The following is a 144,179-nucleotide window of genomic DNA, read 5'->3' on the forward strand; positions in this document are numbered from 1 at the left end:
TAAAGGAATGAACGTTTGGATCCCAGTGACTACTCAGTTTTTATTAACCTCAAATTTCATAAAATTGTTGGCTTAATTTTAATATCCTGAAATAAGTAAATGTGTTTCTATACTCTTGTATGTATTAATTTAAAAAGAAAAAAAATTCACATCCAGGAAAAATGCTCAAAATATTCAAATTTGAATATTATGCCTTTAAAATTACAAGGTTTAATGGTTTTAATGTCATTTTAATGACAATAATTATCCTTATTGAATTCAGTGCAATGTCAAATACAATTATCTTCCAATTATAAATTTGATGACCTCTGTCTGAATTTTCCTATCCAAAGTTCTATAATTATAATCAAACTGCTCTATTATAATTGAGAAACCCTCTATTAGCACTTTAAAGAAGAATTTTGAAAGCTGCTCCACAGGAAATATCGTTCCAGTAAAGTAATTGACATCAACAAAGCTGCTGCTAGTATTATTTTATTCAGGTTTTCATTCTAATTGTACATAATTTTGTATTTACCTGCTTTAAATGTCATCTCTCCTTGTTATGATTTATTTATCATCAAATTGTGAGAATATACAGATCCATGTTTTTGGTCTCAATTTTTCAGTTCAGATGAGTCTTGTCCAATAATGTTTCCCATTCCTTTCTCCAGAACTCATTCTAGGAAAGGAATAAAATTACTTGTGCCTTCTTAATTTTAAACATTTTATTATAGTGTAGAATTTTCAAATTTGGATACAATTTAAATTGTAAAATAAAATTTTATGTGAGGTGTAAAATTTATCTGAAACTAGTATTTTTTTTATTAAATTCTCTCAACTTATAATCGGAATAAATTCCATGCTGCCATACCAATTCCCACTTTTTAAACAGCATGGAATTTTTTTTTAATATTTCCTTGACTTTAGTATATATGAATATAAGTGAAGTTTTTCATACAATTCTGGTAGAAATGTAAATTGCCTCAGTAATTATGGAAATTATTTGTTGATTCTATTAAAAGCCAAGCCATCACTACTTAATTAATATAATCTACATAAATAAGTAAAGATATGAATACACACACTCACATGCACACACATACATGGTTTATTTTGCAGCATTGTTACAAATTGATTACAAATCAATAGAAAATGTATTATTATTCCATAATAATAGAGAATATTATACAGCTATAAAAATGAATCTTTTGAATATATTAACTGTAAAAGTTTTCATGACATTATACATAGTTTGATCCTATTCATGTTAAAATGCAAATAATCCATTCAAAAAATGGGTGGAAGGCATGAAAAGACATTTCTTCAAAGAAAGCATACAAAAGGCCAACAGATATATGAAAAAATGCTGAACATCACGTCATCAAGGAAATACAAATCAAAAAACCTCAATAAGATACCAACTTATACCAGTCAGAAAGGCTAAAATTAACATGTGAGGAAATAACAAATTTTAGTGAGGATGTTGAAAAAGGGTAACCCTCTTACACTGTTGGTGGGAATGCAAGCTGGTACAGTCACTCTGGAAAACAGTATGGAGGTTCCTCAAGAAGTTAAAAATAGAGCTACCCTATGACCCAGCAATTGCACTACTGAGTGTTTACCCCAAAGCTACAGATGTAGTGAAAAGAAGGGGCCCCTGCATCCCAAAGTTCATGGCAGCGATATCCACAATAGCCAAACTATGGAAAGAGCCGCGATGTCCTTCAACAGATGAATGGATAAAGGAGGTGAGGTTCATATTTACAATGGACTATTACTTAGCCATCAGAAAGGATGAATACCTACCATTTACATCAATGTGGATGGAATCGGAGGATATTATGCTAAGTGAAATAAGTCAATCAGAGAAATACAGTTATCATGTAGTTTCACTCATACGTGGAATATAAGAAATAGTGCAGAGGATCATAGGGGAAAGAAGGGAAAAAAATGAATGGGAAGAAATGAGAAAGGGAAACAAACCATGAGAGACTCTTGACTCTGGGAAACAAACTGCGTGTTGCGGAAGGTGAGGCAGGTAGGGATATAGGGTAACTGGGTGATGGGAATTAAGGAGGGCATGTGATGTGTTGAGCGCTGGGTATTATACGCAACTGATGAATCACTGAACATCAGAAACTAACGATGTACTATATGTCGGCTAATTGAATTTAAAATTTAAAAAAATCCTCTTCGTTAAAAAATGCAAATTTAAAAAGCCCAATACATGTGTTATATGTATGTTTTACTTTTGTATATACATAGAAAAAGTAGAAAATTATGCATCATAGTGTTAACACTAATTATCATAGGGGTAGGGAATTAAAGGGGAGAAATAAAAAGATTAATTACCTTTTTACATACTTCAGTTTAACTTGAATACAAAAATCTATTTTACTTTGAATTTGAAGGCAACACAGAACACAATGACCACTGTTGCAGTTTGGGGGAGTAAAATGCTCAGAAGCATGTGTTTAAAAAGCAGTATTAATAAATAATCAAAGTTAATTGATAAAATTTATTTCAAATGATTTCCTATTTTAGTTTGTTTTTGTTTTTTTTTTTTTCATTTCTTAAATAGTAGGAAACTAGAAACTTTAAACCTGTTACTTCATTTTAGGTAATATTTGTCATGCAAAAGGCCATTTTATGGGGCTTAATATGGAGAAAAATATTTTTAATATATAAAATTGTCTAAATGGATGCTTTCTGAGAATTAAAGAAGCATTTAATCCATCTATAAATCCATCTGTAATTTGGTGTGCTTAAAAACATGAACATAAAAACAGTCAGTTAATCCAAAGTGACAGATACTAATGGACTATTTAGTAGATTAACAGCTAGCACTGTGTCTTGCTAGGTCTATGCTATTTATTTTGATCTTGGGCTGGAAAGGATTCACAAACCACAGTGATGTCTCTAGGTACATTTAATTCAAATGGACAGAAACATATGATTATATATTCGAGCTGACTATTGAACTTGCAAGTTTTACCTTTCAGCTGCTGTACTGCTTCAAGTTGTGGAGATATAAAATGCTAGCCTTGGGACAAGTAGTTGGAGCATCACCAAACTTTGATGAACAAAGAACTCACCTAGTGCTTTTTTTTTTTTTCCTGATGACAAAGGAAATTTTTCATTTTTATAACACTGTCTCCCTAGTTCTTAATTAATATCATGCACAGGTGGTGTAAGGGATAACCACAGTAAATCACAAAAAGGATTATGAGTGTCCAAAGATCTATTATTAAATATAGACACCTCATAAAACAGTGCTTTAGAATGATGGGACTGTCAGGTGCCACATCTTCAATCTATATTTTTGAAGCTGGTTCTACTTCTGCAAAAAAAGAATTCTCAATTAAGCTATGGAGCTTACTTTATTATAAATAGGAGAAATGCTTGTTCAATCTTGAACTAAATACAATTTGACTATTTGGATTATTTGCTTTCCCTATTTGTTTTTACTTTTTTTTTTCAAATTAATTTAGGATGTAAAATAGGAAGAGCAATTTCAAGTTAATAACAGAAGTTCCTCAAAATATAATAAAATATCAAGGTGTTTCTCTTTCACTTTTTATATTTTTGAATATGAAGCAAATCTCAGGGAATGCTGAAAAGTGTTCTAATTATATTCTCACACTGAAAAACATGGTCATCAATCATGCATCTATACCTGAAAGCATTTTCACACACTTATGAAAATCTTAGTATCGCTTTCATAGAAGATTATTCCAGGCATTTTTACATGGGTATTAATTCTTCTCTTTATTCCTAATCCTGTAATCATGACCTGTCTCTGGCCAGTGTCTTAGACCTGATACAATAGCTGGGCTTCCCTCCTAGAAGACAATGATGTTAACTCATTTATAACCTCCTAAGACTCATGCATAGATCTGATAACCTGGTGATCTTTCCTCGGTTTCCTTGAATTTTGCCTTGACCTTTCCCTTGAAGCCATCTTGGACCATCCCCAAACCTGAAGTTTACCTTCAATGTCAATCTCTCTTTGATGGCCAGTGGCAGTTTCAGCACAGTTATATGTGCCTGCTATTATATGTCAAAGCTGTTTGTCTGAACACAAATATAAATGAAAGAATGGAGATTGCTAAAGATACACAACCCAGAAATGCTTTGTCATTTTCTCATTTGCACTGTGTGTTTATGTGGGATCACACCAATAGTCAGTAACCAAGTGTATGTAGAGACTGCTCACTAGTACTGATGACCAAAATATGAAAAGCATACTAATACACTGCAAATAAAGACTTTTCTTTTCTTTATCTTTTTTTTTTTTTAACACACAAGACATTCTTAGGTAAATATTTCAGAGCTAACTGATGTTATAAGAAACCTGAGTTGAGTGAATCATTCGAAATGGAGTATGAATGTTCTTGATCAGAGTATTTCCCCTCAACTAAAACCGAAGAAGGCCTATTTAGAACTCACATTTTGATAGCTTTCTTATCTACTACACATCACAGAATAGTAAATGTTTTCATGTTTTCAGGATATCATCTCTACTGCTTTAACCGAAGCCCTGTTTTGGTGTCTTTTACTATTATGGTGATCTGTCCTTAAATGTGTGACACTAAAAGCAAAACAAAACAAACCCGCTCCCAAATCAGTGATGCGTAGTGGAGGTTGGCATTACTATAACCTAAAAGGAATTATGTTATAAGGAAAGGTATATTTTGTCTTAAGAATGGTTGTATATATTATATACAAACATCGATATTTTATGCATGTAATGTTTTAGGATAAAGATAAAAAAAACAACTTATAACCCATTTCTAATTCCTATCTTGATATATATTTTGTAAATCTGTTTACATTTTCTCCTTTCCTTCCTTCTTCCTTCCTTCTCTCCTTTGTTTCATTGATCTATACATCAATCTAGACATCAGATAAATGGAATAAGTAATGTATTTTTAAAGTTGTAATTATACTACTGGTATAGTTAACATTTTTTTAAGTTTAAAAATGGACTGTGTGTTAGTTTGCTCAGGCTCCCATAACAAAATATAACAGACTAGGTGCCTCAATCAGTAGAAATTTATTTTCTCATCGTCTGGAGCCTAGAGAGTTAAGATGAAAGTGTTGGCAGATTTGATTTCTTCTGAGCCCTCTCTCCTTGATGTGCAGATGGTCACCTTCTCTCTGTGTTCTCACATGGCTCTTCCTCTGTGTGTAAATCTCCCTGGCATCCTTCCCTAAGTTTTTATGACACTAGTTATATCAGATTAGGGCCACCCATATTATCTCATTTAACCTTAATTACTTCTTTAAAGGCCCTCTCCAAATATAGTCACATTCTGAAGTATACTGTGGTTAGGACTTCAACATATATGTCTTATGGAGACATGAATCAGTCCATAACATTTTATAAGCCTTTTTCCATGTCATTAAATATTTTAAAACTGTAGAATAATCTGAAATATTGGTATACAGTTGTTTAACTTATCTTCTACTGTTAAACATTTATTATTTTTCTAATTTTTCATAATTGTAGAAAGTGTTATACATAATTTCCTTAAAGATAAATAGTTGTGTGCATCTCAGATTACTTACTTAGGTTCAAAATCCTAAAGAAAAATTATTGGATCAAAAAGTATGAATGTTATTGCTAAATTTTCAGAACTTTTTTCTCAAGTTTAATTGCCTACCAGCAACTTGTGAGGGGTGTGTGTGTGTGTGTGTGTGCGTGTGTATGTTTGCATAATCCGACCAAAGTAATTTATTAAAAGATTATTGTTGATTGAGTAGGCAAATAGTCTGTTTAATTTTAAAGTGTTTTCTTTACTACTGATTTTATAATATACTTAGTAGCCCTTTGAAATTATATCAATAACATCATTCATGTAATATGCATGTACTTATAGCAATATTTTCATTTTCTTTATAGTTTTTAAAAATATTTTATTTATGTATTTGAGAGAGATAGTGCACATGAGTCGGGAGAGGTGGTAGGGGGAACAGCTGAGGAAGAGGAAGAAACAAACTTCCTGCTGAGCAGGTAGCCCCACAAGGGTGTAGGGTGTGGGGGGAGGGTCTCAATCCCAGGACATAAAGATCATGACTTGAGCTAAAGGCAGATGCTTAACCAACTTAGCCACCTAGGCACCCCTACCTTATAGCTTTTAAAAGAATTCTCTTTAGGAAAGATATCAATATATTATTTTCCATAAAAGAATGCTAGTTTACATTATTATTTCTGTTTTTATTATATTTTCATTTTTTCCTTCAAATGATAGATAATGTGATTTGTTTTATAATGTGAACCAGGTTTTAATGTTTAATGGTTGATTACATTTCTGATCTTCTTAATTAAAACTTTACTGACTTCATTAAGCACATCTATTTCATAGTGATAAAGAGCTTTATTTTATCCACCATTTTTATTTTTGGATGATGACTTTAATTCATGTTTAATTGAGAACTTCTTTAAGTCTCCACCACCACATCTTCCTAACTAGTACCTATGCCCAACATTCCACATTTTCTCCTATTATTATGGGTAGATTATTAATACTTATATCTTAACCAGTGAATATCCTTTTGTCCACTAGATCTGACATTTCTTTAGGTCTCCTGAAAATGCCCTAGCAATTCTACCCTATTGCCATAGATCTATAACTCTCCGCCCTTTCAGGTGCGTCTCCATTAGTATACAAACATGTACTTATCCATTTGAAAGATGAAAATCCATTTCATCCATTTGAAAACAAATAACAAACCAAAATAAATGTGTCTGGATCCCACCACTCCCTTCTGTTGCCACCATGTTTCTTTCTTTTTTTTTTTTTTTTTTAAGGATAGACAATCAATTTAATGGAAAAGTTCTTATAAGCAAAACAAAACAAAAAGTCTTGCAAAAATGTAACTACATAATATATTTTTCACTATTACTCTTTTTTTTAAAAGATTTTTATTTATTTATTTGATAGACGGAAATCACAAGTAGGCAGAGAGGCAGGCAGAGAGAGAGGGGGAAGCAGGCTCCCCGCAGAGCAGAAAGCCCGATGTGGGGCTTGATCCCAGGACCCTGGGATCATGACCTGAGCCGAAGGCAGAGGCTTTAACCCACTGAGCCACCCAGGCGCCCCTTCACTATTACTCTTGTGATCAAATGAGTTGAGATTTTTTTCCTGTATCAAAAGTCTGTCTTTTTTTAATATAATTTTTAAAATTTTTATTTATTTATTTTTTAATAAACATATAATGTATTATTAGCTCCAGGGGTACAGGTTTATGAATTGCCAGGTTTATACACTTCACAGCACTCACCATAGCACATACCCTCCCCACTATTGTTTTTTGTTTTTTTTTTTTTTCACAGTAAAACTCATTGAAAGAGTTTTGTACTCTACCGAAGCCAAATCACACATCTGTTATCTGAGTCACAGCTTAGATATGCTGTCTCATCTGATACAGGTTTTTTCCAGGATGAAAGTTGCCTGTATTAAGTAATAAATTGCATACTGACCCTGATTCTCACTGCTTTCATTGCTCCCACCCATTCTTTCTTCAACCCCTTCCATTCAGACTTTTGGCCCACTACTCCAGAAAATTTTTTTTATATGTTTCATATCTCCGTCTTCATAAAACCCTCAACATCATTGAAATATAAACAGCATTTGTATTGATCTTGCTTTCTCTTTGAAATCTATGCTTCAGTTATATTAGTAGATCTCATACTGATGAAAGAAAGTTGGAAGGCAGGCAGGCAGGGACAAGGGGCCTCTCGCCCTAAGAGACCAGTGGACCCCCACCCTAAGAGGAAACCACCCTTAAAAGGATTTTATGCCATTCTGGAAGGAGACCTTAATCCTTTCTATTGTGACAAAAAATTGATTGGATGACAGGTATAGGGAGGGTTCATCAGATTAAAGCAGGATCCCCACAAAGCCCATAAAAATCCCTAGACTAGGAACTCTGGTGGCAACCTTCTTGGGTCCCCTCCCTCCGCGAGAGCTTTATACTATCACTTTGCTATTCCTCAGTAAACCTTGCTTTGCTGCCCACCACTCTGTCTGGTCCAACTCTTCATTTTTTGAAGCAGCATGACCAAGAACTGTGGGCACCAACAGAGAAAAAATCCCATAAGAATATGCTCCTGCTTTCCCTCCTACTTATTGTCTATTCCTTCTCCAACTCCCCTTCTGTTTCTCCAAAATGCCTCCAGCTTTAAACATTTGTATATCTTGGTTCTCAGGCCTTGGATCTCTTCTATTATACATATTTTCTTCTGTAAATAATGCCAGATTTATTAACCCTTTTATGATTGTTACAGTATTTCTCTGTCTTTAGTATTGCATTGATCTGGGTGTCTAGCAAAATCCTGAATAGATTAGAAGTGGCAAAATGGACATTTTTACTTTGTGGTTTTTTTTTTTTTTTTCCTTCATTTTTGTTTCCCTGAGATTGCATCCTCTGATAAAGAATTGGTACGTGATTTTCTGTCTTGGGCTTTAGGGAATCCAAATTAAGACAGACATTTTTATTTTATTTTTTTTATTTTTTTATTTTTTCCTTTGACTTTTATTTATTTATTTTTAATTAACATATAATGTACTATTAGCCCCAGGGGTACAGGCCTGTGAATTGCCAGGTTTACACACTTAACAGTACTCACCATAGCACATACCCTCCCCAATGTCCATAACCCAACCACCCTTTCCCTCCAGCCCTCACCAGCAACCCTCAGTTTGTTTTGTGAGGTTAAGAGTCTCTTATGGTTTGTCTCCCTCCCGATCCCGTCTTGTTTCATTTATTCTTTTCCTACCCCCCAAACCCCCCATGTTGCTTCTTGACTTCCTCATATCGGGGAGATCATATGATAATTGTCTTTCTCTGATTGACTTATTTCGCTAAGCATAATACCCTAAGTTCCATCCACGTCATTGCAAATGGCAAGATTTCATATCTTTTGAAGGTTGCATAGTATTCCACCGTATATATATACCACATCTTCTTTATCCATTCATCTGTTGATGGAAATCTAGGTTCTTTCCATAGTTTGGTTATTGTGGACATTGCTGCTATAAACCTTCAGGTGCACGTGCCCCTTCGGATCACTACATTTGTATCTTTAGGGTAAATACCCAGTAGTGCAATTGCTGGGTCATAGGGTAGCTGACAGACATCTTTATATGTAGGCCCTACAAATTCTTTAACCACACCAAAGATCCCTGTTTGTTAACCATCCTGAATGCCATTCTTACCTAGATACTGATTATGGTCATCACCTTCTTCTTGTTACCAGCAATTAATTGATATTGCTTTCTCTCTGACGTTCTGGAATTCTGCCATCTTTATTCAAATTAGATAGTACATCTCAATAGCAGCATCTTCTGTCTTAATTCTGCCCTTTGGAGGACAATCCCTGTGGTACACTTCAAAAAGACTGACACTCCTCTCACCAAAGCATACTCAGTGACAGTACATACTGTCTGAGCCCTGTCAGACACAGATTTGATGACTGGGTAGAGCACTTTAATTCTGCTTCACTTTTTCTATCTTCTTAACACTTGATGATATTTACATTTATTAAAGACTATTTTGCATTGTAGCTTAAATTCACATAGGCTGCAACTAAATGCAAATTCAATCAACGAGCTGACTAAAAAGTAAGACCTACCTTTTGCTGAATTAACTAGCACATGAAATCCAGGTTCACTATCAAATGTGCTATATCAGTTAATTCAGTCCGCTTGAAAATCATACTTTGAGAAGTATATATACTTTATTCAGAATAGAGAAGTTGTTTTTTCTCCTTCCAAGGAAGAGTCAGTGGCATTTAGAATTCACATTACTGACAAAAATATAACAAAAAGTTCCTTCTCCATTTCTTGGGATTCTCTATACATGCTCTCCCTTTCACATAATGACCTAAATAGATCGTGAATTTAACATGTATTGTAATAAAACAACTTCCAAGATCAGATTCTGAGATTTTCAGTCCTCCTAAAGGCTTTAACTTTTGCTTCTAGCTAGAATATGGACATGATGACCAAGGACTTTACATTCTGCAGATTAAGGCAGAATTCTAGGGATAGATTTATAAAAAGAGAAGAACAATGGGCTACAGGAAATATGTAAAGCCATATTATCTTAGTTTTTTAGTGAGAAAAGGAGAACAATTATATTTTGTTCAGCCCTTTTTTATTTGAATTTCTATCTCATCAGGCTGAATTGATATCTTGATACTGTATCCATAATTTCCATAGATATGCATTTATTTTCCTAAAGAGTAAAATTATCTCTATTTTTACTAGATGACTTTATTATGTATTAAAAAAAGCACAGCGCAGATTGCTTGCCAATTGATTATTTGAAAATAGATTTCTATTCTAAAAGAAAGTCTAAAGTGACTCAAAAATAAACTAGTCATTCACAAATTTCTGCTAATGTGGCTTTAATGAATAGTTCTTTTTAACAGTTTCTCAAGTTTGCTGGTGGTAAAACAAAACAAAGCAAAACAAAACCAGCACTAAAATAAAAACAAAACAAAATGAGAAAGGTCTACACATTTTACAGATTTCATTTGACTAAAAGCACCAGTTTTCTATACACAAGGTATCTTGAAATAGCATAAAACACAAGAACTCATATTTCAGTGTTCTGTTACTTTTATAAATAATTTTTAAAATTTTTTGTAAAACATACAAAGTAATAAGGAACCCGAGTGCAGTATCTATTGCAAAAGCAAAGTGCGCATTTTCAGTAAAGGAATTTGAGGATCGTCTTCTGTTTACTGAAAAGGGCACCACTGAGCCTGGCAACAGAGCACAGAGGTAAACATGCTGGTAACTTGTCCAGTTGGCAAGACACCAAATCCAGTAGCACTCAGCTGTTCTACCTGATTTTTCTATTGACAGCGGTATTATTAAAACTCTAAGGAGCATTCCAGATATCAGACTAAGAAAAACAGCTTGACACTCAGTATGCATCACAAAAACAAAATAACAGACACTATATATGTGTACTATAATGATATTCTTATGAATTCTTTGGTGCAAGAAAATATTAGCTAGACAACTTTTTTTACATAACAAATCCTAAAGATATAAGAATAAAAGATTGCAAAGCTTTATAAAGATAGTATGTGTTTGTCAGAACAACATTTATTTATTTATTGCCAGAATTAACTTTGAGATAATGAAGTGGAACTGAAGAGACTATTAAACACTAATGAGCGCAGAGGTTTAGATTCTTTTGGTAAATATAGAAATAACTACAAAAGAGAATTTTAGAAATTAAGAAGACAAAAGTTAAAGAATATGTTGAATGAGAATGGTGTAAGAATGGTTGAATAAGATATGCTCAAGGAATATTAAAATACAGAAGTAGGAATACAATTTCAGTTAATCAACAAATATTCAATAAGACAAATTTCTGTGAGACATTATGAGAGGCGATGGGGAAGCATGGTAAGCAACATGCATAACAACCTTTGTTATCATGGAATTCACAATCTCATAAAGGTAAGAATGGTGAAAGTGATGAATCATATGTGTGTGTATATATATGATATATACTATATATGTATAATGTATACACATACAATGCATATATATTTTATGCACATATTTATGTATATATGTACATATATTTATATATGTATATGCATAATGTATATATGTATACATATATATGATATTATATATTTATATAAATGCCTACACACATATATTCATATATAGAGTATCAATTTGTGATAAGAGCTTTAAAAAATATAAATATAACAATGAAAAACTCAAATGGGAATTCTAATATTCTTTGGGTCTATTTATTTATTTATTTATTGTTAGTTAATTGCAGTGTATTGTACAACTTTTGGTTTCTAAAAATTACCTAAACTGGTCACTCAAAATTAATCTTTTGCTGTGAACATTATTTGAGTTTCCCTAGTTATGGAAGATGGTTGATAATAATCACTTAGAAAACTTTTTAGCTACATTCATCTCTGGTCATAGTCTCCAGGGTAAAATATGTGGTGGCTAAATGAGCAAAGTATTCAGAAGTACCTTGTGAAAAATTATTATTCTTCCTAATATTACCCTTGAAGTTCTGGTGCCAAGTGAACCTTTCATTTAATAAATGAGACATTAGGTTCACAATAACATATCTTTGTCTCTGGTCTCAAAGAAATTTGCTTTCCATCAGCGATTTAGAAGAGAAGAGGTTCTGAATTTCTCAGAGACACAGTTGTAAACTTTCCTTCCATCAACTTTTGGAAAAAAATTATGATCATATTGGAAGAACATTCTCACTTTTCACTGTTCTAGGCAGTCTGAATTTTGTGTTGAATCAAATAGTACTCCTGAGATGACTATATTTAAATTAATAATTTATGCCCTTATATGTCAATATTTTATGTAAATAATAATAAACAAAAGTAATATATAAAATATGTAATGGATAAAATTATACTTTATTACATACCTAGAGACAGTCATCAATAAAATATCATTATTAATTCATGTAAACTTTAATATGCAAACTTTAATATGCAAATGTTTTAAAATAAATTTTCATTAAATTCTGTCAAATTTATAACATCCTTTTTTTAAAAAAATTGTCTAATACTGTGAATATTTTTTAAAAGATTATTTTTATTATTTTTTTTATTTTTTTAAGATTTTATTTATTTATTTGAGAGAGAGAGTATAGAGGGAGAGTGAGGGGGAGAAGCAGCTCCCTGCTGAGCAGAGAGCCCAATGTGGGGCTTGATCCCAGGACCCTGCATCAAAGGCAGGCACTTACCCAACTGAGGAAGCCAGGGGACCAAGATTTATTTATTTTTAGAGAGAGAGAGATAATGTGCACAAGCATACAGGTGGGGGAGGCTGGCAGAGGGGAAGAGGGAGAGAGAGAATCTCAAGCTAATGCCCCACCAAGCAATGGGCCCAAGGTGGAGTTTCACCTCACAATTGGGAGATGGTGACCTGAGCAAAATCAAGAGGCCAGGACTTAAACGACTGAGCCACCCAGGTGCCCCTGTTGTGGACATTTTTTTATACTATCATATTTCTCCATAATTATTTGAAAGTTGCTTTTTTTTTTTTTTTTAAATTTTATTTATTTGTCAGAGAGAGAGAGAGAGCACAGCAGGCAGAGTGGGAGGCAGAGGAGGCAGAGAGAGAAGCAGGCTCCCCACTGAGCAAGGAGGCTGATGTGGGACGTGATCCCAGGACCCTGGGATCATGACCTGAGCCGAAAGCAGGCACTTAACAGACTGAGCCACCCAGGTGTCCCGAAAGTTGCTTTTAAGAATTGATTATTTGAATGCTTCTTGTTGCAAAAAAATAGAAATTCAATTAAAGTGACTGTGGAAGAAGAAAAAAATTTCCTTTTTTTAAATTTTAGTTTCTTTGGATGATCTATTAATTAAACTGACATCAGACAGATCAACAAGAGAAAGCAAATTTAATTTTGTTCATATAGAGTCCCTATAAAAATACAAGGACCAAAGGCAATCGCACAATTGAGGTTTATATGCCATCCTGAGATAAGGGATGGGAAAGTAGCCTGAGGCTTCAAAGGGAGGAGGGCAATTAATAGGAAGATAAGAGGAGTTTGTTAATCAGATAGTTTCCTTGCTAGACAGGTAAAATTTTCAGATAAAAAATGTTATCTCTGCTAATAGCTCTCTTTCTGGGATAGGCCCCCTATCTAAATTCTCTTAGACCGTTAACCAAGAGGTAAAAGTCCCCCCCTCCCCGCCCAGTCTGCTAGCCCTTGATTGCCTTTGGTTCAAAATAATCCACATGACAAAGTGACCCAGTTTGGGGAGGCATACTCTGTTCCCCTTCATTGTTTAATCAAAAGGAGAAGGCTTTGTGTTGTAGAATCCAACACAGAGTTAAACAACCAAGTTTTATTATAGACTCTGAAAAGTTGCAAACCAACAAATCAAATATTTTTAGAGCCCCTTCTCAATTCTTACCTCAGTTTCTTTTTGCATGTTAATAACCACTTTTTGTTTAAATAATATTATCATCCTTCTCCACATGGGTGTATTGTGACTGCCAAAAGTTTTAAATTTTACATCTTAAAGATTTAAAAACCTATGAAAAAGCAGATTAGGTGTCTTAGTCCCAAGATCAAAGTTTTTAAGTGGGAGTATATTGTCCCAACTTGGATGAGTTTTCAACCCTGAACCAACTGAATATGGCCATTATGGTATGGACATTTATAGGCTTAGAAGAAGAAAATATTTTTTTTAATCATTTTCTTTTAATTCACCTTTCATTGATAATTACTGAAGTTGAACATTTGTTTTCATTGAATATTTGTTTTCATATGTCAGTTATCAACTTATGCATCTCCTTTGTTATACTATTCATAGCTTTAATTTTTTTACATTGAGTATTTTACAAAATTCCATATATATTTTTGGATGAATTTTTAGAGTACATATTTTCTCCAGCATTTCACATGTCTTTTATTTTATATATTTGGTGATATTATCATATATAATCCTTAAATTCTTTACTTGAGCATAAAATAAAAATTTCCACTATCAAAATTCTCTGTACACATGAGAAAATGGCACGAGAACTTTCAGGATTTATGGGAGGTTCTCTTCCACTGGAGACACAGAATGCTTCAGATTGGAGTTCAGGGATCAGATAAGTGGAGTTTTCCCAAAAAACCATTTAAACCTGTGCCCTTTGGGTCCTCTATTGTAGTTATGTTTCCAGGTCTTGAATAAGCAGTTGGAACAGATATTAGCGGCAAACCATATCTGACAAATGGAGTAACAGCTACTCTGTGAAGAACACCAGCATTAGCCCTCCTTACCAGAATAGTGAATGAAAAGCAATACTGTGAATTACAGATTCATGTCACATGGGTGAATTGCAGCGATTGGTGCCACAATCAAAGACTAAAATACAACATCAGCCATCCCTTTCAATCCCCTGTTAATTTACTGGTTTCTCCTGAGCAAAAGACAGAGTGTTGTGGTACAAATGACACTAGATTACAGACCTAATCAGACTCTGACTTTAAATTGAATGCTGTTCAATGAAGAAAATTAAAATAGTTCCTGATAACAACTGGTAAAAAGTCAGTAATGTGACAATACTCTCCTATCCTGACTCCCTGCAAACAATAAGCAGATAAAGGTGGCCAAGTTTGTTTTCACTTAGCATGCATAGCAGTAAAATGTCACTCTTCTTTCTGTCTACATCAGCTCCTCCGCTGTCCCAACTGAGTTCACAGGAAGGTGATCATCTCTCAAGACCAAGGCCACACACTGGTCTATTATATTGATGACATTCTGCTGATAGAATATGGTGAACTTGAAAAACAAGGATCATAGTTACCTTAAGAACATACAAAATATCAGAGGTTTCAGAGACAACCAACAAAATTTCATGGGCCTGTACTTCAGTGAAGTTTTTAAAGACTGAGATGTGTTGGAATATTGCTTTAGTGAAAGGTGGATAAATGCATCTTGTATCCACTACCTCTAAGAGAATAGCACAGTCTTGGTAGGCCTTATTGGATTTTGGAAGGAGCATCTGTATTTGTGTGTGCTATTCTGAATATTAATTAGTAATTTGTGTCAAAGGCAAATTTGAGTACTGATTTGAATTTTTATGTGAGGGCGCCTGGGTGGCTCAGTCAGTTAAGCATCTGCCTTCAGCTGAGGTCATGATCCTGGGGTCCTGGGATGGAGTCCTATGTAGGGTCCCCTGCTTAGTGGGGGGTCTGCTTCTCCTTCTCCCCATGCTCTCTCTTTCACATACTCTCTTTCTTTCTCAAAAAAAAAAAAATTTTTTTTTAGTTGAGTCCTTACAAGGGATATTATTATAGCACTGCTTCTCTGAATAAAAATATTCAGGCAGAATTTACAAGCAAAACTTCATGCTCAGTTTGTTACTTGGAAATTATAGATTTTGATTATATGAAATTTAAGCTAGATTTGATAAAACTAAGCACAAGACATTCTTACTTAGTTTCACTCAAGATGCAAAGGTATTAACATCTTCTGTTTTTCATGCCATCTCTAATATGCAAGACTTGAGGAATTTAAGATCTTTTTTGGACGTTAGTATGGTATAATATGTTTCGTATATGATATGTTTTTAGATATAACATGTTAGTCATGATGAAAGACAGGAGAGATGAGGACAAGATGACAGTTTTCACTGTTCATTCCTTTTGTGGTTTACTTCTCTTCCTTAAGGCACAGATTTAATCAAATATAATTCAACAGTTCTGTGATTTTTTTTCATTACTTTGATACTTTTCTCTTTTTGACTGATTTTATTCACATAAGTATACAAGAAATGCTGGTTACTATTTTAATTAATTTTAAAAAGTAATTATTAGCACCTCTTTGTTATATAATTAACAAAACTTGAAACATAAAATATTTGGACTAAGAATACAGGTAGACATTTCCTGGAGACTTTGTAAGGACTTGTTGTTTATAAATTAATTCTATAGTTCTCTAAATATTTTTTTACTGCCCCTAATAATTTATCTCTTTGAGTGCAGAAAACAAGGACTATCTACTCACTGTTATCAGATTTTGCCTAGGATATATAATATTGACAAGAGTCTTATATTCTCAATATTTTAAAAAGATGATATTTGTTTTACTTTAACTTCTTGAATATTTAGTTATTTAAGAGTCTGTGAGTAATAACACTAATATTTGGATCTCTTGTGGGCAAGAGATTCTTTTGCCTTTCACTTAATTACTATCTTTTTGATATCATGTTATTTTTGAGTACCAGATACCATATATGAAAAACGGTAGAGATAATTTTATCCTCTGGATAATGTTATCTTTCTTTACCTATAGAGAAATTCCCCTTTCCTAGCAACCAGAGAAGATTCCCTTACTCAAATGACAATTAATCTGACTTGAATCTGGACCTAAACCTGTGACTGTGGTAGAAAAATGGAAAGAAGAAAGAAGGAAGGCAGGCAGGCAGTCTTTAAACTCTATGCAGCTCACGTGCAGACTATTTGTTTAATTTTTAAATCTGGGTTTGACAAAGTGACTTGGTTTTGGCCACTGTTAGCATAGCAAATGGGATACAAGGAGATCTGGGAATGCACTTGCACATTGGCCATGACTTTCCCCAAGGAAGGAAACCCAGCCTTCTCAGTGTGAATAACCTTTGTAAAATAACCCAGGCAGCCTGGCTGACACCCTACCAACAATCAGACATACGAATGAGGACATCTTAAAATCATGCAGCCCCTGCCAAATCATCCACTGACTGCGGTGAGCCAAGGCGAGAACGGACCGAATTGCCAAACTTCAGAATGATTGTTGTTTGAAGCTACCCATGTTTGGGGAATTTGTTACATGTCTTAGGCTAATTGATACTGGCCAATTTCTGACTTACTTTGACTCTTACGGTTATTCCTTCATGATCACAACTGAAAGTCTGGGAATGTTTACCAGTGATTGTCTGTGATGGCAAACATTGAAATCCAACTTTTGTCCCACTAGATGCATGAAAGTGTCAAAAACTTGGCTGCTCTCATTCTCAGCATCTCAGCTGCTACTACTTTCTGCTAAGCTACTTCTTTCTGCTAAGGTTCTCATGGCTTCTGAATAGACCAACACCTCAAGGGAGAAAACTAGCAGTGAATATTGGGCTCTCTCTGGGATCTTCTTCTCTCCAGAATTTCACTCAGCAAATTCTGTCTATTTTAGCAGCAGTCTAGTACCTTCGTATATATAATGCTTAATTTCTCAGAGAATGTTGCTTTGAAACAAGCCAAGTCTAATATTGAAAGAAAGGGAATTATGTGCATTAAATTGTACAAGTTTGTGGATTATAAACTCCTTGAGAAAAGGGCTATATGGTTTATTTGCCTTTGAGTTCCAACATAGAATATCATGTCTGAAATGGAATTTCCCAACATTTTTCTGTTGGGATTAAAAGTAAGCTTGTTATCAAAAATGGAGAAAAAAAAAGAGAGAGAGAGAGAATGCAACATGCTGACTGGAAAGGCAAGTTAAGATTTATACATAAGGGTCAAGGAGAAGCTTTTGTTGCAGGTAAGTTTTGATGTTTATCATCAATAAGAAAGCATTCATTTTTTAAAAATAATATTTGAACACTTTTTTCAGCCTGTATTGGAGACATGATACATTACAAGATGGTTTAAAAATGGTCCATTCTTGGGGTGCCTCTGTGGATCAATTGTTAAGTGGCTGCCTTCAACTCAGGTCATGATCTCAGGGTCCTGGAATTGAGCCCCACGTCGGCTCTCTGCTCTGCGGGGAGCCTGCTTCCCCCTTTCTCTCTGCCTGTCTCTGCCTACTTGTGATCTCTGTCTGTCAAATAAATAAATAAAATCTTTAAAAAAAAAAAAAAAAGGTCCATTCTTTCAAGGAGCTCAATTTGTATGTAGAACAAAATAACCATTTAAGCTTCACAAAATTCTATCATTTTTATCTCTAAAATATATTTCAGATGGACTCTTTTATGCTTATGCCACTTGCACTGTCTTCATCCTAGTTCTGTTACTGCATCCGCCTAGTTTAGAGCAACAGCTTCTCAAAAGGCCTCCAAATTTTCAAGAAACACCATTCCCTCCAATCCATTCAAATGATGAGTTCAGAGTGATATCTTTATTGAAATTGATCACAAGGCTTTTTATCTCTGCTTAAGACTTCTCATTTTTTTAAACTCTTGTCAGAATCCAAATTCCTTAGCCCCAAATACCTGAATGAACTTGCTTTTGCTTTCATTTCCAGTTTCTCATCTTATGAACCTGCCCATCTGGCTTTAATGTTTACTACTTCCCGGTCTTTATTGTCTTCTATTAGTTTTTTTTTTTTTTTTTGTTGTTGTTGTTGTTTTTTGTTTTTTGTTTTGTTTTGCATCAGACTCTCTCCTGCCTCCGGATTTTGTGCTTTCTGTTCCCTGGAACAGCATGTTCTTACCTGTGTTTTCTCCTGTGAGCTACTCTGACAAAGCTACACTTTAGGGAAGATTTCTTTGACTGTACTGTCTAAAAGATGCCCCTTCACCACCCCATCCTCCATCTCCCAGCATATAGTCACAATATGTTTATCAGGTCAACTCTTGACATTTGGTCTTCAATCTTTCACCACACCCAGGCAATTCAAATATTGTGTTGATGCAAACTTATTTGGTGAAGCAGCTTAGTACATGCTAAGAATATAGTTGGGTAGCTCAATTATTTATTAGCTAGTTGATTTGTCGTTTCCACTAAAGTACAAGGCCAGCAAGTACACAGAGATTGCCTGTCTTGTACTCTGCTTAATTCCCAGTGCCAACCATATTGTAGTCAATAATATGCACTAAATAAATTTTTATTGGATCAATAAATGAAAACATGAATGTGTAACAAGTGGCCTGCAAAGTCCTGTGTATCTAGAGATCAGCACAAACTGTTCTGTTAAGTAACTCTCACGTTGTGAATACCTGGACACAGATAATAATATAATAAAAATCTATTGAGATAAATGTCGTGCAAGAGGAAAGAAATGGTCACTTAAACTTGACCTTAGTAGAGAAAACATTCTATTCATGTTAGAAATAATGTTCCACCTTCTACTTTTCATCAATGCACATTTTCCTAAGCTTTAGATCACAGAAGCTCTAAGAGACATTTAAATACTTAGTATAATGGCTAGTTAGTAGCAACATATTTAATTTCTTTCAGAAAAGTCAAATTATCATAGAAATAAGAACAGTAGTCACTAGGAGTAATGTGCAATGATTTCTGGTATTTTTACATAAATGTGTTCATATCTTATTAAAATGTTTTTATGATCTTAATATATAAAAATATGTATTAAAATATGCCTAAGTATATAAAATTTCTAATTTTAGAATTAGAATTCTAATTCTGGATTAAGCGTGCATAGATTTAAATCACAGATCCCTCACTTTCCAGTTACAGTGCAACATACCTATGAGCAAATTGTTCAAACACTCTATGCCATAGCCTTTTTTTAAAAGTGGAAATTAGAATAATACCTATCTTATAAGGTATTTTAAATGTTTAATAAGGGACTTTATATGAAATTATTATAATATACAATATTAATATATGTTGCATGTAAATATTTAGTTTTATTGACTTTATAATTATATATTTATTTATTTATTTATTTAAAGATTTTATTTATTTATTTGACAGAGAGATAGAGAGAGTGCATAAGTAGGCAGAGCAGCAGACAGAGGGAGAGGGAGAGCAGGTTCTCTGCCACCAAGCAGGGAAACCAATATAGGGCTCAATCCCAGGACCATGGGATCATTATCTGAGCTGAAGGCAGCCGCTTAAACGACTGAGTCACCCAGGCACCCCTATTTATAATTTTGAAAGAAGAAAAATTTGAAACCCAAGTACAGATTAATTCATGATATGTTTGAAAAGCTGAAAAAATATATATACTTTTGCTTCAGATTTTTATACTTTAAAGAAGATACTCTGAAGATATATTTGCATTTCTTAACAAAGGATTAGATGCAATAATATAAAATATTCATAATATAAAATAATCATAATATAAAATAATATAAATATTGAATAATTTAGCATATGTTAAACAAGGAGTACTTATATATGTAGCCATTAAATTACTTGCTAGATGAACACCTATTTTTAAGGATAGATGCAAGTTATTGTAAGGTCGAAACATATTTCCAAGCAGTATATTTATTTGCTCCTATATGCATCAAATTTATTCTGGATCGGTTATATATCAGGTAATTGTTGAAATGTGGTTAAAGAAATAATGAGTATTTCTCCATATTTTACTTGTTTCAATTTTCCAATATTTTCACAATGTATGTGGATTTTATACATTGATTTTTATTCTTTCAGGAAAAAAAAAAGCTTTAAATTAAGAGAAGACAGTTAAATAAAAATTCTGCAACTGGGAGGCAAAAAAAAAAAAGGATAAAATCACTCATATGGGTTTCTTCTTATGTGCTTATTTTGGAAATAAATTAACAGGAAACATATTAATAGGAGATCCTCTCTGCTAGAATGTTCTCATTACTTGGCTGGTTGTGTATATTTTTTCAGTGGAAATTTTGGATTTTTTTCCAAGTGTCCAAACAAAAAAGATCCACTTTAAATTAATATTGCTCACTTATATCTATCAGACTTTCATAGAATTCTAAAAGCTTATTTAGACTTCTGAGACAACAAGTAACTATAAAATAATAAGTTTTTTGTTTCATTTCCTTGCTTTGAAAATTCATGCAGAATCTAATGTCAGAGGTAGAGTAGTCTGGCAGAGTAATACAAGGGATTGATGACAAAGCTGGTGCTGAACATAAAATCAGCACAGCAAGTAAAAACAAGTATATGGAATCAGAAAGGGATTTCGTATGGGCAAATAAGGTTTAAGACCTTTAGTTCCACAATACACCACTCTGACATCATGAAATACTGCATAACAAATAAGAAAGTATAATATTTAAAGGACAAAGAAACTTTAAATATGTTCATGACTGCACATAATTTAAATTTGATAAGTTGTAATTCAAAGTCAATTGGATCGCAATGTTTTCAGCTACTCATTTGAACTATATTTTTTCTCCTAGAAAATACAATTTACATTTCCAATGAATGTATGTTTGGTTAATATGACCCTTGTCATGTTTTGATTTATATTCCAATTTCGTTCCTTTTTTCTTAGCTGTAACAGAAGGCTCTTCCCATGCTTCTGCCATTTAAGGCTTATACTGAAACACAAAGGAGATGGTAATAATAGTTAAAACTATGATACATTATCTGGCTGTTAAAAGGTGATTTCAACATTAATTGAATATAATTAAACGTCTTTTAATGTATCACGGGGAATATGATTACATTACTGGATAACTAAGTCTACATACTTTAAAGCTTATATACAAGCAGACTTTGTGTATAGGGCTCTACATTCTGTAGGACACTGCACTTGGTTTAATGCCCTACCATTGTCATCTTAAAATTTGTATTAGTCTTCAAATAAGAGTACCCACATTTCCATTTTCTAAACTGAAAGTTATATAGTCAGTTCTATGCCCAAAATATTAAAGTTTACTATAACTCATTTTAATAGTCATAATATGCTAATACACCACTCCATTCAAGGTAGCTCTGTCATTCCTTCATCTTTTCTAAACTACTGTTTTCTAATTACTTATTGATGGATAACTAATTATTCCAAAATTTAGTAGCGTAACAAAAGCCATTTCATTATACCTCATGATATTTCAATGAAGACCTCAGCCAGGGATTTCACAGCTGTGACTGGGATCATGTGGTGTTATTCATCTGTCAGCTAGAAGGTCCAACATGGTGTCAACCTACAATGCTTGGTACTTTGATGAAGCACTCCCTTTCATTTTGTCTCAGGATCTTTCTATGTAGACCCTTTAGTGTGACAGATTTCTACAAGCCTCAGAAATAATGCAGTGGAAGAAAAATAGGAATGGGAAATTGCCAGTCCATTAATACTCAACTGGATATTGTTAAAACAACACTTCCACTGTGTTCTCTTGTTCAAAGAAGCCAGAGTCCACTCATATTCAAGAGGAGGGATGCTAGGCACCAACTCCTAAAGAAAAGTGTCAGATCATTTATATTCTTATTCAATTTGCTAAACAGATCATTTATATTCTTATTCAATTTGCTAAATCAGGATTAGCCTAATATAGACAAATAATTTATTTTTAAACATAAATAACTTTGTACACACTGCTTTTATATCACTTAAGTAATTTTGTAGACCTATAGTTATTAAAAGATATATATTTTTATATATACACACACATAGACATAACAAAATAAAATAAATGTAAGTAGGGAGAGCTATTAGTACATATGTTTATAAGTAGAGATAAAATATGTGGATGTAACTTCTACATATTTCCTCACTAGACTGAAAATTCCATTGGATCCATATTAGTTTCTTTATTCATTAGTCCCTATTAAAGTGTCTTAAACTTAGATTGGACTTTATAGTCTGTTTCAGTATGAGTTTCTGAAGTTAAAAAAAAAAAAACCTCATATATACTAGATAAACATGGACATGATGTCAGTGTAATATGAAAGTCACATTTGGTTTACACTTCGTTAATATTTGCATTACTAGGGAATGATAACTGAAACAAATTACATGAATACAAGTGAGTGCTAGGAAGGATTTCAGTATAGTGTATGAAAATCACATACCTTACCTACTCCTTTCTCAGTTTGGTTGCATGCTGTCATAGAAGTGTTTACCGTATGGTTCCTTACAATTCCTCCCCTCCTATCTGTCTCAGCATATGTGAGTGTTCCTTACATTCCATTGTATCCATCTGCTTTTACATTTTTAAAGAGATACACTTATAATTGGTAGAATTAATTTATTAAGTTTTAACATACATATTTTCAAAAAATCTGCAGCTTATTTTGTTGAAATCATTAAGACTTTTGTAATTAGTTGCAGATATTTTGAGAGGTGTGTTTTAACACTACTCTTCTTTTATCATTTTTAGAATGAAATGCTGCCGGAATTTCCCAATATACATGCATTGTGTCACAGCAGAAACATCCATTTATATTTGTTGAGTTAAATTTACTTTGCATATATAAGTGGCATCACATCAACAAAATTTACTTTGTGTATTTAAATGACATAATGACTTTATTTCTATCATCTGCATTTTAAATTGCAGTAAATATAAATATTTAAATGATTGTCAATTGACTTTATAGAAGCAAGAAATGATTTTTATAAGCAGAGAGTGATTGAAAACAATACATTTTAACTTGACTTTAAATATTTTATTATTGAATATTTAATCTCCTCTTTAATGATTCTTCTATGCAAAGAAGCCCAATTATACTTTCCTTATGAATACCAGTTAAGTATGAAACAAGGCTGCCTCTGGAAAAGAATTCACAGATTGTGTCAGATTATCAAATGCTTTTGCCAATGGAGGCTAGCAATTTAAGGGAATAAAAAGAAATATAATTTTAAATCATCTCACAAAAATTGAAATTTCTTAAAATTATACTTGTAGTTGTATTTTCATGAAAATACATATGAAATATAATCAATTCTCTTTTATATACAAAATATAATAAATTCACAACCAGAAAATAAACAAATAGAATTAAAAATAAAACAGAACAGGAGCCCCTGGGTGGCTCAGTGGGTTAAAGCCTCTGCCTTCAGCTCAGGTCATGATCTCAGGGTCCTGAGATTGAGCCCTGCATTGAGCTCTCTGCTCAGCAGGGCAGGGAGCCTGCTTCCCCCTTCCCCCCAACCCCTGCCCTTGCTGCCTCTCTGCCTACTTGTGATCTCTGTCTGTCAAATAAATAAACTCTTAAAAAAAGAAAGAAACAAACAAACAGGACATACTTTCATAAGTCTAATTTAAGTATAAGTGTAGATAATATGTAATGTGATCTCATGGGGTGTCTGGGTGGTTCAGTGGGTGGAGCCTCTGCCTTTGGCTCAGATCATGGTATCAGGGTCTTGGGTTCAAGCCCTACTTCGAGCTCTCTGCTCAGCAGGGAGCCTGCTTCCCCCTCTCTCTCTGCCTGCCTCTCTGCCTACTTGTGGCCTCTCTCTCTGTCAAATAAAGAAATAAAATCTTTAAAAAAATATGTAATGTGATCTTTGTGACTCCCAACAATGGAAAAGGGAAAAACTTATTTTTTAATGATAAATCTTTTGTGAGATTTTTAAATTCAGACTTTATTATTATTTTTTTAGAGCAGTTTAAGATTCATAGAAAAATTGAGCAGAAGGTGCAGATATTTTTCTCCTCCAACATGCCCAGTCACTTCTATGATCAACATCTCCCCCAGTGGTACATTTGTCACAACTGATGAAGCTACATTGACACGTCATAATCATCCAAAGTCCTCTGTTCACAATATGGTTCACATTTAGTGTTGTAAATTCTTCGAGTTTAAACAAATATATAATTATATGTAACTGTCATTATGGTATTAGACAGAGTAGTTTCACTATTCTAAAAATCCCTTGTATTCTGCCTTTTCACTCATCCCTGCCCCCACAATCCCTAGCAACCACTGACCTTTTTTTTTTTTTTTTAAATCTGTTCATTGTTTTGCCTTCCCCAGAATGTAATATAGTTAGAATCACACAGTGTAGAGCCTTTTCAGATAGGCTTATTTCACCTAGTAATATGCACTTAACTTTCCTCTGTGTCTTTTCATGGCTTGATAGCTCCTTTCTTTTTAGCACTGAACAATATTCCACTGTATAGATGTACCAGTTTATTTATTCATCCAACTACTGAAGGACTTCTTGGTCACTGTTAAGTTTTGTCAATTTTGAATAAAACTGTTATAAACATCCATGCTAGAGATTTGTGTGGACAGAGTTTTCAACTTCTTTGGATAAATACCAGGAATATGACTATCGGATGGTATGGTAAGAGTATGTGTAGTTTTATAAGAATCTGCCACACTGTCTTCTAAAATAGTTGTACTATTTTGTGATTACTGGTAATCAATAAGAGTTCTTGTTGCTCTGTATCTTCACCAGCATTTGGTGTTGTCAGTGTTCCAGATTTTGACCACACTAATATCTGTATCATGGTATCTCATTGTTGCCTTTAATTATTTATGCAAGAAAAGTCACATAACTTTTGAAAAATTGAGCGATGTATTAAAGGAGATATTACCAATAGAAACTATGATAAATTCTCCAAAAATACCTGGGTAAAATACATGTACTTTATGTACACAAGCTTTAATTCACATTATCATTTTTTTCCCTTTATTAGGTAAGTATTCAGTGAATCCTAATTATTATTGTACAGTGCTGCAAAAAGAAAAAAAAAGTCTAGGTTTCTTTGATATTGTAACTTGCTATATTGATTAATATAGGAAAGTTGACTGATGTGTTACCATTAAGACATGATAACAAAAAGATAGATTGTGTCAATAGTCTTAGTCTTATTAGAGAAAACAGAAATACAGATAAGGTTACATAATAGCTCATAACAGCTTATTGTTTTGTGTTAACTTCAATTAATTACTCAGTGACTGTATTATCAAAATGCAAAGGATATATGCAAATCTTATTCAGTGAGGTCTTATATTTGTCCAAACTAATGCATCTAATAATCTTTTGAATATTTCTCCGAAAATGTGTATGTTATTCTTATTTGTTATTTTTGATATTTTTGGAAAAGCACCTTCCAGATTAATATTAATGCTATCCAGAAACTTTATCACTTAGAAATAAAACAAAACATATAGCCCTTCTTTGATTGTTGGGGTGAAAATTTTAAGTTCTCTCTTTCATTACAAAGGAAAGAACTTAAAAATCTGAATCTTAAATTTTGGTAAAATCATAGATATTGAGATCTCAGATCAGAAGCTGACATAAGCAATTCTAAAGCAAGAAGTAGTGAATGGAAAACTTTCTTCACAGATGTCCACAGGAAGAAAAGGAGAGTGTGAAGAGTAAGAATCCTTACCACCTGTTAATATTACCAATTGTTGTGATGGAGTAAGCTAAGGGAAACTCCAAATAGGATAAGGAATGAACATGCAAGTAAGAGAACTTCTATTCATATTTCTCCCTGGGTATCTAGAGAACTAATTCAAAATATGTTCCTGAGCCAAGGATATGTTATCCTTGCTTAGGAATGACACATTGATGTCTTAAGGCACAAAAGAGCCTCTGTGTCTTTTTTGACTCCTCTGTGTTGGGGAAAAGATCCAGGTATTGGAGAGTATCTCCACTGAAGGAGGCAACTATAATTTAGTTTAACCCATTGGGCTTGGCAAATGGTCAAAGAAAGAAAGAAAGAAAGAAAAGGAAAGAAAAGGATGAAGGAAAGAAGGAAGGAAAGAAGGGGAAGGGAAAAAGAAAAGAATGTGATTCCAAGACAGATTGCAACATGGACTGCTTGGGCAAATAATGAGATGGAAGAAGAAATGGAGATTCAGAATCTAGCGCAGGTCAAAACTAAGACTCTTCTGAATCAGCGAGTGTAAGTTACTTGAGCTTAACAATGCTGAGAAAACTGACCACTGCACAAGACATCCTGGTTTTGACATCAACAGCAGGAGTCTCGGGTTGCCTAAGACCAGTGAGATTCAGTAGTCTCTGAGATGTACAACTCATTGCAATGAAATATAAACACACTGACCATCTTTAACCTGACTTTTTCATTCATAATCCTTAGATATCTTTCTAAGATAACTGTTTGGGACCTACTGCTTCATTTTTAACATCTGTGTCTCCAGTATTTAACCCATCCCTTTTGAACTGCTTTTCTGACTTTTCCAATTTTTAGCTATTACCAAGAAAAAATGACAGGTTGGACAATAATGCATACAACTTTTTGCACTTATCTAATTATTCCTTTTCATAAATCCCTATAAATAGAACAAATGGATCAAAGTTTACCAGCATTTCAAAATTTTGAAATATTATGCAGATTTTCCTCTAGGGAGGTTGTTACCAATTGGTAGTATCACAAAATGTATAAAAATTACTGTGATATATACCTTTACAGTGAAGACATATTTTCATTGAGAGATAGATGAATTATTTTTGCATGGGTATTTTGGGATTCTTATGTCTCTTTCATATTCTTCTTTTTTTTTTTTTCCCCCATTGACATATAGTTGGCATCTACATTTCCATTTAATTTGGAGCAGGCATTTGGAAAAAATTAAAATCATTTACTTACTTCAAATTAGGTAAAAAATTAATAAAGCTTTGAGAAAAGACACACACACAAGGGTTTATTACTGAAGATATGTAAAATTACCTACAGCTGTAATCCTTATATCAAACTAAATAGGAAAAGCCCAGAGAGGAAAAGACTAAACACAAAAACTCAACTCTGCACCTCAACTGTAAGTAACTTGAGAAGTTAAATTTTGCTCTGAATGAATATGGATAAAATATATGCCAGAACTTTTTTTCTGTTCTTATAAGGTTGTTGTTGTTGTTGTTGTTGTTTTTGATTACCTACAAAGCACTCTAAAATTCTTTCCAGACCTCATTATAGGTAAATGTACTCTCAGTAATAAAACTTAAAACTTATAATTGGCTTAAAGGTGGTAGGTTTTCCTTCAGCAGTTTGAAGAGACATAAGTCATAGGTCATAGGGTATCAAAGAGAAAGTAGGCTTATTCAAAGAGCACTGTTTCTGTCTAGTGGTAAATTTTAAAAATTATGATTGTTTTGTCATATGTGACTGATTTGTTGTTACATTATAATACCATATAAAATTTCAAAAATATGAGTTTTAGGTTATTGAGTACAGATTTATATTTGATTTATGGGAAAAAAAGTTCCCTCATGGAAACAGCTTTTATGCCAATTTTCCATATCTGATGGAACTTTCTATATATCTGAGTTATTGTCATTTATAAGAAATATATAGTATATATTTGGTCATTCCGATACCTAAAATATATTTCCTGTATAAATTTGGTCTTTGTAGTTCCAGGATCACAGCTCCTAAAACTCTCGAAATTCCCTATCATAAAAGCAATAAAGGTGTCTTTTGTTATGTTAATAAAGTGACTTTAAAAGAGCCTTTCCTTAGCCTAAGGGTGGGGGCTGGTTGCCAGTGACGCCAACCATGTGATTAGAAGTTTGAAATTTACCCCAACCCCTGCCCAGTGAAGGTAGCAGGCCTAGAGATTGAGTCTCATTACCAATGGCTGAGGATTTAATCAATTGTAGTGGTCTCCTTTATCCAGTGTTTACTTTCCACAGTTTCGCTTTCCAAGGTTTTGGTCATCTGGGGTCAACTTTGGCTCTGGAACAGATACTCTTCCTGTGGAATCCGCAGAAGGTCAAAGTGCCTGTGTCATTCACCTCATTTCTTTCCCCATGTAGGCATTTTACCATCTCATATCACCCTAAGAAGACGGGTGAGGACAGTACAGTAAGATGTTTTGAGAGAGAGCGAGACCATATTCACATAACTTTTGTTAAAGTACACTATTATAATTGTTCTATTTTATTATTAGTTACTATTGGCTATCTCTTTCTGTGCCTAATTTGTAACAAACTTTTCATGGGTATGTATGTTTTGGAAAAAGGTTAGTATATATAGGATTTCGTACTGTCCTTGGTTTCAGGTTTCAGGCAGCCGCTGGGGACCTTGGAATTTACTCCCTGAAGGTAAAGGGTGGGGCCTACACCATAGGCCAATGTAATGAAACGTGGAAATTTGGGGAGAGTGGCACTTGGATGGAGAGGATAGAAGCTCTACACCCTTGCCCCATGACATGCCCTATGTATCTCTTCCATAAAATGTTTCTCTGAGCACTGTGAGCCACTCTAGCAAATTAATCAAACCCAAGGTGGGGGTCCTAAGAAACTGATTTATAGCCAGTTGGTTAAAAGTACAGGTAATAACCTGAATTTGTGACTCCGTGTCTGAAGTCCAAGGAGGAGGGTTGGGGGTCACTGGAACCGCTATCCCATCGCTGGTTGGTCACAGATGACTCTTGCAACCGGGGTCTGAGATGTGCACTGTGAGAGTATAGACTTAGAGGACTGATTCTTGAGCCTGTGGATTCTGATGCTATCTCTGGACAGAGTCAGAATTGAGCTGAATTGTAAGACTCCCAGCTGGTGTCTAATCATTGCTTCTGGGTGTGGAGGACCCTCCCCCAACATTAAAATTCAGTTCAGAAACAAATTAATGTCTATAATTACTACTTCTGTGATATTTTAGGGAATGCTAGACTAATTAATGAAAAAAGATAGAATATTAATTGTGATTTCCAAAAAGCTGTGAATCTTGAGTATTTTCCTCATCAAATGCCTTAGTTCAAAGGAATAATTTGTTTTTTACCAGCTTAAAACTGAGGTTAACTAGAACCGTATTATTAGTAATAAAGTAAAACTTCAAGATGTTTTTTAAGAAACATAAATATAAACTATGTCAAATTGTACTTGTTTGATTTTCTTGAAGAACTGTCACCATGTTATTTTCTTTAAAATTCTCTTCGGTTATTCAAATAGCAAAATAATAAATAAAATATAAAATGAAATAAATTATAAAATAAAATAAAATTTACTTTGTATTCATCCTGTGACATCTTATAAAGTGAATTCTGAAAAGTGACTTCATGAATTTGAATAATTCCCAGTGTCACTCTTTTAAACTGCAAGTAAGCAAGCAAATATATTAAGGTCACTTTACTTTTATTATATATGTGTGTATATATATGATTTACAATACAAACATAAGAAACTAAATAATGAAAATACTGGAAATCTTAAATCGTTAGAAGTTTAGTAAATCACAGGGATTGGAAGCTCAAAAGCAAATAGCATACAAGATTTATCAGAGAATTATTTTCTGATTAGGTGCTATTAAAAATGGAACATTTTAGGGGTGCCTGGGTGATTCAGTTGGTTAAGCATCTGCCTTCAGCCCAGGTCATGATCCCAGGGTCCTGAGATTGAGCCCCTCATCGAGCTCCCCACTCTTTGGGGGTCTTGCTTCCCCTCTCCCTGCTACTCACTCCCCCTACTTGTGTTCTCTCTGTCTGTAAAATAAATAAAATCTTAAAAACAAGTGGAACATTTTAGAAATGTTTGAAAACTGTTAGAGAAACATCAGTTATCTGGTAGTTACCTAGGAGATAACCTTATCTATACAGAACACAGACATGAGAAATTTTGCAGCTACCCATAAAAGCCTGTACTTCCTCTAGTTGTAGTTATATACCCCAATTGTTTGTTCCCCATCTGTCCCAAAATATGGCAGATTAGAAGCAACAAATTAAAACTATCTGAAGGCACACACATCAATAAAAATGTTTTCCAAAATGACAACAAGAGACAGAAATAAGATATAAAACTAATCCCTGGCATGCCTGGGTGGCTCAGTGGGTTAAAGCCTCTGCCTTCAGCTCAGGTCATGATCCTAGGTTTCTGGGATCCAGCCCTGCATCATGGGGCTCTCTGCTCAGCAGGGAGCCTGCTTCTTCCTCTCTCTCTGCCTGCCTCTCTGCCTACTTGTGATCTGTCTGTCAAATAAATAAATAAATAAATCTTTAAAAAAAAAAAAACTTTTTACAAAATTTCTTTTCATATGTTCAGCATGTAAAATATATTATTATTAAGAATAGTTATAGTTAATATTAGCATAGTGGTTAAGAAGCCAGAGTGTTTGGACAAGAATTCTAGCTCTACCATTTCTCAGCTGAATTACTGTGGTCAAGTTATGTAAGAACTGGGTACCTTGGTTGTCTTGCCTGTAAAATGAACATATTATAGTATGGACCTCCCAGGTTTATGCTGAGGATAAATTTGTTAACACATGTGAAACACTTAGAAGGCTCTTTAGGGTATTGTGTTATGACAGTGTTCGCTGTGACTATAACCTGTTCAATTGAACTTTTCTGAAATAGTCACTTATTTTTTCAGGTTTATAAAATTTGCACATTTAACTTACTGGTTTACATCATTTACACAGCCACGTCTTCTATTAATAAGTTCATCTTTTCAAAGTAGCCTACTATGATAATAGTTTGAAAAAGGAAAAGTTGAACTCTCTCCATTGCTTTATTAATGATGTGCAATGGAATATCTGTTAATTTTTGAGTAGTTTATTTTAAAAAATCCATGAAGGTGAGAATAATGATAAAACACAGCAAAACTAAAAGCTATTTGAGCTTTTGTTTGCCAGATCCATTTATCACAAAATCTTTATGATAAATGCTTTGAAACTATTTAATCATTATAACAAGGTTACAGTTTTAACTCAGCTGTCTCAATTTCAGTAAATTATACCATCTCAAGTTCAGTAAGTAGAAGGAATCAGGATTTGAGCTCAGGCAGCTGGCTTTAAGAACCCATCCTTCAGAGGAGCTGGTGACTTGGTCATTTGTGAGAAGGAATGTTGCCCTAATTGTGGAGGCAGAAAATATGGTAGAGAGGTCAAAGGTACCAAGACAAGAAGATTCCATGTGTTTTCCCAGAAATATAATTGCTATAAATAGATATTTAAAAGATTGAGCTTGGTAGGTTTTTTTTTTTTTTTTTTTTTTGCTTTGATTTCTGATTCTGCCACTTACCAGCTTGAGACTTTTACTACATGACTTAACATCTCAAAACTGCAGTTTTGGTTCTTCTTGGTTCCTTTTGGTTCCTTTATATAAAATACGAAAAACAGTTTCTTTACCAAGAGGATATTTTATAGAATAAATAATGTAAACTACAAAGTCCAATGCAGTATATATTATACAAAAAGTACTCCAATGATAATTATTATTATTACTGTTATTACTATTTTCATAGCTATTACTTTTATTCAGTTAAAAGAGCATGTGTAAGTGTAGAAAATGTGTTAGATATGGTGGCAGAGGAAGAAAAGTGAGATAAAATATCTCTCCAAATGTTCATCCACTTCTTCACAGATAATAGTAAATATATCACACACACACACATATATATATATATATAGAGAGAGAGAGTAGGTGTTACATAATATGTGTTAAATATAGACCATCTTTATCATGTTAGCATCAAAATTAAAGTTATGCAGGAAATATGATTACAAATAATAATTTTTGTTGGTATGTTGAATTTTGTATGGAAATTTATTTATTTCTTCAACATTGAAAGGATATTCCCAGTAAGCATAGACTTCTAGATTAGTCTTTAAGGACTTTGAGAACATTTCATTTTTTTTTCCTTTCTGGCATCCATAACTTCTTTTGAGAAATCCACTAAGAGTCTTACTTAGACCATTTGAAGGTAATATGCTTTTATTTTCTCTCACTGTTTCTCTTTGTATTTGATTTTTACTAGTTTTTTTTTTTATTTTTACTAGTTTTTTAAATTATGTACTTAGAAGTGATTGTTTTCAATTTCATATTTTAATTTCTATTTCATATTTGTATATTTCATAGATTTCTCTTAGTCTATGCTTGTTCTTTCTTTGAAAAATCTGTATCTCTTAAAGTATATTTCTCTTCCATTTTCTCTTCTGCTTTTCATAGTTTCCAGCCTTTAATTACACATACATAGGACCTTTTTGCTATGTTTATTTTCTGTCCATTTACAGTTCTATGTATGCTCCTGCCTGGACATTTTCTACTGACCTTTTAGTTTACTAATCTTCTCTTATTTTCAGTTAGCTGTTACTATTACTTTTAATTTTAATTTTTTATTTTAAAATTCCAGTTAATATATTTTTTTAAGTTTAGATTTCCACTGGATTCTTTTATTTATAAGTTCTTATTCTCAGGGGGAAAAAAATATATGTATATATATATATACCTTTTAGCATCTGTGGTAGGCTAAATAAATGGTTCTCCAAAGATATTCACCCCTTAGTCCCAGAATTTGTGAATATACAATTTTACATGGTCAAAGGAACTTTGTAGATGTGATTAAAATTCTTGACAAAGGTAGGTTATTCTCTGTTTTCTGGGTGGGTGCAAAGAAAGCACAAGGCTATGGGAGGTCAGGAAGGAGAAGCCAATGAGAGGATACAACTGAGACTGGAGTTTTGTGGTCACAAACAAAGGAAATGCCCATAGTCTTTAGAGACTGAAAGAGGCAAGGGAGTGATTCTTTCCTGAAGCTTCTAGAAGGAACCTCTAGAAACCTTTGAAGCCCCTACAAGGAAAATAACTGACATGTTGATTTTAACCCCACTAAACTGACACCAGACTTCTGATCTCCAGAATTGTAAGATAATGAATTTGTGATGTTTTAAAGTGTTTGGTGATTTGTCATTGCACAAATAGCAAGCTAATGTATGATTTTTTGTAAACATATTTACTTATAAAGAAATTCATTTTAAAGTTTGTTAACCTAAGGCTTGATAACCATAATCATTAGATCATTAGTGAGTCAATTTATATTATGTCTATACCCTGGATTTTGCTTAATGGTGTGCCTGGTAGTTTGGGTTTGAATGCTTAATATTATTAATGAAAAGTTATGCAGATTATGGATAAATTTTATTTTCCTCCAGAGAATTTCACCTTATACACTTAGGCAGCCATAATGGATTAATTTACATTAATCTAATCAATTCTCTGGCTGACCTTGCCCTTTGTTTTAGTTTTTATTAAGTCTTAGTCTACATTTGGACTTCCAGGGTGGGATGTAATTTTCCAGTTAAGAGTCTGAGGATGTTTACTACTGCTTCTCCTCCTTAAACAGCCTGAAACCCTTCAGGATCATGATTCCACTAAACAGTTCACTCTAATTTTCATTCACTTCTGTTTCTTTGTTTTGTTTTGTTTTGCTTTGTTTTGTTTTTTTACCTGCACAACTTAAGGATTCAACAGTGCATTGGACTCATTTCTTGAGTCTTCCTTCTCCCTGAGATTTTGACCATGCAAGTTCTGGTTACTTTGGCAGTCTCAAATTCTATTTTCCCTTTCTTTTTTTGTTAAACTCTGTGAGATTCCCAAATGTTCTACTGGCTTCTCTGACCACTGGACGAAACCCTGTGCCTAGTTTTTTGGTCTTTCCCTCTGTGCCAAGATTCATTAAACATTTTGAGAGCCCAGTTTTATATAAATAATCTGGTTTAACCTTTCTAGCTATACCAAAGTTAGAAATATGACTTTCATTTTACAGATGTGAACCTTGAGCTTCAGGCAGGTCACATAACTTGCCCAACATGGCAGAGGTAGAATTGAAGGAAGATATCTAACTAATCTCTGTACTCATCCACTGCACAGGAATGCTTCCCAGATGTAATCTAAAATAAATGGGGAAATAATTGGTGACAGAAATGTAAATAGGAACTAAAATTATAAAGATACTAATGAAGTTGCACTTTTTCAAACATCGATATGTTTTATTCTCTAACCAAAAGAAGTAGGAGATGAGGTGTTTTTGAATTTTAAACACTTAATCTACTATTAAAGGAATAGATATAAGCACTCAGGGTAAACAATTTTGGCAAGAAAACTTTTTAATATAGTAGGAATTAATAGAATACCTCAATTAGAAAGGAACACAACTCAACCTACAGTTTCCATGGAAATTTTTTTTCCCATGGAAGTTTTTATAATAGTGCCCACCATAATTGATCATTGAATTTTTGTGACATCTCTTGACATTCCATTTGGAGACAAACACTGGGCTAGGAATAACACTGGTATTCATTGTTATTTCAGAGATCTAGAAGGATCGCCACATCCATAAAATAGAAGTGAAGAGGTGGTGATGTTACCATTGGAGCTAGAAAATAGGCAGAATTTTAAGAATTTTTAAGGCATTTCAATTTGTAGTAAGAGTAGTATGAAAGATTTAAAGGGATATGACATAAAGATAGGTCTCTGAAATAACAATGAATACCAGTGTTATTCCTAGTCCAGTGTTATTCCCAGATCCTTCCTCCCTATGCTAGGGAAACCCTTTCCATTCCCATTCTCCATTTATATAATTAACTTTTATTCATACATTCATACTTCAGGTCACACCTCGAACGTCTTTTTTTTTTTTTTTTGAGGAATTTAGATTCGAACTTACTTGCTACTATTCCCATAGCATAAAATGGTAATTCCTATATAAAAATAGTCATTTTTTTAACTGTAACTGTTTAACTTGTTTTAATGTCTTTTTTGTACCCCGAATTTTAGTTACATTGAAGAAGAGATTATTCTATCTTGCTCTCTTATTGTGGAATGTAGCACTCACTATTCTTGGCACAGAATGACTAATAAGTAATCATTGACTGAATAAACAAACATGCGCCAATAAGTAAAACATCCTCAAATTATTTTTTCATAGTGTAAAAATTAGTTATTTTCTTCTTGTAGTTAAGTGAGTCTGGGAAGGAATAGGTAGTTATCAAGGTAAAAAAAATCAAAGGATGAGATGAATATTTTTATATTGCTTTCAGAAACATTGTGAATGAAACAGTATTCGAATACAGTTGATCTCAAAGTAAATTCTTCATCAAATTCAAGACAATGTGTGATTGTGAATTCACAATTTCTCAAAAACCACAGGGAGAAAATACTTCAGTTATATAGGAAGCTAAAGATAAGCATTTAAATACATAGGTACCATGCATTGAATGCATCAATAATGTTCTCCAGTGTCAGTACTCCATAATTTACCTCTTGTATTTCACAACATAATACTGAATGTGCGTTATAGACCTCAATTTGTACATAATCAAAATGATGCCTAAACAAGCATAACTAATAATTACTAAGTGAAAATATTTGTCTGTCTGATTTCAAAGCTTATGATTATAATATAGAAATCAAACTTTTTCCCTCAAGAAAATTTTCCAGGAATATAGATTCTTGATACTCAACTACAGTGCAATTTGAGGTAGTTTTTGTTTTGTTTTAATTAGAAAAACTGATATGGTGACCTATTCCATTACCTGGGTGGAATTCACCAATCCCATTTCTAATAATTGTTGCAATGCAGGGTTTTTGTTTTGTTTGGTTTTCTTTTGTTTTTCTGTACATGGGATGAAAAATACAGGGTTATCATAATGTTCTGGCATTACTTGTACTTGTAGAGAGGGGATTCCTGTTGGAATAGTGCTGACTTCTCTCTCTTGTGGGGACGGATAACTCCTTCTGCCTTAAGAGTGGGGGGCTGCATATGTTCTCCAATTCCCAAAAGGTCTCCAGGTAAACCAGGCAAGTATGTAACTCCCCTGATTTACTTCAATTACATCTCTTTTTGAAGTAGGTAGAAACAGAAAACACAATTCTTCTTTTGTAATAAAACCTATAGTGAGTCCAGATCTTTCTGATTCATCAATGTTCGTCTATGGGAGCCTCACCTGACAGCATGCCTCATCTTACCTCAGCACCACTATTATGTAAAGCTGACTCCATGCCTATCCTTAATAGTGAGGTGGTGTTTTCCTTCCCACTCAGAGGGTCCTGTTCTATACATATACACAGACATGATAGATCCAAGTTTACATGCCCTGTTTATGTGTTACGCTTCATTTTCCACTTGTAGTATGTTGAAATGAGCATACGTTTACAAATGAAGTCCCAGATGTGTTTTGTACCTGCTTTGGCTAAATATGAGGAATACACGTGTTTCCTAATTATGCATGAGATAGAGATAAGCACTTTTCAGACTGTAAAACCATGATGTCATGTCATCATTATTTCTTATTGTTGCTGATGATATTGTATGAAGATACATTCATGCAATCATTTTCATTAATTTCCTAGAATAGAGCTTGAAATGGTACAATTTGAAATTTTAGGGTAATATTGTTTAAATTAGAACTTTTGAAGGAATGAGGAAAAAATGGTTGTAAGTTGCTAAGCATATCAGTCCCCAGTTATTTTTGTAACTTAAGGTTTACTTTATTTTTTATTTTTTTTAAAAGATTTTATTTATTTATTTGTCAGAGAGAGAGAGAGAGCGAGCGAGCACAGGCAGACACAGTGGCAGAGGGAGAAGCAGGCTCCCTGCGGAGCAAGGAGCCCGATGCGGGACTCGATCCCAGTACGCTGGGATCATGACCTGAGCCGAAGGCAGCCGCTTAACCAACTGAGCCACCCAGGCGTCCCTAATGTTTACTTTAAAATATAACCTTGCTCAGATATATACAGAAAGATGGCACCTGTTACTCTGAATTATGACTCCTCTTGTCTTTTGGATTGTTATATGAACCCTCATTGTTGGAATCTCTGGCCTTGATGATCGTCTGCATCTTGAATTCCCTACATGTGACATATTCATTGTGCATTGTGGCTTAAGGCTTTTTACTGGATCCTGAGCGATCGTACCTCATTATACCCTCAGCAATGCTTCAGTGATTTCTGAATCTCATTCTTGTTTCATCAGTCTAGTTCTGTGGTAAGTCAGGCTCACTTACTTATCTTCATCTTCCAATACCATTGTGACACAATTGTCACTGCTTCAGGCTAGTGGTTTCCCTGTTTGGTCTCTCAAAAGCTGGCATATACACAAGGTATATATGCAAACAGCTGTGCACTTAGAGTTCCCCTTCCGCATTCTAACGTCTTGATCTTGCATACCTCTTTGGAGTCCCAAGTGAGGAAGCTAGGGTAGACTGATCTGATCTCTATCCCTAACACTGTTCTGTTCTCATAAAACATCCTGGACAGAAAGAGGAGGTTTTCCCTGTCCTTCTTTTATATCATGTCCAATGCCTTCTCTAAATACACTATATTTTTCCATCCAGTTTTTGGGCCACCATGGATGGAATTCACTGTAATGATGGAGAACACATGATTTTGAACCAGTTTGCCTAGGTTTGAATTTTAACTCCACCAAGTATTAGATATACGACCTGGGTCCAAGTCATTTAACTGTGCCTCGGTTTTCTTGTTTATAAAATATGGATGATTATAGTACCTGCATCTTAAGGATATGGAAAGTTAAATGAATTAATATAAATAAATAGCTTAGAATGATGCCTTGCACATGGGCACTAAATATATTTTAGCATTTATTTTTAGTGTAAGTTACATAAGTTGGTATTAAAAGAACATTTGAGTCTTTGGTGCATTTGGCTTCCTTCTCTACTTTCAATCCAACTGGAAGGTCAATGCTTGGACATCCCAAACACATCCACATATACTATTAAAACTTTTTCAAATCCAGGAAAAACATTAGGTATATTTTGCTTAGCTGCATATGGTTAAACTTAGCAGGAAGGTTGTATTAGTCCCTAATCCCAATTGTATGCCTTGTTTGTATATTTGTTTGTTTTTGACTCAAAAAATCATGATTTAGACTCTGTTGTAAAGTTTTTGATTGAACAAAGAAACTGGTGCCAAGGGGGCCTGGAGACTGGAGATTAAGAGCCCAGTTTTATTTTCTGATTTCCAGAACTTTGGCCTTTAATACCACTGTAAGAATTTCTTTCTTTAAAAAAAAAAAATCTTTCTTTTAATTTTTCTCTCCTCCTCCTCCTCCTCCTTCTTCCCCTTTCCTCTTTCCCTCTCTCATCTTTCTTTCCTTTAAAAAAAAAAAAAAAATTATTTATTTATTTGAGAGAGAAAGAGAGAGCACAGAGGGAGAAGCTGACTCCTGGCTGAGTGGGGAGCCACTCAGCGGGGAGACACTGGGGAGACTGAGATCATGACCTGAGCTGAAGGCAGACATTTAACTATCTGAGCCACCCAGATGCCCAGTCATCTTTCCAATTATATATCAAATCTAAGAGCTTTCTCCAAAACAAAGCCATCTTTATCATATCCCGGGCCCATACATTGTAGCTTGAGTTACTGTAACTAGGGGATTCCTTTTTTGAAAAGGAGTTCAGTCTCTTAAAAATGCAGGTTCCAGAGGAGACCTAAACAAATTTCCATGTTTTCCTTTTCTTTCTCTATTATACTGTGTCTTTCTCTTAGTTATTAATTCTGCCAAAGGTTTTGATTCCTGACCTCATGATGACTTGGATCTAAATAGTCTATAACTTTGTAATTAGACTAGGGCTCATATAAATGATGCCCTGTGATTCTGGGGGGAAAAAAGAGTGTATTAATATGTAAATTTTATGAGAACAGTATTTCACCATTGGTCAGTTTCACTTAAGTAGTCAAATTGGAGTTTCACTTTCTACCTTCAGTGCCCCTTTGGTTATCAAAAACAACTTTTTGACTTATTCTTCAAGTGTACTGTGAATTGTAAAGGCCACATCTCCACATTTGCCTAATTAAAAGAGTATCAGCAAATATTTAAAAATGAGCTATCTTAAAGCCATCTGCTGTGCAAATTGTTCTTTTAATATACATATTTAACATAAATTTAAATACCAAACTTGCTAATTTTTTGTATGGAACTTTTTTTTTCCCTTTTTGTTCTTTTCTTTGCTAATTCCTACCCATTTATTTAACCAATACTCCAGCAAGTAACTCACATAAATTATCTAGTAAGGAGCCTTCATAAATATGTTTTAATTATATAGACAATACATAGGGTTTTTAATTACCTAATGTCCTTTAAGTAGAATCATTTTCACATTCTTCTTTCTATTCTCATTGTATAATATTTCATGGAAATACTTCTAGGTCTACTGGTCTATGTGGAATTAATTATTTTTAATGACAGAGTAATACTTCGAAGTGAAGATATACCTCAATTTACTCAGTTATCCTTCCTATAATAGTATTTACTTTATTTTCACTTTTTCCATGCACTACAAATGCTTGGAATTAATGTTTTGAATCATATGTCACCATACAATGGTATTTTATTTCAATGGAGTAGATATCCTGGTATCGAATGTCTGTTTAACAGAAAAAAAATATTTTAATTTAATATTTATTTTTCTTAATTTTAATAAATAAATTTTATTTTGGCTGTTTATTTGCTTCTCTTAAAAACAACTCACACTTTTACAGGTAATATATGAGCATCATTTTGTACTAATCTCCAGAAACAGTAACACCTGTATTTTTTTTTTTAATTTTAAATTTGACACATATAAAATGTAACAATTTGATACATGTAAAATATTTTTAAAAAATAAAAATGAGTCAACATTTATTACCTTTATTTCCATTTTTCTGAATACTATTATGTTTAATGATTTGAATTTTTTTTTTAGTGAATTTCCTGTGCATGTCACTTGACCATTATGTTGTTACATTTTGTCTTTCTCTTTTCAATGTATAAGAATACATCGTTTAGGGGGCACCTGGGTGGCTCAGTGCATTAAGCGTCTGCCTTCGGCTCAAGTCATGATGCCAGGGTCCTGGAATCGAGCCCCGCATCGGGCTCTCTGCTCGGTGGGGAGCCTGCTTCCCCCTCTCTCTCTGCCTGCTTCTCTGCCTACTTGTGATCTCTCTCTCTGTCAGGTGAATAAATAAAGTCTTAGGAAAAAAAAAAGAATACATTGTTTATTATCTACATATAGCCGTGTTTTCCATTGCCAAAAATTAGTTATTAATATTTATGTAGACTAGTATTACTCTCTCATTTATGTTGTTTGGTCTCTTTTTCAATTGCTGTTACTATTCTTTGCTAGGTGTCAAGGCTTAATTTTAAAGTTGTGATGGTCTTGCGGTGGTTGAAACCCAGCTACCAGAAGAGTAAGGAAGACCGTAACCCCCCGTGGTGCACATAAAGGGATAGTCTCGTCTCTCTGTGTTCCGTGTGTTCTCCAAGAGAGAGGATTCAGCCACAGCACTCAATGTATTTTTGCGTTAGTGAAACTACCCAATATTCCTGGTAAATATTATTAAAATTTCAATTGGGGGTAAACAAGAGACAAATCTCTATAAACTGTTTTCTAGGCAACTACTCAAAAAAATGGGGATGAAAACAAATTAATAGCTCCTTTTTTACCTAGAACTCAGGACTTCATATGCCTGTGAACTCAAATTGTCATTGGACTCAGAAGAGTGTGTTTTTACTGTAAAGTAAAGGAGACAATTTCAGGTCAGAGTCCTCTTAGAATCCCTGCTGTATTGTGTTTTAAGTTATTTTGTTGTTGTTAAGGGGAAAAATGACTTAGGATTGATTATGTGAATTAGAATTCTCATGTGGTAACTCTAACCTATTAATCTATTGCTATTAATGTATGATGTAAGTACATTTATGGAACACTGCCTAAAACTTTGATCAATTTTTATATAACTTTATATATTCCCTTTAAAATGGAAAGTAGGAAATATTTTATAGAAGGAAGAATGCTTTATCCAAGGTCACACAATGAGTTCATTTTTCTTTGTCAGCTGGTCACATGTAGTAGCTGTGATGAACAAGAATTTAGGTTGTCATTGTTTCTTTCAGTGATGGAAATACCATTTTGTAAACAAAACACAATTCAGTGAGTCATTAGTGCCTCCAAAACTGAATAACTCAGTTACAATGAATCCATTTTGTGAAGAAAAATGACTGACACCGCCCAAAACCACTGGATTTGTATGCATTGAAATTACTGTTCTAGATATGGTGGAGAAGGGATGAGAGGAATTAATCATTTTTATTAATATGATATTCAAAAAAGTGCCCTTTTTCCTCATTTTCAGGACTAACATATCATATCTGACACCTTTATTTTTGTCCTTCACAGTGAGTTACATTTCATCTTTTGGGTTATTGGCACAAGAAAAAAGAGATAGTCTTGCTGAGGGCCATTAAGAGTTTCATATATCACTTTTTAGCTGTGACTCAGCATCTCCATTGCACAAGTTCGATTTCTGACTGTTCAGTATTATTCATACATTGGTAGTTCAGAGAGGTCTTCTTTATTCTCCTTTCACTGTAGAAGATTACCAGGAAAGATGATTCTTTTCATTAATCAACACAGAGTATTTCTTAAACATCTTAAATGTGATAAACACATTTCACATAAATATTAAATATAGTAATATACTTGTGACCTTGACCAAGTCACAGTCTCCTTGATTCATCTTGTTTATGTGTAGAAGTATATGTACTACTAACTATACATATATACTGACTGGACTGTGAATGCCTCAGAAAAACTGTCTTTTAGAAATTGTTATATTTCTTTGTATTCTAAAATTAGTATAAAAAGCAGAATATGACTTTTGCCACTTTTACCAACTAATATTGATTTAACGATGTGTCAGAAAATAAGGTGTTTTCGCTTGTTTTGTTTTTGTTTTTTAGATTTTATTTATCAGAGAGAGTAGAGAGCAAACACAAACAGGGAGAGTGGCAGGTAGAAGAAGCAAGCTCCCTGCTGAGCAGGGAGCCTGATGCTGAACTAGATCGCATGACCTTGGGATCATGACCTGAGCCGAAGGCAGATGCTTAACAGACTGAGCCACCCAGGCATCCTAAGACATATCAGAAAATAGAGGAAGAAAATTTCTCTTTTCTGATTTGCTTTGTCTATTCACAGTTAATGGTACCTTTTCTCCTGCTTTACTATTGCTATTGGTGTTACAAGAGCTAAACTGGATTTTACAACCTACTTGAGAAAAGATATATTATCGTTTGGACTTTTATTGCAATTGTCATGGGGAAACATCATACCTTTTTTGGTGTGTTTCTGAGTATGTAAACAAAATATTGTATAGGTTCTAATTATTTTCTACTTATGTTTTCAAATTTGTGATTTTATTTTTTTTAAGATTTTATTTATTTATTTGAAAGATAGAGAGCTCACAAACTGGGGGGAGGAGCAGAAGGAGAGGGACAAGCAGACACCACAGTAAGCACAGAGCTGGACGTGGGGCTCTATCCCAGGACCCTGAGATCATGACCTGAGCCAAAATTAAAAGTTGGATGTTTAACTGACTGAGCCACCTAGGTACCCCCAAAATTTGTGATATAAAACATCAAAACTTAATTTCCAAATGGACAGAATCTAAAGGAAAATTGAAAATAGAAAGTTACATTTATGATTATTTTAAAGTCTGTCATCCAACATGTTATGTATTAACACTGATTTGAAGACTTACACATGAAAACCTTTAAAATTAAGAATGTAACAGAACCTCTATAACCTGGCAAATGAATACGTAAATAATTACAGCAAATACCATATTTAATAGTGAAACATTGAAAACCTTCCCCTTACTTTGTAAATAAAATCAATATTGCTACTATCACATCAACAGTCATTGTCATTTTGGAAAGACAAAATTATTTTATAAATTATAGTCACTGTAATAAAATAAAAGTCTCATTATTTGCAAATAATATGACTGTGTCCATAACAAATTCAAAGGAATGTAGAAATAAATTATTAGAATTAACAAGATAGATCAACAACTTTGTTACATAAGTATAAGCCATTAAAGTAATTATTATATTCCTGTTGTACAGAAAATAAATTTATAAAAATATACACTTTAAAAAGACAATAAAATTTTTCAAAGGATAAATATAATAATATACTTGTAGGACTTCTGTGGAGAAATTTAAACATTGTTTTAAAGAAACAATTTAAGAACCTTAACGATTGAGAAAGATATATCATGTTTGTTGATATTCAGAAGACCATATTTAAAGTTGTTTGTTCTCCATTAAGTATCATAAAAATAACAATTCTCCCTTATTAATTCAGAAGCCTGATGAAATTAAAACAAATAAATAACCATGGCGTGGATTTGACACAATTCAATGTATAATAATCACCAAGGTAGTCTTGAAGAAGAATAAAGACAAAGTTATGGTGATTCTTCAACCAGATTTCAAGTATTTTATAATCATGTTCATTAAGACTATGTAGAAGGAGTCAAGACAGACAAACTGATCCACGAAAAAAAAAAATTGGGGAGCTTCCAGAAGTAGACTCAACTTCATGCACTCCTTATATTACAAATGTAGCATTGCAGTATAATGCATGTGATGATTAAACGACAGGTGGTAGAGAAAATAGGAAGAAAACTAGATCTCTACACAACCCTGTCCACTACATTTTGTGTCCAATCATTAAATTAAAAACTTAAGTGAAAAATGACAATCTATAAATTTTAATGTGAAGACCGAAGAATGTCTTTAGGACATGGTGTCAGCTTTTGGGCTGGGCACAAAAGATTGGTTCTTCTTATTTTAGTTAAACTCAGTGCATCTGCAGTCAGCTACCGGTCAGCTAAGCGGATCTGCTTTTGGAGATTGGCTGGAGATATTAATTGGGGCAACTGGGGTGGCTATACTACTTGTCTCTCAACATGTAGCATTAGCCTACGGTTGTTCATATGGCAGAAAGGCAGGATTCCAAGAAAATAACCGGGAGAACTCAAAGCCTCTTAGTGCCTTGATATGGAACTCATAGAGTATCACTTTAGAGTATCACTTTTAAAGTAACAAAACAATTTAAGGCCGCACAGATTTAAGAAGTGGGGATATTCAACCTTTGTTGGGAGCAATTACAAAGTCATATTGCAAATGCATGATTCAGGGAGAGGAATAATTGCTATCTTTTTTTTTTTTTTCAAACAATCCACCACAGTCTAAATTCAAGTTAGAAAAAGATACTATAACATCACAAATGTGCAAGCCATGAAAAAAAATAAAATTAATCCAAATGAATAACTTATTAATAAAATACATTGTAAATATTATAAACATTATATAATATATATATAATATAAATATTATAAACATTATAAACCCATATAACTGAAAAAAATTGATATCAAAATTATACAGTTTGCTCAACATCACTAATTATCAAGGGAATACAAATCAAAACCACAATAAGATATCACCTCACACAAGTGAGAATTGCTAGTATCAAAAAGACAAAAAAAAAAAGCATGTGTTGGCAAGGATGAGAACAGGAAGCCATCACTCACCATTGGTGGGAATGTAAATTGTCACAACTGCTATGGTAAACACTATGGAGTTTCAAAAAAAAAAAAAATCCAGTAATTCCACTATAGGGTATTTACTCAAAGAATATGAAACCGCTAATTGAAAAAGATACATGCATCCCTGTGTTTATTACAGCATTATTTACAATAGCCAAGATATGAAAATAACACATGTCCCTTGATAGATGAATGGATAAAGGAGTGATATATATACATATATGTGTATATATATACATATACATATATGTATATATATGATATATATACATATATGTATATATATCACTATATCATAGAATATTATATATATATAATATATATTATATATATACATAAAATAGAATATTATTCAGACATAAAAAAGAAGAAACCTTGTCATTTGCAACAGTATGAATAGATCTTGAGGATATTATGCTAAGTGAAATAAATCAGACAAAGAAACATAAATATCATGTGATTTCACTTAAATGTGGAATCTGAAAAACAAAACACTCTTAAATACAGAGAACAAACTGATAGTTGTAATGGGGGGTGAAATGGGGGATGAGTGAAACAGGTGAAGAGGTTAAGAGCTACACATTTTCAGTTATAAAGCATATAAGTCATGGGGGAAAAGTATAGCATAGGGAATATAGTCAACAATATTGTAATAGTGTTGTATGGCAATGGATGGCAACTACACTTAATCCTGGTGAGCCTGAGGAATGGTATGGAACTGTTGAATCACTGTATTGTACACCTGAGGCTAATATGATACTGTGTATCAACTATACCTCAATATATATTTTAAGTATATAATGAAAAACAATAAAGAATTTATAAGAAAAAGATAGAAACCTAATAAAAACAGGCAAAAGATATAAATCAGCATTTAACAGTAAAGAAAACATAAATGACAAGTCAATCTATAAAAATATTCTAAGACATATTACCAATCAGATGAATAAAAAGTATTACCATAGTGTGATACCATTTTATTACATCTAGATAGCCAAACATTAATAAATTAGATCTTATCAAATATTAAGGAAGTGTATGAACCACATTATACCATGTTACAATACATGCATATTTGGTGTGAAGTATCCCTCTTGCAAGGCAGAATAATGTTCATGTTAAAGTATGGATGGTCAAATAACTTGCTTTGGCTTATGAAATAGGAATGGAATTTGAGATTGGGACGATTCTGTCCATTAGACTCCCAGAGTGATGTTTTTCATGGAGTAGAACTACAGCATATCATAATGGATATATAATGCGAGTAAGGAAGAGAACTTTTTTTTGGTAAACTACTGAGAATTGGGCATAATTTGTTACGACACCATGTCTTCTGGTATCTACGCCCTTGTGCAGTTCCCTTGCAGATTACTCAGGGCTTGGCTATGTGACTTTGACCAATAGGAAATCAGAAAGCATAATGCAAATAACCTTGATAAGTCTCTTAGAATATTGCCATCTTTTGAACAAATCTGGTCTATCTTCCTTGAGGTTGTAATCCCACGTGAAGACCACTTAGGGAAGAAAGTCAGCCATTTTATCCACTCCAGATACTCAAACTGAGGAACAAGATACATAAATGAGGCTACTTACATTACATAACTTTAATGCAATAGCAAATGATAAAAATAATCGACCTTTGAGAGGTTGATATAGAAGCACACATTAAAATCAATAATTTTATCTGCTCTTGGTACCAATATTCAATGTTCATAGTTTTGATGACTTATATATGTGAACATTATATATATATATATATATTTAAATATTGCACTTATAAACTAAATGCTACAAAATATCATGAAGGAAAATTAAAGGATACAAATTAAATGAAGAGGTAAGTAAGGCTACTTATTGGAAGTTTCAATATTGTTAAGATGACAGTTCTCCCAGTTGATCAATAAATTCAATATAATTCCATTCAAAATGGTCATAGATTCTTTTTAAGATGAAAAGCTAATTTTAAAGTGTACATAAAGACAAAATATCTAGAATAGCCAAAACAAAAGGGAAATAAATTTGGAGAAAGTATACCCTTGCTTTTGGCACTTAGAGAAAGGCTATTATAATCAAGTTCATGGTATTGTTGGGAGAATAGATTTATAGATCAAATAAGTAGATTAGAGAATCCAGAAATAGACTCACTCTTAGGCTATTTTTGATAAAGATGTTGAGGTATATTGCTTAATGAAAGAAAATTTGAATGGGGTTACTTTTATTTTACTAGTTAAAGAAAAGTTAGTTAAAGTTAAAGTTAACTTTAAAAATTAAAGAAAGTTAAAGAAAAGGAAAGTTAAAGAAAAGGTAAAAATTTTTGTCTTGAGAAAAACTAGGATTTAAATTTGAAAAAAAATTAATTTAAACACAAGTGCTGTTAATAGTTATTATTATGTTCAAAATGTTCTACAGGATTTAAATACTTGTATTCAGAGACTACAGCGCCTAGATCTCCAGCAATCATTCCCTCAGCTGCTGGAAATTTTGACTGCTACCAGAACCCAGGGGAGTACCTCTTCAGGAAATGCCCTGGGGTAAACAGTCTTCACCAATGATTGGTTATAAATGTCTAGCCTCCTAGGCTCAGCGCAGGACAACTCTGTAGGGTCGTGGCAATTCCAGAACCCCTTTGCTACTTTCTAACACTCCCTCACTGGTGTCCACCCCCAGGATAGCTCATTAAGCACCCTGTCTGCAAATCTCTAACTCCAGATTGGACTCCCACTGATACTCATCTACAACAAATTCTATTCTGCAAGAAAAGCTCCAAACCTCAATCTTTGTGTTTTAGACTTCACGGATTTTTTACGCTTTTAAACTGTGAATCAAAGACAAATTATAGCCTCCTATTCAATGTGTAAGCTTTTTGCTTTTAGACACAATGGCTTAATATTTCTTTCCATTTGTTCCCAGTTACTCATGTGACTACTTAATATCACAGTTCAGTGTTTCTAGGCACACAGCCAGATTACAAGTCCAGCTATAGATTTTTAACATTTTACTCCCTCAAGCCAACTACACTTAAACGAGTATTTAATTGAATTAATTAGGAAATTATCACTTAGTTTAAGTAACCTAATTGTTCTTAGCATTGGCAAGAATCCCAACATTTACAAACTGAATTAAATGTGTGATACCAAGACTAAGGCAACATAAATTCAACTCAGAATGTTAAAGCATAAATTAAGTATTAGTAAAAGATGCATAGAGCTGCATGCATAGATAAATGGTAGATGAAGACAGATTGTATCTGAACTTTAAGTGCACCACAAGACTGGGGTTTATAACTAAAATGTATGTTGATCTTTTGCATCTGATATTCTTCAGATGGTATAATTTATTTCTACAAAAAATAACATTTATAATGAAAAGGTAGAGATCTTTATATTTTAAGAACCATGTATATTAATATGTCATTCAGCATGCATTAAATTTGAAAATATGAAATGCTGGGCGCCTGGGTGGCTCAGTTGGTTAAGCGACTACCTTCAGCTCAGGTCATGATCCTGGAGTCCCAGGATCAAGTTCGGCATCCTCTCTCTGCTCAGCAGGGGGTCTGCTTCTCCCTCTTACCCTCTCCTGTCTTGTGCTCTCTCTCGCTCTCTCTCAAATAAATAAATATTGTTCCATAGATACAATTCTATTTATTACTTTTATTGCTTGTAACATCAACTTACATAACTATTGCTAATTTTTTATATCCACTATTAAGCACCTAGATTATCACAAACTTCTTGATAACATAATTTGGGAAGAAAATCTTCATACATATTTCTTTCTTTGCCTGTAGGAGAGTTACACTGAGATATAATCACAAGTGGGATTATAACATACCAATATACAGAATTTTTACATATTTGATTTTATTAGCTGCTGTTTCTGATTTTTAAAATGGCTGCACCAGTTCACAGTCTCACCAACAGTGCATGCCATTTTCATTTTGCTATATTGTCACCATCACTTTGAATTTTCCAAGTTTTTAACATGTTATTTTTTAATGTATTTTTTTCATCTAGAGATGAGTATTACTGTTTTATGATAACTGGGGAGATTTAATATATCTTCACAGTAAATATAACTTTCTACTTACTTTTCATTTAAAATTTAACCTCATTCCCTATGTTTATGAAAACCATATAAAGTAATAGTTAAAATTTTTATAAAATCTCACTTTAGGAGTCATAATTACTTAATTAGTATTCTTTGATTTAATAGGATTTCAAATTTATTTTCTGTTATGAACAATGCTGTGCTGAGTATATGTATATGGGCTTCTTTTCTATTACTAATTATCTCCTCTAGGGAGAAAAGTTGTATAATTTTGCCTACTGTTCACATTTTAAAGAATTCTTTTGACAATTTCACTGTTTTGTGTGTTTTTGGTGTGTGTGTATGTGTGTGTGTACGCACGTGAAAGTTTAAGACCTGACATCCGTGCTATCAGGTTAATTAAGGTACATTTGTGAGACAGAACTTAAAATGATGAGAGCAAAAAACAGTTCCTTAACTTTATATACTCATTGAATGATCCTGAGGAATTTTATTATTTACTCATTTATTGGTTAGGATACACCTGTTTACATGTTCACTTTAATTTGCCTTTGATTTTTGTTTCTACTTTTAAAATCCAGTCTTGGATTTTACTTGCTCACTCCTTTCTAATTCGTTAGTTAGGTAAATGTCATAGTCCCACACCAAAAAAAAAATAGTCTAAAAAGCCAGAGAAACCTCTCCTCTGGCGTTGACTGCTAAACTTTCTTCAACTCCCGTGAATTGAGATTTCTCTAAAATCTGGTTTCAACATTGCTTTCCTATGGTCTGTTTTAAGCAGTCAGTCATAGAATTCAAGCTAAATGCAGTTTATATTCCCAATGGGATATTTTAAACAATTTTGTTTGCTAAAATTAGTCCTTTATGACAATTGTTTTTTCACATTTTTAGATTTATTTTTATCGTTTAAATTTTAATTTCTGGGGTGCCTGGGTGGCTCAGAGGGTTAAGCCTCTGCCTTCAGCTCGGGTCATGGTCTCAGGGTCCTGGGATCAAGTCCCGCATGGGGCTCTCTGTTCGGCGGGGAGCCTGCTTCCTCCTCTCTCTCTCTCTGTCTGTCTGCCTCTCTGCCTACTTGTGATCTCTCTCTGTCAAATAAACAAACAAATTCTTTAAAAAAATTAATTTCTAAAAACAAAATAATTATATAGCATGGAATTCTCTGTATGCTTGATGGATTTGAAAATTTATTTTTCCATTAGGCAGAAGACTTTTTTCCTGATGTTACCAGGTTTTTTTTTTTTAATTGTAATTGTAATTGTAATTGTTTTTTAAATTGTAATTGTAATTATTAATGTGTTCTCTGGTTGTTAATCCCACCTGCTCTAAACATGAAAGAATTTGTTGTTTCAAAACACTGAAAAGCTAAAGAAAACAAAACCCTTATGTACTTGCTAAGATTGGGTTCGATCAGCTATAATGGATGCTTGACTATAGTCTTATTAATAAAATATGTATTTTATTTTGCTCACTTAAGATGTGCAGACGGTAGTTTGTGCTACTGCTTGAGAAAGTCAGTAAAGATCGTGATTTTAAATTCCTCCTAAAACCACCACCTCCCTCTCAATCCTAACTGATGGTCATTGTGCTCAAGTTTAGAAGAAGGTGACTTCATGAATCATATTTAACTCCAGAAAGGAAGGAAAAGGAATAGGCAAAATATACATGCTAGTTGAGCTTGTCTCTTTCACAAGGAAAATGAATGCTTTTGCAGAAATCTTATCCAATTAAATTCCCAGAAGTCCATTCAGAATCAATTCCTATATGCGTCCCCCACTGTAACGGGCACCTTTACATGTTGTATTTTAAATGTTGTTCATTGCTTTCCCCTGAAAAAATTGTTTTGTTTTGTTTTGGTTTGGTTTTTCTTATTAAGAAAGTAAGAGAACTTATCTCTTAGACAATGTTGTCTGCAATATCCCCACTCTCCACCCCAAAATTATATGTTCAATTCTTATTCATCATTTAAGCTCAAATTAAATTTGATCTTCCAAGTGAACCCTACCCTGATCCTAAATCTGGAATCATCTCTCCATGTCTTAAATTCTCATAGCAATTTCTTTACATTCCTTTCATGATACATATTTTTTACTTGTGTATTTCTGTGTACTTATTATGTTTATAAAATCAAAATACACACATAAGCCAAGCTTGTCTGCTATTCTGTGAAACAATCTGACACTCTGGAGGTGGTGAGTTTGCAAGTTCTGTCAGCGTCCCTGTATTGCATCTTTATTTTTCCATTTTAATTTATTTCATTTTATTTCTTTTCAGTGTTCCAGAATTCATTGTTTATGCACCACACCCAGTGCTCCATGAAATACGTGCCTTCCATAATACCCACAACTAGTTTCACCTGCCCCCCACCCATTCCCCCCAAAAACCCTCAGTTTGTTTCTCAGAATCCACAGTCTCTCATGGTTTGTCTCCCCCTCCAATTTCCCCCAACTCACTTCTCCTCTCCCTCTTCCAATGTTCTCAGTGTTATTCCTTATGCTCCACAAGTGAGTAAAACCATATGATAATTGACTCTCTCTGCTTGACTTATTTCACTCAGCATGATCTTCTCCAGTCCCGTCCACGTTGATACAAAAGTTGGGTATTCATCCTTTCTGATGGTGGCATAATACTCCATTGTAAATATGGACCACATCTTCTTTATCCATTTGTCCATTGAAGGGCATCATGGTTCTTTCCACACTTTGGTGACTGTGACCATTGCTGCTATGAACATTGGTGTACAGATGGCCCTTCTTTTCACTACATCTGTATCTTTGGGGTAAATACCCAGTAGTGTAATTGCAGGGTCTTAAGGGAGCTTTATTTTTAATTTCTTAAGGAATCTCCACACTGTTTTCCAAAGTGGCTGCACCAACTTGCCTTCCCATCAACAGTGTAAGAGGGCTCCCCTTTCTCTCTCCACATCCTCTCCAACACTGTCTTGCAGATTTTCGCAATTCTAACTGGTGTAAGGTGGTATCTCAATGTGGTTTGAATTTGAATCTCCCTGATGGCTAATGATAGTGAACATTTTTTCATATGTCTGTTGGCTATTTGTATGTCTTCTTTGGAGAAATGTCTGTTCATGTCTTCTACCCATTTTTTGACATGATTATCTGTTTTGTGTGTGTTGAGTTTAAGGAGTTCTTTATAGATCTTGGATATCAGCCCTTTGTCCATAGTGTCATTTGCAAATATCTTCCCCCATTCTGTGGGTTGCCTCTTTGTTTTGTTGACTATTTCTTTTGCTGAGCAGAAGCTTTTGATCTTGAAGAAGTCCTAAAAGTTTATTTTTGCTTTTGCTTTCTTTGCCTTTGGAGACATATCTTGAAAGAAGTGGCTGTGGCCAATGTTGAAGAGATTACTGCTTATATTCTCCTCTAGAATTTTGATAGATTCCTGCCTCACATTGAGGTCTCATCCATTTTGAGTTTATCTTTGTGTGTGCTGTAAGAGAATGGTTGAGTTTCATTCTTCTACACATAGCTGTCCAATTTTCCCAGCACCATTTATTGAAGAGACTGTCATTTTTTCCACTGTATATTTTTTCCTGCTTTGTCAAGGATTATTTGACCATAGTGATGAGGGTCCATATTTGGGCCCTCTACTCTGTTCCACTGGTGTATGGTCTGTTTTTGTGCCAGCGCCATGCTGTCTTGGTGAACATCACTTTGTAGTAAAGCTTGAAATCAGACAACGTGATGCCCCCAGTTTTGTTTTTCTTTTTCAACATTTCCTTGGCGATTCAGGGTCTCTTCTGGTTCCATACAAATTTTAGGATTGCTTGTTCCAGCTCTTTGAAAAATGCTGGTGGAATTTTGATCAGGATGACAGTGAAAGTGTAGATTGCTCTAGACAGTATAGACAGTATTTATTTATTTGACAGACGGAGATCACAAGTAGGCAGACAAGCAGGCAGAAAGAGAGGAGGAAGCAGGCTCCCCACTGAGCAGAGAGCCCAATGCAGGACTCGATCCCAGGACCCTGGGATCATGACCTGAGCCAAAAGCAGAGGCTTTAACCCACTGAGCCACTCAGGTGCCCTGCAGTACAGACATTTTAACAATGTTTATTCTTCCTATCCATGAGCATGGAATGATCTCCCATCTTTTTGTGACTTCAGTTGCTTTCATGAGTGTTCTGTAGTTCCTCGAGTACAGATCCTTTAACTCTTTGGTTTGGTTTATTCCCAGGTATCTTATGGTTCTTGATGCTGTAGTGAATGGAATCAATTCTCTAATTTCCCTTTCTGTATTTTCATTGTTAGTGTATAAGAAAGCAATTGATTTCTGTACATTGATTTTGTATCCTGCCACATTACTGAATCGCTGTATAAGTTCAAGAAGTTTGGGGGTGGAGTCTTTTGGGCTTTCCATATAAAATATCATGTCATCTGTAAAGAGAGAGTTTGACTTCTTCATTGCCAATATGAATACCTTTTATTTCTTTTTGTTGTCTGATTGCTATTTCTAGGACTTCTAGTACTATGTTGAACAACAGTGGCCAGAGTGGGCACCCTTGTCGTGTTCCTGATCTCACAGGGAGGGCTGTCAGCTTTTCCCCATTGAGGATGATATTTTCTGTGGGTTTTTTATTGATGGATTTTATGAAGTTGAGGAATGTTCCCTCTATCCCTATACTTTGAAGGGTTTTAAGCAGGAATGGATACTGTATCTTGTCAATTGCTTTTTTGCATCAATTGAGAGGACCATGTGGTTCTTCTCTCTTCTGTTATTGATTTGTTCTATCACACTGATTGATTTGTGAATGTTGAACCACCCTTGCATCTCAGGGATAAATCCCACCTGGTCATGGTGGATAATCTTTTTAATGTACTGTTGGATCCTATTAGCTAGGATCTTGTTGAGAATCTTGGCATCCATATTCATCAGAGATATTGGTCTGAAATTCTCCTTTTTGGTGGGGTCTTTGCCTGGTTTGGGATCAGGGTAATGCTGGCTTCATAAAAAAGCATCTGGAAGTTATCCCTCTGTTTCTATTTTTTTTGAAACAGCTTCAGGAGAGGAGGTATTATTTCTTCTGTGAATGTTTGGTAGAATTCTCCAGGGAAACTGTCAGGTCCTAGGCTCTTGTTTTTTGAGAGGTTTTTGATCACTGCTTCAATCTGGTTATTAGATATTGGTCTATTCAGATTGTCAATTTCTTCCTGATTGAGTTTTGGAGTTTATAGGTTTCCAGGAATGCATCCATTTCATCTAGGTTGTTTAACTTATCAGCATATAGCTGTTGGTAATAATTTCTGATGATCATTTCTATTTCCTTGGTGTTAGTCATGATCTCTCCCTTTTCCTTTAGGATTTTAATTTGGGTCCTCTATTTTCTTTTGGATTCATAGACTGACAGTCAACAAAACAAAGAGGCAGCCCACAAAATGGGAGAAGATATTCACAAATGACACTATGGACAAGTGGTTGATATACAAGATCTATAAAGAACTTCTCAAACTCAACACACACAAAACAGATAATCATATCAAAAAAATGGGCAGAAGACATGAACAGACATTTCTCCAAAGAAGACATACAAATGGCTAAAAGACATATAAAAAAAAATGTTTATCATCATTATCCATCAGGGAGATTCAAATTCAAACCACATTGTGATACCACCTTACACCAGTTAGAATTACCAAAATCTGCAAGACAGTAAACAACAAGTGTTGGAGAGGATGTGGAGAGAGAAAGGGGAGCCCTTGGGCACCTGGGTGGCTCAGTGGGTTAAAGCCTCTGCCTTCGGCTCAGGTCCTGATCCCGGGATCCTGGGATCGAGTCCCGCATCGGGCTCTCTGCTCAGCAGGGAGCCTGCTTCCTCCTCTCTCTCTCTCTGCCTGCCTCTCTGCCTACTTGTGATCTCTGCCTGTCAAATAAATAAATAATAAAAATCTCAAAAAAAAATTAAAAAAAGAAAAAGAAAGGGGAGCCCTCTTACACTGTTGATGGGAAGGCAAGTTGGTGCAGCCACTTTGGAAAACAGTGTGGAGATTCCTTAAGAAATTAAAAATAAAGCTCCCTTAAGACCCTGCAATTACACTACTGGGTATTTACCCCAAAGATACAGATGTAGTGAAAAGAAGGGCCATCTGTACACCGATGTTCATAGCAGCAATGGTCACAGTCACCAAAGTGTGGAAAGAACCATGATGCCCTTCAATGGACAAATGGATAAAGAAGATGTGGTCCATATTTACAATGGAGTATTATGCCACCATCAGAAAGGATGAATACCCAACTTTTGTATCAATGTGGATGGGACTGGAGAAGATCATGCTGAGTGAAATAAGTCAAGCAGAGAGAGTCAATTATCATATGGTTTTACTCACTTGTGGAGCATAAGGAATAACACTGAGAACATTGGAAGAGGGAGAGAAGTGAGTTGGGGGAAATTGGAGGGGGAGACAAACCATGAGAGACTGTGGACTCTGAGAAACAAACTGAGGGTTTTGGAGGGAAGAGGAGTGGGTGGCTGGGTAAGCCTGGTGGTGGGTATTAAGGAAAGAATGTATTGCACGGGGCTTAAACAATAAATTTTGGAACACTGAAAAAAAAATAAAATTAAATTAAATTTTTAAAAAAGATAATTTATTTCTACAAAAGTAAATCATGAACTACATTGTTTTAAACAGCTTTTTGGTTTTTCATGAATCTTCTTTAGTCCTGTACCATCCAGTATAGTAAAGTATAGTAGTCACTAACCACACATAGTAGCTCTAAGTGTGGCTAGTGCTGCAGAGGAATTGTCTTTGTAATTTCATTTATTTTAACTAATTAAAATTTAAGTTTATAGACTATTTTATCCAATTTTTTCCCATTTTATTTTATTTTATTTCTTTTCAGAGTTCCAGCATTTATTGTTTATGTACCACACCCAGTGCTCCATGCAATAAAATTTAAACAGATTTAAGTGTGTTTGGAATACCTTGGGTATATCAATCTACTTTATTCATTGGAAAATTTTGACCTCTAAGGATAAAATATTTCTACTAAAATTTTTTCATCCAATTGAGATATATCACAAGTATAAAATACATAGAGGATTCAAGACTTAGCACCAAAAAAGAGTTAATACTTAATTAAAAATATTTATATTGACTGTATATGAAAATATTATTTTGGATATATATAGATGAATAAAATGTTATTAGCATTAATGTTAGCTGTTTCATTTAAAAATGTTTAATTTGTTGACTCTAAAGTTTTAAATTACATAGTATGTAACTTGCATATTTCTCTTGGATAGTGTTGTTCTAGATAATATTTTGTGAACAAACACTAACTTGTCAAGACAGCTCAGTGTCACATTACATGTAACCTTATACTGAAACAAACAGTAATAACAATTTCTAAGAAGTTTAATAATCATTAACTCAAATTGATCCTGTATACCAACTATACCAAATGCATTTTTAGCATTATACCTATATGTTATTATATTTATCCTTTAGAAATTCATTTACTAAAAATTTAATGAGTGTTTATTATGTTTCAGTTTCTAGAAGTAAAGATGGCTATGCCACAATTCCTTCTTCTTTTTTTGCTACTTCCTTCCAAGAGAGCAGTGTGAGTTCTATTTTTTCTTAATTCCTGTGGACTCCGGGAAGGCAAACTGGAACTTATTTACCTTTTTAACAATATTTTTGGCAGTTATTATAAGAAATAGATAATAGTTTTAAGGTTAATATATAAATCAGTATTAAATTTTCATAATCAAAATATTATTTTCCCACCAATGTATGTCTATAACATGCTGGAAAAGAGCTTTTCTTAAATGTCAGGCAAATTCCTATGAAATAGACAAATATCCATTGATTAAAGAAGAAAAGCAAAATTCAAAAATAATACAGGAATCCAATGGTAGTTAAAATATATACGTCTGTAAAAATAAAGTAGTCTTACTTCTAAAAGAAAATGCTGTCAACTTAAAATTTTGACAGATTCACAGTTGAGATATTCACTGACTATGCAATGTTAAATAAAATCAACTGCATGTCTCCCTCATGTGTTGTGGGTGACTTTTTAGAGTAGTTTAATAGAGTGTGGCAGTTCTCATTGCACAAACTGCAATTAATCAACAGATTTTCAGGAAACTTTAATAATTTTCAATTACTTACATACATAATTACCATAATATATTTTGAAGTTAGCATAATTTATCAATATTTACTGTCTCACTACAATATATTAAAATTCATCAATGATTAAATTTAATAAGTGTATTCAATAGAGTTTTAAAAGGTATCTAATATTTCCAGATTTTTTTCATTATGTTAGTCAACATACAGTACTTTAGAAGTTTTTGTTGTAGTGTTCATGATTTATTGTTTGCATATAACACCCAGTGCTCATTGTAATACATGCCCTCCTTAATATCCATCACTGGGCCAACCCATCTCCCACCTTTCTCCCCTCTGAAACCTTTAGTCTGTTTCCTGTTGTCCATGGTCTCTCATGGTTCTTCTCCGCCTCTGATTTTTGCCACACTTTGTTTTTCCCTTCCTTCTCCTAATGTCCTCCATGCTGTTCCTTATGTTCCACATATAAGTGAAACCATATAATTGTCTTTCTCTGGTTGACTTATTTCACTTAGCATAATCCCCTTCATGTTGATGCAAATGATGGGTATTCATCTTTTCTGATGGCTGAGTAATATTTCATTGTATATATGGACTACATCTCCTTTATCCATTCATCCATTGAAGGGCATCTTGACTCCTTCCACACTTCAGCTATTGTGGACATTGCTGCTATGAACATTGGTGTACAGATGGCCCTTCTTTTCACTACATCTGTATCTTTGGGGAAAATACCCAGTAGTGCAACTGGTGGGTCATAGGGTAGTTCTATTTTTAACTTTTTGAGGAATCTCCATACTGTTTTCCAGTGTGGCTATACCAACTTGCACTCCCACCAGAAGTGTATGAGGGTTCTCCTTTCTCCACATCCTCTCCAACATTTGCTGTTTCTGGACATGCTAATTTTTGCCATTCTAACTGGTGTGAGGTGGCATCTCAGTGTGGTTTTGACTTGAATTTTCCTGATGGCTAATGATGTTGAACTTTTTTTTTTCATGTGTCTGTTTAGCCATTTTTATGTCTTCTTTGGAGAATGTCTGTTCATGGATAGAGGAAACATTCCTCAGTTTCATAAAAACCATCTAAGAAAAACCCACAGCAAACTTCATTTTCAGTGGGGAAAAGCTCTCAGTTTTTAAGGGAGCTTTTTTTAAGCTGAGAGATTTTCCCTTAAGATCAGGAAAACTACAAGGATTCTGCCTCTCACCACTGTTGTTCAACATAGTACTAGAAGGCCTAGTCTCAACAATCAGACAAGAAAAAGAAAAGAAAGGTATTCAAATTCGCAAAAAAGAAGTCAAACTCTCTCTCTTCACAGATGATATGATACTTTATGTGGAAAACCCACAAGACTCCATCCCCAAATTGCTAGAACTCATACAACAATTCAGTAATATGGCAGTATACCAAATCAATACACAGAAATCAGTTGCTTTTCTATACATTAACAATGTAACTATAGAAAGAGAAATTAGGGAATTGATTCCACTTACAATAGTACCAAAACCATAAGATACCTTGGAATAAACCTAACCAAAGAAGTAAAAGGATCTATACTCTAGAAACTACAGAACACTTTTAAAAGAAATTGAAGAAGACACAAGAAGATGGAAAAACATGACATGCTCATGGATCAAGAGAATAAACATTTTTAAAATGTCTATGCTGCCCAAGGCAATCTAGACTTTCAATGACATCCCAATCAAAATAACAAGGGCATTTTTCAAAGAGCTGGAACAAACAGTTCTAAAATTTGTATGGAACCAGAAAAGACCCTGAATCACCAAAGAAATGTTGAAAAGGAAAAACAAAATTGGGGGCATCACATTACCTGATTTCAAGCTATATTACAAAGCTATGATCATTAAGACAGGATGATCCTAGCACAAAAACAGACACAAATTAGTGGAACAGAATAGAGAGCCCATATATGGACCCTCAATTCTATGGTCAAATAATCTTTGACAAATCAGAAAAAAACTATCCAATGGGAAAAAGACAGTCTTTTCATTAAATGGTGCTGGGAACATTGGAAAGCTATATACAGAAGAATGAAACTTGACCATTCTCTTACATCATACACAAAGATAAACTCTAAATGGATGAAAGATCCCAATGTGGGAGAGGAAACCATCAAAATCCTAGAGGAGAACAAAGGTAGTAACCTCTTTAACATCGGCCACAGCCACTTCTTTCAAGACATGTCTCCAAAGGCAAGGGAAACAAAAGTGAAAATGAACTTTTGGGACCTCATCAAGATAGTAAATATAGTAAAGGAATAGAGTCAATAAAACAAAGAAGGAACCCATTGAATGGGAGAAGATATTTGTAAATGACACTACAGAAAGAGGGCTGGTATCCAAGATCTATAAAGAACTTATTAAATTCAACAACCAAAAAACAAATAATCAAGTCAAAAAATGGGGAGAAGACATGTCCAGATTTTTTGATACAAAAGAATGAAAACAAAAATTTCTTTTTAAAAGACTATTTTAACAATAGCTACATTTTGACAAAGAATAAAAAGTCCTTCAGAAGAAATGATGGTTCATTTATATTTCTGTTTTAATATATTGAAGTAATGTTTATCCAAATAATTTAATGCTTCAAGCATAACTTATACATTTGTGGATTATTTGACTAATGTTACTAGTTTACATTAAACTTCTCTGCTGTAAATGTTAGTAAGTGGTAGGTTATAAAGCTCAGCATGTATTCAAAAGAAACTGAAGTTATCCTTGGTTTCTCTACCAACAGCTGATGACATTTGGATATATAAGAAGTGGTAATTTTGGGGGTGCCTGGGTGGCTCAGTGGGTTAAATCCTATGCCTTCAGCTCAGGTCGTGATCCCAGGGTCCTGGGATGGAACCCTGAATCAGGCCCTCTGCTCACCGGGGAGCCTGCTTCCCTTCCTCCCTCTCCACCTGCCTCTCTCCCTACTTGCGATCTTTCTCTGTCAAATTAAAAATATATATATATATATAAAATATATATATATATTATATATATAAAATCTAAAAGAAGTGGTAATTTTGGAACTTATGTGAATCTACAGAAGAACTCTATTTTACTATTCACTTAAGATAGCAATTAACTACCTATCCACATACAGGTTTCTTCAATTATTGAAGTGAAAATAGCATAGAAAAATGTATCTCAATCTTTATTAATATATACTCATGTAATTAGGAAAAATATTTCATATTTTAAACATTAAATTTTTCACAACTATGAACTTTTTACGTAGTATGAGATATATTATCTACGTTGTGGAGTAAGTAAAAACATTTAAATCAAGAAATCAGAAATAACAATTTATACGTTTTTCCTTTGCCAGAGAAACATCTTTTTTCTTGTGTTTCTTCCTAGTTTCTTAAGAACAGCAACAATATCTGAAATAGACTTGTTTATATTTTACTTATTCATAGTTTTGAAAAAAGAAAAATGGGGAATGGAGGAAGAATATGATGCTTAAGGTTAAGAATTTCTGTTCATAAAAGATACTTATTGAAAAATCAAGCTTCGGGGCACCTGGGTGGCTCAGTGGGTTAAAGCGTCTGCCTTCAGCTCAGGTCATGATCCCAGGGTCCTGGGATCAAGCCCTACACCGGACTCTCTCCTCTTCAGGGAGTCTGCTTCCCCCTCTCTCCACCTGCCTCTCTGCCTACTTGTGATCTCTGTCTGTCCAATAAATAAATAAATAAAATCTTAAAAAAAAGAAAAAGAAAAAGAAAAATCAAGCTTCAAAGTAACAATATGTTTGCTACATTCATTAACATGAAATACTAATACAGAGAAAGATATACACATATGTACATATATTAATTTGGTTGTATTTGTTATCTAATTACCTATCTATAGCCAACAAATAACTTCTTTTTATAATGTTTAAAAAACATCTGTTGACCAATAGGAAGACAGAAAATCCAACAAAAGTGGTCAAACTTCAGAAAAACATATTTACAAGTAGTTAATAAGCATAGGAAAAAGTATTCAACGTCAGGAGTTATTAACTAACTAAGAGTTTAGTTACCTAACTAAAACTGCAACGAGGTACCAATCATTTCCTGTCATGGATAAAATATATCTTACAATGTTAAATGTAAGTGTGAAGAGCAATAAGAACTCTCTTACTTTGTTAGTGGGAGTGTAAATGAGCAAAACAATTTTGGAAAACTCTTTGATGTTATTCACTAAAGCTTAAATTATTCCTGTCCTACCACATAGCAATTTCACTGTTAGGCATGGATGCTTCGAAAACAGGTGACAACATCCACTAACAAACTTGTAGAATAATGACCATAACAGCCTTACTCAAATTTCCCCCAAACTGGATACCACTACAATCGAATGGATAAATTAATTGTAATATATTTATTAGAAAACAATATAACAATAAAAAAAAGAGCTCTACACAGAACATTGATGGACTTCATGTACCTAATGATGAGCAAAAGATGAAAGATGCAAAAAGATACAGGCAACGTCATTCTATTTATGTAGATTTTAAGAACAGGCAAAATTCATTTGTGGTGAAAGAAGTAAGAGTATTGCCTACTACAGAATGTGGTATAGCGGAATTCTTTGAAGTTCTATGTGTGTTCTGTATACTGACCAAAATGTCAGTTTTACTCCTAGTTTTGTGCACCATGGTGTATTATATCTCAATAGATCTTTATTAAAACAAAAAACAAAAACATTCTAGATGCTGAATGGAGAATGGATTATAGATGAGCAAATTGAGAAGCTCTAGTAGCAATCTAGGTGAGAGTGTGTGGTGGCTTCTACTGAATGAAGACTCAATAGAAATGGAACAGAGTAGGAAGATCCAGAAAGTACTTTTGAGATGGAACTGTCAGGAATTTGGGGGCAGGAGGATGGCATGGGATAGGCAGATGGGGAAAAAGAAATGCTTGTTCAATGCAAGAAGTTTGAGGAGGGGTAGAGACAATAGACAAAAAAAACACAGAAGATGAGTAAACATTATATAGAAGATTCCTACATTTTTGTTAGCTATTTCCCAGACAACACTTATATGAAATGGAAAAAAGGAGGAGAAACTCATAAAACAACTCCTAATTTCAAGTTTTATAACATGTATATTCAAATATATTCTGGTACTAAATTTACATTTACAATGTAATTAAATTTTCTGTTTGCCTAGTTATGTGCTTAGTATGCTTATATCTTTTGTGATAAATTATCAAACACACTGCACAGCTGGCTAAAATTTTTTTTCACAAAAAAACCTCATTAGGAATCACCAACTTACCTTTAAATTCTTTGAACATGTGGTGCAAAATCTGAATTCATGTAGTTATGTGTTAGCTGCAGACAGCCTGCCTCACTGATCTTGCTGTGTGATAGATTTATTTTAGGAATGGGTTGTGGAGAATCATGATTTTTGCCTATCACTATTTAAATATTTTATGATTAAAAGATGTATTTTTTTTTTTTGTTTAGAACAAGTCAGTAGAATATTTCTCATAAGTTTGTTTTTATAATGTTGATAAGTTTTAATGCACTTAAAAAAATTAGTTTTTCCCATTTCCTCATCTCTATTTTTTTAGAATGACCATAATATGAACTACTGAAGTTTTCTAATTAGTTTTTTCTTCTGGTAGGTAAAGATATATGTAGATATACTTTATTAAACAGCAGAATGTTGTTATATAATTAAAACACTTAATCCTTCCAAAATACAGTTTGTCACTCTATTTACTTTAATATGTATACCATTTTTGTAACCTACTCTTAAAACCTATAAATCAGTTTTTTTTCTGATTAAAACACTTTTAATTATTTCCACATTTGATTAATTTTTCTCCATAGGGGTTACTCAACAAAAATATTTATTTAAAGATAAATGAGACTTTTTTTTTAAGTAAAAGTATTAATCAATCAGTTTTCCTGTCTGTTCTTTACTCATAGATTGGAAACATTTATTATCTTATGGCTGTATATGCCAGTCATAATTTAGTAACCTAAAGTTGATTTATAAATGTAATATCCTTATTAAATCATTAGAGCTTTGTATTTTATTAATGAAAAAAGATATTTATAAATTTGTATCTATAATTTTGACTCTCAAAAACATATCTCATCTATTTCTCACTAAAAACTCTCAAAGTCTGATCGTTTGTTCATTGTTTTTGCTGTTTTGGTCAGTATGGCAGTATTTTTCTTCCTACATCCAACATTCTTCAGAAATCAAATTGCATGAATGTGAATTCCACGCCTCTTTATTTTTAATTTTTATAATTACATAAAAATGAATGAAGTTATTGATTACACTGCTGCAAATAATGCTCTCCCTAAAACACCCTTACAGTATTCAAAATTTCCCTTCGAAACAATTTTTTTTTTTCACATTAGAACCAGGAAGATCTGTTTAAAATTTCAGACCTATCGTGTTATTTTTATACTATAAACCTTTTTTTTTTTTAAGGTTTTATTTATTTATTTGACAGAGAGAAATCACAAGTAGGCAGAGAGGCAGGCAGAGAAAGAGGAGGAAGCAGGCTCCTTGCTGAGCAGAGAGCCTGATGTGGGGCTTGATTCCAAGACCCTGAGATCATGACCTGAGGCAAAGGCAGAGGCTCAACCCACTGAGCCACCCAGGCGCCCCTACTATAAACCTTTTACTGTCTTCTCACTGCCTTAAGAAAAACAAAACATAACAAAAACAAAAACAAAATACTTAACAAGAGCTTTCAATACAGTCATCCCAAGTGACAGACTCTTACACAACCTAGGCAGCGTCTGTCTTTCCAGCCCCATCCTAACTGACTCCACGTCTCTCTCTACATTCCAATAATAATATTTGAGATTCAACTGTCTGTACTTATTTCAACATCATGAGTTTTCCAAGGGTTCTTCCCAGTACCTGAAAGCCACTGTGTCCATTAACCCCAGATCCCTCTTGACCTAATTATTCCTATTTAGCCTTCATATGTAAAAGCAACATTTCTACTTTTAGGGAAGTTTTTCATAGTGCTGGTTGTCTATTAATGTCAGGTTAATGTCTACTAATGTCAGCTTGCCTATTAATGTGTTTACAGTACCTTGCAAACTTCCTCAGAGGACTGATCATTTTCATTTTTATTTTTTGTTATGATCATTTGAATAATATCTCCCCTCCTTCTAAACTGAAAACTGTATGAGAAGAGTCTTGTCTCTTTTGCTTATCATTTTTTTACACTAATATAGTACCTATTATATTTTAAACCTTTAGCCAATTGTTGGTGAACAAATGAATACATTGAAATGACCAGGTAATCTATTTATTTTTCCTAGTTTTTAGTAATACTGTTACAACAAGATATCCAATATACATAAACAAAAGTATCTATTTTATATCAAAAAATGTGTGTAATATTTCAAATATAAAATCAATTTGTATCAGTTTTTGAGGATTCTTACGTAAAACCAAAATATCAGAAATATTTAAAAACTATTAGAGTTTTTAAGTAATGTAAGGCCAAAATGTATGCTTACATTAAGCACTTAGTCAATAAATTTAAGGTCTCAATTTTTTAAAGAACATACTTTTGAGTAAAAACAAATTTTCTCAGATTAAACAAGAATTTTCATTAGGTGGTTTACTCAGCAGCCCTGTTTCTCAGGAGTCTGGGGCGTGCTTTTCTTTCCCTGCAGCACTCCTCAGTAAAATGGTCCTTTGTATGGAAATAATACTTCCTCAGCTCCACCACCACAACAATGAATCCTGTGGTGCTTCAGATCTGTCTGTTCCTTGATGACTGAGGATCACAGTGTGTACAGGGGATAGACAGCTTATCAGAGGAGAGAAAAGTTGAATGTCTTTCTACCACCTCAGCCTATTGAGGCCAAACACTGAACCCAAGATGAACCCAAAGAGTGCGTGCTGTGTGAAACAGAAAGTGCAGCATCAAAGGCGAACTGTATAGAACTAGAAGCTAAGAAATAATGAATGTTCTAACAGTAGTACCATATATACATGTTTGAAAACATGCTATTCATTGTTCTTCTAAAACAAGTTCCATATATTACAATTTATGAAGATGACTTCACATTACAGTCTTTGTTATGGATGGATGTGTCCCCCCTCAAAATTCATGTGTTGAAGTCCTACCCTGAAATGTGGTAGTGGCCTTTGGGAGGTAATTAAGATTGCATTGAGGTCATGAGAGTAAAGCCCTCATGAATGGGTTTTGTGCCCTTACAAGAGTCATGGAAAGACCTTGCATCCCCTCTCTGCTCAGTCATGTGAGGATACAAGGAAAAGTGAGTAGTCTGAAACCCAGAAGACAGCTATCACTAGAATTTCACCATGTTGTCACTGTTGATTTCTGACTTCCAAACATCAGAATTGTGAGAAATACATTTCTGTTTTTTAAGGCACCCAATCTGTGTTATTTTGTTATAGCAGTCTTGAACTAGGACAACCATTATCCTCAGTGGAAGAGAGAGAGCACTTAGGGTAGTGTTCCCTCCTTAACCTGCCCTCACTCACAACCCAGGATTGAGATCCAGACCTCCTGGGAGAAGACATGGCCAAGACTCATAGAATGGCACAGAAGTTGTGCTGGTGCCGTGGTGGAGGAACTTTCTGGAAATCCTCCCTCTGGAACTTGCTGGGAAACTGTCTTCTTTGGTGCCTGGTAAAGCCATCCATATGGAAGAGCTGATGTTAGCAGGCTGGATCCAAGGACCCACAGGGCTTTGATCGGACAAGTTAAGAGGGACCCTGGCTGGACACAGGATAGAAATCAAATATGAATCAACAGGAGGTGAAAGCAGAGTTTATTGAAGGTATGGAGAGAGTGCAGGCACAGAGTGTCTGGAGACTTGGAATGGAAAGGAGAGTCTTATTTTTCCTTGGAGCCTGGGGATTTTTATTGAGGATTATGGTCTGGAAGACATGTCCCCTTAGGCATTCAGGAACCAGCTAGAACAAAGATGGAGTCCCAAGTATTATTCCTTAGAGCCAGGACTCCTGGCATCAACATGTGTAGCACTGGTGGTCTGGAATACACAGATGATGGTTTCATCTGGTCATTCTTACCTGGTCCTTCCTTAGATGCTTTCTATTTTAAAGAAATCATTAACTGCTTGTCTCTTACAAGGAGGACATGCACTGTTTGCATTATGAGGCATGTGTGAAGAGGGGGTACAGGTCCTAGCAAGAATAGAAGCAAGAAAAGGAGCAAAAAGCAGATTGTTACAGAGTCCTTCAGTTTTCCTATCTCAGTGCCATTTCTCGTAATTTACTGTGAACCAAACCAAAAAGATGCCACGGAAAACTGCTTGTTGCTGAGCACCGCTGGCTGCCTGGAACTTCAGAGGCGGGAGCTACAGAAGCTAAAAGCTAAGAGGGACATGTCAGAACCAGAAAGACAAAGCTCTTTCCTCCTCCAACATCTCTACTGGAAAAGAGCTTTATTGGTAAAACTTAACATTAATTTAGCTGGCAAAGGAGACATAGCACAGCTGAGAGGCAAGAAATTGATTATTGTCAAGTTAGTTTTCTTATCGATGAGTACATCTCTTTTACCTGTTTTCCTCTTCTAACTAGATTTGTAACACCAGTTCTTCTGCCAGCTTTGTTTTCCTTTCTTATCAGTATGCAAAGAATATCAACTATAAGCTCTTACACCTATTTTATCCTCTCCAGTTTCCTTCATTATGGCTAAATGAAGAAAGAAAATCCTTACCTTTATTATAGTATTTTTCAATCTTGAGCAGAGTTTACCATTTGGCAACTATAAGGCTGATCTGAAGGCTTTCTAAATCCTTCATTTTAATAATAATCAATAATACTTATTTTATAGCATTATATGGATTTAAAACACATGCTAAGACTGTTAATGATGGGAGAGTTGTAAATAATTGGATTTATGTTTAAAGGATCCTCCTGGCTTCTCTGTGGGATAACAGGCTTTGTATGATAGCTGGTGAAGCAGAAGGATAACTGCTGTAGTCGAGGTGAGATATGATGTTGGCAGCAGGGCAAATGCTGAGAAAGTATCAGATTTGGGATGTATTTTAATGTTAGGTGCAACAGAATTCTCTAATGGATTGAATATAAAGTATGAAAGAAAGGGGGTTCAAGAATTGTTTTAAAGATTTTAGCCTGATGATTTCATTTACCTAAAAATACTTGAGATAAACGATTTGTCAATATTACACATACACACACATTCCAAAAATGTACTAAAAGCAACATCTCAGTTGCTTTTTTTTCTTTTTTGGCCAAAGTTTTGTCTTTCTTGAAACCTGATAACTGTTCTAGGCAGGTAATATTCGCTCTTGGATTTTCAACAGGTATGAATGATAAATATTAAAACATTTGTATTCCTTATATACTACAGTTTTCCTGTGAAGAAATGAATCATATTTAAGGGAAGCACCACAGTACAAAAAGCTCTATTTATACCGAACTCTTTGGTCCTTTACTTTCTAAGTAAAAAAAAAAAAAAAAAAAATGTAGGGGAATAAAATAATGGGGGATAAATAATAATTGAGGGATAAAAAGCCGATTGCTTGTAGCAAAGAATACAGGGAATGTTCTGGGCTGGAAGAGATATGGTAGAGGACATTGTGACATGTCTCATGAGCATGACTATGAAGGTCTGAGGAGAGATTCATAGATTGTTAAGAGGATCTGATTAATCACGTATAAACACTTCAGGTCCTATTTAGGTTGATCTTTAATTCAGTTAAATATTTATTGATTAACTATCTGTTATGTGCTAAGAATACAAATAAAATATATCATCTTTCCTGATCTCATGAACCTGTAATCAGTAGAAGCCAGAGAAGGCAGAGGGAACAGCTTATCAACAGATAATTTTACTATAGTTATCTAAGTGATAAGTTATATACACATAAAATGCCATACTTACTTCTCTTTCATTATATCTTATTTATTTTACTTTTCTGTATACCTTCATTATAGTATGATTAATCACTACAAACATGAAAAACAGCCTTAGGATTGCAATGGATATTTGGAGAGCATTTATATCTGTGCTTTAGTGGTCACTATCTTTCTTTAGAGGCAGGGATAGTGGTAGTCATATTTTATCAAGAAAAGATGCTAATCTTAAATAAATAAGGAATCATAAGTACTGATGAATAGGACAGTGAGAGTAAAAGATCAGAATACAGGAATATTTACAGGACAAAGTCTTTAATTCCTTTCAATTATATCACTACAAGGGGATCCTTGAAGAAAGATCATGTGTGTTCATATTAAGGGACTATTTGGGTTAGAGTAAACAAAAATATAAATAAAAGTTATTTCACCCTTATTAGGAGCAAAGTATATCCCTTATTTTATTTGTTTTCCACAACAAACCATTCTTGTTCTTTCAGTAAATATTTGGAGCTCAAAGTTGTCTTTTAGCAGTGCAGAGTTTGGCTTATTTATCCAGATTACTCTTTTATCTTCTACACCTACGTGGTAGACTCTTAATAAATATCTGTGAATTAATGGGTGAATGAATGAATGAATAAATTAAATAATAATACTATGAGATATTCATTACTATCTGCCCTATAAACACAAGGGAAAGAAGGCCCAAGTTTTCACTCAATTTTACATATATTAGGTGACAAAACTACCACTGGAAAACTAGGACTTCTTGAAGACTCAGGATCCAATATCTTTCATTCTACTCATGATGCTTCACCAGCCCTGAAATCATATACATAGTGAGATATTGTGAAAAATGACCATTTAATTTAGTTTAAAGTAATAATAGCAATAATAATTTATTGAGTGTCATTATATACCAGGTATGATGCAAATTGCCTCGTATGAATTACCACTAATAATTGAGGAGAATTTTAACTATTGACAAAAGACAAAGTGGGTTCATTCAACAAGTAAAGTCACCATAGGCACCCATAAAACACAGTGTAAATAACCAAAAGTATTGTTTATTAAAAAAAAATCTTTAACGTTTTTTTTTCTTTCAGTATGTTAAAAGAGGCCACATGAATAGCCATAATCAAAACATTTGCATAGTCAGTAATGGAACAGAGAAGAGTAGAGAAATCAGTTATATCAGAAGCTTAGTTAACACTCAGAGATAAGTCAGCCCTGAGAGACAACGAAAAGCAGAACACAAAACAGAAGGTGAGTGAAACACCAAATCTAATATATAAGATAATGCAGAAATAGGGAACTTCATTAGAAAATGTAGAGCATGAGCTCAGCCATAATACTTGGCTTGCTAAAATGTAACACAGAGGCCACTGGGGCAATGGAAGTTTTCAGAAAACGGTGTGGGCCTTTGGAATCCTGAGGCCTGCCTGACCACTCTGCCATAGGAGTTGCCTTCCCCAAAGCTTTCTCAGCCCAAACAGCCACACTGTGACCTAAAAGATGTATGCATTGTCCCCTATACTATGTTTAGTAGAACAAGCAGATTAGCATATCAGATCTTTCCCTTAAACAGATCCTCCCAGTTTCAGTAAGACCCCTTGTCACACATCATGTGCTTGAGAAACAGTGATAAGGATTTGTGGTTATTCTGAAAGACCAATCAAAGTGGGAGCAAAGAAGAGCAAAAGGTCTTTATCTCTGAGTGTTGACCCCTTTGCCTTCTCCTCTCTTTAACAACAAAGTTCAGAGTAATTTTTCGTCCATTGGTACAAGGAGTGCTCACCATTCCTGGAAGAAAACAAAATAAAATATAGGACACTGAGGTGGCTCAGTTGGTTAAGTGTCTGACTCTTGATTTTGGCTCAGATCATAATTTCAGAGTTTTGAGACCAAGCCCCTAGTCAGACTCCACATTCATGAGGGAGTCTGGTTGAGATTCTCTCTCTCTCTCTCTCTCTCTCTCTCTCCCCCACCCTTCCTGTCTTCCTCTACCCCTCCCACTGCTCACATGCTCTCTCTTTCTCTCTAAAGTAAATAAATAAATCTTAAAAAAAAAAGAAAACAAGATATCTTTGTATGTAATAGACAGTATACAAGAATTAAAAAGCAGACAATAAATTGGAGACCCATGTCACACAAGTTACAAATATCTGAGATAAATAAAAATAAATACAAATTAATAGGTTTAATACAAACTTACTAGATTAAAAGGTACATTAATAGCCTATGATCAGAATAGAAATACAGCTGCGTAATAAAAATATGAAAGAATGTTCAGTATTAATGCTATTCAAAGATGTCGATAAGAAAGCAAAAGAGAATCATGTCATCTTAAACATATTAAATGAGAGAATATTTAAACAGCAACATTGCTCTATATTAGAATGGTGGTGGTGAATAGATAGAGGTCCTCATATCCCCAGCTTTGGATAATAAATTGTTATACTCATTCAGAAGTGATGTAGCAATAAGGTATCAAGATTGCTAATGAGATTTCTGGCAAGTTATTCCACAAGTGGGAATTTAGCCTATGTAAGTAATTAGAGAAATGGATGATCATTTATATTCAGTGATTTAATTTGGAATCCAATTATAATGCCAGATTTTTGTCTGTTTTAAGCTTCCAGGAAAAAAAATAAAATCATGTAGAAAAAATGAGGAAATAGGATCACAGAAATTTCAATACCAATACTGAAAGTTACTATATTAGTATCAAAGCTTTCAATCATCTACATGAAAATTATTTCATCCTAGGAGTCCCTATTGATCTAAGTATCAATCAAATGTAAGACAAAATAGTTTGAAGAAATGCAAGCTTTATTTAAAAAAAAATGTATTTTATTTATTTGAGAGAGAGAGCAAGCAGAGTGAGGGAGAAAGAGCATGAGTGGGGGTGAGGAGGCAGAGATAGAGGGATAAGCAGACTCCCTCTGAGTAGGGAGCCTGATGCTGGGCTCCATTGCAGGAGCCTGGGGTCACGACTTGAGCTGAAGACTGATGCTTAACCAACTGAGTCACCTCGGTGCCCCTAAAAATAATTGCTTCCACACACATTTTTACAAAACAACATTATTAGGGAAAGTAGAAATGAATCAAAAGATGTGTGATACATAGTGAATTCCCTTAGTTAGAGTGAAAGGAATTACTGAAATGCAGCAGTGCGACCTGACTAAAGAGGCTGGCTAGATCTTCATTAAACACATACATTTTTTACGGCGCCTGGGTGGCTCAGTCGGTTAAGCAATAAACTCTAGGTTTCAGCTCAGGTCACAGTCTCAGGGTCCTGAGATCAAGCTCCATGTCAGACTCCTTGTTCACCAGCATCTGCTTGAAATTCTCTCCCTTTTCCCGCCCCTCCCCCTCTGTTCCTCCCCTTGTTTGTGTTCTCTCTGTTTCTCTCAAATAAATAAAAACACATATGTTTTTCTGATAAACAGCTAACAGGCAGTTTTGTAGTCCTTTTATAGCTGGAGTCATTTGACTACTTCTGTGTACTGAAACACGGCCCGAAATGATATACTACATTTCCTGACCTCCCCCTGAAAACCCTTCAAGCGTTATGACCCTTTCTCTCCCTCCCTTCCTTCATCGGCCAGCTTTGTCGACAATCCAGCAAAAGCTTTTGAAGTCTTACTTGAAATCAGACCTTGGAGAACCAGCCAGGAGATCTATTTATCTAGGATTTCATGATTTAGATAAAGCATGAGTATTATTATTCATCCCCCACGGGTGATATGAATAAGACCTAGGAAGCTAAGGATTTAAAAAAAAAAAAAAAAAAGAGGCGTGCCTGTGTGGTTAAATTGGTTAAGCATCTGCCTTCAGCTCAGGTCATGATCCCAAGCTCCTGAGATTGAGTCCCGCACTGGGCTCTCTTCTCAGTGGGAGGCTGTTTCTCCCTCTCCCTCTGCCTGCTGTTCTCCCTGCTTGTTTCCCCTTTTTCTGTCAAATAAATAAATAAAATCTTAAAAAAGAAAATAGATCTTTTGGTGATAGTGGTGATTTACCAACTAAGGCCCCGTAAAAGGAGACATGTGAATGGCCCAACACCTATAGTTTTACACAGAGGTATGCTGTAGCCTAAGAGATCTTTTGAAAATGGAATTATTTGGCAGTTTCGACATTTTTTTTTGCCACTGAAGGGTCTTTGCCTATTCTCTGACTTCCCCACCTTGCTTTCCCTTCTTAACTAAGTAGGCCGTATGGGGGTACAAAAAGACAAAAAGACACGAACAGTTGTCTGGGTTAAGACATCAGCTCTTGGTGGTAGTTGACCGTAGTTATCCAGCTTCTCAGTTTCTGGAAGATTCAGAAGATTGTGAATGTTGCAGCCTGATTTACTAAAGAAAGTCAGCAAGTGTCAAAGTGTGAAAAGTTAAATTGGAGCGCAGTTTCTGCCTCAAGAAAAAAAGTAGGGGTCCAAGACCCAGTTGGCTCTTTGCCTAGCCAACCAAGAGTGAACTCCAAGAATCATTTTTGGAAAATCCTTTGGACAATGTAGTGAAAAGAAATTGTTGAGCTATGAAGATTTGGGGATAGTTTATTACAATAGTTACTTTCTGAATGATAGGAGAAATATTTAGATATTTAAAATTAAAGCTCAGAAAGAACAGTATTATATTGTTTAAATTTCTAGTTAAAATCCAAAGAAAATCCAGAAACATAACTCACATTTTTTGAAGTGTTTGATTGTACAGAGTGGTAAAAAGGGAGAAAAGAGGAGAACTGGACTACTGTGTTTGTATAATAGGACTTATAGAATTATTTGGCTTTGAAACCCTTATTCACATTTTGCTTTAATAACAAGCACTGTATTTTAATAGGAATAAAGTATACTTATCACAGTTTTATTTTCTACAAATTTGAAAGGATGCACACACCTTTTATTCTAATAGCAGAAAGATTACATGTATTTCTGCATATCCAAATAATGGACCACTACACAGCTAAAAATGTTAATTTTCAGTTAACATAATAAGATGGGGAAGTTTGCAAATTATAAAGCGGAGCTATGAATTATTATTGATGTATAATAACAGAATAAATGCTATGAAATCTTACCAAAATATCACTTTGGCTCTTTCTTGAATTTAGGTTTATAGATTGTTTCTGTTTATAATATTTTATAATTTTCAAAATTCTAAAATATGCTTCAAAGGTGTATATATATGAGAGAAAGATTTAGAAATCAAGGTGACTTAAATTTTCTTTACAGAACATCATTAGGCCAGTAGTTGAATGAATAGCTATTAGTGACCAAGAACAACTATTATTGAAAGAAATATCATAATTAGATCTTTACTTTTATAACATTTTATATAATTATTAATATGTAGAAGAGTAATTTATCTGAAGGAGCACTGAGTTATATAAACCCATTATATTCTACTTAAAGAAAAATGTCATTTACTTCCAGATGTCTTGCATTTCCACAGTGGTTTTGTTTGTTTGTTTTGTCTTTTAACTAAAGGAACTGAGTAGCTCAGCACTCAAAGTTTTTTTTTTTTTTTTTTGAAATGGCAATCAGACAATTCTTAGTTTCAATCAAGGACATAATTATTTAGCATTTTTGCATTTCAATGAATTACATCAATATGTGGATGGTATGAGATTTTGCAAGAACATAATGTTCTTAAATGCTTTATTCAATCTTCTCAAATTAAATATAATATTCATGTAAGCATCCCATATATTTGGATTTAGAAAATGTTCTTATCTAAAACAAAATTAAAATATCAAATGTGAAAGGAAGTAATTGCACTTAACAGTAAGTCTCCAGGCCTTTTAAGAGAAGATGTGTACTAATAACTGGCAGGGAAAGGAAAGAAAAAAGCAATAGGATACATACTCACTGATAACATCAGAATCTGCAATGATAGATCAAAGAGATACAATTTGACACCAGAAAGAAAGAAAGAAATCCTATTTATCTGAATACTGAAATAATTACAACACACATCCAGTGTTGGAAATGATTAGAATAATGAAGTCAAGTTTAAACTACATAGTATTTGTGTGTCTCAGAATTCTGTTTTAGAAACTTGCTTATTTGATCCTTCTCCCATGTAGTATCTATCTAGTAGAAGACTGTTGTGACTAATTATCTTGAAGCCACCTAAATTAATCAGGCCTCATATTCCCATTAATGATGATGCTATTAACTGCCATAGCTCTCACCCTTAGTATCTTACTTACCTCCTGTATTCACCTCTTTCACATCTCTAATTCAATTACACATTAATTCCATTCACAAAGCTTTTCATCCTGCCATCTGGAAACTTTCTTTCATTGTTATTAATGTCAAATTTTAAAACCTCAATTTCTTCCTGATATTGCTTTCACTTTCTGATCTCTTTTGAAATCTACATCTCTAAGTTTAGTCATTACTCTTCCACCTTGAGTGAAACAAACAAAAAATAAGTCTCATGTCTTAGGCAGTTCATATATAACATTTCCCTCATTTTATTGTTAGCTACTACTTGACTTGAATTTCTTACTGTCTTACTATTTAAACTGTAATCTTCCTCTCCACCTCAAGTCTGTCCATCATCCTAAGTGGTTCTATAAATGTTGGTAAATTCAATATTCAGCTGTGTCAGTTCCTTGGCCTCCTTTTAAAATAAATTACATCCACTTCAATTTAACCTTTCCCCCATTCCCTTAGCAATAACATGGATATCTTGTCTTTTGATTCTCTTCAACCTGGAAATGATTAATCCAATCATTCTATTCTCTAATTGCTGCTTCTTTGATTTTCAGGTGTGTTTATTTTTCTTTTTTCCATGTTACTAGGTTTCATCCACTTAAAAAAAGAATCTCAGATTACTAAATCTCTTGATAATTTCTTCCTATTATGATCTATTTTCTTACTGATATTGGCCTATGTAGATTCCATGTTTCATAACTTTATGGGTCTCTGGTCAATGTACTTAATTTATTTGTCCTGTTGTACTGTTATTTTGCCTATTGAGCTATCTAACAAATGCCTAAATCTTAGCCATATAATCATGTAGACTGGTAAATCTATAAATCCATAATATCTCAAACCTCCATAGCTCCCCTCTATTTTCAACAATTATTTTTTTCCTATTTCACAAATAAAAAGACAAATAAAAGCATGCTTACCTTGCTGTTATTGAAACCATGTACTAAGCTTCAATTTTTTTCCACATTTCTTCAATTATAGCATTTTTCTATATGTTTAATTGTCTAATACCTTTGCCTATATTGTCCCCATCTTTGTCGAGAATGCACAAAATGTTTTCCTTTATCTTACATCCCTAATACCTCTTACATTGTTAGTTAGGAACATGTCCTGTATGTTCTTCTTTTCTAATTCCACACATTCTCTTTAGCCACTTCTAGGAACACAACATACATTTCTATGTTCATAATTCTCTAATACATATTACAGTATAATGTTATATGCAACTGATTTGTCTACAGACATATGAAACTCAACATGAAACATACTAACATCCTCCTTCAAAATTTTCTTTTCTTTTAATACACCTTCTAAGTGAAAGGCACCATTACTGTTGGAGTGTCTCAAGCCAAAAAGATAGTTGTCATGTTTGAGCTTTCTATGTCTGCGTTAGTTTGCTAAAACTGCCATAACAAAATATCACAAACTGGTGGCATAAATAACAGAATTTATTGCCTTGGTTCTAGAGGTCTGAGGTCAAACTGTCAGCAGGGTTGGTTCTGTGAGAAGCTGTGATAAACATCTGTTTCACAGTTCTTTCTAGCTTCTGGTGCTTTACTGGCAATCCTTGTAATTACTTGGCTTATAAATCCTTACTTCTGATCACTGCCTTCCCTGTCACTTAGTGTTCTCCCATGTGCATGTCTGTGTATCCAAATTTCCACTTTTTATAAGCACCCCAGTCATATTTGATTAAAGGCCACCCTAATGACTTCATTTTAAATAATTGTATCTGCAACAACCTTATATTCAGATAATATCACACTCTGACATGCGAGGTTAGGATATCAACATATGAACTTTGGCATGGAAATGCAGTTTTACTCATAACTATCTCTTTCATTATTTTACCCAACTTATATCCAGAAATACAGCGAGTCCTAAATAGGTCTTGAATTCATCCCTTTCACTCCATTGCCAGTTGCCCTACCCTAATCCAGAACACCTCTGCCTAAGATATTAGAAGAGCACTTTCACTTTTCACTCTATCCCCACTCTTAGTCTTTTACCTACAGGCAGTTAGATTCACCGTTATGAAATGAAAATCTCATTGTTAAATTCTCCTATTTAAAATAATTTAATTACTTTCAATTACCTTGACAATGTTTTCAAGAGTGTTTACCAGTTTTAGAACCTCTCCTCCCCTCCATGCTCTTCAGACAAATTCCATCTAATACATTATGCTGTGTTTTGTCTCTCAGTCATCAAGCCTATGTTTCCACCCTGGACACTTTCCCTCCTATCACTTGTTTACCTAGATAATGCCTACTCATTCTTCAGCTCTCAATTTAGATATCCCTTTTAGAAAGTTTTCTCAAACTCCTCATGTTCTAATTAGATGCAACTTTAAGGAGCTGCTGTACAACACTACCTTTTCTCTGACTCAGCATGTACCAGATATTATTAGAATTGAGACCTAACACTCTGTTCCCAAGTCCTATGAGGGTAGGAACCATATATCCTTTTATTATTATTCTTATTGTTCGTTATTGCTATTATTTTATTGAAATATTGTTGACATACAATGTTTTATTTTCTTCAGGTGTACAACATAGTAATTCTATAATTCTGTACATTATGTACACCATGAAAGGTATAGTTAATATCTGTCACCATACAGTTATTATTACCTTGCACTTATTTTGGAACTTCAAGTGCATATATGTTAGCCTGCTTAGTATTGTCTCCAAAGTCACCAACTTCTTGTTGATACATTCAATATTTTTCTTTTAGTCTAGGCATCACTTAAAATTAAAAATCACAAGTACAATTAGAAATTGATACAGAAAATGACTTCAAAACAAAAGAAACAAGATTAAAAATTAAATAAAACCTCTCAGAAACCCATGAGTCAAACAAAACAAAACAAACAATAAAGACCCTCAAGTCTTCCTTGACAAGAAGTTTGGAATGAATGGAAATGAGAATGCTATGGGTTAAAATTGGGGGCATAAGAGGAAACTAAGGCTGCACTTAAAGAAAAGTTCATAGTTATAAACATTAATTGCCAGTTGAGAAAATAAAGTGAATTAACATTCTATGTAAAAAGATAGGAGATGGGTAATAGATGATCCAAAAGACAAGAAAATAGAATGAAGGAATAAATATTAAAAGAAAAATATCCTTAAATGTTGAAAAAATAATACTGATTAGGTTCCTAAAAACAAAATAAAATAAGTCAGTGAGATAAAAAGCAATAAACAACTGGATAAAGAAATAAAGAAAAGAATAACTCAAAGCCCCCAATAAAAGCAAACATTTAAGTATAGCAAAAGATCCAAACAAAATAAACAACAATATAACAACAATAACAAAAATCAAATAGCCACAAATATCTTGTATAACTAATTATATTTATTGCTGCCCAATTTAATATTAATGCATTTCAATTCTTGGGTAAAAGGGATGGTTTTCTTGGGAAATATAAATTACTAAAATTTAGTTCCAAATGAGACAGAGATACAGACTTATAGCCTTAGACAAAATAGCAAACTCTATTAAACAAGACTCTTGGGAAAAAAATAATCTAGTTCAGAGTGCTTTTGAACTATCAATGTACACAACACCTATGTTATTTACCATTTCCATATCAGAGATTATACATTTTTATTTTTATATTTGATATCACAATGTTTTCAACAAGTCAAAAGGCCCTTCTCACTTTTGAATATAATTTCTCAAGTACTAAAAAAAGGCAAAAGTTGGCAGATTAAATCCAATATTTTATGAAAATAGTTTATTGTTGACCAAGTGTAAATAATGCAGCTAACAACTGCATTATTTATATATGTATCGATATAATTGATAATATTTTTAGTGTTACTGTGAAAATCATATAGTCAATTTGATAAACAGGTATATAAATCATAATTTCCAGCTTTAATAGTCAAACTGAGGAAAAATAACCTTGCTTCAACAAATAGTTGGAGCTATTTGTTAAATACACAGTCTGTTTCTGATAAAAGGGATTACTGTATAGCACATCTGGTAACATCTCAGATAAACAATGTGCATGTATGTGTGTATCATAGGTATGTATACACACGTACAGTATTACATATTCAATACCATTCATAATGAGAAAATGCTAAAAATCCCATTTTATTCTATTATATTGCAGTACAATAATAGTTTTGTTTTCATTACCATTATTTGATCTTTTTTTTCAAATACTGGTCAAATCAAATTTAAAGTATAATAAAATGATTTCATATTTAACTGTTAATGTACTCACCAAAAATGCATTAAGGGACTTCTTTCTGAAAACCTTCGTTTATAATAGATTTAATGAATATTTAAAAATTTACCAAGACAGGGGCACCTGGGTGGCTCAGTGGGTTAAAGCCTCTGCCTTCAGCTCAGGTCATGATCCCAGAGTCCTGGGATCGAGCCCTGCATCGGGCTCTCTGCTCAGAGGGAAGCCTGCTTTCCTTCCTCTCTCTCTGCCTGCCTCTCTTCCTACTTGTGATCTCTGTCTGTCAAATAAATAAATAAAATCTTAAAAAAAAATTTACCAAGACAATATATTGGTTTAGAAATTAACATTTTATTTTGTTCTAGTATGAATTTTTTTGGATACAGTAAGATGTCCATTATATTTTTATTGAAAAATGTGGTGTAGATTGATAGATGCATTATGGTCTCAGGGTCTAATTAACTACACGTTTATTGCATGCAGATGATATATGACTATTAAATGCATATTTATTTTTTACCTACTCCTAGATGTAGCTTGGGAGTACAACAAAAGTAAGAACTACAGTGTACTTGCTATTACCATCTTGAGGAGTTTTATAAAGCTGAAAATTGCTGATGTATATTAAGTAACATAGTTCTGTAAAAATTTGTTTTCATGGACGTTACTTTTTCCCCTGTGGTTTAGGTTGAATAAGCTATATACAAACACAATTACCATTCTTCAGGATATAAATGTCTGTCTCCTGCAGTAACCTTAAATTAAATAGTTTAAAAGTTGGCATGATTTGATAATGTGGTGAGAAAAAAAAATCTCTTTGTGTTACTGGGTAAACATCTTTGGAACAAATGGACTTGTCATAATGTGATAAAAAGAAGTTTGCAGAATAATAGTGAGGTAGCATTACTGTTTTTGCTTTGGAAAAAGTAATGAAACACAAAGATTCTATCAAAAATGCATTTTTTTCTTTGTTGATGTCACTACTGGAAATAATGTGCTTTGAACAATAATTGTTTTAGAAAGCTGGAAAAGTCAGGGTCTGGCAGACATCAGTAATGTAATTCTTTGATGTAGCACAGATTTTTATAGCTTCCATTTCTACTGAAAGAGTTTCCTCAATGTGCATATGCTCCTGAATATAAGTAGTAAAATCATAGATTTCCTTTTCACTCAAGCAAAGAGTTTTAAAAACATACAAAGACAATAAGTTCCTCTTAAAAAGTGTGGAACAATATTGGAAAACAGTTTAGATCGTGTGTATAAAACTTTGCCATATCCTCTTTAAAGGCATTTTACTGAACACTCTAGAATAAGCATGACTTGTTCTTTAATTTTATGAATTAGAGGACTCTAAGCTTCAACACTAAGAATATGTAAAACTATTCAGTAACACTATGATTGTTTTTAAGAAGAATATTCATACTAAAAGTTTGTAAAAATTTAATTTCTCATAGAAATTTAAATTGTGTAACACCACAGTTTGGAAGGCAACATTTGAAAGACTTTTTTACAAGTGTGCCCTCTTTCTCAGATTCAATAGTAATCACTATTACAATTTTGACTTGAACCCTTAAAGAAGTTTATAACACACACACACACACAACCCCCAGAGATATTTTCTCCATAGGTATGATGCCTTCTCCATCTTTCAACACTTGGCTCTCTAACCCGTGAGAATAAGGCAAATGGACCACTTCAGTCAGTCACTGGTGTGCTACAGGCTCTTGATCACAAGGTGGGAAAAGTGAGGTGAGTTATATATTTCACTATGTCCTCGTTGGCAAGTAACAGAGTTGGTATACTCCCACTGTCAAAACTCCACCATCCCGTCAGGTTGCCTTTCAGGGTTCTGGGGGTAACAGCTCTTCATAGCTGTCCAGCTGTTCCCTCCCTTATTCTTTCCCCAAATTTTCCTGCACATCTAAAAATAGTCTTTTAATTATGTTATCCTCAATTATCTGATTTTGTTGTTCCATCTGTTCCTTGCAGGGACTCTTATATCTCTATCTATCTATCTGTCTGTTATCTATCATCTATCTATCTAGTGATACAAGTATATATTTCATATATATTACATATATATACAAGTATATATCAGGTGTATATATATATATATATATATATATATATATATACACACACACACACATATATTCTGTCTTTGTCTGTTTTTCCCAGTCTTTTCTAATATAGTATTTCTATAATGTAGATTAACTTGTAGGTGACTAGAAATTATGGAAAGTATGTGATTATAAGTAGAGTACATGTTTTTTTCATATGTGGTTTTCATGGGCAATGTTTTCTGAATAGTTACAGAAATCATATTATATTCTTCTTCAGGAAAGAAATAACAACGCCAAAAACAACACAACATCTTGACTTCTGCACTAGCAGTGAGGATTATTTGGGCTATATTTTAAGAAAATTACAGTCACATGACCACATCCAGAAATCCTTCCTCAGAGATGTTTATATAAAGCTTAGAAAGCTTTGGATATATGGGAAATTGCACCCAACCTTGCCCATCTTAATTAATGCCCCACTGTCCAGGGGCCAGCTCCATCTGCCTTGTCCAAGAATCTGCCCTGTTTGAGTTAAAGGACTGCCAGAATTTCCATTGTATTGTTTTGTTTATTCTCAATATCTGTTGAGGCAGTTTTCAGCTATGGAGATGGTCCAAGTTATCTTCTCAATGCTGAGTACTTTCTTTGTTATGAAAGTATTAGTGTCTTGTTGGTATAGTAGTCCCCTCTCATCTGTGGTTTCACTTTCTATTAATGAGTTTTGTGCCTTTTCAGTTACCCGTAGTCAACTGTGGTCCAGAAGCATCTTTTTGAAGAATCTTCAGAAGGTCAAAAATAGCCTGATAGTACTGTCATAATGCCTGCATCATTTACCTCACTTCATCTCTCACATAGACATTTTACTGTCTCACATTACAAGAAGGGTGAGTACAGTACAATAAAATATTTTGAGAGAGACCACATCCACCTCCTATTATAATACATTGCTATAACTGTTCTATTTTATTATTAGTTATTATTGTCAATCTCTTACTGTGCCAAATTTATAAATTAAACTTTACCACAGGTAGGTATGAATAAGAAAAACTATAGTATATATGTAACATATAGTACCATCTGTGTTTCAGGCATCTAGTGGAGGTCTTAGACTATATCTCTTCTGGATAAGAGGGAACAACTGTACTTTTGATACAAAACTGCATAGCATTTGAGTTGTACATATTGTTTCTCTTAAACTCTGTAATTTTAATATATGATTTTTGGAGCTCAGAATTTTTTAGGAACACACATAATATATGGTATCAAAAGTACCACTATATCTATCTATGTCCGTAAACATCTACCTATAAATATGTCTGTGTGTCCATCTATTCATCCATCCATCCGTCATCTATCTCCAATGATATCTTCATTTTCTGTCTTTCTCATGAAGGCCTAACTCAACTGATAAAATATTTTCATTGCACATCTGATTGCAATTGCATAGTTTGTTTTGTTTGTTTTGTTTTTAATAATACCAAGTTCTCAAATACAGCTATTACACATTATTTTCCCAAATGGTATGAAGTAAGAATGTAGATTTTATGATTCTTCACATTGAAAGACAACTGTTGGAAAACAATGAACAAACCATGTTTTCCATTGATTAAATGTCATTGTTATAGGAAATAATACAGTGTAGGAATAGTAAATTTTAACATTGATAGAAGATCTATTTCTTTTTTTTTAATTTTTTTATTTTAATAAACATATAATGTATTTTTATCCCCAGGGGTACAGGTCTGCGAATCGTCAGGTTTACACATTTCACAGCACTCATCATAGCCCAAACCCTCCCCAATGTCCATTTCCCCACCACCCTCTCCCGTCCCCCCTCCCCCCAGCAACCCTCAGTCTGTTTCTTGAGATTGAGTCTTTTATGGTTTGTCTCCCTCCCAATCCCATCTTTTCATTTTTTCTTTTCCTACCTCCCCCCAACCCCCCTCCCCCACCTTGCATCTCCACTTCCTCATATCAAAGAGATCATATGATAGTTGTCTTTCTCCGATTGACTTATTTCGCTAAGCATGATACCCTCTAGTTCCATCCACGTCGTCGCAAATGGCAATATTTCATGTCTTTTGATGGCTGCATAGTATTCCATTGTGTATATATACCACCTCTTCTTTATCCATTCATCTGTTGATGGACATCTAGGCTCTTTCCACAGTTTGGCTATTGTGGACATTGCTGCTATAAACATTCGGGTGCACGTGCCCCTTCGGAGCACCACGTTTGTATCTTTAGGATATATACCCAGGAGTGCAATTGCTGGGTCGTAGGGTAGCTCTATTTTCAGTTTTTTGAGGAACCTCCACACTGTTTTGCAGAGTGGTTGCACCAGCTTGCATTCCCACCAGCAGTGTAGGAGGGTTCCCCTCTCTCCGCATCCTCGCCAGCATCTGTCATTTCTTGACTTGTTAATTTTAGCCATTCTGACTGGTGTGAGGTGGTATCTCATTGTGGTTTTGATTTGTATTTCCCTGATTCCGAGTGATGTGGAGCATTTTTTCATGTGTCTGTTGGCCATCTGGATGTCTTCTTTGCAGAAATGTCTGTTCATGTCCTCTGCCCATTTCTTGACTGGATTATTTGTTCTTTGGGTATTGAGTTTGATAAGCTCTTTATAGATTTTGGATACTAGCCCTTTATCTGATATGTCATTTGCAAATATCTTCTCCCATTCTGTCAGTTGTCTTTTGGTTTTGTTAACTGTTTCCTTTGCTGTGCAAAAGCTTTTGATCTTGATGAAATCCCAATAGTTCATTTTTGCCCTTGCTTCTGTTGCCTTTGGCGATGTTCCTAGGAAGAAGTTGCTGCGGTGGAGGTTAAAGAGGTTGCTGCCTGCATTGTCCTCAAGGATTTTGATAGATTCCTTTCGCACATTGAGGTCCTTCATCCACTTTGAGTCTATTTTCGTGTGTGGTGTAAGGAAATAGTCCAATTTCATTTTTCTGCATGTGGCTGTCCAATTTTCCCAGCACCATTTGTTGAAGAGGCTGTCTTTTTTCCATTGGATATTCTTTCCTGCTTTGTCGAAGATTAGTTGACCATAGAGTTGAGGGTCTATTTCTGGGCTCTCTATTCTGTTCCATTGGTCTATATGTCTGTTTTTGTGCCAGTACCATACTGTCTTGATGATGACAGCTTTGTAATAGAGCTTGAAGTCTGGAATTGTGATGCCACTGACTTTGGCTTTCTTTTTCAATATTCCTTTGGCTATTCGAGGTCTTTTCTGGTTCCATATAAATTTTAGGATTATTTGGTCTATTTCTTTAAAAAAAATGGATGGGATTTTGATAGGGATTGCATTAAATGTGTAGATTGCTTTAGGTAGAATAGACATTTTCACAATATTTGTTCTTCCAATCCATGAGCATGGAATATTTTTCCATTTCTTTGTGTCTTCCTCAATTTCTTTCCTGAGTACTTTATAGTTTTCTGAGTATAGATTCTTTGCCTCTTTGGTTAGATTTATTCCTAGGTATCTTATGGTTTTGGGTACGATTGTAAATGGGACTGACTCCTCAATTTCTCTTTCTTCTGTCTTGTTGTTAGTGTAAAGAAATGCGACTGATTTCTGTGCATTGACTTTATATCCTGACACTTTACTGAATTCCTGTATAAGTTCTAGCAGTTTTGGAGTGGAGCCTTTTGGGTTTTCCACATATAGTACCATATCATCTGCAAAGAGTGATAGTTTGACTTCTTCTTTGCCGATTTGGATGCCTTTAATTTCTTTTTGTTGTCTGATTGCTGAGGCTAGGACTTCTAGTACTATATTGAACAGCAGTGGTGATAACGGACATCCCTGCCGTGTTCCTGACCTTAGCGGAAAAGCTTTCAGTTTTTCTCCATTGAGAATGATATTTGCGGTGGGTTTTTCATAGGTGGCTTTGGTAATATTGAGGTATGTGCCTTCTATCCCTACACTTTGAAGAGTTTTAATCAGGAAGGGATGCTGCACTTTGTCAAATGCTTTTTCAGCATCTATCGAGAGTATCATATGGTTCTTACTCTTTCTTTTATTAATGTATTGTATCACATTGATGGATTTGCGGATGTTGAACCAACCTTGCAGCCCTGGAATAAATCCCACTTGGTCGTGGTGAATAATCCTTTTAATGTACTGTTGGATCCTATTGGCCAGTATTTTGGTGAGAATTTTCGCATCTGTGTTCATCAAGGATATTGGTCTGTAATTCTCTTTTTTGGTGGGATCCTTGTCTGGTTTTGGGATCAAGGTGATGCTGGCCTCATAGAATGAGTTTGGAAGTTTTCCTTCCATTTCTATTTTTTGGAACAGTTTCAGGAGAATAGGAATTAATTCTTCTTTAAATGTTTGGTAGAATTCCCCTGGGAAGCCGTCTGGTCCTGGACTTTTGTTTGTTTGGAGATTTTTGATGACTGTTTCAATCTCCTTACTGGTTATGGGTCTGTTCAGGTTATCTCTTTCTTCCTGGTTCAGTTGTGGTAGTTTATACGTCTCTAGAAATGTATCCATTTCTTCCAGATTGTCAAATTTGTTGCCATAGAGTTGCTCGTAGTATGTTCTTATAATTGTTTGTATTTCTTTGGTGTTGGTTGTGATCTCTCCTCTTTCATTCATGATTTTATTTATTTGCGTCCTTTCTCTTTTCTTTTTGATAAGTCTGGCCAGGGGCTTATCAATCTTATTAATTCTTTCAAAGAACCAGCTCCTAGTTTTGTTGATTTGTTCTATTGTTTTTTTTTTTTTTAGTTTCTATTTCATTGATTTCTGCTCTGATCTTTATGATTTCTCTTCTCCTGCTGGGTTTAGGCTTTCTTTGTTGTTCTCTCTCCAGCTCCTTTAGGTGTAGGGTTAGGTTGTGTATTTGAGACCTTTCTTGTTTCTTGAGAAAGGCTTGTACCGCTATATATTTTCCTCTCAGGACTGCCTTTGTTGTGTCCCACAGATTTTGAACTGTTGTGTTTTCATTATCATTTGTTTCCATGAATTTTTTCAATTCTTCTTTAATTTCCTGGTTGACCCATTCATTTTTTAGAAGGATGCTGTTTAGTCTCCATGTATTTGCATTCTTTCCAAATTTCCTCTTGTGATTGAGTTCGAGCTTCAGAGCATTGTGGTCTGAAAATATGCAGGCAATGGTCTCAATCTTTTGGTACCGATTGAGACCTGATTTATGACCCAGGGTGTGGTCTATTCTGGAGAATGTTCCATGTGCACTAGAGAAGAATGTATATTCTGTTGCTTTGGGATGGAATGTTCTGAATATATCTGTGATGTCCATCTGGTCCAGTGTGTCATTTAAGGCCTTTATTTCCTTGTTGATCTTTTGCTTAGATGATCTGTCCATTTCAGTGAGGGGAGTGTTAAAGTCCCCTGCTATTATTGTATTGCTGTCGATGTATTTCTTTGATTTTGTTATTAATTGGTTTATATAGTTGGCTGCTCCCATGTTAGGGGCATAGATATTTAAGATTGTTAGATCTTCTTGTTGGACAGACCCTTTGAGTATGATATAGTGTCCTTCGTCATCTCTTATTATAGTCTTTGGCTTAAAATCTAATTGATCTGATATAAGGATTGCCACCCCAGCTTTCTTCTGATGTCCATTAGCATGGTACATTGTTTTCCACCCCCTCACTTTAAATCTGGAGGTGTCTTTGGGTCTAAAATGAGTTTCTTGTAGGCAGCATATGGATGGGTTTTGTCTTTTTATCCATTCTGATACCCTGTGTCTTTTGATTGGGGCATTTAGCCCATTAACATTCAGGGTAACTATTGAGAGATATGAATTTAGTGCCATTGTATTGCCTGTAAGGTGACTGTTACTGTATATTGTCTCTGTTTCTTTCTGATCTACTACTTTTAGGGTCTCTCTTTGCTTAGAGGACCCCTTTCAATATTTCCTGTAAAGCTGGTTTGGTGTTTGCAAATTCTTTCAGCTTTTGTTTATCCTGGAAGCTCTTTATCTCTCCTTCTATTTTCAATGATAGCCTAGCCGGATATAGTATTCTTGGCTGCATGTTTTTCTCGTTCAGTGCTCTGAATACATCATGCCAGTTCTTTCTGACCTGCCAGGTCTCTGTGGATAGGTCCGCTGCCAATCTAATGTTTTTACCCTTGTATGTTACAGACTTCTTTTCCCGGGCTGCTTTCAGGATTTTCTCTTTGTAGCTAAGACTTGTAAATTTTACTATCAGGTGACGAGGTATGGACCTATTTTTATTGATTTTGAGGGGCGTTCTTAGCATCTCCTGGATTTTGATGTTTGTTCCCTTTGCCATATTACGGAAATTCTCTCCAATAATTGTCTCCAATATACCTTCTGCTCCCCTCTCTCTTTCTTCTTCTGGAATCCCAATTATTCTAATGTTGTGTCGTCTTATGGTGTCGCTTATCTCTCGAATTCTCTCCTCGTGGTCCAGTATTTGTTTGTCTCTCTTTTGCTCAGCTTCTTTATTCTCTGTCATTTAGTCTTCTATGTCACTAATTCTTTCTTCTGCCTCATTTATCCTAACAGTGAGAGCTTCCATTTTTGATTGCACCTCATGAATAGCTTTTTTGATTTCAACTTGGTTAGATTTCAGTTCTTTTATTTCTCCAGAAAGGGCTTTTATCTCTCCGGAGAGGGTTTCTCTAATATCTTCTATGCCTTTTTCGAGCCCGGCTAGAACCTTGAGAATTGTCATTCTGAACTCTAGATCTGTCATGTTACCAATGTCCGTATTGATTAGGTCTCCAGCCTTCGGTACGGCCTCCCGTTTTTTTTTTGAGGTGAGTTTTTCCGCCTTGTCATTTTGTCCAGATAAGATTTGCTTTCTCCTGCTGTGGAATTCCGCTGTTCTTGGTGACTGAAGTTGGTCTTGGCTGGGTTTCTTGTTGATCTTCTGGGGGAGGGGCCTGTTGTAGTGATTCTCAAGTGTCTTTGCCGCAGGCGGAATTGCACCGCCCTTGCCAGGGGCCGGGCTAAGGAATCCACTCGGGTTTGCTTTCGGGAGCTTTTGTTCCCTGAGCGCTTTCCGTAGAGTTCCGGAGGACGGGAATGAAGATGGCGGCCGCCCAGTCTCCGGCCCGGAGGAGCCGAGAGCTTGGGGTTCCGCTCCTCAGTGCTCTCTCAGAGCAAAGCGTCTACCGCCCTGCCTCCCTGGCCTGCGGTTGCGCCTTGAGGAAAGCAGTCAATGGCTGGAGCTGGAGAAAAGCGCCGGGTCGCTTCTGTCTCCGTGGCCTCCGGCCGCGCTCCGAGCCCACCCAGCCTGCGACCGGCACAAGGTAATCCCGGGCTTAGAGCTCACTCCTCGGCTTTGTCGCTGTAGCCGGCTTCCCCGCTCTAATACCTGCGAGCTCTGCGGCACTCAGACACCCCCAGTCCTTCTGTGACCCCGCGGGACCTGGGGTTATGCTGACCCCGCCTGGGTTTCCCCCCGGTTTAGCCTCTGGAGCGATGTCTCCCAGTGGAGCCGACTTTTAAAAGTCCCGATTTTGTGCTCCGTCGCTCCGCCGCTTGCCGGGTGCCGGCCCCTCCCCCCGGGGTCTATCTTCCCGTCGCTTTGGATTCACTTCTCCGCAGGTCCTACCTTTCAGAAAGTGATCGATTTTCTGTTTCTGGAATTGTTGCTCTTCTTCTCTTCGATTTCCCGTTGGATTTGTAGGTGTTCACAATGGTTAGATAAGCTGTCTAGCTGATCTCCTGCCACCCGATGTCGTCTCAGCCTGCTACTTCTCCGCCATCTTGACTCCGAGTACCGAGGATCTATTTCTTTTAAACTATTAACTTATATAGAACTAATATTTCCTATTATTATGCTAATTCTGATCAAATATTAATTTTGCTAATTGGTAATGTAACTTTAAAAAAAATGTCTTTTCTTCAAATAGTCTCTTCCAAATGTGAAGATAATCTACCAAGTTACATAAAATATGTTATTTGACAAAGATTATGGAGATTACAGGTTAGTTTAGGTAGAATTTAAGCCTGTAAATGTGCAAATACAAACACAGACACATATATGCACATATACATGCAAGTCTGATTAAATTTTATAGACCATAATTCAAGTAGATACTGTGTATTTTATCCATTTTATTCTTTGCAACTATTTTCATTTTAAATCGTTATTGTGAGCTAGGATATATTAATTACACTTATTAATTAGATATTGCTGTTGTATAAGATAGGAGTTATCATTATGACTTAAAATTATAAAAAGCCATCCGTATCGGCTAAGACTTTATATAACTGAAAGTAAAGGAAAACTACCTTATAATGACATTCGCAAGTGTTGTGCAAAAAAAAAAAAAAAAAGAAAAAAAGAAAATTAGCAAATACACCCTGTGTACCAGAGTTTTATTTATGGGGAAAATTCTTGAAAACAGGATCGGCAGCAGATATGCATGCATGTCACTTTCAATTAAACATCACAATTACACTGTGGAAACACACTACAGCCTAGAAAGGCCAGACCTGTTTGGGAGAGTGGTTGGGATCCTTGGGCTATGGGCATTTAAGCTGTATTAGTACAATAGTACTGACAGCTCCCTTGACATGATCATGGGTGAAGATATGGCATTATAATGATAGCATAATCTTGGCTGTGGCTTAGCATTAGTCTGTTTGCTAACAGGTCAGAAATTAAGCCACAGCAGTAGATAAATCAGCACTGGTAAAATAGCATCTATGCTAATGGCCTCATGACCATTATTTATATTGAATCATTGTGCAGGTTCTGGTGTCTGCAAGGACAGAGTTTGTTGATTTTTTTTTATTTGGTTATGGGTGTCTCCCATAACCCATGAATACTGTCTTATGAATATTGGCATAAGATACAAAGATATGCATAGTTTGGGTCCATTTTCATGTCTCCAGCTCATTTCTATTTTGAAACTCTCCATCTTCACACTTATCTTGCCCCTTATAGACCTTTGGCCAACCATCCAAGTCATTCACCACTACCTAGGAATTTATGTGTATAGTTCCTTTGGTATGTACTAGGACCAGATTCTGTTGTACAATGGATTTCTGTTCCAAATAATTGTATGTGGGTTTCATAAGACTCACATTAAGATTGCTGCTCTGGTCACATAATTCCATCATAGTTCATGGTCTAATGCTTGTTTCCTACTATAGGGCAGTGACATTCCAGGATCTGTTTTTTGAGGTGAATATTTGCCTACTGTAGAAAGTATGACTTTGTTCCAAAATATTTTTTAAGTCTGGACTTAAACTCTCCTATTAGTATTCTCCATAGTAATGTTCTTATCCACAAAGGAAATCTATAGCACCATTAAGAAACCAGAGTAAGGGGGCGCCTGGGTGGCTCAGTGGATTAAAGCCTCTGCCTTTGGCTCAGGTCATGATCCCAGGGTCCTGGGTTCGAGCCCTGCATCGGGCTCTCTGCTCAGCAGGGAGCCTGCTTCCTCCTCCCTCTCTCTCTGCCTGCCACTCTGCCTACTTGTGATCTCTGTCTGTCAAATAAATAAATAAAGTCTTAAAAAACAAAACAAAACAGAGTAGGGCTATTTATATTATAGCCTGAATCCTTTGAAGAATCATCAGATACAATGGCTAACCCAAAATTGATAGCCTTCTGAGTTGCCTGGTAAACGAGCCAGAATGGAATTTCCAAGTGTGTGATATGTACTATATCCAAGATCTGTTTATGTCATCCAAATTCTGTGCCACTTTCCTAAAGTTAAAAATGCAATCTCTAATAAACTTTTTTTTTTTTTTTTTTTTTTTATCCTGGAAAGGATATCTTAGAATGATCTGGACTACAAGACCATTAACACCACTAATCTTTCAGGCTTTAGAGTCTTTTTAGGGTTTACCTTCCAACAAAACAGATTATATCCTGAGTCATAAAATCATACAGAGTATAATTTCTTTTTTTTTAAGATTTTATTTATTTATTGGACAGAGATCACAAGTAGGAAGAGAGACAGGCAGAGAGAGAGAGAGGAGGAAACAGGCTCCCTGCTGAGCAGAGAGCCCTATGTGGGGTTCGATCCCAGGACCCTGGGATCATGACCTGAGCCGAATGCAGAGGCTTTAACCCACTGAGCCACCCAGGTGCCTCCAGAGTATAATTTCTATGACAATAATGGAATCAAATTAGAAATTAATAAAAGAAATATAATAGGAAATACTCCAAACATGTAGAAATTAAGCAACCCACTTATAAATAACCCAAGAAATAGTCTCATAAGAATAAATATATACAAATAAATAAAAATAAAAATACAACATATAAAAATATGTGGGACACAATAAAAGTAATGGTGAAAGGGAAATTTATAGCACTAAATGTTTGCAGTTAAAAAGAGGAAAGGATTCAAATCAATATCTAAAGCTCCACTTCAAAACACACACACACAGGGGCGCCTAGGTGGCTCAGTGGGTTAAGGCCTCTGCCTTCAGCTCAGGTCATGATCCCAGGGTCCTGGGATCGATCCCCACATCGGGCCCTCTGCTCAGCAGGGAGCCTGCTTCCCCCTCTCCCTCTCTGCCTGCCTCTCTGCCTACTTGTGATCTCTGTCTGTCAAATAAATAAATAAAAACTTAAAAAAAAAAAAAGCCTGTTCAAAACACACACACACACACACACCCCAAAACCAAAAACTAAACTCAAAGCAGTTAAAAGGAAAGAAATCATAAAGAGCAGAACAAATCAGGGACACAAAAAGCTGGTTCTTGGAAAGAAATATTATAATTAATAAACCTTCAGCTAGACTGGCAAAAATAAAAAGACAAGACACAAATCACTAGTATCAGGAATAAAAACAGTAATTTCACTTTAGATCCTGAAGGCATTAAAAGTGTAATAAGGCGATATTATGAACAACTTTATGTTTATAAAATCAACAATTTAGAAATAGTGGATAAATTCCTTGAAAATCGCAAACTACCTGTGATGGACAGAATAATCCCCTCTACTAATACACATACCTTCTGATCCCTTATGTTTGTAAATGCCTCATTTTACATGGCAAAAAGGAAATTTTTTGAAGATGTTAATTTAAGGATCTTGAGATGGGCAGGTTATCCTGAAACATCCTAGTTGGCACAGTGAATCAAAGAGCCCTTATAAGAGGTTGGGGGGATGAGGCTCCTGGGTGGCTCGGTTGGTTAAGCATCTGACTTCAGCTCAGGTCATGATCTCCAGGTCCTGGGATAATCCCCTCGTCAGGCTCCCTACTCAGCAGGAAGTCTTCTTGTCCCTCTCCCTCTTTTGTGCCTCCTCCTCATTGTGCTTTCTCTCTCTCTCTCTCTCTCTGACAAATAAATGAATAAAATCTTGATTCATTTGTCAGAGAGAGAGAGAGAGAGTGCAAGTAGGGGGAACAGCAGGCAGAGGGAGAAGCAGTTTCCTTGCTCTGGCTGAGCAAGGAGCCTGGTATGGGACTGGATCCTAAGACCATGAAATCATGATCTGAGTGGAACGCAGATGCTTAAGCAACTGAGTCATCCAGGTTTCCTTCAAATGAATGAATAAGATTAAAAAAAAAAAAAAAGAGGTAGACAGTAGTGTCAAATTCAGAAAAGACAACGTAACTATAGAAACAGGTGGTAGAGAGATTTGAAGACACCATATTGGTGCCATTGAAGAAAGAGGAAGAGTCCATTAGCCAAGGAATACAGGAGACCTCTAGAAGCTGGAAAAGATAAGAAAAATGATTCACTCCTGTAGAGTATCCAGCAAGAGTATAATCCTGATAATATCTTGATTTTAGGCCATCTCATCTGGCCTCCAAGACTGTAAGATAGCAAATTGTAGGGTTTTTTGTTTGTTTGTTTGTTTGTTTGTTTTGTTTTTGTTTTTTTTTTAAGTAACTTAAGTTTGTGATATTTGTTATAGTGACTATAACAATAATAGGAAATAAAAGGAAAAATAATAGGAAACAACAATAGGAAACTAACTACCAAAACTAAATAAAAATAAAATGGAAAATATGAACAGACTTATAACCATTAAGAAAATTGAATAAATAACTAAAAAGCTCTCACTGAAGAATTCTAGCATTAAGAAGAATATTGCATATTCTTTTCCAAAAAATAGATTCTCAACATGTTTTATCAGACTAACATTAACCTGATAAGAAATAAAAGATAATACCAAAAAAAAAAAAAAAAAAAGAAGGAAAGGGAAAAGAAAGAAAGAGATACAGACTGACTACAGGTCAATATTTCTCCTGAGCTTGTATACAAAAATTCTCAACCAAATATTAGCGTACCAATTCCAATAATGTATAAAGAAACAGTTGTACACTATTATCACATGGGAGATATGTGAGGCTGGTTAAACATCAAAAGTTAATTAATACAAGGGTGCCTGGGTGGCTTAGTTGGTTAAGTGTTTGACTCTTGATATCAGCTTGGGTCTTGATCTCAGGGTTGTGAGATCTACTGGGCATGGAACCTACTTAAAAAAAAAAAAAAGGTTATTAATGTAATTTGACACATAAAGAGGCTAAAGAAAAAAAATGATAAGAAAAAATGTCAAAAAACACCGTACCTGCTCATGATAAACATTCTCAGCAAACTAGAAATGGAGGAAAACTTACTTAATTTGAAAAAGAGCACCTACTATAATACCCTACAACGAACTCCGTAATTAATAATGAAAGATTCAATGTTTACTCCCTAACACCAAGAACTAGGCAAAGATATAAAACGTGTGGCTATATCTTTGCCAGATTATTTCATCAAATACATATTTTTAAAAAGTTGTTTTGACATATTCATCTTTGAATAAATCATGGGAGAAATGAGGAGAGATGGGTGTGGTGCATAAACAATAAATCTTGGCACACTGAAAAAAAATTAAATTAAAAAAAATCTTGTGAATTCATTTTTTTCCCTCTCACATTATTTACATGGTCTATGAAGCTTAAGGTTGTACATTTCTGAGTATATGCAATCTGATTGCATCATAGTTTATAACAGAATGAAATATTACCCACATGGGTAGATATGTACTGTCAGCCTGCAAAGGAAAACTGTACTGGGTTTTGAACTGCCTTAATGAAAAGAAACCAAATATATAAAGAGTGGTAAGACATGTAAAAATATATAAAGGAAATTTAGAGCAGATAGTAAAAAGAAATAGTGTATTTCAAATATACTTTACTTTTTTATATACAGATTTATTAAGGAACTCATTTTTATTAGGCTTAAGAAAAATACCTTTTCAAGAAACCTTCCTGAAATTGTATTAATGACATTTTCTTGAACTATAAAGTTCCCCTCGAACAAATACATTATTTATACACCTACTTAAGGATAAGATGGTTAGAGGATAATCATACTTATCAAATATTGAGAAAATGGCTTTATTTGTAATTAGATGTTCTCTTGTGGTGTCATGGAATTAATTTCAATTTATAATTTTCATAAAGCAACTATATATGGACCTAATACTTCAGACTATACTCATAAGTTTTATAATCAGGAATTGTTATTTATTTAGTCCTCATAAATTCATTAAAAATGTAAATATACCATTTCCTTAAGGAAAAGTAACTTTCTATTTATTATTTATTTATTTATTTATTTATTTATTTTTAAAAGATTTTATTTATTTATTTGACAGACAGAGATCACAAGGAAGCAGGCCCACCACTGAGCAAAGAGCCTGATGCAGGGCTCAATCCCAGGACACTGGGATCATGACCTTAGCCGAAGGCAGAGGCTTTAACCGTCTGAGCACCCAGGCACTTTCTATTTAATAATGAATCTTTCTATTTAATAATGAAAGATTCAGTGTTTTCCTCATGAAATAAGGAACTTGGCAAAGATGTATATTCACACTACCTTATTCACTAGAGTATTAGAATTTTTAGATACTACCCAATTTGGGATATGATTTTTACAATTCTTCTTAAATGCATTAATTTTGACATATCAACATTTCCCCAAAATGACCATCGCTATTCAGATAAAAATATAACTTTGTCATTTTCTAAGATAAGTGTTAAGAGTTTTCATTGTATTAAAAATGCATCTAGAAAGAAAGATTTCCACCAGGAGTAGGTTACAGATTTCAAATAGATAAATCCATAACAAAAAGGAAAGAGGCCAAAGAATCTGTCAAAAATTGATGCTTATGTATGTTCTTTTGGAACTGCTCACCAAACAGGCTTTAAAGGGAAAGTATGATCATTGACCTAGCAAATATTGAATCTGAAATCTGAACTAAATAAAACCATTTCCTTGCAAAATTTGTCAAACAGAAATGTTTCATGATAGTATTTTAGAGAGTCAAGGCCAAACTTGACCAATTACCTTTGCATGAATTATTAGTCAATCTAGTCTACTTTCAGCTATTAGTCTTCAGAGACAGATTGGATTGCAAATTTAATAATTTTATTTTATCTGTTCTCTGTGGAGTGTAAGCATTCAAGAAAGAAAATAAATCAAAATATTCAGGAAAAAATCAAGATAAAACTAAAACACAGGATGTATGTTTTTGTACAAATAATCTCACACACACAGACATGAAAGCAAAATCAAGGCAAACAATATTAGACTAAGCAGGCTAATAGCAAAAAATTACCTAATGTTACATGTACAAAAACAAAATTCCACACCAAGACCCAGGTGTAATTGTTTATACGTGGTGCACCTCCCAACAAAAAATCAAATCACTTTAACACAAATTTTAAAATCTGTTAGTGACAATGTCTGGCATTTAAAAAACAAAACAAAACAAAACAAAAAAAAACACAACTGATTCAAAACTAAAAACACAGTGAAAATAGCCAGAGTTTAGATTACCTTTGAGACGAAATCAGGTGGCAGCAAACTAAAGGATAAAAAGAATTTGATTACGGGAGTAGGACAATGTGTCTAGTTTCTGTTTATGTATGGGTACCATAGAATGATTCCAAACAATAGTCTCCAATATGATATTGAGGGAACAACCAGAATTGTCAAAGGATAAGAACATATCTCAGTAGATAAAATGTTGAGGTTGGATTTATAGCTTACTTAAATAAAAGAGAGCTGGTCAGATGTGAACTCATTGAGCAAAGCATACTCATGATCCTGTATAAGTGTTGGGGAAAGAGTTTGTTTGAGATTATATTATTTAAAAAACACAGGGATGGCTAATATCAGTCTAAAATCATGATTTATGTTGTCTACAGAAGATGCGTTTAGTGTTGGTTTAAAACGGGTGAATGTTGATATTCAGTCTTAGAATTGTATACACTGGAGTGTCTACCACACTGGCTGATGTGCAAAATGTGAGGCTGTATCAGTTGGCTGGGATGGTTACTGAAGTAAGTTGTCATTGATTGATTATATGGGTTCACAATCCATCCTGGTGTTTACTTGTTACTTGTTACTATGACTATATGCCTGTCGTTAATTGATTAAATAGTTTGAAAAAACACTCTTAATATCACTAGCTATAATGAGTTGTCAGTCTTTCCTGGAAGTAGGGAGACTACTTTTTTGTTTTTATATTTGAGAACTTGATTGTGCCTGGAAACTAAGTTACAGATAATTTTTCATTGCTATAATGGTCATCAGCCCCTACTTACCCACTCTTTGTATTTTGGTCACAAAAGTTAATCAGTGCACTTAATGGCTTCCTATCCATCTCATCCCTAGAGACTATGATCTGTTAATCACTGATGCAAATCCTTATGTCAAGTGAGACTAACAGGACTCTGTATCTTTAGTATTTGGGAGTCAAGTTCATGGCAGCATCCTCTATAATCAATCCTGACACATAAAGGACGGCCACCAACACAATTTTCAATAACATTGTTGCTTCCCTCATTAGCAAATTCCTTATTACTCTAGTAAAAAAGAGAATCATTTTCCCTCTTTCTGAAAACATAGTTACTTTGTGGATTTCCTCGCTTCACAGTTTAACAAGTCCTCCCTCCTGGGCATTTTCAAACCCTTCTTTTTATCTATAAAGGAATTTCCAGAATCTCCATTTTATCTGTATCTTTCCCCCAAGTTTCAAATAACTATTCCAGTAACAAACTAGAGTTGAAACAAGATAACATTACGAGGTCATTAAATCCTGAATTCTTAGAGTGCCCCTTAAACAAATAAACTCTCAAAAACAGTTGTATACTGTGACACTCGACCTGTTCTATCCTTTTCAAAATTCAGTCCCAGGTTCTGCTAATTTCTAATGGTGTATACTAGTAGGCTTTTGCAATCCCTTGGTGAATAATCCCTTTCCTCTCATAACATGAACAGAAGCTCTTAAATTAAGTCATGGTCTAAATGATTCTTACATTATGGAATTCATAGGACTTTCCTTAGGCCCTAATATATGAACATTCACATTTCTTTTATCAGTCTTTGGAAAAAATATATATTGTATTTTAGTGGTAGAAATTATCATGCTCTGTAGAAATTGAAAATTGTTCAATACATAACTTGAAAAACTACAAAATATTGCAAATGGAAATTTAAAGTCTTAGCTACATAGACAGTATCATTCTCATGAATTGGGAGAGACAATATTTTGTAGAAGGCAGGTCCCTCCAAATTGATCTAGAGATTCAATGCAAATCTTATCACATTCCTTGACAATTCATAGAAAGTTGTTTTAGAAATCCTATCAACCTTTCTGAGGAAAGTGACAATTTTATTTCAAAGTTTACTTGGAAAGACAAAGGACTTTGGGTAGCCCAAATGATCTTAAAGCAGAAGGACATTGTTAATGGGTATATACTGTGTGATTGTAAGATTTAGTATAACACTAGAATAATCAAGACAATTTGGTACTGGTATAAGGACAGACATATATTTAATCAAATAAAATAGAGTATAGAATACTCACATTTATATGTTCAATTGATTTTCAACAAAGATGTCAAGTTTATTTGATGGGGTAATACCAAATAACTTATAGTTTAATATTTAGAATTCATAGGTGATTCATTCAAACTTGCTGGAGACTAATACGTGGTATAAAATGTCAGTATAAAATTTAATTTGCAGGACAAGGAAACACTGGCATTTGGGAGAAACCATTCTTGGGGACCTACTGAGTTGTGACAACATTTTATTTCCATACTGACATTTGTTTACTTTGTAATAATTCACTAAATCCTTATGATATGTACAGTATTCTGAAGGTAATTTATATATCATTTTTAATTGGACCATTTTCACATATCAAATTATAACAAATTTGAAATTTTGATCATCTAAATTTTTGGCAAAAATATGGAAAATAGATGTGCATGTGCTGTTGAAGGGTCTCTAAATTGGTATGGCCACATTATTTGGTAATTTTATTTTTTATTTATTTGCTTATTTATTTAAGATTTTATTTACCTATTTGAGAGAGAGAGAGCATGAACAGGATGAAGGGCAGAGGGAGAGGGACAAGTAGACTCCCTGCTGAGTGCAGAGCAGACCCATGCTCGATCCCAGGACTCTAAGATTATGACCTGAGCCAAAATCAGACCCTAACCAATTGAGCCACCCATGTCCTCCCATCGTTCAATACAGATAATCTATTAAATTCAAAGTGATTCACTTAGTAATGGGATGCTCATTTCAACATTGTTTGCAATAGTAAGATAGAGAGTTTTCTAAGTATAGTGTATTTTTGCCGTATTCTTCAACAGTTTAAAAAAAAAAAAGACTTTGTGGACTCTCACAGAAAGAAATCCAATGAAATAGCTGAATGAAAACTGCAGGGAGCAAAATGATGCAAACACAAGGCCACAAAAGTGATTAAACTGTGGGAATAAACTGGTTCATGTTACAAGATATTCTTATAGTTTACATTGCTGAGTGATGTTCATCAAACATATTTTACATTACAGAGTTACATACTTTTACATTAATAGGCCTTTTTTTTTTTTTAACCCTTACAAAAACCACTAGGAAATAGGATAGTATTAATAATTTCAGTTTGCTAGTGAGGAGACTAAGATTTGGAGGAATGGAGGTAGAACCAACACCACACACTGGTGAGGCGAAGATTTTGGCTTTTCCACCTACCAACTAAAATGAGCTCCACATGTTACACACTGCATGAAAGGATTTCAAATTCTGTCTAAAAGGGGCCTTGAGAGAACATCAAATCTAGTACATTGAACGAGGCATCTTGTAATAAACTTAGATTGATACTGTGTTAACTGAGTCTTCACCATCTCTCCTTCTTTAGAGTATTAGAATGCCAGGCATAATTTGATAATTCATGAAATGTGAGGGTGCTTATTTTTTATTGATTTTAGCAAATACACTTCCTGATACACATGATTGTTATTTCCAGTGATGTTCTCCATCACCTTGACCTCAGGTAGACTTTTCCTTTTTTTTTCTCTCCTTAAAATAAGTAAGAGGGAACCCTTGTGCCAATCAGTTTGTCTGATCCTGTTCTTACTACTGCCAGGGTAATGCTGTTTTGAAAGACAAGGCTTGGGGAAAAGACAGTGATGACATTTCATCTACACAGATCTTAGGGGAAAGGTTATCTCAAACTTACTGGTTAAAAAAAAGAAATCAGCAAAAATAAGACCTTGACAACAGTACCTCCTAGACAGTAGAAGGACAGGATTTAGAATTTAGCCTTCTCCCTAGTGGCTTTCTGTTGTTACCACAAGCTGACAGAATAACTAGAAGATTTTTCTAAAGCTTTTGAGCAGATAATTACTTACTCTGATATCCCAATATTATTGTTTTACACCTAAATGGCAGATCTTACGTTTAAGAGCCAACTCCATTTAAAATTACAAAGCACATGTCTGAACTGTTGACACAGACATTTAAAAAGCTCAGTAAAATAATTATTGCTATAAAATCCACAAGCCTTGACTTTTTTCTTCTTTGGAATTTTTACAAGCTTGCTTGCTTTCTTTGTGTACAAAATCCATTCATATTATCTGGCTTCTTTGAATTTTCATTAGAATTAATTATATCGGCACAGTATACTAATATCTTTTCTGGTAAAGTATTGCCGGCTGTGACAAGTGGAGAGTGACTAAAATAACTAATTTTTTCCCCAAATTGAATTTTCTTGTCTTCTGATTATTTGCTATGACTATGGTTGTCACATTTTACACATTGACAATCGTCATTACATTCATAAGAAAAGAATATCTCAACAAATATATTAATTAAGATTTCTTGGTAAACTGTGAGTCTTGGGTGTAAAAAAAGAGAGATAAAATTAATTATGGTTCATTTTACTATTTCTTCGAGTTCCTGGAAGAATTGAATGGTACTTGTGTATCTTTCTGAAAATTAACACCTAACTAAATAGTGTCAGGTATAATATTTTACCCCATATTTTTTATGTGCTCATTAGATTTTTTTATTGTGCCTATAAAGAATAGTCCAATCACAAAAGTTTAATTCAGTTAGTTTTCCATTTTGTATCACATAGTTTAAAATCAATTTTTAAAGTAGAATACAAATAATAAGTTTCATAGAATTGGTCCCAAAGTAGTACAGTGGAAAGTCACTTTGATATTTTACAGATGTGATGGCATAGGTCAGAATAGGCTAAATTACCTGACTGGGGTCAAGTTGCAGGTGTATTTTGGCAGTTAGAATATCTCAAGCTTTCTCACCCTAAATGTTAAATGTTTTCTTTTTCTATTTAATGTTTCATCTAAATAAAATGTCAAATAATTTTATTTTATTATGTTTGCTTTTCTATTTCTAATTAATTTTCAGCCAAGCTTACAAAACTTTGTCAGGACTCAGCAGGTCCTATAATGGATGATGAGATGTATTTTGGTGGTATTTCCTCTTTTCATTTACAAATGCCATCACAACTTAAGATATTCCTATCAATATTTAATCAGCAGTATTCATTAACATCCAAATAAGCTATTTGCCTTTATTTAACCTCTATTTTTTATGGTTAATTTTTTCACAAACTGACTGCTTTTCTATGGAAATAAAGTGAGATTATAAAACACTAATCTTGGGGAGAGATAATACCTTAACAAGCATTATTCAAAACATACCTCATTATTCACAGTAATAAAATCAACTACAAATTTTCCTTGTAATATGCTGCAAACAAGACTCTAGTGTTTAAAAGCTCACATCATTATTAACACTGTCTCAGGTATGGTTCTCTAAAGAAGAGGCTAAGACCAGGGTTCTTACTTATGGAACATATTGGAAAAGTACCTTTAGGGGAAATTGAATAAAGAAAACACAGAGTGCTTGGGCTGGCTCAATCAGAGGAGATGCCACTTTATCTGAGGGTTGTGAGTACAAGCCCCACATTGGGTGTTGAGATTGCTAAAAACAACAATTAAAAAAAAGCACAGAAGGGTAAGATAAGAAACAAAGCAAAAATGTGGTCTCAGCTGGAGATTACATTCAAACTGATTCCATGGACTAATCAGGATTACAAATTACACCAAGGAGTTAGGCCCACCTTTAGAACACATGAGTGGTCTTATGTACCCCATGATAGCCATTCATTGACTGAGAGATGCCCTGGTATGTGTGTATGGGGGCATAGTCTGGTAATAATGGTGCCTCCCATTTGGTAAATGGCCATTCTCCAGAAAAGACAGTTCTGTGAGTTGTCATCAGCCAACACTCAACAGTGGCTGGCTTATAGATGTATAAATTGGTAAAAATGACTGGAGTGGGGCATCACCAGTACCCACTAAAGCCCATGCTGTGTACCACAAAGATATACTAGTTTCTTATACTAAATTACACAACTGAGACAATATTTCCCCAGGTTTATAAATTGATTTTGACCACAATTTGGAGGAAACCGACAAGAAGAGGGCTAGTTAGACAAACAGTAGCCCCCACTACTGTAGTTAGTTGTTCCTAAAGCCTTGGCTAATATTCACCACTTTTTAATTATTTCCAGCACCCATTCTTGATAACTTTCAATCTCAACTTGCATTTCCTTTTTTTTTTTTCTTTTCTTTTTCTTAAGATTGCATTTATTTTGTTGACAGAGAGAGTGAGAGAGCACAAGCAGAGGGGACAGTAGAGGGAGAGAGAAAAGCGGACTCCCTGCTGAACAAGGAGCCCAATGCGGGACTTAATCCCAGGACCCTGGGACCATGACCTGAGCCAAAGGCAGATGCTTAACTGTCTGAGACACCCAGGTACCCCATCAACTTGGTTTTCCATTGGTATTTCTGGCCAGTTGACCCAAATTGTAATATCAGAGGGCTTTACATTTCTGATTACCATCAAATGGATATATCAGTTTGATGGTAAGACTTCACAACAAGCAGATTATTGATGATCTCAGAAAGACAAAAGAAAGATTTAATTGTTTGAAGAATAGGTAAAGTGTGCTGAAATAGTCATCCAGAATAAACAACACAAAAGATAACTGTAGTTACTAGAAAAAAATGGGAGGAAGATAGGTTCAAAGCAGTTTTATTTGTATTTTGTTAGATTTTCATTTATTTTTAAGATTGGCAATAGTAACGCATGTTTTTGAGTCAGTGACAGTGATCAGATAGATAGCAAGATATTGACAAGTTACAGAGGACAAGGGAAATGAATAAATGATAAAATGAATAAATGATAAAACAGAGATAGCGTTATATTAGTCCAACAAACCGAACAATTGATAACTTATTACAGTTTTTATGCTTAAGTGTTCCACTTGGTTTCAGGCCTATAAATGAATGTGGTGGCCTATTACACAGATAAGACTCAAACATTTTATTTGATTATCTAATAAGAAGTGAAATAATTTATTTTTTAATGTTTTTGAAAACTTTGGAGAAAAATCTCAGAATACTCTTATTCTGAAACTTGCATGTTCATTTATATATGTTAAATGTATATGTGCCCCAAAGTATAAGAATTAAATTACTTAATTACTTTTTAACTTTAAAAAGGAAAACAAATATAAAAATGCCTAACATTTGTAGGTTTGTTTTACATTTTCATTCTAACATATTAATATTTGTGCATGATCCCAAAAAAGCTAATTTATCAGAAATCAAGAAATCTGTTGTTTTATGACAAATGATGCTATTTCTTTAAATACTTTTAATTCAGATTTATGTTTTTATTGAAGCAAGATTATCATTTCATTAGAGACTAGTTTAAAGTTTTAGTCAGCATTTGTTACTTAAAATTTTAGTTGGAATTGCACTGTTTTAATTTATGAACATACTTAAGTATGGCTTACACTTGAAATGATACTCATTAAAGTTCTGTAGGATTCAAAGTTGCTACAGACTTTTACAGTGGTTGCTAAAAGAATGTATTTAGTATTTTGCTTCCACTATATGTAATACTATGCATCACTTTCCTTTGTAATGGAAATAACTTATGGATCTTTCCTGCTGGGGAAAAAAAAAAAAAAAAAGATTCTTCAAGCCTTTCTTCTTTTAACTTATTTCATTTTATTTTCTTATTTAAATTCAACTAGCCAACATGTACTACATTAATTTCATATGTAGTGTTCAATGATTCATCATTTGGGTATAACAACAGTGCTCATCACATCACATGCCCTTCTTAAAACCTTTCTTAAATTAAAAACAATTATTTTTCTTTTAAGACAAATATTTTTAAATTTTGAGCCAAATTTTTATTTGATTTGTGACATTGATAACAACTTCATCACTTCTTTCCATTCTCAGTGTGCTACTGAAATAAACCCAGCAAAAATGAAGTTTAATAGAGATTTCCTATTTTTAATGTTTTCTTAATAATGTCCATAACAACAACAAAATAATGCACATAACAAATCTAGTAATTAGCTGTAATCTGAAATATGGTTTCATGAAAAGATTTCATGTCTATGAAATAATTCCAAAGTTATATTTCAAATATTTCATTCAGAAAAAGTTTACTTCTGCTTTCTCTTATTTCTCCTATGAAATTATTTATTGCCTCCATTTTAAAAAAGTATCTTACAGAGCTATGCCTAGACATGTGTGTTCACGTAATGCTTGGTTTCTAATAAATCTTATCTCTTCTAACAGTTCTAATTTGTGGTAATGCATAAAATAGAAACTCTTGCCATTAACATTTTTATGCTATTTTTGGTATTTTATGCATTAATGAGTGATAATATGTAACAATTGCCACTTTCTCCATCATTGTCTGAGTCAGCTCAGGGTGCTATAAGAAGATACTGTAGACTGGGTAGATTAAAAATGTACATTTATTTCTCTCAGTTCTGGAGCCTGCAGAGTCCAAGTTCAAGGTGCTGGCTGATTCCATAAGAATGCTTTTCTTGCTCATATCCCTACACGATAGAGAGAGAGAGAGGAAGCAAGCTCTACTCTGTTTTGTTATAATGGTACTTAATCTCATCACATGGGCTCCACTTCCTCTACCTTCCAAAGGCCCCACTTCCAAATATCATTGCATTAGGGATTAGGGTTTCAACATATACATTTTGGAGGGACATGAACATTTAATCCATTATGTTCTATCCCATCCTCCTAACCCAAATTCATATCCTTCTCAAATTCCAAATATAATTATTTCATCTCAACATATCCAAAAGTCTTAATTCATTCCAGCATCAGTTCTAAAGTCTAAAATCCAAAATCTCATCTAAATGTCATCTAAATCAGATATGGGTGAGAATGGATATATGATTCATCCTGAGACAGAGTTCCTCTCTGGCTGTGAACCCGTGAAACCAAAAAAGTTATGTGGCTCCAAAATAAAATGGTGGGAATAGACATAGAATTCCCATTCCAAAAGGGAGAAATCCAAAGGAAGAAACTGATGGTGGGTCCTAAGCAAGTCCAAAATGTAGCAAGGCAAACTTCATGATCTGTTAGGGTTCAAGAATAAACCTCTTTAGTTCAATGCTCTGCCTGCCAAACCTATTGAGATGTCCTTGCCCATGCCTGGCAGAGGATCACACCCCCAGGACTCCAGACAGCCCAACCCCCACTGGCTTCTGTTGGAGGCCATCTGCTCTGTTGAAATCCAGGCAGTGTCCCTAATAACTTCTGAATCACTCTGTGGTCCATTCTTCCCTTTTCTTAAAGAATAATATAAATTCACAGAGAAATAGATTTATCATTCTTTCCTAGAGAATTAAAGAAATCCAATAGCCTTTCTAATTCCATCTTGCCTCCTCGTTCCATTCAAACTGACAATTTTCCTTTTATGTTGCTTATTAAAAAATTAAGTCCATACTAATCTCCTTATCAACTGTTTGCTTGACCACACTTTTAGTGGTCTTTTCAGAACATGCCTCTCTCATTTCTTACAATATAGATAAACTGAGAGCTTTCCAAATCTTTAGGTCCTGGTTTCTCTTTACTTAACAATTCCTTCTTCAATTCGTTTCTCTCTTTTCTCATTTTACTATAAGTACTCAGGAAGAGCCAACCTGCTCCTTCAAAACTTTATTTAGAAGTATCCTTAGCTAAATATTCAATTTTATCACTCACAAATTCTACCTTCTACAAAACACTCAAACATGAACATAAATGCAGGCAAGTTCTTTGCCATTTTATAGCAAGGACTGGCTTTTTTCCATAGTTCAGTAACATGTTCCTCATTTCAGTCTGAGACATTATCCAAATCGCCCTTAACTTCTGTCCTTCTACCAATATTCTGTACAGGTTTATTTAAGGGTTCTCAGAGAAGATGGAAATTTACTCTACACCTCTCCTCTTTTCTTTCTGAGTGTTCACCAGTATCTCCATTAACAGTCCCTTGATGACAATCTTGGCGTTTTCTAGCATGCACATTAAAACTTTTCCAGCTTCTACCCATCGCTCAGTTCCAAAGCCACTTCCACAATTTTACTTACTTGTTACAGCAACACTCCACTTCTTGGTGCCAATTTCTGTCTTAGTTTAGGCTATTAAAACAAGTTACCATAGCCCAAGTGACTGAAACAGCAGAAATTTATTTCTGAAGGTTCTAGATACTGAGAAGTCCAAGGTCAGGGTGCCAGAAGATTCAGTGTAGTGAGAGGTCTCCTTGTTTGCAGACCACCGTTTCCTCTTTGTATCCCTTCATGGTGAAGACAGATTAAGAGAGGAAGAAAGCTTTCTAATGTCTTTCCTTATAAAGGCACTAATGCCATCGTTAAGCTTAGTATTCATGAGGTAATTACTCCTCAAAGCACCATATTTAAATACCAATGCCTAGAGTTTCAACATATTAATTTGGGGGGCCACATTCAGTTCATAGGAGCCATCTATCCAAATTTTGGATTTGCTATTCCTTTATTCATGAGTTAGAGAATCAAATCTACTTCTACTATATCTAAATTTCTACTGAAAGATTAGGACATTTTCTTTTTATTTTTGTATCAGTCTCAGGGTTCTTACTTTTTAATTTCTTCATGTTAATAAATCAATTTTTGAATTTTGTAATATGAAACCCTCAATTAACATATTATACAATAATTACAAATGTATTTTTAAATTATGCATTATTTTAATGTCCCTAGCTTTAGATGAATTTGTCAAAATAGTGGATAACTAATATTGATAGTGATCCATTTAACATGGAGAAGATATTTATTTTCAAATATATTACATTATTTCAGTACAAATGTTTGTATTTTTCTTCTGTGTAACTTTGTAAAACAGAAGTAAAACTATCAGTAATGGTTGGTATATGACTTAGCATATCAAAAGGTAGTTTAAAAGATAATCCTAAAATTGAATGGGCAATCTTGGAAACAAGTTTTTGAACATTGGAGATAATAAAAAATACAATAAAAATGTTAATATAACATTTTGGGGAATATTTTATAATTACCTAATTACTTATTTTCCCCTAACATGTATCTCAAAAACAAAAAAAGAATGACTTTTAATATAAGCTATAAATGCTGTTAGGAACTGTCAGAATATTAGCCTGACATTTCAGATTATTTTCATAATTCTACTTTAGGTGGATTTACTCACCCCCCAAAAAGAAAAAAAACGATTTGAAGTTATCTTCAGACTGTGTCAGGATAATTGTAATGATATCCTTCTTGTTCAAAGTTGACCCAATCAACATTGTTTCTCTTCTGCATACAGAAATGTGTAATATTACAGGGGGTATAGCTCAGTGGTAGAGCATTTGACTGCAGAAATGTGTAATATTACAAAGCTATCTTCTGTATATATGCTCAGAGAAATTTAAATTTATTTTCTATAACTGGCATATTAAAATGATTATATATTATATGTGCATGTGTGATTCACAGTATGCTGTTTAACATACAGTAGACATTTTAGAAGTAGTGTTCACTTTTTCTTAAAATTTAAGGTATATATAAATACTTAAAATTAAATTAATAGCTAGCATAGTAACTAAATATCCATATATACAATAATTTCAACCATTTTGAGAAGTGCCTATTAAAATATATGAAAAAGTCTTATTTTATTTATTCAGTTACTCAAAGTTATCTGAGTATCTATTATGTGTCAGACTCCCTGCTACACACTAGAAATATATTGGTGGTTAAAACTTTAAAGGTTCTAGAATTTTGGAACTCCTATTCTAGCTGGGTAGAATGATCAATTGATCACTGAAATAAACTTAATTATGAAATGTAATGAATACCACATTATAATATTTGCAAAGTCAAATAAAAGGTAGTTTGGAGTAAAAATTGTGAAAGACATTGTTAGATTTTGATGGGTTAGAACAGGTTTCAAATTTAATTTTTAAATTACATTTGTTCTTACTCAATTTTTTATTGTCTAAAATTATACTAACAGTAGCTTGGAATAGTATTTCTACGTGAATCTTTTTTTTTTTTTTTTTTAAGATTTTATTTATTTATTTGACAGACAGAGATCACAAGCAGGCAGAGAGGCAGGCAGAGAGAGGAAGGGAAGCAGGCTCCCAGCTGAGCAGAGAGCCCGATGTGGGGCTCGATCCCAGGACCCTGAGATCATGACCTGAGCCGAAGGCAGAGGCTTTAACCCACTGAGCCACCCAGGCGCCCCTCTGTGTGAATCTTGCCAGATGATACATTAAAAACATCTCACATCATTTTGCTCTTTTATTCATTTCACATATACTTGACAAGTATTTAATTTTTCCCAGCAACTAATCTAGGCCTTAAGGTTAGTCTTGAACAAGAGAGATGAGTGTACCATAATTACAACAATTATATTCTAGTAGGTAAGGAAATACAGTAAACCAAAAACCAAGAGATATAAAACATGAAATTCTGTCCACTGGATTTCCGTCTCCACTGCTCATTACAACCACTTACTGTGAATGAATAACCCCACAGCTATCCATTTAAGAATAGTACCAGCTTGGAAATTAGGGCTATCTATAACCAGGATTAATGTGACTGACCTCAATTAACTATTCAAAAGGATTTACCCATGACACAAGGATGTTTAGGGAAGAATGACAATCTGTCAATATGAGTTAGCCTAGGACTCCATGACACTTCCTTGTTAAACTTTCAAGTACCTGCAGAACTACCATTTAAAATATGTAATTTGGATTGTTTTAAGACTAAATGATTACTTTCCTACCATCCTTGTTGTATTATTCAGGGTTCTCCAGAGAAAGAGAACAGATAGGATATGTGTGTATATGTTTCTGTAGAGAGAAAAGGAAATGGAGGTTAAGGAATGGACTCAGGTGACTGGAGGCTCATCAGTCTAATATCTGCAGGATAATTTGGTAGGCTAGAGACTTAGGGAAGAATTGATATTTTAGCTCAAGTCCAAAGGCAGTCTGCTAGTACTATTTCATTTACTTTTGGGGAGGTCTTTTTTTTTTTTTTCCCCCAGAGAAAACATCTATTTGTAACATACCTATTTATTATAATCACTGATAATATAATATTAAGTTGCTATGTCTGAGTGACTTTTGGATTCTTGGACTCAATTCCAATGTGTATGAAGGGTGGTCACCCCAACACCAAGAAACAATTCATGGACCTCAACAGGTGTCCAAGGATTCAACTCAACTTTCTCAATTTTTACAACATCTGGCCAGACAACATCAGGTTCCACCAGTTTAGGGTTTCTTGCTACCAGACGACCCTCTCTACTATAGATGATAGTTGCAAAGCCACATTGTTATCTGTAGTTCTGACTGACCAACTGTAAATCAGAGGTCCCAAGTCTCACTCCTTGGGTTCAATTAATTTGCTAGAAGACCTCACAGAGCTCAGAGAAATATTTTACTTACTAGATTGCTGATTTGCTCTTGTTTTTCCATTTGGTTTATAGGTTTTGTTGTGTCTTTCCTTAAGGAACTTTTTAAAAACTATTTTTTTTTTAATTTAAATTCAATTAATTAGCATATAGAATATTGTTAGATTCAGTGATAGAAGTCAGTGATTCATCAGTCTTATATAATACCCAGTGTTCCTTATGTCATGTGCCCTCCTTAATGTCCATTATCCAGTTACCCTATTCCTCGACTCCCCTCCCCTCCAGTAAACCTCGGTTTCTTTCCTATGATTAAGTCTCTTAAAATTTGTCCCTCTCTGATTTACTCCTGTTTTATTTTTCCCTCCCTTCATCTATGATCCTCTATTTTTTTTTTCTTAAAGTCCACATATGAGTGAGATCATATGATAATTGTCTTTCTCTGATTGACTTATTTTGCTTAGTATAATAACCTAGTTCCATCCACGTCATTACAAATGACAAGATTTCATTTTTCTGGTGGCTGAGTGTATTCCAATGCGAATATATACACCACATCTTCTTTATCCATTTGTCTGTTGATGGGCATCTGGGCTCTTTCCATAGTTTGGCTATTGTAGACACTACTGCTATAAACATTGGGGTGCAGGTGTCCCTTTGGATCACTACATTTTTATCTTTGGGGGAAATAGTAGTGCAATTGTCAGGTCAAAGGATAGCTCTATTTTCAGCTTTTTGAGGAACCTCCACACTGTTTTCCAGAGTGACTGTACCAGCTTGCATTCCCACCAACAGTGTAAGAGGGTTCACCTTTCTCCACATACTCACCAACATCTGTTGTTTCCCAGCTTGTTTATTTTAACCATTCTGACTGGTGTAAGGTGATATCTTATTGTGGTTTTGATTTGTATTTTCTATTTCCCTGATGCCACATGATGTGGAACATTTTTTTCACATGTCAGTTGGCCATTTGTATGTCTTCTTTGGAGAAAAGTCTGTGCATGTCTTCTGCCCATTTCTTGATTAGATTATTTGTTCTTTGGATATTGAGTTTGAGAAGATCTTTATAAATTTTGTATATAGCCATTGATTTGATAAGATTTTTGCAAATATCTTTTCCTATTCTCTTGGTTATTTTTGGTTTTGTCAACTATTTCCTTTGTTGTGCAAAACCTTTTTATCTTGATGAAGTCCCAATAGTTCATTTTTGGCTTTCTTTCCCTTGCCTTTGGATACATGTCTAGCCAGAAATTCCTGTGGCCAAGGCCACAGAGGTTGCTGCCTATATTCTTCTCTAAGATTTTAAAAAAAATATTTTTATTAACATATAATGTATTATTTGCCCAAGGGGTACAGGTCTGTGAATCATCAGGCTTACACATTTCACAGTACTCACCATAGCCCATACCCTTCCCGATGTCCATAACCCAACGGCCCTATTCCTAGCCCCCACCCTCCAGCAACCCTGTTTGTATTGTGAGATTAAGAGTCTCTTATGATTTGTCTCCCTCCCGATCCCATCTTGTTTCATTTTATCCTTCCTTAACCCCCACAACTCCCCGCCCTGCCTCTCAAGATACTCATATCAGAGATCATATGATAATTGTCTTTCTCTGACTGACTTATTTGACTCAGCATAATACCCTCTAGTTTCATCCATGTCATTGTAAATGGCAAGATTTCATTTCTTTTGATAGCTGCATAGTATTCTATTGTATATTTATACTACATCTTCTTTATCCACTCATCTGTTGATGGACATCTAGGTCCTTTCCATAGTTTGGCTATTGTGGACATTGCTGCTATAAACATTCAGGTGTACGTGCCCCTTCAGATCACTGCATTTGTATCTTTGGGTTAAATACCCAATAGTGTGACTTCTGGGTCATAGGGTATCTCTATTTTCAACTTTTTGAGGAACACCCATGCTGTTTTCCAGAGTGGCTGCACCAGCTTGCATTCCCACCAACACTGTATGAGGGGTTCCCTTTCTATGCATCCTAGCCAAAATCTGTTATTTCCTGACTAATTAATTTTAGCCATTCTGACTGGTATCTCATTGTGGTTTTGATTTGTATTTCCCTGATGCCGAGGGATATTGAACACTTTTTCATGTGTCTGTTGGCCATTTGGGTGTCTTCTTTGCAGAAATCTCTCTTCATGTCTTCTGTACATTTCGTAATTGGATTTTTTGTTCTTTGGGTGTTGAGCTTGATATGTTCTTTATAGATTTTGGATATCAGCCCTTTATCTGATATGTCTTTTGCCAGTATCTTCTCCCATTCTGGCAGTTGTCTTTTGGTTTTGTTGACTCTTTTCTTCACTGTGCAAAAGTTTTTGATCTTGAAGAAGTCCCAATAGTTCATTTTGTCCTTGCTTCCCTTGCCTTTGTGATGTTTCTAGGAGAAGTTGCTGCAGCTGAGGTAGAAGAAATTGCTTCCTGTGTTCTCCACAAGGATTTTGATGGATTCCATCTTACATTGAAGTCCTTCATCCACTTGGAGTCTGTTTTTGTTTATGGTGTAAGGAAATGGTCCAGTTTCCTTTTTCTGAATGTGGCTGTCCAATTTTCCCAATTTGTTGAAGCGACTGTATTTTTTTCCATTGGATTCTCTTTCCTATTTTGTTAAAGATTAATTGACCATAGAGTTAAGGGTCCCTTCCTGGCTTCCTTAATATTCCATTGACCTATGTGTTTGTTTTTGTGCCAGTACCATGCTATCTTGATGATTACAGCTTTGTAATAGAGCTTGCAGTCTGGAATTGTGATGCCACCAGCTTTGGTTTTCTTTTTCAACATTTCTCTGACAATTTGGGGTCTTTCCTGCTTCCATATAAATTTCAGGAGTATTTGTTCCATTTCTGTTAAAAAAAAAGTTGATGGTATTTTGATGGGGATTACATTGAATGTATAGATTGCTCTAGGTATTATACACACTTTAACAATATTTGCTCTTCTAATCTATGGGAATGGACCATTTTTCCATTTCCTTGTGTCCTTTTCCATTTCTTTCATGAGTGTTTTATAATTTGCTGAGTACAAATCCTTTGCCTCTTTGCTTAGGTTTATTCCTAACTATCTTATGATTTTAGATGCAATTGTAAATGGGGTTGACTCCTTAATTTCTTTTTCTTCTATCTCATTGTTAGTGAATAGAAATGCAACTGATTTCTGTGCATTTATTTTATAGCCTGCCACTTTCCTGAATTTCTGTATGAGTTCTGGCAATTTTGGGATGGAGTTTGTTGGGTTTTCCACATAAAGTATCATATCATCTGCGAAGAGTGAGAGTTTTACTTCTTCTTTGCTAATTTTGATGTCTTTTATTTATTTATTTATTTATTCATTTATTTATTTTTGTCTGATTGCTGAGGCTAGTAATTCCAGTACTATGTTGAAAAACAGTGGCTAGAGTGGACATCCCTGCTGTGTTCCTGACCTTAGGGGAAAAGCTCAGTTTTTTCCTGTTCAGAATTATATTTGATATATGCTTTTTATAGATGGCTTTTATGATATTAAGGTTTGTTCACTCTATACCTATACTGTGGAGAGTTTTAATCAAGAAAGGATGCTATACTTTGTCAAATGCTTTCTCTGCATCTACTGAGAGGACTATATGGTTCTTGTCCTTTCTTTTATTTATTTTTTTAAAGATCTTTCTTTCTTTCTTTCTTTCAGGGGGGAAGCATGAGAGAGGAGAAGGTCAGAGGGAGAAGCAGAACCCCTGTGGAAATGGGAGCCTGATGTGGGACTCGATCCCGGGACTCTGAGATCATGACCTGAGCCAAAGGTACTTGCTTAACCAATTGAGCCACCAGGTGCCCTTGACCTTTCTTTTATTAATATATTGTATTGTAGTGATTGATTTGCAGATGCTGAACCACCCTTGCATTTCACGAATAAATCCCACTTGGTCATGGTGAATAATCCTTTTAATGTACTGTTGAATCCTTTTGGGTGGTATCTTGGTGAGCGTTTTTGAATCCATGTTCATCAGGGATATTGGTCTGTTATCCTCCCTTTTATTTGGGTCTTTGGTTTTGGAATCAAGGTAATGTTGGTCTAATTGAAAAAGTTTGAAAGATTTCCTTCAGTTTCTATATGTTAGAACAGCTTCAGAAGAATAGGTATTAATTCTACTTTAAATGTTTGGTAGAGTTCTCCTGAGAAGCCATCCAGCCCTGGATTCTTATTCTTTGGGAGATTTTTGATTACTGCTACAATTTCCTTTCTAGTTATGGTTCTGTTCAGGTTTTTTATTTCTCCCTATTTCAGTTTTGGTAGTTTGAATGTCTCTAAGTATGCATCCATTTCTTCTAGATTGCCTAATTTGTTGGCATATGGTTGATCATACTATCTTCTTATAACTGTATTTCTTCAGTGTTGATTGTGATCTCTCCTCTTCCATTCATGATTTTATTTATTTAGATACTTTCTCTCTCTCTCTCTCCCTCTCTCTCTCTCTCAATAATTCTGTCATTATCAATCTTACTAATTCTTTCAAATTTTCTTGACCTGTTCTACTATTCTTTTGATTTCTATTTCATTGATTTCTGCTCTATCCTTATTCTCTTCTCCTGCTGGGTTTAGGTTTTATCTGCTATTAATTCTCCAGCTCTTTTAGGTGTAGAGTTCGCTTGTGTATTTGAGACTTTTCTTGTCTCTTGTGAAAGGCAAGTATTACTATATAGTTCCCTCTTAGGACTGCCTTTGCTGCATCCCAAAGGCTTTGAACAGTCATTTTCATTTTCATTTGTTTCCATGAATTTTTAAAATTCTTTTTTAATTTCTTTTTGATCCATTCATTCTTTAGTAGGATGCTCTTTAGCCTCCATGCATTTGAGTTGTTTCCATATTTCAATATCTCTTGCGATTGAGTTCAAGTTTCAAAGGATTGTGGTCTGAAAATATGCAGGGAATGATCCCAATCTTTGGGTCACAATTGAGACTTTATTAATGACTCAGTATGTGATCTATTCTGGAGAATGTTCCATGTGTACTTAAGAAGAATGTGTATTCTGTTGCTTTATTTTTTTTTAAAGGTTTTATTTATTTATTTGACAGACAGAGATCACAAGTAGGCAGAGAGGCAGGCAGAGAGAGAGAAAGGAGGAAGCAGGTCCCCTGCTGCGTAGAGAGCCTGATATGGGGCTTGATCCCAGGACCCTGAGATCATGACCTGAGTCGAAGGCAAAGGCTTTAACCCACTGAGCCACCCAGGTGCCCCTATTCTGTTGCTTTAGGATGGAACGCTCTGAATCTATCTGAGAGGTCCATTTGGTCTGGTGTGTCATTCAAAGCCCTTGCTTCCATGTTGATCTTCTGCTTAGATGATCTGTCATTGCAGTGAATGGGGTGTTAAAGTCCCCTACTATTGGTGTATTATGACCAATGTGTTTCTTTACTGTTGTTATTAATTGGTTTATATAATTTGCTGCTCCCATGTTAGGGGCAAAAATATTTATAGCTGTTAGATATTCTTGTTGGATAGACCCTTTAATTATTAAATAGTGTCCTGTTACAGTCTTTGATTTAAAATCTAATTTGTGTAATAAAAGCATTGTTACTCCAGCTTTCTTTTGATGTCCATTATCATGATAAATTGTTTTCCACATCCTCACTTCCAATATGGAGGTGCATTGGTTCTAAGATGGGTCCTTTGCAAACAAGATATTGATGGGTCTTGCTTTTTTATCCAATCTGATACCCTGTGTCTTTTGATTGAGACATTTAGTCCATTTACATCCAGAGTACTATTGAGATATATGAATTTAGTCCCATTGTATTACCTATAAAGTCACTGTTTCTGTATATTGTCTTTGTTCCTTTCTGGTCTATATTACTTCTGTGCTCTCTTAGTCATTTAAAGGATCTTCTTTAATATTTCTTGCAGGGCTAGTTTAGTGACCACAAATTCCTTCAGTTTGTTTGTCTTGGAAGTTTTTGTCTCTCCTTCTATTTTGAATGACAGCCTTGCTGAATAAAATATTCTTGGTTGCTTTTTTTTTTTTTTTGCATTTAGCATCCTGACCATTCTTTTAGGCCTGCCAAGTCTCTGTGGATAGGTCTGCTGCCAATCTAACATTTCTACTCTTGTAGGTTAAGGACCTCTTGTTCTGAGCTACTTTCAAGATTTTCTCTTTGTCTCTGATATTAGCAAGCTTCACTATTATATGTCAGGGTGTTGATCTATTTGTGTTGACTTTGAGGGGGTTTCTCTGTGTTTCTTGGACTTGAATGCCTGTTTCTTTCCCCAGATTAGGGAAGTACTCAGCTATAATTTGCTCCAATATATCTTCTGCCCCTACCTTTCTTCTTCATCTGGGACCTCAATTATTCTAAAGTTGTTTTACTTTATGGTCTCACTTATCTCTTGAATTCTTCTACTGTGACCTTGTAGTTGTTTATCCTTTTTTCTTAGTTTCTTTATTCTCCATAGCTTTGTCTTCTATATCACTAATTCTCTCTTCTGCCTCATTTATGTTAGCAGTTAGTAACAGCCTTTCTTATTTTAACTTGATTAGATTTTATTTCTTCTATTTCTCCAGGAAGGGATTCTCTAGTGTCTTCTATGCTTTTTTTTTTTTTTTTTCATGCTCAGCTAGTATCTTTATAAATGACATTCTGAAACTTTAGTTCTGACATCTACTTATAATCCATAATCCCTACTGATTAGGTCCCTGGCAGTCAGTATTACCTCTTGTTCTCTTTTTCTTCAAGGTGATTTTTTCCATCTTGTCATTCTCTCAAGAGAAGGCTAGATGGACAAGAAAACAGAATACTAAAATGACACTAATGACCCCAGAGAAATATACACTAAACAAATCAGAAGAGACCTGAAACTGGAAAAAAAAATTAAAAAAAAAAAAAAAGAAAAGAAAGAGAATAAAATCAGACAGATGAACAGTACAGAGCAATACATTATTTCTTGGGTGTATTTTGTTCTGTTTCTTAGAAGAATCTATGTCCCAAAATTATAAAGAAAGAAAAAACATATATGTACAAAAATAAAATTAAATACATTGAAAGGATAGAATGTAACTATAAACTTGAAAATTAAATAGACTTAAAAAAAGAGAATATAATTAGGTGAACAGAACAGAGCAATACACTAGGTTCTGGGTGTAATTTCCTCTGTTAGAAGAAACTGCATCCCAAAGTTGTAAAGAAAGAAAAAACATATATATATCACAAACAAAAATAAAAGTAAATACAAAGAAAGGACAGAATGTAACTTTTTTAAAAGTAAAATTTTAAAAATGACTTAAAGAAAGGTTAATAAAATAAGCAATTGGTTGAAAAGGAAAAATAAAAATAATTAAAATTGAAAGCCTAAAAAAATGAGAAAACAAACAAACAAACAAACAAACACTAATTCTACATACTATTTTGCCCTTGTGGTGGAGTTTTGCAGAGCTGTGTGATCAGTAAACTTGGTCTTAGCCAGATGTTCTTGCTGATCTTCTCAGAGAGGGCCTGTTGCACTGATTTTCAGGTGTCTTTGCCCTAAGTGGAATTGCACGACCCTTGCCAGGGGACCAAGCTACATAATCTGCTCTGATTGCTCTATGTTTTTTTTGTTTGTTTGTTTGATTGTTTTGTTGTTGTTGTTCCCTGAAGGCTATCTGTGCTGCTTTAGAAAATGAGAATGAAAATAGTGGCCTCCTATTCTCCAACCCCAAAGCCCAAAGCTGGGGACCCCACTCTGAATATTTCTGTATCAGGCACATGATCATGCTTCAAGTCTCCAAACCTTGCAGATTCCTGTGAAACACACCCGTGCTGCTCCTCCTGGGGGGAGGAAGTAAGTCTTGCCATGATTCTGCTGCTTGCTGGGTCCCTGCTCAGAGAGAAGTCACTTGCTCATGTCCTGGTTCATGGTTTATGGTAATATGGAGCTGGAAGCTCCTGGGCTCATTGATTGCAGCCAGCTTTCCCAATTCAGTGCCTGGGAATTCTGTCATACTCAAGCACCCCCATTCTTTCTGTGACCCTGGGGATCCTGAGACCATACTGTCCCACCTAGGATTCCACCCCACTTCACGACCTGAGCACCTTTCAGTCAGGGACATCCCTCAATGGAGCAGACTTCTAAAAGTTCTCATTTTGTACTCCACTGCTATATTATTTCCAGAAGCCAGCTTACAGAGCTCCCCCCGCTGGCCTTTGTTTTCCTACATATCACCTCAGATTCACTTCTCTGTATCTCCTACTTTGCAGAAAGTGGTCACTTTACTATTTGTAGAATTGAAGCATTTCTTTTCTTAGATTTCCAGTTGAGTTTGCATGTGTTGAGAATGATTTGATAGCTATCTAGCTGAATTCCTGGCACCAGACAAAACTAAGGTGCCCTAGTCCTCTGCCATCATGGACCAGAGAAGCGGTCCTTTTCTACCAAGCCTTCAACTGATGGGGTGAGGCCCATCCACATTATGGAGGTAATCAGTATACTGATTTAAATATTAATCTTACCTAAAAAATACCTTCACAGCATCATCCAGCCCAATAATTGAATAGATACATGGGTACTGTGGCCTAGCCAAACTGACACATAAAATTAACATCACTTCAAAATGCCCTTACCCTTTCTTATTGCATTAATCTTGTGGGGGGGGGAATAACTCACTCAGATACAAGGTTACTTACTTGTGAATTTTTTTCTTATTTTTCACCTCAGAAAATGATTCTAATGCATTTCCTTTTAGAAACAATTTCTAGGTTATACAACTTCAAAAAAACCATAAAGGTGAAACATAGAGAAAATAAGGGTGTTCTTGTTTTCCAGTGTTCTTTGATGCCTTACATAAGGGATTCATTTGCTTATCCTTTGCTTTTACTATTAGTTTTTTTTTTTTTTTTCCCTAACACAATTTTCCTCTAAAGGCTGAGAAAATAACCATGTTATGATTATGGATAAAATTTGAATGAGTGTCATTATGGTTAAAACTGTAATGAGCTGACAATATGTCATCTCTCTTGCTACATCTTTACCCATTTGACTTCACAGAATGTTTTCTTTTTACTGTGTGTGTACATGGTGGCCACCAGACCTGGGACGCTTTCCTTATGTGTTGCCATAAATGTTTTTAAATATACATTACTTTTGTGTCTGTCTCCAACATAATTCTGATGGACTTGCTAAATAGATGTATATGGGCCAATGAAATAAAGCAATGCAACTCTCACGAAAATAATGTTTGAAGTCTTGCTGGGTGTCTTTACATTCTCTAAATTGACAATTGATCATGTCACAAAATGGATTACTATTATATAAACTTGAACACTGGGGAGCCTGGGTGGCTGAGTGGGTTAATCCTCTGCCTTCGGCTCAGATCATGATCTCAGGGTCCTGGGATCGAGCCCCGCATTGGGCTTAGCAGGGAGCCTGCTTCCTCCTCTCTCTCTCTCTCTCCGCCTGCCTCTCTGCCTACTTGTGATCTCTGTCTGTCAAATAAATAAATAAAATCTTTTAAAATATAGTACAACATTAAAAAAAAAGAGGAACATAACCGGCAGTAAGCTCCTAAAACAGTCTCACCAATTTGTAGACAAAATATTGATCAGAGTAAAACTTGGCAATAATATTTCTTATTGTAGTTAACTGGTTAATATTCACAATTGTGAGGTTGGTTAATGGCTAGGTGAGTTGTCATGATTTTCACAGTATCTCTAGGAGTATATTCAGTGACCTTTTGAAAATGTTGAGATACTACAAATATTAACATTAAATTTTACTATCATATTTAATGCTGCAATGAACATGGGTATAAATATATCTTTTCAAATTGATGTTTCCCTTGTCTTCTGATAAATATCAAGAAGTGGGCATTAAGAAGTATAAACTTCTACCCATGAAATAAATAAGTCATAGGGATGTAATGTCCACCATAAAGAATATAGTCAATAATATAATAACTTCTTATGGTGAAAAAATGGTAATTGGACTTATGTGGATCATTTCATGTCTATAAACATATTGAAACACTATGATATACACTTGAAACTGATAAGATTTTCATCTCGATTATATTTCAAATTAAAAATATCTAAAATGTAAGCTTTAGTAGATACTACAGATTACATTCTAAAGAGAAAAATAAGATGTTTTTAAAATACACACTCTAAACTGGTCAAGCTCTATTTTTTATGTGTTTTTACTATTTCCTGCCATGCCAACTCCCATCCTAAACAAACAATGGCTCATCATCTTGTGAAAGAAGCCCTAAAAAGAGAAATTTGAAATTGTCCCTGAAACATGAGATTTATTTTGATGTGCTTCAATTATTCTACATATTCTACATATCCACATATGTTAACATTCTAATTATTATTTTATTTCAGGGTAATAATCATATCACCTTACACACACACATTGTCTCTGTCTCTCTCTCTCTCAAAGTTTGAATGATTGAGATTTCCAAAAAATATTCATTCAAGATTACAGAAATATCAGATGTAACACTGTGGTGGGGAATATTGATAGTGACAGAGGCTGTGTATGGGTGGAGTAGGAGGCATATGGGAAAGCTCTATATCTTCCTCTTAATTTCACTGTGAACCTAAAATATTCTAAAAGATGAAGTTTTAATTAAAAAATGAGTCATATATATGATAAATTATTCCATATTTAATAATTTATTTTACAGAGATAATCAGAGACATAGCTAGCAATGTTATGTAAAAATAATTATACAAAAGTGTCAAATTAAGACTAAAATATCTTAAATATCTTATTTCATACATGTGGATGTAATTAATTTAACAAATTCCAAAGACAAAAGGAATGCCCAATTACATTTCTAGTCACTATACCAGGTTAAAGGAAACAATTCAAATACATTGCATATATTTGGATAACAGGAAAAAACACACCAAAATATAACCGGTGATTTTGTCAAGGTTTAGTGATTCTGTTTGATTTTACTTTCCTTTCCATGTCTTTATTCTATTTTTCTAAACATTTTTAATGAATATTTGCTGTATCAATAATCAAGAAGAAGGCTGATGTAAAGAAGAAAAAATATTGACCTAAAGACCATTTGGGCATTTTTTTTTTAATTGAAGTATATTTGACACACAATGTTGCATTAACTTCAGGTGTATGGCATAATGATTCCACAAGTCTATACATTATGTTGTGCTCACCATAAGTGTAGTTGTTATCTGTCACCATACAATGTTATTATGATACCATCGATTATATTCCTGATGTTGTACCTTTTATTCCCATGACTTGTTCATTCAATAACTGGAAGCCTGTACCTTCAACTCCCCTTCATCCATTTTGCTCATCCTTCTATCTCCCTCTCTTTGACAGCCAATTGTTGTTTATTTCCTGTATTTATGGAACTATTTCTGTTTTGTTTATTTTGTTATTTAGATTCCCCATAAATGATATGGTATTTGTTATTCTTCTGTCTGCCCTATTTGCCTTAATATAAACCCCTCTAGGTCTGTCCATGTTGACACAAATGGCAAGATTTCTTTCTTTTTTTTTTTTTTATGGTTAGTACCCCATTTGTGTGTGTGTATGTTTTCTCTACCCATTTACCTTTCAACGGACACTCAGGTTGCTTCCATATCTTGGCTATTATAAGTATTGCTGCAACAAACATAAGGGTGCATATGTCTTTTTTAAATTTGTGTTTTCACTTTATTTGAGTAAAATCCCAGTAGTGGAATTACTGGATCATGAGGTATTTCTATTTTTATTTTTGAGGAAACTCCAAATGGTTTTCCACAGTGGCTGCATCAATTTACATTCCTTTCAATAGTGCACAAGGATACATTTTTCTTCATATCCTCACCAACACTTGTTATTTCTTATCTTTTTGATACTAGCCATTTTGACAGGTATAAAGTGATATCTCATTGTTATTTTGATAGCATTTCCTTGGTAATTAGTAATGTAAAAATAGCCCAAGTATGTCTAGTACTGAAAAAAAAAAGCAGAGTATATTATTTTGATTTATTTTTACATTACACAATCTATGTCATGTGAGAAGTGTTATAACTGCTCTAGACAGTTGTTAGTTAGATTTTTTTCTTTTAATGAAACACAAATGAAAATAGTTCTACAGAGTCTGTATCACTGTCATGGCAGAAACTACAACTTGTCTAATCTTAGTGCTATATTCGTGTTTATACTGTTCTTTTATTGAAGACTGTAACTCTGACACTATTTCCAAAGATGTACATTCTTCTGGTACAGATTGAGAGGTAGATGGAATGCTCTTTTAAAATATTATTTTTACCAGGAATCTGAACAACAAAATATAGGCCAATTAAAATATACCTTGGATCAATATATTTCTTATAATACAACTCACTCCTACCACAGAAACATTTAAAACAAAAATCAGACTAAAAGTTTTAAGTAGAGAAATATTTTAAAACATGTTAGACTGGTTATTATAGGATGGTTGCTCTGCAGTCTTCTCCTTTCCTCATTTTCTAGAGAAACCTAATACTTGTGAACTTTGTGCTTACTCAGCCCACACATTTAGTTAAAGATAAGGACACATTCAGCTCTTGAGGTGGCTCTGATTGGTGTACAACTAATTCCATTCATCTAGGCAATCATTGGTTTATTATGATCATGTTACCTCAACCAATGAGTCCAAAGCAGTGGTCTGCCAAGAAAAATTGGCAAACCTTTATGTTTCCAGTTAAGATTGAGGAACAGAACCATGTTACCCGTGGAAGTAAAGAGCAAAATTTCTGGAGCCATCTTACCATGTTATGATCCAGTACATTTTGGGGGCATTTTAAGTTAGGGTTATATATTATTTGAGGTTGTGTGTATCCCAACTGATGCAAAACAAATGAGAAAAATCTAAACAAAACACAAATTATATTTAAAAGTAATGTACAATAGGTCTTTTGTTCTGCTATGATATGCTTTCTAATGAATGGTATCATATGTATTCATTTTAAAATTGCATAATACAACATAAACAAATGCATTAGCTCATGAAAAAATAAATCAGATCTGTTGGGGTGTTAGAGATTAAACATAAGGTATGTTTGGTATACTATTTGGCCTAATTGAAAGAAATAAAATTAGAAACCCTGAGAGAAGTCTTAATAAGGCAGGATGGGAAATAAACATAAACAGATGAAAATAGCACCAGAGGCAATTTATCTTTCTCCATAAACAGAATCAAAACATAGTTTCTCTATTTGGGTGTCTTAGGGTATCGTTATAAAGACTTATATAGTAAGGGAAGAACCAGAAGAGTATTCCAAGGCTCCTTAGAGCACAACAAAGTTGACACTGTATACCTTTAATTATAGGCTTAAACAAAAATGAAAGATATTTTCTGGATCTTTATTTATTTCCTTAACCCATTCAATATTCTATTAATCTCAATTCATTTAAAAAAATTATGATTCTCAGCGGCCAGAATTCTACCTACATGTTGCATAGCTGTGCCACTTGACTACCTCTTCTTTTCATTATTTCCTGCATATTAAATAGTAAATGTCTTGCAAACACTAGAGGCATAGCTTATAATTTATATTCTCTTAAAATTCATGATTTTGACAGATAAGTTTTTTATGAGTAAGAGTTTTAATAAGGCTGCAAATTATGCAACAGGGACATTTACAAAGTTTGATTAAGTATAAGGTTTTTTACTTTCAAAATTCTTAGCATTGGATTTGTTTTTATTTTATATTTCCTATTTCTTCTAAAAAGAGTTGAGATAGAGAACTAAATACTTAAGACCAAGTATATATAGATTATTAATTTAGACTACATATAATGGTCAAAAATATACCAAAGAGCCAAAATAATTTTTTTTTTATTGTATGTGGTAAATTTTATTGCTGTCAAAATATTCCCTACTGCTCTCTCTCATGTTCTGTCTCCTATCAAACTTTCCCTAGAAGGAATACCATGTGATTTGCTTTGGCCAATAAAGTGTGTATGTAAACTTTCATGAAAACACTATAGAAGCCATTGTGTGGTTTTCATATTTCTCTTTTTGCTCTGCTTTGAGGCCTGAATATCCCAGATAGGAGCTGTTCCTACAAGATTGTTTTGAAAATTAAAAGAAAACCCATGATGGACATGAGTCTAGTTGTAAGTTAACACGTCTGTGGATCATTTGTTATCACAGTATAAGTTGAGTTAAGCTGACTGACTGTATAATTCAGTACAGTGTCATACTGAATACTTTTATATAAACTGTATCTTCTAATTTTTGTGATTTGTTGATAAATTATTACCTGCACTTTAACAGTGAGAAAAAAATAATACCCAGGAGCTACAAAATGAATTCAATAACCAAGCTGTCTGATTTTAAAACCTATGCATTTAACCATTTCTCCAAAATTTATCCTTTATTTAAAAATAAAACATATGACTCATGAAAGACATAAATTCCTGAAAACAAGGAACTATAACTGAAGCATAGTTGCATAATTTCAAGTCTTCTTTTCACCCCATGAATGTTTTGTATAATAATCTTGAATAATAAAAAAGTTCTCCCTCATACAAAATTTTGTTTTATATGAGAATGACCTCAATAGTGGCATTTTATATTATAGGGAAGTAAATGCTAGAAGTTATTTTTTAAAAATTTTTATTCTATTCAATTATTTTGAAAAATTTGCATAATTTGAAAATCAAAGTAAGCTTAAGAGAGTATTAAATAAGAATCCCTTCCCAACAAAAGAAATTACCCAAAACTCTAATATAGAAGAAAACAATGTTATCAGTTATTTGAGTACATTCCCAGAGATAACGTGTCTCTAGAACCAATACTCTGGATCCTTCTTTTACTATTTAGTATTAGACCCTGGAAATTGTGCCATAGGATAGCATAATATATAGATCTATAGATATATAAAGATTTCTTATTCTTTTATAGTACGATCATGATTTATTACTGAATATTTACAGTTATGCATGTATATATGTAGAAAAAACTATTAGAAATACAGAGTTAGAACAATTTATAATCTTTATAGTTGTTGACAAATTTCTCTCATGAGAGGTTTCACCAATCTGTAGTCCCACAAACAATGCAAAAGAGATTCTTCACACATTTGTTGATGCCATCCAATAGGAGAAAAAACACATTTCAGTGTAATTTGATTTTCATTTCTTTTTTTTTTTTGTTTTATATCTAAGGCTGTGAGTCTTTTCATTTGTTAGGAATTGCCTATATTTACTTTTCTGTAAACTTTCTGTTACTATCATTAATTTATTTTGTTATCGCTATAACCAAGGTCATCTACATTTTTTCCTATTTTATTTTTTAGGAGTTGTATAATTTTTGCATTTAACATTTAGGTCTGGGATCCTTTTGAGTTAATTTTTATAAACCATGTATAAAGTATGTGAGATAGATGTCTAAATTCACTTTTGTGCACGTGGATGTCCAGTTGTTCCAATAACATTTGTTGAAAAGGCTATCTTCGCTCCATTGTATTGCCTTTGTTCCTTTGTCAGCTATTAGTTGACTACACTTATGTGGTTTATTTCTGGGCTCTCTAGTCTGTTCCATGAATTTACTTGTCAGAGAGTGCCAGTTCTCCAACTTCATTTATCTTCCTCAGGTCTTTGTGGTCTATTCTGGATCTTTTGTCTCTTCATATAAACTTTAGAATTTCTTTGTTGTTATCCACAAAATAATATTTGAGATTTTGACTGAGACTGCTTTGAATTTATAAATCATGTTGGGAAGAACTAACATCTTGACAATACTGAATCTTACTATCAATGAATGTGGACTTTCTCTCCATTTATTTAGTTCTTTGATTTCATTCATCACAGTTTTGTAGTTTTTCTCAGATAGATTATGTTCATATTTTGTTAGATTAATACATTAAATGGTTCATTTTTGGGATGCTAATATAATGATAAGGTGTTAATTTCAAGTCCCACTTATTCATTGTTGTTATATTATGACTCATATTTCTGTGGAAATATATATAGTTGTATTTTTCCTCATGGTATTCACATCAGTTTATACACTTGCCAGTAATTTATGCAATGGCCTTATTCCAGGCACATTTGACAATGATCATTTAAAATATATATGAACTTTTGTTGCATTAGGTTTATTATTTATTAATTAAATATATCCTATATGTTTAATTTCCAATATTATTACTACTTTGTGAATTCTATATTAATCATGTATGCCCATTTTTGTTGGATAGTATTCTAATTATTAATTTGAAAGCTTTTTACATATTTCATCTGATCTAATATTGTCATAAATACTGATTAAACTCTGAAGTTAACATATAAGAGATAGCCAGAATAAAGGTATCTCAAAACCTGAAATTTCCAGATAAAACTTTTTCTTCCTTTTCTCATGTCATTTATTAACTTTTAATAATTTTGATTGCTTTTTAAAGTTAATAAGAAAATAAACATTTCTTTGATTTTTTTTTGCATTTCTGATTTAAAAGCTTGCCTGAAACAAAGGACTGATTTTTTAAAATACTGTCTTTGACAGTGATTTTAAAATTAGTTTATAATTTCTGAGAAAATTTGAAAAATATTATATAATTGAATTCAAAGTAATTATATAAAACTGATAAATTGGGGCAAAACTCATTTTCTTGAAAGAGATAGGTTGTAAACAAAATTATTGATGAAGTCTACTTTTACCAAGTCTCCATTTGAACAAAAATTCTAATTCAAATCAATTTTATAAACCATTGTACTTTGCGATGTAGGCTATTCAGATTAAGAAATATGCTTTTATCAGTCAAACATTTTTTAGATGAAATATTTCACATCATTAAACTTTGTATTTGTTACAAAATATTATCAAAAGTAAAGAAATACTATTGTGATATGCAGTTGAAGAACTGATTCACTGCAAAATCCCCTGTGCACTAACTGATGAAATTATTATCCCTACAGGCTGCAATTTTATAGAGCAATAAAATGTTGGTACATTAATTTATTTTTAATTATTATAAAACGTTTTGAGAAATCTATATGTTTTAAACACGAGTCTTTTTTAATTAAAGAAATCAACATTTAATAATATAATGTACTTTTTTGCAACTTTTGCTCCTTGTAGCTACATTTCTGTTATGTCACTTCACATTCTTTTTTCTTTAAAAATTCTAAGATATATTTTGGAAAACAATTCTGATAACAAACAATGATACTACTTGAATATTTACTTGAATATTTCACATATGCCTCAAAGTCCATATTTTCTCCCAAAAACAAACAAAAACTTACCACTTCTACCTCTATACAATGTCAACAATCAACTGTTAATCTAAAGTAGCCTGTCCAAAGAATGTTATTACCTCTAACCTAATTTTGCTATGCTAGAAAATTATATATTATCCTTAATCCCATTGTTTTCTTCATTCTGCACATCTCTAAATTATGGTGCTATTTTGACTCCTAGATTGCTTCTAAATCCCAACATCTATCTGATTTGCATGGCCGCTATACTAATTAAGGTCAGCATCATTGTATTTATTGCACTCATTCTTTTAGTCAAGTTTTCATATCCTGAATTTATTCTCTATCTTAACTTGACAATGTTACTATTACTGAGGGTACTGCCAATAAACACTTATGTGAACTTTCTTACATATCTAAGCAGTTGTGTATCAGCACTCTTAGTCTAGTTCATGTTTTAAGGTATTAGGCAGGTATATACCATAACTTATAGGTTGTATTGTGGTAATCTCTATTAAAAATGGCATTTCCCCCCCTCAGTTTCTCTCTTCTCTCTCTTCAGTATTTATGAATAAAGTGAATTTTAGAAAACTGAATAACTACATTGGTTAAAATGTCACACACCTTAAATATTTACCTGCTTATCCTCTTTTTCCCCTTAAGACATTTTATTTTTCAGAGTAGTCTCAAATTTTTCCCAAGTCTCAAGTAGAGAGTGATAGTGTTCAATGCTTACTAAAATTACTTAATGTTCTTTACATCCTGAATGCAGTTGTTTAAACTAAACATCAATTACAAAGGACACCTGGGTAGCTCAGTTGGTTAAGCATCTGCCTTCAGCACAGGTCATGATCCCAGGATCCTGGCATTAAAACCCACATTAGGCTCCTTGGTCAGCAGGGAGCCTGCTTCTTCCTCTGCCTTCCAGTCCCCCACTTGTAAGCTCTTTCTCTATTTATTCCTTGCATTTTACCTAATTCTAAATGGAGTTACATATGTATATTTTTTCCTCAGCATTATTAGAAATCTTCTGCTCTATCTGTATTTGATTATTTCAGAATCTGTTTTTAATAGGTGACATTCCTTTTGGTACCTGTTTTGGGTGTTTTGTTTTTAACTTTTTTTTTTCTATTGGTTATTTATTAACCTGATTTAAAAATTCATTTTTTAATTGAAATTAGATAATTCAAATAATGAGAGCAGAACTTATCTTTTTCAGAATTCTAAAGCCACACTATCTATTTAGGAATATTTGGTCATTTGTTCATATCCAACTTTTCTAAAAATTTTTCTGTTTTCCTAATATTGGCCCCAAATTCAAGTTTGTGTTAAACGCAAAAAATCATGATCTTTTTAACTCTTTACAAAATGCTAAAATTAATGAGCATTTATTTGTAAATATTCATGTGTGAAATTCATAACCTTAAGACAATTCATGACCTTAAGACAATTTTTTTACAGTATGTTGACAATAATTCTACTCATACTCTGCATTTTATATGTGTTTCAAGATTAAAGCAAACAATGGATAATGTGCAGACAAATTATATTAAGATCATGTATCACATACAATTTTCTATTAGTTAAACAAAGACTATATGGAAAAGTGGTATAGTATAATGTCAATAACTTTGAAGGCAGAAAACATCAGAATTCAAATTCTGAATATAACTTACTTTTACTGTATTTTTGGCTAAGTCGAATATTCTTTTTTATCCTGTCTCCTCACCTATTAATACAGAAGTCAAATAGTTATAAGAATTAAATAATATAATATATGAAATAAACACTTAGCTTTATTTGCTATCATAAATATTAAATAAATAGAAATTGCTATCATATATCGTTTGTAATGAAAACTTGGAATCTTTTTGTAAATTTTATTCAAAAACATATTAATAGTAAAATATGATAAATATGATAGATTGAGGTCATTTTTATACACACTCAAAAAACTATAATAAAAAAAAAAGAAAAGAAACCAGAGTTAGTTTGCTTGTATCTCTAACTGACTACAATATGAACTTGAAGTTAGTGACATTTGTTTACTTTTATATGCCCACCACATAATACATTGGATGGATTAAGTGGATATTAATATATGTTTGTAGAATACTAGTCTGTGTGTTTTTTACCCCAAAGTTTATATCCATTTCAATTTCATCCTCTATCACATAAGATCAAGGCATCAGTGAATAACTGTGAAATGATAAAGAATTAAGGATGATATGCTTTTGTAATCCATATAGGTTATTCACAAGTGCAATATTATAAATTATAGCCTTGGGTTTTAAGAAAAAAAAAGAGTATTTAAAATCCAGATGTGGGCTTTCACCAGTAATGGGGAAAAATAATAATTGTCCTTAAATTTGCAGTTTAAAGGCTTAGTGAATAGTGATTATAACTGACTTAAATTTCTGTATTTTAAAAGGTTATCTAAAAATGAATTTGTACATCTGCAATATACCATGTATTTACTAGAGATTGAGTTGCTTATGGTATTAATCACCAGCATTTCACTGAGTCCTCTTTGCTAAAAATCTATAACTACTGATTTTTCAGTAATCTAATACATTCAAAAAAGCTCAAATAGGAAAAAAAGAATTTTCAGGAACAGAAACTAATCAGTTGGGGGGGTCAAACTTATACAAAATAATACTACTGGCATGGAACATTAAGATAATCTAGTATGTCATTATTTTATAACTAGGATAAGTGGTGACCAGAAGTATTTGCAGACTTAAAAGTTACAGAGCAAGTTAGTGGCAGAGTTTCAAGTCTCTGGTGAATTTTTGTCTTTATAATAATTATAGATAGTTTATTATTTTGGCATATAGCATATGGTATTTGCAGGGATAAACTGGATTGGAAAACACACGTAATCTAATACCACTGCATTTCTTGCTTACAATTTTTGTTTATAACAATATGATTTTGACTTCACAAAAATAATATTTTTAAATATCAACACAAGTAAACAAAAATAGTTGAACTGATAGGAAGACAAAGGAAATGAAAGGGTACTAGGAGGAAAATGCAATTTTCTAGCAGATATTCACTGCATAAACTGACACCAGGCTTAAGGTCCACCATAGGGGATGCTTTCAAGATAGATTGGATAGATTAGTCAGGGAGATCATAGGCAAAGAAACATCTTCCAGGGCGCCTGGGTGGCTCAGTGGGTTAAAGCCTCTGCCTTCGGCTCAGGTCATGATCCCAGGGTCCAGGGATCGAGCCCCACATCGGGCACTCTGCTCAGCAGGGAGCCTGCTTCCCCTTCTCTCTGCCTGCCTCTCTGCCTACTTGTGATCTCTCTCTCTGTCAAATAAATAAAATCTTTAAAAAAAAAAAAAAGAAAGAAACATCTTCCAATCATTGGCATAGTATGGACAGGAAGTCTTACTTTGTTATAGTTTCATGATTCCCTGATCTGCTCTTCTTTGGTCTTAGGCCACTTTACATTTCCTGTTTGATTATTTCTTTTACAGCATACAGAATTTTCCAAGTTTAATAACATAGTAATACAAATGATTTCTACAGTTTTCCAAAGTGAACAAAATATGTTTTCAAATTATATTTTCTGCACTGTCTTTTGCATTGCTAACCTTTTTCTAATTATTTATGGTGTTTTTTATGTATATTATTCTTTGTAACTTGAGAATACTTTTAAATATCAAGGAAATCTCAACTAAGAACCCAATTAAGAAAGATATACACAGATTTATTCTCCCTGTTGGCCCTTACAGTCCACAGGGTACAATTTCAGATTCAGAGGTAATGTGTTGGTTATTGTGTAGAGATTCTGCTCCAACCTTCTTTTCTTTTGTGCTTTATTTATAACAGATCTTTGAGTCACACTGAATCTCTACCTGCTGTCCAGTCATCTGATTTAAGAAGTTTTTGTATAACAACATTTATAAGCCAGTTTTTCCCTTCAACACAATCTTCACTCGCACATCATTTCCAAGATTACTTTCTTTTAATCACCAGAATCACACCATCAAGGTAAGGTTTTATCCATTGATCACTTCTGTACCCAATCATAGAGAGTTGTTAGAAGAAGGACTGAAATGGAGAGTTTATTGGATAATCTAGTTATGAAATAGAATTATCCATGAGTTAAAAATCTCTAATGCAATAGAAAGGTGTTTTTTCCTTCAGGATAGCATGTTTGTTTTTTTGTTTGTTGTTTTTAAAGCTATACACTGTATCGTGACTAACATAACATACTAAAAATAAATAAATAAATAAATAAATACATTAAAACATAAAAAACTATACACTAAAGGGGTCTCCCACTTTCTATTTCTTAAAAATGGTTCCAATATTTTGATTTATACCATCATGTCAAATTTTCAAAAGGCAGTTACTATTAAACTAAAATAATTATGTAAAATAGGATAAAAACTGTACAAGTAACTAAGGAGTAAACCTAAGTCTCATATGTGCTTAACAACATTGTTCTGAATACAACTGAAAAGGACAGCATCAGTGTGAGTTTTTAATAGGAATATGTTATTATTTAATGACATAACCTTAGGGAAATTATTTGTTTAGTATCTATGAAAATCAAAAGTACAACAGAAATACACATATAACTTAATCACAGGGATTTTTTTTTAAATTTGTGAGACAACTCTTTGGCAACACTAAGAGACAACTCTTAGTGTATTTTATATACTAAATATTATGATGTTATTGGCTTGTAGACTTGCAAAATACAAAAGAATTGTTGGCTGGATAGAAGATGGTTTCTGACAGCAGATGATGTTAGGATGGAGTCCAAAAGAAAAACTACAAACAGTTTTTAGAATTTACTATGATACCTATTTACTAACCCACATGAGACATATTGAATTAAAGGCTCAATACTGAGCATCCTTCTCTTTTAAGTTTATTTTGGAAGAAAAAGAAAAGAACAACTTCCGCTGTTCTTTTGTTAATCTGGGTCTACCAGTACTTGAAATTTAGTATTTCTAATTTATAGTTTGATTAGTATAATAAGTTAAACAGTATGGAGTCACCTTTCTTAGACATTAAAATGGTAACGTTAGCAACTTCATGTGGTTGAGTCTAATATGTGTTTTTCCTTTCAGTTCTGCATTTCTATATGAATATGGTTGGTGTTCATAGGCAATACAAGTTTTTAATGTTACCTATAACATTAACAAATAAAACTTGAGGCTATACAAACTTACTCTACTTCCCTTTAAATGATAAATTTTATTTTCAAAGATACTACCTCTCTGGTCAATTAGTAAATTATTTTAATTTGGTCCAAGGGTTGTAGGTTATTGTTAAGGTATTTAGTATTCAATATTAAATTCTTAGAAGCTCTAATTAGTAAAGTGAACGCCAAGTCTTGATTTCAAATGATTATTTGACAGTCTTAAAAGTAATTAATAATCATATTTTTTATTTGGTAAGATTTTTTTAATTTTTTAATTTTTTTAATAAACATATAATGTATTATTAGCCCGAGGGGTACAGGTCTGTGAATCGCCAGGTTTACACACTTCACAGCACTCACCATATCACATACCCTCCCCAATGTAAGTTTTTTTTATGATAACTTATCAGAAAATAAATTCAGTCTATAAGTGAAATTCAGGTATATTTAATAGATGTCCTTAATTGTTGTTCAGTGTTAAGTATTAACAACATTTCTCAATTATCATTGAAATTTATGGATATGATCATAATTTTCATATTTTACATAAATTTCATATTTTACCATTCTTCAAATATAAAAACTTAGTTGAAGGAGAAGGCAAATCAATTATTTTTTCTAAACAAGTATTCTTCAAATACCCAACATAGATTTGTACACATAAACATACACACACATTTGTTAGTATAATGTTATTAAAGATGGTGCAAATGAACATTTTCATCAATTTTGTTAGATGGCAATTAAAGAAAAATGGTAGAAAATTATTTTTAAAACCGAGAAAGTTTTACTGAAGCAAATAAATGTACAATGAATTCATTTTACCTTTTTAGTTGTAATGCAGATGGAGGAATTAATATTCAGACAAAGGAAGGTCATCATTGTCATTAAGTAAATTGCCTTAATTGGTGGGATGAGACAGTTAAAATTCTCATAAATTAGAAATGCATATCTATAAATATCAGGATTATCTAATTCTTCCCCTCTACTTTTTTTTTTTTTTTTAAGATTTTATTTATTTATTTGACAGAGCGAGATCACAAGTAGACAGAGAGGCAGGCAGAGAGAGAGAGAGGGAAGCAGGCTCCCTGCCAAGCAGAGAGCCCGATGCGGGACTCGATCCCAGTACCCTGAGATCATGACCTGAGCCGAAGGCAGAGGCTTAACCCACTGAGCCACCCAGGCGCCCTCTTCCCCTCTACTTTTATTTCCACAAAATTTGCCTTTTAAAAATGGAGCTAAAAGTCTTATCTGACATTACAATGAAGGAAATATAAACTAAACGCTGTGATGATAAATGAAGCTTGGTCATGAAACTTTATGGACACACACACACACACAAATGATGAATAAAACTGAGGAAGTAGGACTTGCACATTTTGCAATATAATAAACTCCATTTTGATCACCAGTGTTTATCTCAAATTCATAATCTGATGTAGATGAAATGTCTAAGCATTTCAATAATTTATTTTGAAATAATTTGAAATCTATATCTGTATATTTTCTCTAGTAACTTGCTTTTCACCTTATTTCTCTATTTTTGCTTTTCATTTCCTATACTAATTCATTATTTTGCCAAACAAAAGAAATTTGCCTGAATATATTTACTACATTTTAACACCTTACTACCTAGATACTATTTCATGTAGAAATGCATCAATTCTGACCCAATATCAGTAGGGGACATTTTGATTATTTTTCTATTTCCACTGTGTTTGTTGCCTACAAACAAAATGAAAGACAAATAGGATATAGTTGAAAATTGGACTTTTCCCTAATTATCTCACTTAGATGGACATAGATTCAATTTTTATATTCACTCATGAACGCCTGTTATCTCTCTAAATTAGGATAAAGTGACTTTGTTTTGGAAGTACACATGCACACACAGCACCCAAAGCCAGGAAATAACTTCTAACACTGTGCCCATACAAATGAAGTTTATTAGATTTGAGTGTTCTAAAGGTTGGATGATGTTATATCTGAGGTCAGGATCAGCATGACTCCAGTTACTGAGAAAAAGGAAAGCTAAATGGAGCCTAAATGTAGAAATTGACTGATAGACCATAAATTGACTTAAATATAGATCAGTGTGTGACTAGAGAATGCACTGGCAGTTGTTAACAAGAACATCAGTACCACAAATGCATCATATCCAACAGTGTGTCCCCAACATTTGATAGTTTTGTTGTTTGCCTCGAATATTTTATTTCATGTGATTTTTAATATATTGTCAACTTTATTAATCTTTTCACTAATGGTTTCTAAGGTATAAATCATAATTCTATAGACTTTTTCCACTGATGCAGTCTCTTTTCTTCTAAAACTTTTTTAAGTGTTTTTTGTTTGTTTGTTTTGTTTTGTTTTATGTTTCAAGTATTTATTTAAATTCTAGTTGGCTAACATAAAGTGTACTATTAGTTTCAGGATTAGAGTTTAGTGATTTATCACTTACATGTAATACTCAGTGCTCATTACAAGTTCCCACCTTAATACTCATTACCCATTTAGCCTATTTCCCCACACACCTCCTCTCCAGCAGCCCTCAGTTTGTTCTCTATAGTCAAGAGTCTCTTTTATGGTTTGCTTCTCTCTCTTTTCTTCTCTCTCTCTTTTTTTCCCTTATGCTCATCTGTTTTGTTTCTTAAATTCCACATATGAGTGAAGTTATATGGTATTTTTCTTTCTATATACTAACTTATTTCACTTAACATCATACCCTCTAGCTCCATTCACATTATTGCAAATGCCAAGATTTAATTCCTTTTGATGGCTGAGTAATATTCCATTGATGTATACACCACATTTTCTTTATCCATTCATCACTCGTTGGACATCTGGGCTCTTTCCCTAGTTTGTATATCATTGATAATGTTGCTGTAAACATCAGGGTGCCAGTGCTGCTTCAAATCAGTATTTTTGTACCTTTGGGTAAATACCTAGTAGTGTAATTACTAAGTCAAAGGGTAGTTTTATTTTTAACTTTTTGAGGAACTTCCATACTGACTTCCAGAGTGGCTTCACCAGTTTGCATTCCCACTAACTGTGTAAGAGGGTCCCTTTTCTCTACATCCTCACCAACATCTGTCATTTCCTGACTCATTAATTTCAGACATTCTGACAGGTGTGAGGTAGCATCTCATTGTAATTTTGATTTGTATTTCCCTGATGATGAGTGATGGTGAGTACTTTTTTTGCGTCTTTGCCATCTGATTATTTTCTTTGAAAAAGTATCTATCCATATCTTCTGCCATTTTCTTAACTGGGTTATTTATTTTTTGGGGTGTTGAGTTTCATGAGCTCTTTATAGATTTTTTTTTTTTAAATGGAGATAATCCTGTAACACAAAACTCAGACTTGAACCCATCTAGCACAGCAGTGCTGCACTTGCAGTGCTCAGCAGTCATACAACTACTATTGCTATTACTCTCACTACTCTATTTTTTAAATTGAAAAGTTATGTGAGTTATGTTAAGCACTTAAAATGCCTTAACTCCCAAAACAACAACAACAGCAAATCATGAGATACATGAAATATACTGATTTTCTTTATAGGGAAATAGATAAATAGAAAAAAATAAATATTTTGGACAAAGCCAGAGTTTGGTGAATGGTGGGAACTGATTTTCATCAAATTCCTTTTTGGTCCTGTTTTGTTTATCTATTTGTGTGTAACAAATTGCACAAACTAAGTGGCTTAAAACAACACACATTTATTATCTCGCAGTGTTTGTGGGTCAGGAGTGGCAGAATTTCTCTAGATATTCTGCTCAGAATCTTACATGGCTGCAATCAAAGTATCTACCGGAATTTGTTCTTATCTGGAAACCTGACTAAGGAAAAGTTGATTGTGTTGGTAGAATTTATTTCCTTGCATCTATAGGACTCGGGGCTCTAGTTTCTTGTTGACTATTGGCAGAAAGCAGTCATTAGATGCTTGTCAGGTGGGTCATACAGATGGCTGCTTACTTCTTCCAGGGCAGCTAAGTAAAGAAACCTCTAGAGTCAGTAGGCTAGAAATATAGGGTATTATATAATGTAATGTAATCACAGGAGTACTATTTCACCAACTTTGCCATATTTTATTCATTAGAAGCAAGTCAAAGATCACACCCATGCCCTAGGACTGGTAGCAGTGGTGGTTGGGGTTATAAAAATGTGTGAACACTAGCAGGCAGAAATTATGGGAGATCACTGGAGTCTGTCTGTCACAGACTACCCTTGAGATCCCAATGATTCTTGTCCATTCCAGATGAAAAATACACTTAACTATCCCACATCCCAAATCCTCAAAACTCATAATTTGATTACAGCATCTGCTCTAATCAAAATACAGGATCTAAATTAAGTCTATTTTTGGATGAGTTCCCTTAGGTGTATTTCTCATGATTCACTGATCTGTAAAACTGAAGTGACTAGTTGTCTCTCTATGCCCCATTCAGGCAACATACAGTAGTGAAGCAGGCATAGGAAAACAGCTATAAATATTCCTATCCATAAATGGAAGGTACAAAGGAGTCAGTACTAAAGCAGTTTTAAAATACAACTGGGCAAATGTTGGCTACTTCCTTCATTAGGTTTCAATGCCTGGGAAGAATTGTCCATGACCCTTAGTTCCCTCCCTGGCTACTTGTTTCTGTCTCCTGAGTCATTCTCCCTTTTTCACGTAAGGTAGCACGTGTTGCCAAAGCCAGCTTCTTGTTTGCAGACTTTTGGGACTATGGTAGCCTCCTTTCTTTTTATCTTTTTGCTTCTTTCAGTCCAAATTGGCAAGAAATAAATTTCTCCAAAAACTCTATAGACCTTGAGTGGATTTCTCTAGGGTTCCTCTATCAGCCACAGCTGCAGATCGTTTCAAAATAAGCCCCTTATTACCAGAAGATACTACTGGAATGCCTGAAGGACAATACCTTTAAACTCTAGGTTTGTTTAGAAAGTGTATGAAGCACAACATTAGAGTTTTTAGTCTTTTCAAAGGATGCTTTGCTTGGCTGAATCCTTGTTCCTTTGATTTTCTCAAAGTTTTAATAAAAGTTTGTACAGTCAATCCTTGGCTTTTTTTCCTCTAGATCACACTTTTTAAACAGTATTTGGAAGACATGTCTCAGTGTTAGCATCTTTTGCTAATTGGAAATGTTGAGATATCAACTCCTGTTTCCTTTTTATTTAAAATATCTCCTTCGATTCATCTCTCTTCTCTAACCTTTTAACAATAACCAGTAAGATTAAAAAAAAACAAACCAGTAAGAATTCAATACTTGGAAATTCCTTCATTGTATGTCTAAGATTATCAGTTAAATTTCTGTTTTTCATTTATCTCATAGCTTTGTTAAACTTTCTGTCACTACATAACAAGGATTCTTCTTTTCCTGTTTCCAATAATTTACTTCACATGTCTTGCACTGTCACTATTGGCATACTTAAAGTCCAGATCTATGGTGATATTCTATTCAGAGCAATTTAGGATTTCTCTATTATGTTCCTCAAAATTTCTCCAGCCTCTACCCACTGTCTCCTAAAGTCACTCTCGCATTTTTAGGTATCCGTTACAGCAGCATCCCACTTCCAGGTACCAAAATCTGCATTGGTTATATGTTGCTTCTTAGCAAATTCCAAAAAACAGAGTGCTTTGAAACAATGACTATTTTTATCTTGCAGTTTCTAGGTGTCAGAAATCTGAGTTCCGCTTATCTGGATTCTCTGGGTGAGAAATCACAAGGCTATAACCAGGGTGTCAGCTGGGATATCGTCTCATTTAGAGATTCACATGGAGAACAATGCACTTCCAGGCATGCTGAGGTTGTCAGCAGAACTGAATTCCTTATGTCTTTAGGACTGAGGGGCTAGCTTTCTGCTAAGTGTTAGCTAAAGGTCTATCTCAGCTCCAGGAGGCTGTCCTACGATCCTTGCCAAATGGATCATCCAAACTGACTGCTTATCTATTCAATGCCAGCTAAGGAGAGAGATCCTCTAGAGTTTGTCTGCTAAGAATATGGAATCTTACATAATGTAATAAAATTATGTCCTACTTCCCATCATTTCTGTCATATTCTGTGTTGGTTGGAAACAAGTTACAGGTCCCATTCACACTTAAGGGAAGGGTCTTATTATACATGAATATGAACACTAGTGGCAGACAGGATCAAGAGAAATCACTCTAAAAAGAAAAAAAAAAGATAGAGAGAGAGAAAGAAAGAAAAAGAAAGAGAGGGAGGGAGGGAAGGAGGGAGGGAGGAAGGAAGAAAGGAAGAAAGAAAGAGAGAAAGAAAGAAAGAAAGAAAGAAGAAAAACAAAGAAAGAGAGAGCGGAAGGAAGGCAGTCGGGAAGGCAGGCAGGCCACTCTAGGGTCTGTCCACCACAGGTCTAAAATCCCAAGTTCTAAAAAAAATAAAATAAAATAAAATAAAATAAAAAACCCCAAGTTCTATACGAAGACTAGCCTTAATAATTTTATGAATTTGATTTTTTTAAAAACCTGTAAATTTTATTCTTCAAAATGCTTCAAAAAGGAAAATCGGTCCGACCAATTAGAGACCTATGTAATGATGATGATCATGAAGTTTTAAAAACTTCAAACTTCTTCCTTTAGCATTATTATGTAGCTTTGATAATGACTATAGTTGTCTCAGATTGAAAATAAAATTAATTTATATATACATTATATATGTTTGCATTATAATCAATACATTTTATGATTGATATTATAATTAATATATATTATATATTAATAGAACTTGAAAATAGCAGTTAAAATATTATGAAAGTTGTTTGAAATGTATGAAAAAGAGAACATCTCTTAAGTTACACAGTAAGACTCTATAGTAAAACATTCTATTTATGCTGTTCCTCATAAAGCGCAATAGTAAACCATTTAATACTCCATTATTTAAATGAATCTCTCCTCACTTCTAGCTTTGATGCTGTATCTACTTAATTTTCACTACATTTTAAAGAGTAATTAATATAGAAGACATAAAACTTTCAAGGAATTGATGTATTTATTACTGAAAACTTAATTTGTCTGTTTTCACAAAGGTAAAGTCTAACTCAATGCACATGTTTCATTCCTCCTTCTCAAAGGTATTATTTTTAATTGAGTCTTGCAAATTGATTTAATTAGCCTAGTTTTTCTTTATTCTCAGACTGTTATATTTCAATCATTATAGGATGAAGTCTTTGTTATGCATTTAAAATTCATTTTACTCTAAAGTGAAATCTTGCATACAAAATACCATATTATCAACAGCATTCTGGCCCCACCATCATAATGCTAGGAATAAGGAAAGGATAAAATGCTTGGAAAATATACAACCCCACATGGAAAAATGAATGCCAAAATGAAAAAAAATAAAATTCATACTATGAGTCTTTCTTTATGTAATGCGAGATACATATATATATACATACACATATACACACATGTATTTTCACAATTTTAAAACACACTGGTTCATCTTTAGAATCAAGTGTTACAATCATTTGGCACAACCTAAAAAATAATAATATTTTTAGGAATCATCAGTATGTAGTGTTTGAAACTCATTGTTTAGTGTGCAAGACCTAGGAAAATTTTCTTAGGTTTTATAATAAAATTTATTTACTCAGCTGAATTTTCACTCACCACTGAATCAAAAAATTCAGTCCTAAGAATTATTTTCCTGTGAAGTTGCAAAAATTATCAAAATGTAATTATTTAAATTATATAGAATAGTAAAGGCATTTTTTCATTTTACAGTAGTATCTGTTAGTAAACAGAAGATTTTATAGAATAAAATTTTAAATGTTGCCTGCAAGTATTATTATAAAGTGCTTACATAATTTCTTGTATTCCTGATGATAATTCTGTATCTAATCCTGTCTATAGTAACATTATCCAATAGAATACAATGCATGCCACTTATGTAATTTTTAATTTTCTGATACACTAAATGATGTACAAGGAGACAGTGAAATAAGCTATTTTGTTATACCTAATATGTACAAAATATTGAACACATGAGTGGTTAGTTTTATGCCAACTTAGTACCACAGTGCCCAGATTTTTCCTTAAACATTATTCTGGATGTTTCTGTGAGAAACATGTGTTTCTGTGAGAAACACATATTAGATGAGAATATAATTTAAACCAGTAGACTTTGAATAAACATATTGTTCTGTATGATGTGGGCCTCTTCCAGTCACTTTAAGGTGAGAATAGAACTAGACTGATCTCTGGGATTCTGCCAGCTGATGGCCTGTGGACTTTAATTGTAATATAAGCTCTTCCCTGAATCTCCAACCTGATTGCCAAGCTTGAAGATTTTGTACTCCCCAACCCTTATTGTGTTATAATTCCTTAAATTATCTAATTCCTTAAAATAAATCATCCTCTCTCTTTTTTCTCTAAGTATATGCACACACTCCACCCATACACACACACACACACACACACATACACACACACCATTACCCCTGTTTCTCTGGAGAATACTAATTTTTTAAAAAAGTAACGAATATAAAATATTAATGAGTTTTTTTGCATTTATTTTTAATTTTAATTCCAGTGTATGTTCATTTTTTGATACTAATTCATTAAAATCCTGTGTGTATTTAAGACTTACAATACAGCTAATTGAAAGTAGTCATCTTCCAAGTGATCATTAACCAAATGGGACTTGTGGCTACCACAGTGGATGGTACAGGTCTGTGATATTTGAAATTTATTACATACCTAAGCTTGTCTAGTAACCTAAGGAATGTGTAAAATGCAATAGAGACGTAGGGCTTAAGAAACAGAAGGTCTGATGAGCCCTACTTCATTAAATATAACCTGATGCTTACTCAAACTATTATGTGGAATCAATTTTGTTTTTTTGGTGCTATTATGTACTAGTAGGTCAACCACAACATTTGTTTTGGGGGGAAATTGAGGTTTGTTTGTTTGCTTTTTGCATTTTTTCCAATCATTCTGTTTCGAGTCCTTCAAATGAAGTCTAATACTGAATAGTGGTAATGGCTCATATAAAATCAAAAGGTATAATTGAGACATAGAAAATAATCAAAATCTATAGAAGTTGAGGGATTATTTCAGTTAATTTCCTTCCATTCTTATCACTTCAAAAATTACTTGAAATTCTTGGTTTTTAACAAGATATCTTGTTCCGAGCCCACATAACCTTTTTTTTTTTTTTTTTTTTTTTTTTTTTTTTTTTATCACAGGCAGACAATTTTTTTTGTGTTTTACATGACAGGGAAACTTCTTTTTTTTATTTTTAAAGATTTTATTTATTTATTTGACAGAGAGAAAGAGAGAGAGCACAAGCAGGGGGAGTAGCAAGCAGAAGGAAGAGGATAAGCAGGCTCCCTGCCAACCGCCAAGCAAGGAGCCCGACACAGGTCTTGATCCCAGCACCCCAGGATTGTGACCTGTACCAAAGGCAGACACTTAACCCACGGAGCCACCCAGGTGCTGCTGACAGGGAAACTTCTTAAATAGCCAAGAATACATACTTAATTAATAAAATGAGAAATTAAGCACATTTTTTCCTATTGTCCAATTTCAAAATTATTTATTTATATTCTGTATGGCTATTTCTAAATTACTAGTGTAAGTGGAAAAAATGAAACATGTTTCTTAAAAGTTGTATATAATTTTTGGTATTTTCCACATAGCCAAAGGTCACACAAAATTATCTTTTCTTATAATTCATAACTCTCATAATTCCTTTTGCGGGTCTTTACTGGCTTTCCAAATACTCTTAAGCTGAATAAACTATGTAGTTATTAAACATATTTTATTTCTTCTCCATATTTCCCCAGACAGATGAATTTTAGTCCCTGGCTGAAATGGTGCAGCATCTGGTCCAACATGATTCTTCACTGATCTTTCATCTGAGATTTTGTTTTGTTTTGTTTTTGTTTTTGTTTTTTTAATGAGATAACCTCATCTTTATCTACTTTTTCATGCATCATTCTTCTGCTTTTATTATCTGTTCATTCATTTTTCTTTTTTTTACCAATCAGTATCATCTGGGTGATTTGTTTAATGATTGCTTTTTGAAAACTGTCTTGCACAGGGTAATTGTCTCTAACAAGAAATGGGAAAGAATCTTTACTGTAAAAGCTTTATTATAGTTCTGATCAAATGAAAAGGGAATTCTTTGCAAAGATTATTTCAAAATATATGGTTTCAAAGTATTTTTGATTAAGAATGGTTAAAGCAACCTGGTCTCATAACATAACATGTTATGATAACATGAAATGGTATAATCTCTTAGCCACAGAACAGTTTCTCAAGCTCAGTATTTGTTTTACCTTTACCTAGCAAAATATAGTAGTACTTGTTTAAGCAAAGTTTTTTTTTTTTATTAGAAAGAGGAAAGAACAAAAATATATAATTTGTACAGTTATAGGACAAATGTACTCATATTTTAATATGTAGAGAGAATAGTAGCAGAAAATGAATCTGAAAATGTAAGTTTAATATCATGCACATAATTTAATGACAGGAAATTAGGACATACTTCAGAAGTCAATGGGGACTATTTACAAGTTTAAGTCAGAAAAGTTGCATGATTAGAATTGAGTTTTAAAAATATAAATGAAAACAAGACAGAGAATTCACAGGTGGAGAGTCTAAAAAAGTAAAGGTAGGCAAATAGACCATTTTATTAGTACAAGAAAGCATGAATGGTTGGCTGATTAGAGATTGCAGTCTTCAGTGTGGAAAGACAAAGAATAAAATGGGAATATATTTCATATGTAGAATCAATAGCACATGGTTTCCAAATTGTGATGTTGTGAAGGAATGGGGCCAAAAAAAGTCACTGGACTTCACTACTTTAGAAAAAAATGTAAGCAAAAAAACCCCAAAACAATAACAACAAAAAGTCACTGAATTTCACTGCTTTAGAAAAAAATGTAAGCAAAATGATAATGACAATAATAATAATAATAGCAACAAAAAGTCCCTAAATTTCATTGCTTTAGAAAAAATGTAAATAATAAAAAATGTAAACAAAAATGTGAGAGGCCTTTAGGTTTGGAAATTGAAAGGTTACTGTAAATAGAATTAATGTCATAAAAATGATCACGAGTTGGCATTTTTCAGAAATTTTTGAGAACAATCCTATTTCCTACCTAAACGAAGCATTAAATTCTAGCATCGACCTTCATGTTCTCTGGAAATGGATCCAATCCAGTATTGCCCAACTTCCTCCACCATGCGAGAACCCACATATGTAGCCACAGTATTTTACTGTTATCAACTAAAGCAGAATTATGTAGTGTTAACCTGCTATTTTCTTCTATGTGGAGAAATAATGAATAATTTATATCTCCTGTCTGTTATCTATACGCCTCAGACATATCCTTAGGGTGAAGTAATGAATTATACTGATACATTTAGAGGAGAAACTCATTGTATATAGCCCAACAGTTTCTTTCTTCTGTGGGGATTAGGCTACATACATATGTTTTCTCCTTTGCTCCTATACATCTTAAAATTTAACTGCAGTTCACTGTGGCCTCTATTTAGATTAGTAAGTCTATATAATCCTGAGTTTTAATATTAGGAATCCCAGAAGTTGTAGCTTCAAATCCAGCTGTTTCTCATCCTTCATTTTATTAATCTTGTTATTTTCACACATTAAATATTCATTGAGCATTTACTATGAGCAACACTTCTAGAGATGGAGGATACAGAAGCAAACTTCACAAAAAGCACTATATGGATCTCACTTGATACGTGTTAAAGGAGATATGTTGGCTTCTGACATCTTTGTCTTATTTCTTAATTATTTCATAATTGGATTGAGGGAAGGAGTGTTATTTACTGAATCTTACCTCCTCTGTCCCTCACTCATATAATTTTGGTTTTAACCATTTCTCTAAATTCTAATTCTACTGTCATGTCTTATGTTTTTCTCTACACTTTCAATTTAACCTTCAAATCTAACTTACATGCCACCACTTCTAAACCTTGTCATTGTCAGTGAAATTATATTTTCTGTTTTATGCTTCTCTAAAAGTTTATATTTTAACTTTATTCACTATTATGTATTTTATGTTATACACAATTTAGATACAAAGAGAGATGGATAGATTAGATAGATGGGAAGAAAAAAAAGGAAGAAAAAAATTTTTATTGTGGAAAATCTGAATATTTATAAAACTGGATATAGGTATATTTATGGTATATTGACTAGTATCTTGAATATATTGGTGTATTGAAAATGATGCTCAGCTTCAGCTATTATTAGCATATGGTCAATATATTTTATCCAAATACCCCAATAACTGTCACAAAAATTATTTTGAAAGAATATGGACAACTTACTATTTAATTAGTAATTATTTTGGTATTAAAATATTTTGAAACTTTCTCTAAAGAATGAGAACTTAAAGCAAAGAAAGATATATTTCTTTAATTCTTTCATGTCTAAAGTGTCATAAACATAATATTTGAGAGACTATTTATCTAATTACAAAATTTTGATTTGGAAATGATTTTCTATACAAAAGTTTGAAGACATTATTTCATTGTTGTTTACTATTTAGAGAAGTCTGATATGTCATGATATGTACCTTAAAACCTTGTATGTTTTGCATGTTATCTATAATCTTTGCTTTTGTAGGTTTTGAATTTTTTGTCTGACAATAAGTTTCTAAAAATATATTAAGAACTGACTTGGCATGGGATTTCCCCATCTCAATTTTTTTTTTAAGATTTTATTTATTTATTTGATAGACAGAGATTACAAGTAGTCAGAGAGGCAGACAGAGAGAGCAGGAAGCAGGTTCCCCGCTGAGCAGAGAGCCCAATGTGGGGCTCAATCCCAGGACCCTGAGACCATGACCTGAGCTGAAGGCAGAGGCTTAACCCACTGAGCCACCCAGGTGCCCCACCCATCTCAATTATTTGTGCCTACGTTTGATGTTTCCAATTTTTTTTTAAAGTGTATATTTTATTTTTGGGAATTACTTTTTTGTATTTTTTCTTTGAAAATTTCTTAACCACAAATTTTATAGATTTTATTTTTTGAAATCGCAATTAATCATATGTTAAAATACTTTGAACATCAAATTTTTTACTGTTTTAGGCTTTTTTGTAATTTTACTCTGGGACGTATCCTTAGCAATTTTTTTTTTTCTAAATCATTGTGCTT

Source organism: Martes martes (genome assembly GCF_963455335.1).
Source record: "Martes martes genome assembly, chromosome: 2".
Classification (NCBI taxonomy): domain Eukaryota; kingdom Metazoa; phylum Chordata; class Mammalia; order Carnivora; family Mustelidae; genus Martes; species Martes martes.